The sequence below is a fragment of the Pleuronectes platessa genome, chromosome 11, assembly GCF_947347685.1.
Source record: "Pleuronectes platessa chromosome 11, fPlePla1.1, whole genome shotgun sequence".
NCBI classification, from domain to species: domain Eukaryota; kingdom Metazoa; phylum Chordata; class Actinopteri; order Pleuronectiformes; family Pleuronectidae; genus Pleuronectes; species Pleuronectes platessa.
In genome coordinates this window covers 21,951,354-22,068,483 of record NC_070636.1, presented here as the reverse complement: position 1 = coordinate 22,068,483, position 117,130 = coordinate 21,951,354, and the positions used below count along the sequence as shown (strand labels likewise).

General features: G+C 40.9%; 2 protein-coding genes across 3 annotated transcripts; both read right to left on the bottom strand.

The window, feature by feature from the left end:
* Window positions 1-18,641: 18,641 nt before the first annotated feature.
* kiaa1109 (KIAA1109 ortholog) lies at window positions 18,642-102,246 on the bottom strand. The gene is made up of 90 exons (XM_053435026.1): window positions 102,003-102,246; window positions 99,308-99,443; window positions 97,266-97,382; window positions 96,299-96,377; window positions 96,138-96,202; window positions 95,298-95,472; window positions 94,764-94,845; window positions 94,409-94,602; window positions 92,880-92,959; window positions 92,488-92,638; window positions 92,009-92,165; window positions 91,454-91,532; window positions 90,017-90,108; window positions 89,741-89,858; window positions 88,761-88,916; window positions 87,409-87,506; window positions 86,961-87,145; window positions 85,126-85,232; window positions 84,759-84,988; window positions 82,969-83,181; window positions 82,462-82,599; window positions 80,341-80,517; window positions 79,847-79,975; window positions 78,736-78,855; window positions 78,298-78,605; window positions 76,686-76,936; window positions 76,160-76,400; window positions 75,491-75,982; window positions 73,397-73,670; window positions 73,126-73,263; window positions 72,924-72,994; window positions 72,651-72,824; window positions 71,669-71,789; window positions 71,338-71,487; window positions 70,432-70,559; window positions 69,878-70,086; window positions 69,532-69,732; window positions 69,205-69,416; window positions 67,867-68,018; window positions 67,136-67,286; window positions 66,395-66,547; window positions 65,879-66,119; window positions 65,522-65,670; window positions 64,611-64,842; window positions 63,808-63,969; window positions 61,659-61,834; window positions 60,733-60,908; window positions 59,992-60,583; window positions 56,718-56,916; window positions 55,340-55,603; window positions 54,933-55,026; window positions 52,937-53,143; window positions 51,920-52,155; window positions 50,610-50,854; window positions 50,421-50,526; window positions 49,696-49,793; window positions 48,031-48,219; window positions 47,721-47,889; window positions 46,619-46,830; window positions 45,803-45,886; window positions 44,149-44,347; window positions 43,772-43,831; window positions 43,381-43,607; window positions 42,433-42,609; window positions 41,757-41,884; window positions 41,497-41,620; window positions 41,244-41,356; window positions 40,701-40,791; window positions 39,897-39,962; window positions 37,571-37,839; window positions 37,183-37,398; window positions 36,707-36,887; window positions 36,435-36,624; window positions 35,914-36,075; window positions 35,684-35,823; window positions 34,467-34,662; window positions 33,748-33,948; window positions 33,041-33,217; window positions 32,268-32,405; window positions 31,506-31,748; window positions 31,165-31,318; window positions 28,615-28,772; window positions 26,966-27,155; window positions 26,203-26,420; window positions 25,570-25,821; window positions 25,158-25,361; window positions 24,312-24,506; window positions 23,398-23,532; window positions 21,480-21,657; window positions 18,642-19,815 (listed from the first exon to the last, which is right to left on the bottom strand). Exons 2-90 carry the CDS (start codon window positions 99,411-99,413, stop codon window positions 19,599-19,601), a joined length of 15,504 nt encoding a protein of 5,167 aa, XP_053291001.1. The 5' UTR covers window positions 99,414-99,443; window positions 102,003-102,246; the 3' UTR covers window positions 18,642-19,598.
* Window positions 102,247-104,507: 2,261 nt separating this feature from the next.
* c9orf72 (C9orf72-SMCR8 complex subunit) lies at window positions 104,508-116,867 on the bottom strand. Of its 2 annotated transcripts, none has more exons than XM_053435025.1 (10): window positions 116,582-116,867; window positions 115,321-115,818; window positions 113,937-114,032; window positions 113,312-113,376; window positions 112,669-112,741; window positions 111,563-111,679; window positions 110,439-110,674; window positions 110,270-110,327; window positions 109,519-109,628; window positions 104,508-105,778 (listed from the first exon to the last, which is right to left on the bottom strand). In XM_053435025.1, the coding sequence occupies exons 2-10, from the start codon at window positions 115,765-115,767 to the stop codon at window positions 105,592-105,594; spliced, it is 1,389 nt and encodes a 462-aa protein (XP_053291000.1). In that variant the 5' UTR covers window positions 115,768-115,818; window positions 116,582-116,867; the 3' UTR covers window positions 104,508-105,591. The 2 variants fall into 2 exon arrangements, with proteins under 2 accessions (XP_053291000.1, XP_053290998.1); XM_053435023.1 differs by having other exon boundaries at window positions 116,693-116,866.
* Between the last annotated feature and the right edge of the window lie 263 nt (window positions 116,868-117,130).

The window sequence follows — 117,130 nt, the reverse complement described above, 5'->3', positions numbered from 1 at the left end:
CGGATAGCACTTGGCTGTGATTGGTCCGCCCAGCCAGCATTTCGGAATGGAAACTTCCTGTTCCATTCCCTACATCACAATAAACCAAAATCACAACTACGACTCTATGATTAATGTGACAAGTGTGTTAAGCCAGCGGCGTTGTCCGGCTGACGGTGGCTGGTTAGAGCACTTACAGCATGTGTGTACGGTCACATGAAGTTATAACGAACTTTCATAACGGGGCTAGCGGCGGGAACAGCGCACAAACCCGCTGACTTTAATCCCACGGCTGTCATGACACTGTTTCTCAAACACCGTCAGGTTAGAAGCAAACACTTGGTAGTAGTTAGTATCGGGTGTCCGTGCTGTCTGTGTGTGGAAGCTGGGGGGAAGCTAGCTGCCTCCGTGTAGCTTCAAGCTGTTGCAGCTGTTGAATTAGCAACGCAGTTTGGAAACAAGACCGGGGAACCGCTGCGTTAAGACACGATAACATAAGCATTATGACTCGCTGGGTGTCACTTTATTTCAGCAAAAACTGTCGCGTCATCAACATCCTTTTTCTGTTAGTTGCCATCGTTCACTGTGTGTGAGGAGCCGGGAGGACGTAAATAAACCAGCGTGGACTTCTTCTATATACCTCATGAGGTAGGCTTCTCTAAGCTCGACTTCCGTTTCGCCATCTACTGTTCTGGCGGTGAATTGTTTTCACAACAAAAAGGCTCGTAAAACTATAAATCAAAAAGGGTCCGTCCGATCCGTCCCTCCGTCATTCCGAAACGGACTCGGAGAAGCATACTGAGGCCTTAACACCTTCCTGTGGGCTTTTACGATGCCCCCTCAGATAGCAGCCCCCCCCCCCCCCCCCACCTTCCTATGAAGTGGGGAAGGAGATAAGTAAGGTGAAAACTATGCGTGTCTTTGTAGATGTTAATCAGAGAATGCAAGAGTCAGAGAGACCTACAAAGGAAGCCTGTGAAGGGCCTATCTAACATTAGCTTTCATTTAACTTGTTGCCACAATATCACACCACATATCAAACTTATAAACACACACAGAATCAAATAAACAGTATTGCTTAGCATGTATAACTATTAAGCCCAGGTTGCTACCAGTCCGAGGGGAAAAGGAAAGAAGTTGCTGTTCAGTTTGCAGTTCTGTGACGTCTCCAGTGGGTCGAATGGTCTCTGCCTTAGCGTTACTGTGGAGCCGTGTGCTCAGATGCTGGTTCGAAGTCCTTACCTGCAGGACATTGAGTCGCTGCTAGGAAGTTGTAGAGCTTGAAGGGCGAGGAGATTTCCTTGAGAAGATGAGTTGGAGAGCTGCACCTCTGACCTCCGATTGTTGGTGGGAAGAGAACATGTGCTGGAGCAGTCAGGTTTCTCCCTCTCGCCGATGCAGGAGGAGAAGCCGGCAGCCTCAATCCTTGAAGAGTTGTGGGAAGAGCTGGAGCAGCCTTCCGCTCTCAGAGGAATAGGAGAAAGAGAGTGAATTTGGGGAGAACATCGGCTTATATTGGCCCGGTGGCCCCCAGGTCATGAGACCCGAGTGACCAATTGGAGTTGACTTTTGTGGTTTTTCACACCTATGTGTGAAGTCCACCAGAAGAGAAGGAACCTGTTGCCCCCTGGGAGCCTGAGTTCCTTGACCGTCTCAGAACAATGAAACCTATGGCATCTTGGGAGATTGAGTTCGCTCCAGCACATGCTTTCTCAAAAACATGTGGCCGAACGTTGGTTTCACAAAAACCATGGCCCAACATAAGCTTAACAAACTTTGAAAAAGTCGCACTGCTTCAGGGCTCTATGGACTGAGTCCAGCAGCCAGTCTTTACTTGCCAATTACTGCAGGTCAATTTCACAGTTTCAGAGAGAAAGCTGCAGACAGTGTTACCCCAGGCCAAGAAACAGCCTATTCCAAACAGGCTGGTTTAAAATGACCACTGCACTACTGTCTATAACTTGTACCAGACTTTACCTTTATATATTTTTTTGCTCAGCATTCAAGATTTGTGTGTATCTGGGTGAGCTACATTGATGGCCCTCTACAAAGCACTGTATCACAGCACACAACTACGATCAGAGGAATAGAAAAGGTGTGATTATTATGAAGGCCTCTTAAGAATCAGAATCAGAAAGTATTTACACTTCAATGACTGAAGACCACTCATGACATCATATTTTTTCGTTTGCAACAGGGTGCGAGATGATGTTTTAGCACTGGTTATGGATTTCAGCTGAATTTATTCTCCAACTTTTTGTGGGCTACTTCAAACAGAGACGGCCTTGTGGGATTTAGTATGCAGCCTTGAGTTTTAGTTAAGCCAATATTCTTTTACAGGCAGAGCAGAGCTGCAGAAAAAAACAACGCTTTAATGTATGTAAGAGCTCGAAAGTCTGAGCAAAAAAGATTTCATGCCACACTCATGGACTCCGTAAATAGAGCAGCTAACATTATAGTTATTCTCTATAATGGGAAAGTAAACTGCAGCATTAATTCTTACAAGCAACAATGCCTTTTCAACTGTCTGAGGCGAGGCTACTTTATGAAATATACTGACTCTACTAGCAGTAGTGACGCCACTGCTGTATATGTCCAACAAGAACGACTGCTATGTTAACACGCTAAGTTTCTGTATCAACAGAAACCACTAAGCTCAACAAATCCATGGTGCCAGCAGTCATTTGAATGCTTTCAGTTTTGTTGCTTCTTTGATCCAGTGATTTTGTTTGCTCTCTTTAACCTGGGAATTTTCGGCTAGGATGAATTCAGGACAAAATGGTGGCAGCTTTACCTTGAAAACAAGAAGGAAGAAGTATTGCTGAGGGTTAACCTTCAAAATAACACATAAAGATACAGTGGGGCAAAAAAGTATTTAGTCAGCCACCAATTGTGCAAGTTCTCCCACTTAAATAGATGCGAGAGGCCTGTAATTTTCATCATAGGTATACCTCAACTATGAGAGACAAAATGAGAAAAAAAAATCCAGAAAATCACATTGTCTGATTTTTAAAGAATTTATTTGTAAATTATGGTGGAAAATAAGTATTTGGTCAATAACAAAAGTTCATCTCAATACTTTGTTATATACCCTTTCTTGGCAATGACAGAGGTCAACGTTTTCTGTAATTCTTCACAGCTTTTCACACACTGTTGCTGGTATTTTGGCCCATTCCTCCATGCAGATCTCCTCTAGAGCAGTGATGTTTTGGGGCTGTCGCTGGGCAACACAGACTTTCAACTCCCTCCACAGATTTTCTATGGGGTTGAGATCTGGAGACTGGCTAGGCCACTCCAGGACCTTGAAATGCTTCTTACTCAAAATCTCACGATACATGGCCCCATTCATTCTTTCCTTTACATGGATCAGTCATCCTGGTCCCCTTGCAGAAAAACAGCCCCAAAGCATGATGTTTCCACCCCCTGTCATGTTGTGTCAGTTTAGTTTGTTTATTTCAGCCTTTGTGTTTTCTGTTTCCTGTTTTATTTTGTAGTCTCTGTTCCTTGTGGGTTGTTTCTGTCTTCACTTCCTGTCCTGGTGATTGTTTTTTAACTCCTCATGTGTTGCACCTGTGGCCAATTACCCCTACCTTCCATGTGTGTATTTAAGCCTCTGTGTTTCCTTTGTCCTCTGTCGGATCGTTTGTTCTTACTGGTTGTTCTTGTCGCTCCATGGTGGTGTTCTGTCCTGAGTTCCTGTCCTGATCCCCTGAGCCTCTTCACTTTGAACCCCTCTCGTAAGCTTCCTTGTGTTTTTGTTTTTCACCCTTTAGTGCTCACGTTTGTTTTGTATTGTTAAAGGAACTAGTTTAATTAAAATCACCTTTTGTTTAAAACTCTGCATCTAGGTCCATCTCCTTTCTCAAATCCTAACACCCCCATTCTTCACAGTAGGTATGGTGTTCTTTGGCTGCAACTCGGCATTCTTTCTCCTCCAAACATGACGAGTTGAGTTTTTACCAAAAAGTTCTATTTTGGTTTCATCTGACCTTATGACATTATCCCAATCCTCTTCTGGATCATCCAAATGCTCTCTAGCAAACCTCAGACGGGCCTGGACATGTACTGGCTTAAGCAGGGGGACACGTCTGGCACTGCAGGATTTGAGTCCCTGGCGGCGTAGTGTGTTACTGATGGTAGCCTTTGTTACTTTAGTCCCAGCTCTCTGCAGGTCATTCACTAGGTCCCCCGTGTGGTTCTGGGATTTTTGTTCACCATTCTTGTGATCATTTTGACCCCACGGGGTGAGATCTTGCGTGGAGCCCCAGATCGAGGGAGATTATCAGTGGTCTTGTATGTCTTCCATTTTCTAATAATTGCTCCCACAGTTGATTTCTTCACACCAAGCTGCTTACCTATTGCAGATTCAATCTTCCCAGCCTGGTGCAGGTCTACAGTTTTGTTTCTGGTGTCCTTTGACAGCTCTTTGGTCTTGGCCATAGTGGAGTTTGCAGTGGTGTAAAGTAACAGAGTAAAAGTACTTCGTTACAGTACTTAAGTAGTTTTTTTGAGGATCTATACTTTCCTTGAGTATTTATATTCATCAGGACTTCTACTTTTACTCCACTACATTTAAAAGAAAAAAGATTTACTTTTACTCCGTTACATTGACATTGAACACCTCGTTACTCGTTACAAATTAAAATCTGAATATAATTGTCAATCTCTCATCATGATATTGGATTATCTGGACTGTGCATGTTTGCGCGAGAACGGACGGTGCCTCGCGAGGATTACCTGAGGGCGGGACGGGAGATAAGCCGTCAACCGGACTACCGGGGGGGTAGTCCAGCGCAAGACCCTAATCGTCCGGAGGAAACCTTGTTACGAGTTGTACTTCCTCTAGTGTCCAGTTTGATCGTCTTCTTGGCATTCCGCCATGGCCATGACCGACTCTAGAGGGGCCATTCTGAGGACCTCACTAAACCATCCAATGGGGAGTAGCGATGTGTGTACAAAGGGCAGGGATGTGATCAATGCGAGCACATTCCCCATTCATTTATTCCCTTTAGAATTATCCAGGTGCTCATGCAGGAGCTCGTTTCAGTTCAGTCTTTATTATTCGGTCTGAAATTTGGCCTGTTCTTCTCTGTACTAGCACTCTGCAGTTTGTTAACGAAAGAGATACTATCTTATTTTGTTTGCCTAGAACTTGTTTCCTTTTGCTGAGCTATCATAAGGGGCATTGTGTATCATTCATGCTGCTGATTAGAAAGTGAAAGGTCCAAGTTTAGTGATATTTACAGTTAACAATTTTTTAGTGGTTATACTGTGGTCTATTATTGATCTTAGGAAGACTTAAGAGGCCCTTGTTTATTCTGTTGTGGTGGTTCTTTATTGTCCCTAGAAGATCAGATGCACTAGTCCAATACTATTTGAACCTGGGGTTCAAATGTTTACAAATATACCTTATATGTATATTTTTGTTTTAATTTTTTAGTTAGTTGAAATAAATCCTGATGAGAATAATTTTGGGTTGCTTGTGTCTGTATAGGGCTACCATAAAAAACACTTAGCATGTTTAAGTTTGGTACTTGTACTTTTACTTTTGATACTTAAGTACATTTCAACACCAGATACTTTTGATACTTAAGTACATTTAATATGAGCTACTTTAAGACTTCTACTCAAGTCATTTTCTTACGGGTGAATTTTACTATTACCGAAGTCACTTTCAGGTAAGATATCTGTACTTTTACTCAAGTATGGTTTTCAAATACTTTATACACCACTGGGAATTTGGAGTGTGACTGTTTGAGGTTGTGGACAGGTGTCTTTTATACTGATAACGAGTTCAAACAGGTGCCATTAATACAGGTAACGAGTGGAGGACAGAGGAGCCTCTTAAAGAAGAAGTTACAGGTCTGTGAGAGCCAGAAATCTTGCTTGTTTGTAGGTGACCAAATACTTATTTTACCGATGAATTTACAAATTAATTCATTTAAAATCCTACAATGTGATTTCCTGGATTCTTTCCCCCCATTCTGTCTCTCATAGTTGAAGTGTACCTATGATGACAATTACAGGCTACTCATCTTTTTAAGTGGGAGAACTTGCACAATTGGTGGCTTTTTTGCCCCACTGTAACTGCCCAGTAGCTAAATACTCTACTATAGAATAGCAAGCCTGGCCTTATCCAAAGGTAACAAAATTCACCTCAGCTCACAAACATGCTATATCCATAGACTGTACATACTGATGTATGCTTTTTCATATCCTCCCACTATCTGTAGACAAGGCTAAATATCCTGGATATGAACGCTGCCATTTTGGGATAATGACAAAATTTGGAGCCAGAATCCGCGCAATAGCAATCCTGGTCTGGAGCTGGGGTAGTGAGGTCCCACCAAAACTCTCCCTCGACCAATCCCGGGTCAGTTTTAACTGTCAATCATGACATTTCACTCTGTTTTCAAATTCATGCATATTTTTACTTTTTAGTTTGGTCCATGTCTCATCTGCTTACATGTAGGGGGCACGGTTTGTGTCTTATGCTACAGCCAGCCACCAGGGGGCAATGAAGACCCTTTGGCTTCACTTTTGGAATCCGTCATGTTGTGCAGTCCATGGTTTTACATTACGAACTGTATTGTAACCGGCAAGCTAGTTTACTTTCACTTTAACCAAATTCACCCACAGAGGACATGAACACCAGCGGCAGATGTTTTACACTTTGCATTTGAACAAATTAAACAATACAGATTGACATGTAGGGAAACTAAAGTGAGCTGTAAAAGTGAAATGGATAATATTATATGAATTTATGAGCAGTTACAGCTTATAACCTTTTAATATGAAATAATTTTTTTATTTTAAACCAAACCATCATGATGGAAAATAGCATCTGGTCTCAATGTGTATGAAAGAAAAACATCAGTATGTCCGGCCATATATCAGTTATTTAGTCCTGCAGGCCACCGCGCTCAGCTGCGAACGTGTTGCTCTGTATATTTCTCTTGCATCTTTAACTTCTGTGGGGCTTTGAAAACCTTGAGCCAAAGCTTCAAAGTGACGTACTTTCTACGATATAATCTAAATTTTATTTCCACTTTTATGAGGTTGTGTTGCACGTGTAATACTTATTTTCTAGCCCAAAACCTGGTGTTAAAAATGATACTCCACAGAAAATGTTTAGAACCAGTTTTTTTTCAGGATCATTATCTTATTCATGAATCATGGCTGTTGGGAACGTTCCTGCTGGATTTTGCCATACTGACCTTTATTTGACTCTGCGATTGTAGCTAATGAGGCACAGATTCCTTGGTATAGTTTTTATTTCTCCACTCAATTCTGCTACTGGTGTTTGTGAGGAGCAGGAGCCAAATTTAAACCTTTAAACTTTTAATCTTCTCCTCCCGAGGAAGCAGGTGTGGAGAACTTGTGATTTTGATGAGTAATGCATTTCTGAAACCTTTCTGTTTGGGTTCTGAACAATACCCAGAATTGGGGGCTGCCCCGGTGTATTAATGTAAGTGAATCTAGGTGAAGCTCCTGTTTTAATCCTTCCGTTTCTTTGCACAGCCTTTGTGTGGCTGAATTCTTTGCTTGGCATTAAGGAAGCTGCTCTAAATTGGTTCAGCTTCTATCTTTCTTCCTTTTTTGTTCAGATTGGAAACTCATCAGACAGTAATCCTCTGCAGACAGTGACATGGGCAGGGTTCCTCAAAGTTCGGTCTAAGGTCTTATACTTGCTTAAATTCTATCAGTCTCCCTCTCAATTTAGGCACGTGCACAGCGGTTTTGGGGGGCAGGTGCTCAAAATTATTTATGAAATTAAAAATAATAATACTGAATAAATGAATAATGGCTCCCCTGGACCAGGTAGGGTTACTGATTTTCCCTCATCTGTTTTACTAGTTGATGGCCTGATCCAAGATAAAAGAGAGTTGCTACCCTGAGCTGTTTGCTGCAGTTCCCTGTCCTTCTGTTTTTGGAGTCTCTCTTTTCTTGGCATTATGCTGCAAACTTTGTAAATGAGATAAATCAATGTTGTGCATAATAATCAAGAGTGTCTAACATAATCTCTATAAAGCTGACAACACAGTACACACACTTTTTTACTGTTTTCTGACAGATTTGAAGCATAAGCAGCATTACACTAATAATATACCACAATATACCTCACCAGACTGTCATGTAGCTCAACTTAAGACCTACCTTTCATTTCAATAATTGCTCTGTCAGATATCAAAACACATTTGGGGGGAATTGATGACGGAGAGAGTAATTTTTATTCTTAAATATTGATGAATGAAGAAAAAATTGGGCTCCAGCAGAAGGGGCACTTTTCTCATCCAGGGCAAAAGGACAGGTGCTTGAGCACCACTAGGGGTCTATCTGTGCACGTGCCTGGTAGACACACAGTCCACTACCCCAGATTTCTTCTTTCTTTCATGAGAAATACAAACCTGCTGTGAAATGCTCTAAGTGCATCATCTTGATCCACCAAGCCCTGTTTTTTAGAGGCAGAAGGGGATTGGGTGCATCTGTAAATAATCATTTCAGTCCAGATTTCCAGATTTCACAAGAGTGTACTGGACAGGTGCTTAGAAGGTAAACGCTTAAAAGTGCGATGTAAGTTGCTCACATTGACACTGACCTGGGGAGACAGCAAAAATGCTATAATAATTGTTTCTTCAACGTCATGACTAACAGCTGAGACTCGCAGTTTGGTGAGTGTGCTTGGAAATCGTGGCTCCTCAGCACGATCACTGCTGCACAGGCTCTGGCTCCAAATGACGTAACAAGCACCAGTATGAGGGAGATTTTGGTACAACGTGAAGATTTGGCGACACAGCGTCCATCTTTATACAAAGTCTAGCTAGTCATCGTGGAGTGGAGCCACTGTGTTGATCCTGATGATACGTATGTTCACCAATCAGTCGTAGCTGTCAATAATGACGTTTTCATAGCATCACAGAAACCAAATTAACCAGAAAGATGAACATTTATCAGTGTGATGAGAACTCCTTAAAATTATAGAAACCGTCTTTGGAAAACAAAATGTGGCATATACTTTTGCAAAAAACAACAACAACAAAAAATATATAATGTAGGTATTCTGTAGTTTTTGTGAAGAAACAGCCTTAAGAGACACACAATGATAGAATTACAACGATTCTAACTGTGTTACAGACTGAAAACTTTAAATCCTTATTTACTCAGCTTCGATGCATCTCAAGTAAATGCGCTTAGTCTTTGTAGGGAAGCATTTTAATTAAAAATCAACTGAACGTTTCACTGTTCAGGGACAACTGGAACTCCCTATCTTCATCATCTGGCAGCTGACAGGGCTTTATCTGACGTTAACAGCAGAAATCATCTCTCTGTTTGCCTTTTAGTTTCATTATTGATAGGTGTTTGTCAGCAGAGATGGATTTAGTGGCCTTCCGCTGAGCTAAAATGCAATCTTGAACTCATGTTGCTCTCAATTTAGATCTGCCCTGGGATCCTTGTCTTGTGTAATACCCCCTCTCTGTCCTTACATGTCTCCCTTCAACCTAAACTGTTCAGTTACACACACGCACCCGCACGCACACACACACACACATAAACTTTATAAGCAAATATCTCTTGTTACTTACCTCACTGGGACTGATAAGCTTGCACAACCCTGAGCAGCAACTTTTCAAAAGTTTTAAATTTAGACTAAAGTGTTCAAGATTTTCCGTACCCTGCCAGATATTGTTTGAATTCATTCCAAAAGAAGCGCTCTCTATGGATTTTATATAATGAATGACTTCCGTGTTTTGCCCCCTTTTCCCTGTGTTATGTTTTCTATATCTTTTGTCAAGACGTTGGTTTTACCTTGTTTTTCTAAGTGCTGTCTCAATAAAGCCGTGTCCTACAAATAATGTATAACCTCTGGGATATAAAGCCGTGTTGTTCCAAAGAAGTTGAATGAACATCAGGCCAAGGAAATGTTTTCAAAAAGTTTAATAAAATGTGTCTGTCATTGTTATAAGACTGAATGAACTGGAATGTGAGGCAGAGAACACAGAGCCTGACAGAGGGCTGAACTCACATCTTGGCCTGATTGTGAACCGGATCGGGAGCAGTGGCGGAGCAGGGGTTTGACAAAGAGCAGGTCAGGCAAGCAGATTTCCAAGAGGTAAATCCAAAGCCAGAGAGTCCAAGACCTGGCTGTATGTGGCAGATTATCGTCAAGGGTGAACTGGGAGCACAGGTAAAGCAGAATTTGGTCGGAGCAGAAAAGATCTAACAGGCAAGATTGCTGTTATTTCTTCACATTACGAACAAGACTTTACAAACGTTTGCGTAATCCTTTGTACGGACAAAAAGACGAACAGCACTGAAAGAATGTGCATAGTCAAGCACATCCCCCAAGGCCCCTTACATTCAATCAAGCTGCACCAAAATACACACTGTTTGGATAACAGTTTGAATGTTTTTCTCCTTAGATCTCTGCACTATTTTTAAAGAAGTTCACAACAATTTGAAAAACAGGTTATATTTTACCATGTTTAGATGAATCTTAATATAATCTGCTGGATTCTTCCTCGGCCAATGCAACATCCTTCCACCAAGTTTCTCTGAAACCTGTTCAGCAGTTCTTGCGTAATCCTGCTAACAGACAGACAAAAAAGGACGGGGACACGTTATAGGACCCATTATGGACAAGTGGACATAAACATCAGTTCCTAGCAAACATAGCTGTGGTAATAAATTGTTCCTCTACTCTGAGAGTCTTCTCAGGATAGTTTCTGTGCCAGGCGGTATGGCACAAAAAAAGTCCCAACAACCACATTGCTACAGATGACCTTTAAATCCCCAATTAAAAGTAAACTAAAAAAGGTCAAAACTAAAGGTCAAAATGACCTAATTGTTGTTCTTAGTTGCTTTTTAAAGTCAGCCAGTGGCTACTATTCCTATACTGTTAGAGTTTAGATAAATTTGTATTATCTGTGCATGGAGACACATACACTTTTGTTTAATCATGGGAGCCTGTACGGTTTTGGGGACAAACGGACGGGGACAGGACCTGGAATTGAGCTCTGTGGGATTTTTCCAGCTGTGTGTGGGGATGAATCATCTCATAGACAATGGTCTATTAGAAAGATGGGACCTGAGACAGCGGAGTGCTGAGCCAGATACACACCTTGGCGCTTAAGTGAGCCGATTAAAGTTTTATGATCAACTGTCAAATGCTGCGGTGAGGTCTAAAACAATTAAGACTAAGGAGTCATTTCCAGGCTGCATTCTTTTATTCTTTGTTTTGGTAGGCAGGGACAGTCTGTGAGCTCTCAGGGGGTTGGAAAATCATAGAATAATTTTCTCACAACTCTTTCTAAAAGCCTGTGAGCTCATGTGGACATGATGTCTGTACTTAGGGCCATTATTTAAGTTCCCATATAGATTGTGAATCAAACAAACACTGTTTTCTTGTACATTTGATATTGATCCTGATTCCTGGACGACTCTGAAGACATTAGTCAGCACTGTTTGACTGGAAGCTGGAGCTGATATGGAAGCAGCCAAAAGAGTGAACATCGCTATCTTCAGTCTTAATCAAGTATATTCATCTATCTGCTGTAGTTTTATCACCCTTTTAAAAGTGGTGATTGGCCTGTGAGGCTTTTAATGCAAATAGTTGTGGGATAAAACAACTCCTGTCCTTGTTTACATGCATCTGAATAACATCGGGGTCGGTGAACAAGCTGTGAGATAGCAGACGTATCTGAAGTTCACATGGTGCCTGGAGAAATGTTTAACTGTAACACTAGTCTGGATGAATTAATCAAGAAAACGAGAGGAAAAAAGGCTTGAGGAGGTTACAACAACAGCTAATGTGTGAAGATGTGAACTTCATGTTTTCACATCAGTACTGCTTCATTAATGATGCACAGGAAACAACTGAACTGACCCTGCATATCACATGGCAATCAATGTAAGGTCCTCTGAAGTCACGTGTGCATGTGTGCGTGTGCGTGTGCGTGTGTGTGTGTGTGTGTGTGAGCAAACACACATTTCATCTCTCGCTGCCAGAGATGAGACTGACAAGTTCCAAAGGTGGGAGCGGTCAGTGGTGGGGTGCGCTGTCTGGTCTGGGAGACATGGAATTTTGTCAAAGACCTGACTGGTTTGAAACAGGTTGTTTCAATCCTGAGTGTGGGCATGTGCAGAATGATGGGACTCAGTTTAGCAGAAAGTCAATTAGATTGGGTTTGAGATCAATCTCTTCTGTTGTCAGCTGTTTCACAGTGTTATATCAACTGTTGGATAACTAGCTTCACAGACAGTGCTTTGGTTCTGGACAGGTACCGTACAGTATCCAACACCAGACATTCAGTAGAGTCCCCTCAGGAAACAACATCTTAATTCGCTAAACATGGATTTTCTTTTGAATCTGCGCCAAATTCCACACACTCATCAAAATGAGTCCCATCGTCAAGAGCCATGAAGTAATCTGTGAAAAAGTCAAGGAAAAAAAGCCCCATCTAGCAATGTTAAAGAAAGTGAAAAGAAATATGGAAGAGGTGGGAGGGTGAAGCGAGACTGAGAGCTCTAGCTCAATCACACTACACACACCCCCACACCTCAGCCTTTAGCCATCAGATGATACCAGCTGTATATTACACTGTCAATCACACGGTATCCATGCCCGAATGCACACAGTGCTTTTTGACTCGAAATAGGACCGTAATTCATAAACTGAACATAATGTTTTGTATTGAAAAAGACTTTAAATTAGAGATCTCAATTAGAAATTCGAAATCAGGTATTTTTCTCATAAAAACTCGCTCTTTTGTGGAGTCGCCCTCTGCTGGTCATTTGAGAGGATACATATTTCAGGCTTTTTTGCATTGGCTTCACTTTGATAATTGGCAGAGTTTTGGACACAACCTATACATACAGCATTGGCCCATTGCATTTATCACCATGCAAGTGGCATTGATAGAAAACACTGCTTATTTACAGATTCAGATGAGCGGCCCCTGAGAGCTAGTTCAGGCAGCACACTCAAGCTGCGCTGCTCCGGTCATGTGACACACATCATGTGACCTACAACAATCTCCACAATCATCTATAATACCTACGCACCTTATTAGGTGGTCTATGCCAGCAGAGACAATTTCCCATTACTCCCTTTGCTCGCCTCCACTGCTGCGTAAGTGTTGCTACCAGTTTGTTCAGCCCCTCCACCACCCCAGCATCCAACTGTAGGCTCGGACTGAGGGGTTATAAATATTAAGTCGGAGCCTAGACGCCAAACACTAAACCTGTTTTACTGTTGCAATAAACGTTTGAACGTGAGTTGTCTGACTGAACTACATTAGCATCTATTTTGAGTCATGTTTTTGGCATCTTGAAGTGTAAGTTCAACGATTTTCGCAGAGTCCTCATGGAAGAATCTGCATCTTTAGCTGCTTGTTAACGTTGTTCGACTTTTGTTCCTGCATGGCACGAAGAGTACAGTAGCCTCATCGGTTTTTCATTAAATCAGCACCTGGCTATTGATGAGAGGTTAGAGACATGGAAAAATTCCATGATGACACATTGTTCTAAAAAAAGAAATAAAAGGTTACCAGAAACACAAATCAAGGAAAACATTTTTTGTGTGACAGTGAAACTTTGCACGTCTCCGCGTTGCATGCGTTTTATGCAATGCGGCAAGGATAAACGCTTCACTTCCTGCGTTCGTCACATGATGTCGATCATTGTCTGCTAATTGCTCATTACGGTCCATGCTATCAATTGCACATCACACTGTGAACATTTTATGTAAATCGAATGATAGTTGTTAAACAAAGCTTACTTCCTGATGCCAATAGGTGGCGGCATCACTATTATTACACACAGACATATAGATCTGTTGAAGTAGGGGCTCTGATGTAGCGTGAGCAATTTTTACAAACCGTTTCCGAAAGACCAAACCGCCTTCCAACTGCCAGCTAGTCGTCCCACAGGGAGATTGACCTGCTACCTTGGCATTAGTACTGAAGCACCATACTCTAGGACAGGGGTTTTCAACAGGGGGTCCGCGGCCCCCCTGGTGGTCCGCGACGGCATTGCAGGGGGTCGAAATTCGCTTTGATATTTCAACACATTTCCAGATTACTCTTGAATATCGTGAAAAATATCTAAAACAAGAAAAATATGTCCAAAATAATATAAAGGTGATGAGGGGAACCTTGAAACCGGCTTGGGACTAGAAACTGCCAGTAGTTTTCCCCTGTGCATGTGTGTTAAAGGTGGATGTTGAAGAGCGGTTGAGCTAAGTAGAAAAACTCTCAGGAGGGTCTTTGAGATGTAGTTTGTATGATGGGAATTTTTATTTTACCAAAAAGAAGGCCCATAAGGGCAGAATTAATAATCAAAATATTAAATAAAACAAAAGAGCGAAAAACAAATACTTTGTAATGAGAAAAAATTATTTGCCATAATAGCCAAAACAATTAATTGCAATAAAAGTCAACTTTATCACGTTCGCTGGTTGAGAAACAATTTCTTAGGAGAGCTCTAAGACTTACGTCATTTGTGACATATTCTGCATTACTTTGTCATCTTCCCTCTAAAGTTATAGCCCCAGTTTATGTTGATTCTTTTTGATCACCGTTACTTTATTGTTCTCTCAACATGTCAGCTACATGTCTGAACATTTAAGTCATGAACTTTATATATTGATGTACATATGGTTCTGAGATGCAGTACAACTACAAACTGCATTTAAATTTTGTTTTCAATTCTCAAGCACTTAAATCAACCGTCTTTGTTGTTTTTTACAAAGATTTTTCTAGATTTGTTTGAGGTTTTTAAATAAAACCAACATGGAAAACCAAATGTTAAAACTTCCTTCTATCCACATGCACCAACCCACGCACACACACACACACACACACAGGCACACGCACGTGTAGGCACATCTGTGGGCCGCGGATTACTTTCTAGTCAGAATGGTGGTCCCTGGGACAAAACCAGTTGAAAACCCCTGCTCTAGGATACATAAGAGACCTGCAGCAGCTGCGGCAGATGTTCAGGAGCTTTAAAAAACGTGGCTGTCAGGGAGGTCTACTCCAAGTGAGAACAGCCCCTCGTCTATTCTGTGTGGTGGCGATTCACGGCTCGGCCAGCGGATCACTAACCGAGTGTTTGAGACACAGCCACATTCAGACCATGACACTAGGCAGCAGCTTCTCCTTTCAACACTCCAGCCATATTGTTACTCTCCATTATTAAATCGAAGTAAAGCTGATGAAGTGGAACAAGCAATTAGAAACTCAATCAAAAAGTGGCTCAGATCTCAGTCTGCTCATTTGTATTAGGACAGTTTAGTTGCTGTACGTCATAATGACACTCTCTGGGGTTTAATTGAATGCAGATCGGTCGTTATCCCACACGGGCACATTTGTTCTGCAGGGCAAGATGTAGGAGACGACTCTGGAGAGCATTCAAACACTCATAGAGGTGTGGGTCTCTGCTCTATCTTAGGCTCTATCCTTATTAGGCTAATGAGGACATTCAGAACAGGCTGATCATTTAAAAAAAGATGAGAAAAAATTGCTCTTGAAAAAAAGAAAATTAAAAACTTGAAATCATCTGGTTTGTTACGATAATAGTTTTTATAGAAAGACAATCAGTGTTAACTGTGTTGTCAGGCTGGGAGGTAGCACACAAGATGATTATTTTTTGAAATGTTTTTATATTTTGTAAAAAAAAAAAAATTATGTCTAGATTAAATAAAGTAAAGTAGGTAAAGTCATTAATCGTGATACTGATTAGAATGAGTGATTTATACTATAGTATTTCTACAATATGTATTTTTCTGCATGTAGCACTATCCCCTTCGTATGATGCTTTTATCTCAAGTTTCAGCTTTAACCCTTTGTTCAAATTCTAAACAGAGAAACGGGTCCAAACTGAAGCGCTTTACTAATTCGAATAAACAACTCTTTTATTTTATTGAGTTTTAAGATCGTGTTATATTCCTGGTTAATGCTTTGCTTACAACAAAGATGATAAAAAGGTTCAATAAGAAAAGTGACACCAGCTCCATATCTATACAGAAATAATTTAAAGTTTGTTACAACTTGTCAATTGGACTAATTCTGAAGTCAGACTTAATGGTTCATGTATTTATGCTAAGTGTATATCTCCTATAACCATAGCTTAATATTTAATGTACTGGACATTAGAGGGGTATTGATTCTGTCATGTAACTTTAAAAAGTGAATTATTTTGTGAAATACTTACCAATTTCTTCAAAAATGTATCTTTAACCTAATTATAGTTACATTTCTGTTCAAAATCCATATTACTGATTAATTAAGCTGGAAATGGTTCTCTTTAAAGATACATACACACAAAAAACACATCATTCTGGAAAGAGATATGTATTTTTTCTAAAACTGCAAAAATGAGCTATAGATATGATTCTGCTAACGCTACATAGTCAACACTAACATTAACAGCTGTTTAATCACCAAACTAGCAGAGACTTTATGAGTAACATTCATATCTTAGTATTGGAAAGCAAGTTACGGATGTTAGCATGCTAACACCTAGCTCCAGCCCGGTCAGTGGGTCGTTGTAGTGATGGACAGAGAAGTGGCTGCTCCGATGGCCGGAGTTGTTGGCAGGCGAATCTCAGCATCTGCTCCAGGAAGGATCTCACGTTTGGCACCAGAATGTTTTGTACATAAAACCCCTTTAAAAGCCCTGTATGTTTTAAACCTACACATTCTGCAGATACAATATTCACACATATTTCAGCAGGATCTTTAGACGGTTTTAAACATCTCACACATTACAACTATGTTTTCCCAATGTTTAACAATCTGAGCCCAGAACTAATGATACTTCATGCTTTCAGTCAGTTTTCCTCGACAGGACAGGACATTCTTCCCTGTGCCCATGTCCCACGACTGGAAACTGTCCAGTTTGATTCCAGGCCAGCACGACAGGCAATTCAACACATTCAACATGACCATCACCAGTTTGAATGTGTTCCCTCCTGTTTCCATTTTGTAATTCAGCAGCAGGACGGTCAGGAACCTGTCTCATTAGGCAGGGGTTCAGTTTGCGGGACCTTTGACTCCATCTACTGGTCACCTGCTTGGCTCTCGTGTTAAAGTGTGTTTACTGTGACGGAACGGAAATACCACACAGAGATATAAAAAATAAAATAGAACATCAAAGGCACGTGTGTGCAGCAGGCAGAATACAAATCTCAAACCATGTCCGGCCCAGGCGAGCGAGAGCAGAGACCGGGGCGCGCTCTCACACTGAGCGGTCTGGATTCCCTCAGGTGACACAGCAGACATCACAGAGGGAACCCGCAGTTCAGTTCCTCTCCACTGTGCCACTGCGCTCCCCCTTCACCCGGCAACACACCATAAAAAATGCAGACCCGTGGCACGGAACCAATAGTGGAGCATGGCTCGTGGTGCGGGTGGATATCACAGTGGCAGAGATTAGCGGCGGTGGTGAGGCGGGGGTCTTACAGTGAGTGTTCTGTATTAACTAGGGGGGGGGGGGGGGGGGGGGGCGGGTAGAACATGTAATTTTTTTTAAATAGGAAGAAACTGGTGGAGTTTGTTTAAAATGACTGATTTACATATGCACTAATGCATTTACCTAAAAACCCAGATCAAATACTAATTTCTGCCAGAGAAAAAAAAAAGATATTACTGTCGTCGCCATTAAAGCTTTGATTCAAACAATATGCACATAGAAAAGAAAAAAAAGACTATTCTCACTGTTCCATTTTAAATTCTTCACACCTAGCACATAAAGTAATGGATTTCACGGATTGGAAAATGAGCAGCACAAGCCCCCATGGCTCTCAGATGACAGATAGTGTTACTGCATTTGGTTGGATGTCTCCAAACCGGCGATTTACAGAACAAACGGTCATATGGTCTGTTTCTGTTCCTGAGTAATGATATTAAATCATGATGAGATCATTTCAGTATTTCATCCATCACGCATTTGTGTTAATCAATGGATCTGGTGGAATTTAAGATGCACAGAGGAAGAAGTAATCTACTTCCTGTTAGCAGAGTTTTTTGGTACGAACAGACTGAGCGAAGGAATCAAATAAAGCTAATATCTCAGACAGTTTAAAAAAGATGCACCAAGACATCTTTTATGAGAGGTACAGTAAACAAGAGGAAGAATGGAAAACATTTTCCTGATGTACCAGCTTCACGAGAATAGGATAGAATGACATCTCGACATGGAGGCAATAACATAGCTTAAGCCAAGGAAACTTCATTTAATTTAAGGGGATCAGTAAAGATTTAAAATTGCATTTCGAAAGTGTCACAAGAGATCTTAAAAAGAACCGTCGGAATCGAGCAGAGGCCGGGACATTAGGATTTTTTAGTAACTGGTTAGTGTCTGGCTTCCAATCCCACGATGCAACCTATAACACGTCTCACAAACTCCATGCATCCGGTTGGTAACATCAACTTCCTGTGCCAGCGGAAGCCAAGATAACCCTGATGACGTCACATTGACATCATTAGTGTTACTCTTTCTATTTAGCTGTGAATGTAACTGGACCAGTGACCAGGACAATGGTCCCAGTGGACACTGAACGCAGAAAATAAGGTCAACCCTTTAGAGTGGACCTTAAACAGAAGTTTTACATCACTTTAAAAATGGAAGCTACATCCAACTGAACATCTCAGAATCATAGATTAAAATTGAATGGCAATATTTTTATTAAGTTAGGAAATCAACACATTTAAGAAATTCATTTATATACACTGGTTCTACTGTATGGATTTTTAAAAAAGAGACAAAAATATGCTTGACACACCAAGCAACATGTTATAGACTTTGCAATTCACAGACCCATAAATAAAATAATCATTGTTCAAATCATATTAACAAGTTCATGATATTAGCACGATCTCAAACCTCCCCGTATTCATTTGTTCACCTCAAAAAAAAAAAAAAAGATTTAGTGACATCTAGTGGTGAAGCAACTAAATCCCCCTCCCCTTCCTAGCGTTCAGGTGAACTGATGGAGCCAGAGTTTGTTTTGTCTCTTCTAGGCTACCGTAGAAACATAGGAGACTCTGTAGATATAAAGTGTTCGCTCTGAGGTAATAAAAACACTGATGAAAATATAATTATGAAAATTCTAATCATGAAAATTAGATACAATTTCTGCTGATAGATCCCCCTAAATCCAACACACTGGAACTTTAACTGTGGCAAAACTAAAAATACATAAAGCTTATCTACCATGTGTTCCATGGGAAACAAAGAAAAGGCAATGGTTTAAGAAATCATTTCTCATGAAATATCGGTAAGCCTTAAGATAAACTTTCAAGCGATTTCAGTAAGGTCATTTACAACAGGTAAAAGAGGCAGGGTTTCACCATTAAAGCAGTCAAATAACACTAACATTTGCTACTTTGTTCAAAATATACAGAGAATAACCGCTGAAAAGTGCATCAGTTGGAGCTGCTAGTGGCACGCACCACAGTAAACAACTATGCAGATTTTTACAGGGTTTAGCAGGTAGAACGGACATGTTTGTTTGTTGTACAGTAGTCACCACTGCCGTACAGTAATCCAGTGTTTGTTACCTGTAGAGAATGTTCAGTTTGCACAGCTTTTGTAACAGTGGTTCCACTGAGCCTTCCTCAGTGCTCCTCTTTGTCGCGGCCTCTCTTCTCCTTCTCGTCCTGCAGAGCCGTGCCCAGCTTCTTGATGAGCACCGACAGCACCTTGTCAAGCGGGTCCATCACACCCCTCTGCAGCCACTTGGGAATTGTAGTCCTGGCATGGTGGAAGCCAAGTTTTTGCAGGATGTAGTCCACACCCACCGGGTCAATCTTACGTCCCGTCCAGGAGATGAGCCTGGAGAGAGAGAGAGAGAGAGATGTCCAGTTTGGTCAGGACCAAATGTTTACAAACAGCAGATGTTAATAATCACAGGATCAATTCAACAGAGATTGGTCTTTTCAAATGATTTGTCCATATGTTCTCACTCACAGCAGCTAAGCACATACACTCCAGTGCTTCAGGAGAGTCTTAAAGTAATTTTTGCTCAAGATCTTCTGTTCTCTGTGACTTTTTACTTTACCCAACTACATCGTTTCATTTTTGTTGATAACATACATAACAATGACTTATAAAATAAAGCGCTTCAACTAATCAATCTCAATCAGTGACATAAGATGTAGGTTACACAGTCCTGCGTCTCGATTAAGGGTGCTCCGATTGATCGGCCGATATTCCCACGAACACATGAGGCAAAACAAACAGCTGTCAATCATGAAGTGCAACTCTCCATAGAGATGAGAAGGAATTGAGATGGCTCACTAGTCATTTACTTCATTAAATACTTTTGTATTCAAACTTAGGAAGTTATTTCAGGACTACTTGTTCGTTTTTTGTCTCAGAGCTGATGGTTAGAATAGATAACTAGTAATCAGTATCAAGGCATCCTGGGCCGCATTGAATGATCATATACAGACAATGTAAGTGCATGTGAAACACGCTGTCTGATCACCATTTGCTTCACTGTGATGCAAATGACGTGTTAGTGCACTTTTGAGAGTTGCAGAGTGAAGAGAAACTTTATAAACTTTGTGAGACGCTGCCTGCAACTTTTCCTAATCATTTGAGCCTTCTTGTAAATTCGGCAAACGTAATAAATTAACTTATTTCTTTCTTTCTATCAGGAATGATCTGTCTGATCGGGTTGTATAACTTCCTCTGCTCCGGACCAGTGTGTGTGTGTGAGACTCCCGGGTGAGAGCCAGTCACAGCCCGACAATCCTCTCTCTGGTATTAATGCCTTTCTTTGTCATCTCTCTGTGATGTGAAACAGGGAAAACACCCCTGATCTTGAGGTTTTGGAGTGAATATACAAATAGAGTATTTTTAAAATGTGGTATTGCTGCTATTACATGCTCTACATAATATAAATGTGCATAGCCAAATGTATCTATATCTATATATATTGATATATGGATAGAGATAAATAGACATATAGACATAGTGCACTGCTTTTTCGCTTCTTAGCCCAACTGGTAACGTTTACAACACACAGAACCAGTTTCTATTGTACAATACAATTCGGAGCAATAAAGCTGATACCGAAAGGAAATAATTGTATGAATAATTCTCCCACCTCTTTTCATAACAGACCCAACAATTGTAACAAAATCAGCCCGAAATAGAAATAGAGTTTGAGTTTGTCCTTTACATGCCTCTGTTTTCCTCCAAATAGAAATGACAAGATATCAAGTCACTCTGAGAGGGACAGTGTAAATTCCAGATTTCCTCATCAGTCTTTCTTTCCTTCTCTCCAAACCCATTGCCAATTTACAATGACAGCCTTGTTTATCCGGATCTGCTTGTTTGCTCTATGCATAATTATAAAAATCTGACGTGAGGGTCTTCTCCTGTTTGTTTTGAACGAGTGCCCGGCCTGAATTTGATACCGTCATAATAAAGGGCGCCGGCCTGCTGAGAAAACACCAAACATTTCTGCTGTGCGGTGAAGCGGCGCTGACCTGAGAGTCGGCTCCAGGTGCCAAGTGTTGCACATGAACTCCCTCCAGTCCACGGTGGTGTAGTTAATGCCGTCGTCCTTGTCCGTGTCCTTGTCTCCGGAGCTTGAGCTCTCGTCGTGCAGGGCTGTTGGGCTCTTCTGACCCGGCCGAGCCGCAAACATCCGGGGGGCAAAAAGCGCTGAGAACACAAACGATAAGACTGTCGCATCAAACCCTCCACTAGAGTGGAGCCCTGCCCCGGGTTGGTGCCCACAGTGAGAAACATTGTGGGATGGGGAAAACATTTAATAAATGTAGCATTTGAGAGCTGAAGAAATTAAAATGATGAAGTGCAGCTCATCTAAAGCTAAAGCAGCTCATATGAAACCTAGTCACATACATTTTATTTTAAAAGCCTATGAAATCACCTTTGACCACTTTACTTCCACTCAAGCTAGAACATTAAAACAGATCATGAGGACAGAAATAGCCAGGGGTGAACTCAGTGACTTTGCCACAATGTATTAGTTTCTGATGGCAGCGAGCTGAGGAAACACGTTGACAGATGCAGGTGCTGCTATATGTCCCCGAAGCCTTTCCAAGAACACAACTCATCCAGGTGACAGGTCGTACGTCTACGGTTCCGAATGGATCTGGATTTCTACTTGGAGATAATAGTGGGTATTGTGTCGGGCCCAGTGCAGGACTCTGGTCTCAAATATATTCTTCAACCACATGCAGAGGTAAATCACAACGGTATTCATTATTATCCCTGAAAGTACAACCCTGATAGTTTGGACTCAAGGTCTTTGCACAGCATTTTCAAATGTCCAAAAATAAATACCTCACGTTGTGTCAACCAAATTCATGCTCAGACTCTTGTCCATCCAGAAAGCTATTCAGGATCAATAGGATCACAGAAACGTTTCTTCTCATGTGGCCTCAGTGCTGGTAGAGTAGCAAACTGCAAAACTAACTTCCTGAACTAGATTTGGAAGCGATCAGGCAAATTTCCCAGCTCCTTGATTAAAAGATGAAACCCAAAATACTTGTTCCTGACTAATCTCAGGATTTGATGAACCCAATGTTTTTTATGAAAGGTCCACAAAATGCCTGCTCCAGTCAATTTTATCTTCAAGTGAATCTTTTTTGAAATTACATAATGGAGTCAGTGTGCAAGGTTTCTGTGTGTGATTTTTAATGGATGATGGGTAAAAAAAAATGCATATACAAAAATATGAAGGTGATTTGCAAAGACCTTTTAACTCTATTCAAATTAAAATCTCCATCTGCCTGATTTCACCGATCAAAAATAAATCCAACAGGAACATTTTCAGCGTTTGCCTCTTTTCTCGGTCTGCTCACACCATCAACAGCACAAAGTGGTGGCTCTATTTTAATTGTCATGAAGAATGCATGGACGCTGGCATTAAGAGTGGTAATTTGTTCCTCTGTGACAAGAGGAAAGCCATTAAAATGCCGCGCACGTCGGACTCCTTGACCTCCCCACTGTGTGTGAAAATAACACTCAGCTGCCTACTTTTCATGCTGCTCTATAATGTGTCCAGGAGCACACAAGCAGCTCTGCAGGTCCAGAGGCAGACAAATGTGCTGCATTTATTTAGTTATTTATTCTATTTATTTATTATCTTCTTTGGATGGTTCAATGAGTCATGTTCTTTTTATTTTAATTTGTTAATGTCTTTTTGGGGCTTTTTACCCCCTTTTTTGATGAATAGGATGCAGTAAACTTGTGAAGGGGGGATAGAGAGAGAGTGGGGGATGACATGCATACATGGTCACGTTTCTCCCCCCCCATGAGTCATGTTCTTAACGAGCAGGACAATTTCCCTGCCACACCTGTGTTCGGTGACCCATGACTTTGTGTGCACAGTTGGAAGTAACTGGGTGAATGGAAGATTTCAGTTGAGACACGAACCTTTCTCCTTCTCCTTCAGGTAGGCTGAGACCAGGTCGTGCAGGAACATGATGAGCTCGGCGTCCATGGTGACGCAGATGTGGTCGGTGAATTCTGTCACAACGCTGCACTCCACCTTGGGTTTGCTGTCGGAGTCTGGATAGAAAAAAATTAATCAGGACCATAACTAGTCATTGCTTCTTTAATCAGCTTAATTTGATTTGTATATGTGTCTTTTAAATCTGATTAATACAAATATTAATAAAATTAAAACTTTGGGTTTAAGGTTGTTTCTTAAATTTAAAGAGTTTCTATTTCAAAGTCAACGACAAGGCTTCATTACCAACTGGCTGAACATAACCGGGACTGTTGTTTAAGAATCAGACATGATGTGAATATAAGCTTTTATATGACAATTTACACATTAAGTATTCCAGAAATAATTAACACTTTTACTTTTAAGAAAAAGAACAAACTGTCTTTGTACAAATACAACATCTTGCGTGAAAGTGGGGAAAGCAATTTTAATCTAATATAATAAAAGACAAATTCTGCTAATATCTCCTCACAGTCCGGTAGCTAAATGTTCTGTGTGTGTGCTGAAGAAAAATCTGGTTTAAATACACATCTCTGGTTCTGTATCTGGGAAACTAAGAAAGCTGGACGACCAGAACACGGTTCTAGCCAATCAGCAGCAATGTTCTCAGTGCTGGGAAGGCATGAACAATATATGCTGACGGTAAGCAAATCCTATTTCTTGAAACACTTTCTATCAAAGCATACAGAGTGAACATCTCTGAGGCAGAGACCAGCGGGGGTTGCTTCCACACAGCGCTGCAGGCCACAGTGACCACGCACCAGTCCATAGATTTTGTATTTTGTCTTCAGATAAGTTGAGATCAGTGGTTCATCGTAGCAATGTCCTGTCACCGTACCTGATAGAGAAGGCTCCTCTGGGTCCTGGACATGGATGGACTTGAAGTCCAGCTGCATTCTGGGCAGAGCAAATATCGTCTCTGTCTCGTGGTTGTAGCTGGAGGAGCTGCGGAAGCTGCTCAGCAGACTGGAGCTTTTGGCAGCTACTCCGCTCTCTTGGTTGTTGGCTTCCACGTTCCTGAGCAAGTTCAGCTCTGAAGAGGGAGATAAGTGAAAAGTCTTTAGAGTTTAAGGCCATGTTCACACTCCTCTGCTTCGCTAAATACTATCTGCACCTATTTTACATTTGAGATAACAGGCGGCTGCGAGGCAGACAGACGCGCTCTTCTGAAAAGAAAAGCTTTTTGTCAGAGCTGTCTGATGAGGAGAAAATTCTGAGAGACTAAAACCAACCCTTTACACCAAGCTGTCAGTTTATTAGGTACTTCTCACAAACTAATGCAATCAAATACAACAGCCCTGCACTTTTCATATGAAATAGTGAAAGTAGAGAAACACATGCAAGTTTAATAATTACTCAGCAATCAGTGACCAAAGAAAAAATATATCAAATTCTCATATCAGCTGAGCTTTTGAATGACAGTTTTTTTCATTATTGATTCCTCCACTTTTTAAAATGTTAGTGAGGAAACTTTTTTTTCTTTTTACTTTTTTTCGACAGTCTAGACCTTGCACCTATTCTGGCGCAACTTTCTGATGCTAACCCCTAAAATGATCCCATTGACTCTGTGAGGCTAAGTTATTTGGGAGTATTGAAATACATATTGTGTATTCCTGTGTGTGACGACATTAGGATGAAATGTAGAGACATTGATGTAAATGTAAAGTAAAATAATAATTGTTACCTTCGTTCCTCATGGCAGTAACATAGTTGAACCATTCTTTGACTGTAGCGACACCATGTGGAGGGTTTTCATGCCGCCGTCGGGTTATTTTGGTTATGGTGGCCATCGGGCTCTCGAGTGCCCCACATGGTTTTGTGACCATGGTGTTGTGACCAAGATGGAAATCCAGTGTTTGAACGATGTAAGTAGAAACATCTATGGAGCCTGGACAAATCAAAAACAAATGTTAGACATTAAGAACAGATTAAAAAATAAATGTATAAATTCATATCTACACTACTAATTCCAACAGGAACTAATAAGGATTTTCTCCATCTTGTTTATTCAGTGGTTATTTCTTCAAAGGATTATCTAGTCTGATTAATACCGCTAGGACAAGGTTAAGTCCCTGAAATGAACATTTCCTCCTCACCGTCCTCCCAGATCTTCTGAGCCTCAGTCCAGAAGGCGATGTTGGGCTCTTCCAGGTGGAACAGAGCCCAAGACTTGGAGCGGAAGTTGGGCCCGTGGAAGCAGGCCAGGGTCATGTGATTGCCGTGGAGGCTCATTGAACCTCCAAGCTGCACTGCGTCCTCGGGCAGGGGCATCTGGAAGAGGGAGATGTGGCAGCCCGCGATTACCTTCAACACCCCAGGCCAGTGGCGGTGATGGGCTGCGTCCATGTCTGTGTGACAAAGACAATAAGGAGAGGCAAAATGAGAAGACAAATAATCTCTCTGAGTGGAATAATAAGGCATCTTGCTGGAACTCTTGCTGATTTTATATATTATAGAGTTTTTATCCTCATATAACCTACTATCTTTTTTAAATCTGTGCTGCTTTGTTTTTAATTATCGCAGGAGCATGTTTGATTACTTTCAGTTGTTGAACAACCTTGTTTAACAACTGAAAAAGTGGTATACAAATTAAGCTTATTAGAATTTCAAATCATTTTGCTTCCTACAACCGGCAGGACTGCCTCAGACACATGCTGCGCATATCTTATTATGCCAGAGTCTGCATTAAATATTTCACACAGCAGTATAGAAGAAGAATGCAGACTTACAGAGCTCAGCAGCTCCTTTCTCTAGGTTGATGACGGGGGTTTTGGGGGGCAGGTAGGGCCCAGGGCCCCAGGTGGAAAGGGCGCGCTTGCTGGTGTCGAACTGCTGAGTGAAAAACTCCTGCAGCTTCATGCCGATCTTGATGAGGTCCGGTGTGGTGGAGCGTGAAATGATCACCTGGAAAATGTCCCACTGCAAGTCTCCGTGGACAAAGATCTCACTGGAAGGAGCAGAGGAGAGAAGATGGGGAGGGAAACAGATGACTGCGATTAAAACGGTAAGAAACGCAGGGAGGCAAATAAAGCAGCTAGAACTATTATGAAAAATATTAAACAAAACTGCATCATGAATGACTTTTTGCTCCAAACATAATGTATTTGAAACATTGATGTTATGGTTTCTATTTCCACTCCTTTGTCATGTAATTCTGCCCATGTGCAGACATGAGGAGATAATGTACCATCTTTCTGATGGTAATAATTTAACTTGACTACATGAGCAAATACACAGTTTAAATAAATAGGACTAAACGTTGTCTCATGTGAAATGGCCCCTTATGAACATCCAGAACAGAAGAACACTCTGCACATCTATTTCTTGGGCAAACAAACCTGCCCACTGTTAATTGCAACGTTTTCGGTGCTCGACCTTCATCAAACAAAGCTGCTCCTTTATTAGAATCCTCCAAACACTTCACTAATGCACTAATACAGTAAAGACAAGTGTTGCTGTGCCGCCGAAGCATTAGCTGACATTATTTCATACCTTTTCTCTGATAGGCTGGTGTCTACAGAGCACAGGTTGACCTTCCACTCGTCCTGCAGCTGCAGGTCAGCGTTACTGAACACTCCCATCAGGATGCTGGAGCCCATATAGTCCACCCGAGCCTCCGTGGAGCCCATGGTGATCTGGATCTTATGGCTGGGCTGCTGGTTTGGGTGTTCAGAGATGTGGGCTAGAAAACAAGACGGCCAGTGTTTAGCACTGTGGCACCGAGTTGCTGCTTGAACAGTGAAATGAAAATCCAACGTGATGAAGAAAATATTGAGACAAAAGGTAATAGGATTGTATTTCAAAACTATGTTTAGGACCAGAGCGTTCAATGGATTGAAAACTATTAAAACCTGTTCTGTTAGACATTTTTTTGTAGCCAATTCTTGAAGTGTGCTTATTGTTGTATTGATGTTTGGTAAATTACGTTAATGTCGCTGATGCTATGTCAGTTGGGCAGCTAAGGCCACAGGCAGTATTCACTACAGCCACATGTAGCCTGTAGTTGTGTCTCAAATTCAGGAAGGCTGCATTTGAAAACCGATACATTGCGCTTCAGAGACGTACCGTTTTTTCAAAGTGGTAATGGCGCTGGCAAGAGACCACAAGATGTCCAATGCTTGGGTATCAAGCTTTAAATCAACAGTTCAAGCTACACATGTTAAATAGGGGCATTAAATACTTTCTATTCAAGTCCAAGTTCACAAGCTCGTGTTTAAATTAGTCTTGCAGTGCAATCTGTCTTTTGAGGTGTTTTTTTTAAATAGGTCTTTAATCAAGTTTTGAAACACAAACAGAAAATCTCGTCTTTTTGCTGACTTCAGATTCCCTCAAGGGACTTTTTAGTTGTATTGCTGCCACTACACCGATTTATTGTCACAGACAGAATTAATGTCACATTTAAATTACATTAAATGTCTGCAGAATGTTGTTACGATGCTAAATATAAATGCAGAAAACATTAAAAAAGAAAACACTCAAATTACTCCCTGGATTCCACTTCTTTTCTGTGTATTATAAACTGGAGGTTGCATCTTAAAATCAGTAGGAAAAAATGATTCACACTCACGTCTTTCTCTCTAACAAAAAAAGAGCCAATTTTAAATGCGACAGTTGTTGTAAAATGAAGTCGTTTTGCTTCCTATATTTTAATTTAATAAACCTTACTGTGCAGCTATGGTTTACTTGTCTAACTCATGGGCAAAAATCGAAATATTTCAAATTCATTAGGTTTTTGCTTCACAAAGCGGTGATATTCCACAGAGTGCTGTTTTCTACATAAAACTAAATTTAATGAATGAGCAGTATCTGATGCAAAGCTGCAGAAAGAGAAATATGTTAAAATAAATGTTCATATGCACATGTCGGAATAAATATCTTTAAATATATTCGATTTACAACTGTGTGCAACATATAAAAATGCATTATAATAGATTACTTAAAAACTGCATGCAAAAGTGAGAGTAAAATGTGGAAGTGTTTCTACGTCTATATTTTATTACTGTTCTGCTCCAGGTGCAATGTAAGAGCTTTGCACTAAACTCTGGCTCAACCTACAGTTTATGCTTCTGGGAGACATACAGTCACTAACGAGTTGCAGAAAAACAGCAGATTTCTGAAAAGTCAATGCTTTGTTTACTCACAGACCATCTCCAGGGTGTTCACGTCTATGTTGCCACCCACCACCCCGCCCTTGGAGTCGAGCTTGGAGCGGCCAAGGCCGACAGACATGCTGATCTCTCGGTCCCTGTTACTGCCGACAGACAGTCGGCCCTGACTCTTCAGCCCGCTGGTGGTCCAGCTGCGGGAGCAAACACAACAGTGAGCACATCCTGAAACGCTGCTGAATAATGCAGAGGGGATCTCTATGAAACATGAATGACTTGCCCGGGAATAAACACAAAACTGAAAAGGAAAAGAGCTCGACCTCAAGTGCTGGGTCTGACTGACTAATCATTAGGTAATTATATGAATGTCTGTATGACCGCATGCCATTATCTCATTATCTCAATTGTGCCAATTCAAGGCGTGTCAAGTAGGATTACAATATTAATTAATGGTTCACCTTTGTGGTTCAATACAAGTATTTCTTTAATTAAAAAAATGTTTTCATCTCGTAGGGAAATTTGATGGTGGTTTGTGTGTGTTGTGTGTGGTCCAGGCATCAATCATGTTGTGTGGACCTAAATCCGTATAGTTACTTAACAAAATGATTCATTAAAGTTTATGGGGTATAGACATGTTTTGACGTTAAGGTTAAATTAAAGTTAGTTTAAGGTAAATGTTAGGTTTAAGTTAAGGTTAATCTTAGGTTCAGGTAAGGTTAGGTAAGATGAGTGTCCTCATTAAGATAGAAGTACAAGGCTGTGTGTGTGTGTGTGTGTTTGAGTGTATAAGTTATGAACTGAGCGAAAGAGGCTCAGAATATCACATGATGGACGGATGTGTCCATCAAGTAAAAAATGCAGCAAAAAGGGATTCCAGGTTATTTTTCACAGCTTTCCTGATTGACTTGAATCCCTCCTCGACTAGCTTGCCAGAATTTTTACTTCCACATTTAAGTTTGAGGCCAATTTGAAGCAACAGCCAAAGGACTTAGATATATAAGACCTGAGGGTGGAAATGATACGGATGCAGGTTTATGTATAAATATTTATTAATTGTTGCATCCTCTCTCGGTGTTTGCACAGAAGGTACTGCATGAGGATTATATCTTATTTTCACAGTTTCTCTTCCTCGGAAATATTAAATTATATAAATGTAAAAACTTTATGAAATAAACTAAAATATTGGGATAATTGGGCAACAAAGCATTAATTCAATCATTTTATATGAATACAAGAATAAGATTTTTTGCTATCATTTATATGATAGCAATAAGACTGTACAACGCATCTACCTCTGTCAGAGCCACCATCACAGAACTGCACTAAATATACCTGTCTCAATTCATCATTTTATTCAATAATATTGTCTTTTGCACACTCTGTCTACATATTTTTACACTCACAGTATATTATCTATTGTATCGCCAAATACTTACATTTATACCCGTACTATATATCATATATTATATCATACTCTTTGTATATTCTTTGTATATATATAAGTATTTTATTTATACATGTTATTATTATTATATTTTACTATTTTTACTATTATTATTATTATATATACTGTTGCTGCTATTGTTACTATATACTGCTATTATATTGGTATAATTACTATCTATAAATATATATTATATACTATATATACTGTACTATTTTTGATATACTGTCTAACAATAACATTACCATCATATCATCAGTACTATTACCATCATCTGCCACTGCACCTTATCTACCTATTTTATCTTGTGTTTCTGTTTTTATTCTTTCTTCCGCAATATTTTATATTTTATATTTTATTCTATTGTATTTTATTGTATTCAAATGTACCGGCTGCTATGACGACTTAATTTCCCCTCGGGGATGAATAAAGTAATCTATCTATCTATCTATCTATCTATGATAAAAAAAAAAACGGCAAAAGTCTGACCTCGTGGGAAATATGCCTATTCACTCATTTTAAATTAGCTAAGTTTAAACCATAGGTACTTTGCAATGACAATATAAAAGGAACTCATTGTGCTGGAACCACAGTTCTTGGGAAAAAAGGTCTCTTCTCAAGGACGGAAATTTAGTGAACTGTCTCAACCGGTACTGCAGCATTTTTTTATCAGCCACCATTTAAAAAGTACCGTTTTTTTTTCTATTTTACTTCATTGCTTCGATATAATGAGGCCACAGAAAAAAAGCGTACAACAGGTTGGCGGACGTCAAAGTCCTGATAATCTTATTCTCGTTCATGTTTACTGTTGAAGTATCATCATTATTATACTGTCTATTGCATTACCGCCACCTGGTGGACTGCTTGTTGTAGTCGGTGGTTGTTCATAAGTCAGAAGCATAATTTGTCTCCCCTGGTGGAAACGCAGGCAATCAATGTTCTGCAGGAACTTTTCAGTTCCTGGAAGAAGGTTCCTGGGACTAAAAGTTCCAGTTGCAGCTTTAGATGAAAAGACTGATGCCACTCATGTCTAAATAAAACTACAGCTGTTTTGAGTCTCTATGCTAAGCCAAGCTAACCATCTCCTCAAGCTATTAGAGGAAAAATCATCCACATGACATAGTTCTGAAACTGCGACTTACGTGTTGTTTCCCATTACGTTGCTCATATTCATTTGGACGGTGAGCTGCTTCAGGTTGATGGCGAACACCACCAATGTCTCCCACGGCGCCCCCTGCTGACCTGCTGCTTTACCATTTTTACTGACGGAGGGAGTGGATGTCTTTGTGACTGACTCTATAGGAAAATTAACAAAGATTAAAGAAAAGGTGATCCAGAGCAGTTCATAATTTCCATTGGTTGGGGACTATGCTCATAAACATCTGAGATGTGCTTCTGCATTAAGATTCACTAACTTTATAGTATAATCCATTTCTACATCTCATTCTGTATGCAGGAAACACTGAGGAATGTCGGTAATCACCTCTCCGAGGAGCAGAAGAATCAGACACACTCCTGGTGCGAGCTGGTGCAGGGGACTTGAGGTGACCCAGGCCGCCTGGGGACATGTTGCTTCCAGTGGAGTGCTCTGAAAAGACGTTGGGAGACTGGGGAATGTGTGTCCCGGTGCTGCCGTCCCATGTCCTCCAGTAAGCTTTCCGGCTGGACTCTGGGGACAGATGTTGCGTGACGTTTTCAGCCGAGTCGGGGGTGGCGGGGCCGGAGGCTGAAGCAAAGTAAAGGTTGAGAGGTGTAAGTAAAGGACAGTCTTGGAAATGTCAATGGGAAACAGTAGGAGGAAATGTTGGCTGAGGGAAGGTCAGCGTGACTAGATATTAAAAATTAAAACTAGCTAAACCTGCAGTGGATGAAGACAATCGTAAGCTAAGATTTGAAAAATCATGAATTTACTTGCACAGTTCTGCATTCAACAATGAATGAATAAATTAATATTTACCTTTTTTTATTTTAACAAAGTCTTATCACTACTAACAAACTGAAGTCAACTACGAATAGGCCGAAAGTTTTATTAAAAAAAAAAGGTGAGTTTTGTCAGAAGCATGAAGAAGCTCTTTGTTCATCGAGATACTGGATGCAACGTACTGTATAAGCCTAAATTTGGCCACACAAGTTGTGTTTGGCATGATGTCGGATAAAGTTCGCAAGATTTTCCACAAAATAGATAGTGATAGATAGTAAGTATACTACTAGCCAACCAACAAACACAGAACTGTCAAAAAGTCACCTGGCAGGTTTATTGTCTGGTCTCCGAGGAAGAGGCGCCTGGCGATGCTCCGGCGGTACCAGGCTCTGGGGAAGGCCAGGATTTCACTCAGTCGTCTCATGTCGTACTTGAAGGAAGCCGAACCGATGTCACACACAGCTAAGAGGAGAAGATTATATTGTTCATATACGACACATTCCTGTAAAATGTGCGAACAAATGTACCTCATGACAAATCTATAGGGGAAAAATGATCACCCTATCATCAACCATCTTTTCTACAAAATATCCCATTCATCTGCTCAAAGCACTTACTGAAGGATAAATCATCTGTATTGTGTTGGATTATTATGTTACTTAAAAGGTTTTTCACATTCCTCAAAGATTCTACACTTTTTGTTTCACCCAAATGTCCTTGACTCAACTGCTACAATACATAACACTATGTCAGTCCCAGATTGTGGGAACTAGTATTAATAAAAAGAAAAAACTGTTGGAATGAAATTTTACACTTCATCGGCAGAGAGAGAGAGAGAGAGAGAGAGAGAGAGAGAGAGAGAGAGAGAGAGAGAGAGAGAGAGAGAGAGAGAGAGAGAGAGAGAGAGAGAGAGAGAGAGAGAGAGAGAGAGAGAGAGAGAGAGAGAGAGAGAGAGAGAGAGAGAGAGGCTTAATGGCTATATATATATATAGCCATTAAGCCTCTCTCTCTCTCTATATATATATATATATATATTTGAATGGAGAAGACGAATAATCGAATGCACAAGGCTGCCTTCACCGGGGCTGACGATGTACCTGAGATGTTGATGAGGGTGGTGTCCATTTTGCCGCCTTTGGCAGGAATGAAGCTTTCGATGAATGTGGGGCATCCTGTTCTCCTCATCCTGGATAAACTGACCTTCACAAACTCCAGGTTGATACTCAGAGAGTCTTTCCTCCCTGTTACAGAGGATGGCTCCTCGTCTACTGTACCTTAAGGAAAAGAGGAAATAATTATGATGCTCTTTAAACTTTAATCTGTTTTTATCAATCAATCAATCAAATTTTATTTGTATAGCCCATATTCACAAATTACAATTCGTCTCATAGGGCCTTAGGACCTTAGGAGTAAGGAAAAACTACTAAAAAACCTTTTTAACAGGGTAAAAATACGTAGAAACCTCAGAGAGAGCCACATAGACGCAATAGATGCCACGTGCAGGAAAACATCATCAAGATTAAATTATTATTTTATGGTTATTCTAATTCATACTAGACTTATATATTCATATTTGCACATTTTTATTTAACATGCTAACAAGTTTTTTTTTAACATGGGTAAAACCTCTAAAAAAGGCGATTGGCTCCTTTCCCACTAAAATAGTTAGTTGGTTTTATGACCAGGGGAATAGAGGCTTAAGTCTTTTTCAGCCATAATATTAAACACCGATTTTTGTGAAAACCTGTGTCACTGTTTCATAAGCACACAACAACATTACAGCAGTTTTCCCCTCTCCTCGTACCTAATGGCCCCGGGCCCGGAGGTAACCCAGTCACAGCAGATTTCTGCTTTCCGGCCCCGTAGGGGTGGAAAACGTAGAGGGAGAAGTCAGACATGCAGGCGGTGAAGCTGAGGCCCGAGGAGTTACTTGGGGGGCCGGTGAGGTCCGACTGACTGCTGCTGTGGCGGCTCCTGCCTAGAGGGCTCCCCAATAACGGAGACGCTGGAGGGAGGTGGAGGAGAGAGGATGTAAGACTGAGTAGGAATAAATAAAGTAAAATATGATAACCAACAGTGGTTGTTTTTTGGACACAAATGATAAAAAAGAAAAAATCTGAAAAGAGGAAGCTAATCAGATCACAGGTCTAAATGAACTGCCTGTTGCACACTACTTCATATTCATAGTATTCTGTAATATTAATTCACATCCAGTTCCCTTTGGACTTCCGAGCAAACTGTATATTTCCTGTACATGTGACTGGACTAAATAAAAAATAAGACCCAAGAGCAGAGTAATGAATGCAGGAGAACAGGCTGTGAGCGACATTAAATCACACAGGGCCCAGACATAGCATGGAGTGACTGCTAATAGATCAGCTCACAGTGTGTAGCAGACTGAGTGAAAGAACAGTAAAGAGGACAAAATGTGTGTGAGCTGGACCTCACACCCTTCATTCTGCACAACCTTTGCTAACATTAACCATTATTATATTGAAACTGAATGCAGAGTCATTGTCACACCTTTGCTTGGTGGTGGTTTAGGGATATGTTGCCCCGGCGGGGTGGAGGAGGGCTGGTGTGGTCCGTCGGTTGGGTGGCCTCCTGTTGGGGTCTCCAGTTCCCCACGGTTGGAGGAGAAGACCAGGTCTAAAGATGGTAGTTTGAGCATACACTCCACCCTGGACATGGGGAGGCAGCTGAAGCGGATCTGAGAGGGCTGGACACAAATGAAAACCAAAGATATGAATTAAAAACTACAAATACACATCTGCCTTTTTTTTTAAAAAAACATAAATCAAATAGACTAATAAAACTGATCTGTTTTGTCTCTGATCTCCTCCGGCTCTGTTTCCATATCAGTGGGGCACCTACACACAAACGGCACATTCAGAGTTGTGTGTATGTGTGCATGTGTTTATCTTGACAAGGAAATATTTTATGCAGGAAATGAAGCAGGGCAAATATGACTTCTAATTATCTAATTCAATGGTACTTCTATGAGAATGAGTAGTAATAATAATAATAATAATAATAATAATAATAATGTAATACATCTATGAAAGAATTGGTTAATACGTGATCGTTCGGACCACCTTCAATCAAAAAGATCATCATCTATCAGCACAACCATGGTAGGTATTAGAAGATATTTGTATATTGAACATTGATTAGAGTTTACAAGCATAACAAATGTTAAAGATGAAGTTGACTGATTATTTTAATAATTATTATTCTTACTTTTCTTTAGATACTGCAAAAATAATAAATTAGTGAAAATCGAATGTTGTGACAGCTCTAATGGGAATAAACTATAACCACTAAAATATACACAATATAAAGTATAGTGCCCACGACACAGAAAAACTCTGGTAAAAATCTTTTATCTAATAAATTAGATTTTATAAAAAGGGATTTTGGTAATTCGTTTTTTATTTAATTTAACTAAATTAATTATTTTTAAAGTGTTCTGTTTGATATATTATTAACCTCATTTACTTCTTTTGATTAGGGATTTTTGAGAAGTATGACCCGAGGAGAAACGAGAAAAACTTACCAAATTGACAACATATGAGTAGAGCAAAAAAAATTAACTCATCAATAGGATAAGATGAACGATGTAAAATGTGTGAACAAGTTACCCAAACTACTTTTATTTGTTAAGGTTATCATCTCGTGCCGTAAATGTTTGTGAAAAAATAGTGAGCGAGCTGTGAGAACTGCAGTCAGGTTGTTCGTACCTGGACTCTGACGTAGACGACCACGTCCACAGGGAAAGAGGAGTAGGCTGAAGTGGAGGAGGAAACCAGTGAGGTGGTGGATTCCTCCAGCTGTTCCACGGGGTCAAACTGACCCATGTCCTCCTCTTGGGAAGCTACAGCTGAGAGAGGAACACCAACACTAGTAAAGACGTCCTTCATACACATGCACAATAAGTATCCTTGAAGATCAGTTGGTGCAATGAGACAACCTGCGTAGCTCCGCTCCACTGGAGTGATAGGAATGGTTTCCAGGGCTTTTTCCAGGAAGTCCAGCAGACAGGGGCTGATGACCATTTCCTCTGGCAGAGTCTGGAGGGCCACCCAGGCATACAGCTTGGCTGCCTTAACCCCTCCACTGCCTTTACCTTTGGCTGCAGACACATGAGAGCTAGAGTCACGGCTAAGGTCTAAACCAAACGTCTGCAACACTTCTGGCAGTTCATTTCGTAAACTTTAAATTAAGCGGAATCACTTTAACAGTAGTTTCTGTCTTTCTCTCCGTCTTTGGTGTAATTCCCTATGTGGTGCACATGAATATGCATGAGCCACTCTGATCAAAGGTGCCCTCTGGATTCATGCCTTAAAAATAAAGGATGTAATCACATGCATTTGATTCGGAGGGTCTGCGTGTGGATGTAAATCATCACATCGGAGCGACGTGGCACTCTTAAGTTCGCTGATTACGGATGGTGCTCGTGCATGCAATTAAAAATGAGGGAATGCTCAGTACCTGATGGGATAGGTGGGGGCGGGGGAGGTAGGAGCGAGTTAGTCTTGCTTTGGACAGCATTGGGAGGGTTGGGAGTGCCGATATCTTTCATACCATACAGCTTTGACTCTTTGGAGAGCGTGCGGGGGAGAGACGATCCACGTGAAGCATTGGGCGACTCCGTCTTCAGGGTCTTGGAGTTGTAGTGCAACTGCAGGGAAAACGTTACAAAATAAATAAACAGAGCGCAGAAGAAACTTGTGGATAACTTGGATACTCAGGGAAAAACTGACCTTGACGTCTACTCCTGGAATGTAGAAGACTGTGGTCTCCATGTCATTAGATTTGGTCTGCAGAGAGGAGGGACATTTCTTTCCAGCTAACAGATGGGTTGTGGAGGTGTAGGTGGGCTGCAGCTTCTTCTTTTTGGGGGGAGATTCTTGGTCCAGACTCCTCAGGCTGCGCTCGCAGCTCCTATAGACCCCGCAGGGATAGAGGCTTGTCATATGTAGAAGGAAGGTTTGCTTATGCCTTATTCTGTTTGGTTAGCTGAATATAGAATGTTGTACTTCTTGTTTCCACTGAGAACAGCCTGTCATCTCTGTCTCAGGTACAGCATTAAAACTTTATTTGGCAAACCTTTCCTGTGGACTTTATAGCGTAGAGTTTGATTTGACTTTTTAAGCAACATTATTTAAAAAATGAATTGGTACAGACCTCAAGTTAAATTCTGTAGTTTTCAGGATGAATAACATGAATTTCATCGTACCTCTTTAAGGCAATGTCCTCGTGCTCAGGCTGCTGAGTAGTGGGGTGAAGGACACACTTCCCGCTGTCAATCTCAACACGGACATCCAGCTCAAAGTCAATGTTTCTCTCAGTTGCTGGGCCACCGAAGCTGCGGTTGGCAGGCGTGCTAGGCCAGCGCTCGCTGAAGAGCTGACTCACGGCAGAAAAGCCAGAGGACTTCTTGTGAGATGCTTGGCTGTGAACAAACAGTTAAGAGGATGTTTATTGTTTTTTGAAAACTGCAGAGCTGCATTCACGGTTGAAAACATTAATCATAAAAGCAAAGCTTTCACGCAATGAGATTAACGGCGCTTTCCTTAAAATGTTATCACAGCTATGCTTGAGTGGACAAAAACAAGACAACTCACACAGGCCTTCGGTAGCTCTGTGGTTTCTCACGCTCAAACTCGTCTTCCTTCTCGGAGTCTTCGGAGGAGGAAGAGGAAAGGTCGTCGCGCCGCATGTCATCATGCTGGAAGGGAAGAATGGGTGAGAAGACAGCTGGTGTGCCAGGGGCACTGAAAACTGAGTGATGGCCCTCGCTAGTTGATGGAGAATGAAGATGATGGTGATGATGAAGATGAGATGGCTCATCAATGGAGACTGACAACAGGTCCACCTCTGTCTCCTCAGGGAACTTCAAAGAAGGGCAGAAAGTAAAACTCACACAAGGGGACAGTTTATACGTCTGTATAAAGATCTTCCTATTTAAAGGCATCAATGAAGAATTTTGCTGATGTAGTTGATGACTTAAGTAGGAAGTTAGCCAAGAGATCGTAACTTTGAAGGAGATAGTGTTTTGTACCACGTTTTTTCTTGTCTTTATTTATAGCCATTCAGGGTTTGTTTCAGTTTTATTACTCCATGTTACAAAACACTACCAACATGCCACTGATCAGAGGAGGTGAGAGGTCAGATACTGTCAGTGGAAAGAAATTAAACAAAGAGTGTGAAAAACAGGAAGATGACCAAATACATGACACCACCACAGGAGCAACGGAAAGACACACTTTCAAGAGGATGACCATCCCAAAGCACCGGAGTCTGCGAGCAGAATGTCCTTAATAGCAGCAGGAGAAGAAGCCCAGCTGTCAGAAACAACCACAGATGCCCGAGAAAGGTTTGGAAAGAGGCTGACTGCTGCTGGACACTGATAAATGTGTGAAGAATGAAAATGTTCGACGAAAGCAAACAACATCTGAGACTAATAGAGATTTGTGACCAGTCTGAGGATCAGCTCAACAACATTGATTGTCTTGACTTTTTTTAAATCCAAGAAACCCCAATCATGTTATTAATGTAAGTTTGTTCCTTAATGATCGACCAAAGGAAGTAGGTGGTTAAGATGACAGAAGGAAGGACAGAAGTGTAACAGACTTGGTCTGCTGCCTTTACCAGAGTCAGTCTGGGTCTGTCTTCATTAAAGAACGATTGAAAGAAGCCAGATTATTTAATTATTTAAACCAAGCAGCGAAATACCACTAAAGCTAGATTCGGTATTCAGTCTGGGTTCATGGGAAATAAAAACTTTCTTTTAAATTTACATTTTCATCTTCATGATGGCTTCTGTCTAGTAAAATGTTTAGGGTAGAACATATTTCTCAAAGTCTTGGATTAAGGGTAAAGCTAATATTTTGTTGACATAGTCAGATACAAATCAGTCAAAAGTTCAAGAATTTTCTCTTTCATAAAGTAGAAAAGTCTTAATTTTCATATTGCTATGACTGTAATCTGCAACACTGTTTTCTATAATATGTGCCAAAAAATGCACCTTGGTGGGAAACTTGGTAAGTGTTATAAGTTCTTTACAGTACAAAAACAGGAAGGTAACACTGTTTAAGGCTTCAGCCTTTCACAGAGGAGACGAGTGAATCATCCTTTTTCCCCATTCCGAATATTTTAATTATATAAACTATTCATAATTTGTGATGTTGGGCAATCACTGCTATTAAACAACATAATTTTATAGCAGAACCAGTGGATAAATAAATCAAACAATAATAATACTGTATCAGCGCAAGGGTTTTCTCAGGTGGACAGGTTGTGTCAATCAACAGCTGACAGAATGTGGTTCAGAGGCCACCCATGCATCGCTGTTAGAGATCAGGCCATTTGTTAAGGTTGAAGATAAGTTGATTTGGATGTTTTTATGCAGTTTCAAGACAGGATGAAAATATTAACCCTCCATAATTCATTGAGCAGCATACCGACCATAACCTTGCATCTATAGGGGGAAGCCTTATATTTTACGAGCAAACTAATATCTGAAAGCACACTTGGGTTTTAGTCATCCAAATATAGTCAGGGATGGGCTGCTGTCTCATATATCTCTGGGGCAGATGAAGCATCAGGGTTTTTTTTGTCAACAGAGGAATAATAAAGAGTTTGGAACTTTAATATTACTTTTAATACCAGCTTTAAATATAAATCCAGGTGATCTCTGTGCACCAGGAATGAATCATAATATAACTAGGGACACAAAGTGCAGGGTAACAGTATGTTATTATGCAAATTAGCACACTGTTGTATATCTATCCAACAGAAGATAATATCCCATCATCCTGTCTTGATTTTGCATATTATAATCCTGTCAGCACCGTAAAGGGAATCACAGTAGAGAGGAGGAAACAGAAGTAGTATTTGTTGGTTAGGATTTTTAATTTGTTAATTGAAATTTTTTTGAACCATATATACCTTGAATATCTCCTCTGGACTGACTGGTGAATTTGCAGAGGCCAAAGCCAATGCCTGATTATTAATCTTCAATTAAACAAAACAGTTATTAAAAAAAGAGTTAAAAATGAAAACAAATCCTTAAAGCACAACGGTGTCTCCCTTTGAACCATCTCAAAAATAAACCGTAAAACTGAGGATCCTATGACATCATATGAGTCACAGCATCATGTAAATATCATGGAGCTTGGCGATCAACTAAAGTGCGAAACAAACACAAATGAAGGGTGAGATGATAACATTCAAACTGTCAATATAAAATGGCACAAAATTGTCACTCATCTTAAAGGAGACATATTATGCTCATATCATTGTAATTTGTCTCATATGTTCAGACTGTCAATTGCTGCAGCAATCTTTTCAGCCACTGTCTGAAACTCTTGGCTTTAGCTCTTGTCCCTTTAGGACCCCCTCCTCTGGTTTTGCCTGGCTTTGGTAGGGGTGTAGCAGAGCAACTGCTAGATGTGTCCTATGTTATTTCGGGGCATCGTGATGCCAAATGAGGGATTAACAAATAAACAATTGGCTGAGTAGTGTTTTCTGTAGGGCCATGAAGCTCCCTTACCTTGAACTTTGTTTAGTTTTTTTAAGTTTTTTGCATACACAAAAAAACATATCATAGACAAAACAAAAAATAGAAAAACAACTTATATCTCCTTTTAATATTGGTTCAGTTCAAATGATCTTAAATCAGTAAAACAATCATAATGTGTTATATCTTTCTTTTAGTAAAATGGTGCTGAAAATGTTAAAATTAAGTTTTACCGTGTCCTGGATGTTGAAGGTGACTCGGGGTCCGGGAGATGAAGCATCCATTCTGATGTCTGGCAAATCATCTACATCTCCTATTCTGGAACTACAGACACAGGGAGTGGCACGTGATACAAATATATACACATGTCAAGTTTTAAGTGATATTAGGTTGCTCTTAGTAGGTTTGAGTCAAGACTTTTTTCCTTGTTGTTCATCATGTTTAGTTCCAGTCGTTTTGATTTATCAATTTTACTCTAGAGTTAATGAGATTCATTTATACAGGTTCTGCAGCGTGTAAACTGCTTTAAAGAAATAAACCTTGAGATCTCTGTGTTTTTCTATAACAAATGGGGCAAACACTTTCTCTCCTCAACAGAATGTGCTGATTTGTGAGTCACTACATCCTCTTTACGAGAGCGTTAATGGTAAATGGGTTGCAGAGGTCACAGACAGCGGTTACGTGGTCTTGTTTGTTTACAGTAAATGCTAGTTGAAGCACCTTTAATGGTATAATTTCTCTGATTATACAGTGCCAGGCCTGCGATCGTTTGTTACCTTTGTCTGTCCATCCTTTTCAGAGGTGGCCTGCCTGCGGCTGCAGAGATGCTTTTGGAGCGGTTGTAGCTTGGTTTGTAGCCAAGACCCCACTTATCCTTAAGAGAGGCCGCCTACAGAGCAAAGAACACAGAAACAGGTCCCGTAAAAAAATATGGCACCCATTATGTCACTATTTTGTGTAATTTCAAGTGGATAGAGCCTGAGGTATAAAAGTAATACAACTCTAACTTGGGAGGAGATGATTGTTTACCCTCATGCTGGAGCGACGCAGTTTCTTCCTGACATCTCTCCTGATGTCGTTGACGGCCACAGACTCCAGCTGCTGATAGCGCTGGATCTCCTGGTTGATGGTGCCTTCACTGGCCCCAAGCTTCCTGCACTCATGAAGAGGATGATAGTTTTAACAAGATAGCAGTGGAACAGAAGAATTTTCTTCACCAGTGTAAGCTTTTAAAATGATCGATATCAGATCAGAAGAAATGAAGTTAATGTTGGTAAAGCAAATCTTACTTGAGGTCGTCGATGACCTTGGCCTGTTCGTTCAGCTCTCTGATGTCCACCACCCTCTTGGTGACCTTCCTGCCTCTAGGGTCAATCACGTTGCCCATCACCATTTGCCTCCTTGGGTCAATTGTCTCCTGTTGGGTCAGAGCATTGATACACACCAAAACACAATTATCTGATAAAAGTCATGACAAAGCTGCAGATCAAAAAACAATTTTTGTCTCAAAGATTTCTGCCAGGCAGCTGCTGTAGGTAAGAAGACATCATTCCCAAACCTGTGATTAAAGGTTTATTTTATTGCTATGATTCGTTTAAAAATGTTATGTCTAATTAACACCACAGTGGACAAAATAAAATATCACAAAACAGAAGACACCACCACCACCTTCACCATTCCACTCAAAGTGAAAGAGGAAAAAATACAGCTCCGATGCCACAGGAATTATGTTACACCAATTAATTATTTTCACCCGGCACTGAAGCTCAATGAGGAGGGCAGTGCAAGTAAATGCTAAGCAACACTAGTCTCTATTAACATGAGATTTAGCTAAAGCGCACCACAGCATTGCTTAGCATTAAGGAATCCACAACCTTGATCTGTTAATGGCAGGTGACTGAGATTTGACGCCACCTTGCCAGTGATTTATTCAGCCCAGAGAGAACACTGTGTGATGCTACATACACAGGACCAGGAGAGAGGTCTTTGGGCCCTGTCACAGCTCGCTTGCGGGCGAGGCGATGCACAATTTGAGTGGTCGGGTGACACAGACACACTCTGAGGCCTGGGGCTGAGGCCCAGGATGTGGTTTACCAGACGCTTCCTTAAGGTCAGCCGAGGGCTGAACTGGAACTCTGGATTCTGTAAACAACGGCAGGGACAGATGGATGGACAGTTGGAAGAGTGAACGACCTAACCCTCTGAAACTTTGAGGGAAGCCAGGTAGGATTTCTTTACATGTATTGATGAAATATTAAAAGGTATCATTCAATTGTCAGGATATACACCTATTCAATTTCTTACTGTGAATCAATATTATTCTAATTTATGTACAGTCAATATGAAGGGAGCTAACATGAGCAGCCTGTTAGCTTAGATTAGCTCAAAGACTGGAAACCGGTGGTAACGCCCAGCTCTGTTCAAATGTTGCGAAATCGAACCTTGCTATTCAAGAAAATGTATCCCGTTTGAGTAATCAACACAAAAACTAAAGAGTAAAACCAACAAAAAGGATCATGTGAGGGAGTATTTCTTGGTCAGGGAGTGACTTCCTGCTGTCTTGATGTCACTGTCAGGTAACCAAGGAGCCAGCTGTACCTTGACAGACAGACCGTAAAACCACAAACTGTCACTTTGGATGTGCTAGCAGCTGCTTTTTAAAGATTTTCCCTTTCTGCTAAGCTAAGCTAACTGGTTTCTGGGAGTAACATGATATTTAACAGACATTTGTGAGTAGAATTGATATCAAAATATAATATTATCTAACAGCTGACAAATAAATATTAATCCTAAAATCATATTAACAGTTTAATACCATAAGGATTGGTTAAATAAGTCGACAAAAGTAAGTCAAAACTCAAGTCCCTACGACCACAAAATAAATGCAAACAAATGCAGCCTCTATTGACTGACCATGTGAATCGTGGGTGACATGGTGTCAGCCTCGTCCTCATCTGAAAGGTCCGCCATGTTGACAGAGTTCAGGTCGGCGATGTCGTCAGTGTCCTCCTCGCCTGTCAGTGATGTCAGCGTGTTGCCTAGAGCATTCAGGCGCTTGCCGATGTTGGGATCCATGTGCACGTCAATGCCGCACATTTTCCAAAGCACGTTGAGAGTCCAGGTACCAGCGCTATTGCTCTCTGTTCAGAGGAGGACAATACAAAGAGGGAGAGAAGAGCACAGCAGAGGATGTGGATGAAATTAATGCAAAAATTAAAATTTCAAACAATTGTCTCATGCTTATTGTGGAGCTGGAGGGTGTGATCCATATTTTATGGCCTATGGCTTAGTTAAAAGAACTTGCCTGCGGACGGTTGCCCTGTAGTCCTGGAACATACTTCATATGTACCATCAGGGACTACACCTGCACACGGACCACATACAGAAACAAGCCAGTCAATATTTCTGAGATGCTGAATGGAAAGACACAATTCTGCTTCTACCAACTGAAGCCAGGTTAACAACCACACAATAACAGGAACATTGAGGATACAGTTAGAAATAGAAGGAATAATTCAGAAGTAGCTCAGGAGCATTAACACAAGGTAAAGGGAACAGCCCATTCCACCTCAATTAATCAATGATCAAGTATGGGTGTTAAAAAAGGCTAATCGTAAAATGGAAAACAAAATTAACCATCTCAGTAACACTTTTCAAACTTGCATATAATCGGTCACTCACAAGCATTCATGACCATATCTCCTCGGAGTTCAGGCTTCCAATCATCCCAGGAGGTCTCAAAGCCCTCTGCGAAGCGGATGCAGAAATTCTTGAATTGGCCTTTGCTCACCAGGGACTCGGAGGAGCAGGCAGTGATTAGCGTGCTCTCGATGGTTAGAACCAGCGCTGAGCCGGCATCAAAATCAATGTTGTGGTTGGCCTGGCGGAGGGGCAGGCAGAGGGAGGTTACACAGGACAAGGGAAAATGGGAAAAAAGAATCCACTTCCATGTGCTCGGAAAAAGGCATATTTACAGTAGATGGTAACATTTCATTCTGCTGTTCTGTATTACCATTCGATGAATCAAATAAATGAATCATAAATGTAGTTACATTCATTTGCATTTCAATACTTTGCAGGATTAACTCGACTCAAAACATGCTAGTTTTGCAAAACAATTATGCCATTTGCAAAAACATGCACATGAATGACTATAAACAAGGACAGGATCATACAGCTACATCTGAAATGTTACCAAGCTTTGCAGTTTGTTAGATTATGTTTTTGTCCAGGAATTGAAGTGATTTGTCCATATTATCTGAATTTCTGGATATACTCTGCATTGGTACTAAAACAGGAGTCTGATCATTACCTCAGTCATAACTGGAGGCAGAGGGAGGACAATCATCTAGTGAGGAGAGGTCTCGGTTTTGGGAACAGTTGTGGTGAAGAGGGAACTGATTCGCAAGGCAAAGCTTTTGATTCATCAGTCAATCTTTGTTCCAACCCTTATCTATAGCCACAAGCTCCGGGTAGAATGAGACCCAGAATACAAGCACCCAACAAGGGTTTTCTCCGTTGGGTGTCTGAGCTCAGCTTCACAGATAAAGTGAGGAGTTCCGACATCCGGGGTGAGCTCGGAGTAGAACCGCTGCACCTTCAAGTCATGAGGGGACAGTTGAGGTGGTTTGGGCATCTGACCGGATATCTCCTGGACGCTTTGCTTTGGATGTTTACTGGGGATGCCCAATTGCAAGCAGACCCACCCAGAACTCGCTGGAGGGACTGAATATTCCCAGGGACCTGAGACCACCTCAGGATCCCACAGGATGAGCTGGAGAGCATGGCAAGGGATGTCTGGGATACGCTGCTTAGACAGCTCCCTCAAGTCCGGATAAGACAATGGGTGGATAACTTGAGAAAGGTAAATGTGTGTCCACCGCCTGACCCTCCAAATAGATATTTATTATTATGACTTTGATCGAGATCAGACCATAGTTTTGGGGCAGTTACCACAGGAATCCAGGTAAATTAATACCCACATGCCTTCCCTTACAAACCCTGCCATGTGAATCACTGCACTGTTGTCCTTTTTTAAGTTTCACTTCATACAACTGCATGGTTGTCCCTGAAAATTAATTTAGCAAGACATCAGCAACAATCTGGACATCACCTGGCATTGTCTCTATTCTGTAATTACACACCCCAAACACATCAGACACCAGGTCAAGCTTATGCTCAAGCTCATTAGTTGTTTTGCCAGGTAGTAGTGTGACCTGCTATTGTTAAACAGAGGAGAACTTGAATCGTGTTGTATTTATGGAAGAGAATTGATCACAGTAAGTCATTGTCCCACAACAAGCCATCACAAGAGATTTAAGAAACTGTCGGTTACTTTTCTTGCATTTTTATGGCGGCCTACAGATGTGCTGGCCCCAGCTTCAGAGTTGATGCCCTCAGTAGCTGGTGCTTGTCCTCTCTATGGAAATAAGTGTGACATGACAGCTGGTATATCTCGTCACTATGGACGTAAGAATAACAAGACAACTGATATGGACCATTCATTAATATCCAGTGTTTCCCCTAAAATATTTCTATAAAGGCTAATGCAGCAGAAAGTGGAGGGAGGAACCAATCATAAATCAAAAATGTATTGTGGTGTAGCAGATTAGTGGGAAGGTTTGTATGTTAAGTTAGAAGCCTTTCTACCTTCTTCACACCTACTGTAACCTACTGTAGGGGAAACACTGATATCACAGCTGATAACAAAAGAACTGTTCTTTTTAGGAACAAAGAACATCGAAGCAATTATCCTTCTCAAGGCTACTGATAAAAACAAAATGGTCATCAAAGTACCAGAGGAGAAGAAAAAAACTTGAGACTAATCTGTAATGAGATTCAAAATAATAGCAAGCTGCAGAAAATGATTTATCTTAACAAAAACTTGCTTTTAAAAGAAGCAAACCATAACCTTTGCATGTATTTCGAATAATGAAAAAAAACTGCTTAACACTAAGGAAGATGAAAGGACTTTGCTCAAGATATAGCCCTGCATTTATATGTTACATCAAAATGTACTATTGTGTACTATTGTTTATGAATCATATATGAATATATAGGTATACAATATCATATATTAAGTTCAACATCTACAACCGCAAGTTTAAATGTAAAAAGATAAAAAATGAAAAAACAATCGTAGCTGGTGTACCTGTGTTGAGCTGGTGATCGGAAGGCAGATGCCAAGGTCGTTGACGGTCAGTTGCAGGAACAGCGTGCTGAAAGCCTGAGCTGATGTCTGCTGGATGCCTGGCAGCTTGTCCACCACCTCTTTGGTGGCCATGTGAATGTCCTTGTTGAGGGCCAAGCGCTGCTCGTTCCAGTTGTCATAGGCTGCCTTGTAATTCAGCCAGAAGAGCACAGCTGCAGGAGGGAGACGGGAAGGGGTTGAACGGCAGGAAATTCGAACATGAATGTCATGTGAAGCCCGTTGTTGTATTTTTGTTGAATGTGAGATACAGGAGCCAGATGCAACCAGTGTTGAAATGGGATATACTTGAGAGCTATATTTAGTCACCAAATACCAAAACATGCGAGTTGAAACTGTTTGTTGTCATTGTCAACTTGGATGTTTTGGTATTTTGTACCAAACAAGTTTAAAAGGGACATGGTCATGACTCTCTTCCCACACAACAGAAATAACTAAATTCGAGACGTTGGTACTCCGAAGATGATATATCAGGGGTTTAAAGACGAAAAAACTGCTGCAATGTGTATTTCCATGTCCTCTCTTCTGCCTCTCTCTGGAGCTGCATACAGAACCAGCTGTTTTTGCCTGCCTCTTGAGCACCTCCTCTGATTAGCTGACTACACTTTGAGTGATCAAGACCAGGCCTATCACCAGTGTCATTCTGGCGCATCTGACGATCTCTGGCTGTAAACACAGCTGAAACTCACATTATGTTTGGATACTGCTATAGAAGACCAGCCACATATTTACAATCGGTTAAAACAGGATGTTTCTGAACAGTAAGTTACACCCTCATCATGTTTGTTCAAGTTTTGTCAATGTATGAGTAACATACAATGTTGAAGTAACATCCTGAGTTTCACAAAGGAGTTTTAATGTTACTCTGTACTGAGCACAGCGACACGGCACGTCAGAAGAAATAAAGCGTACTGACCCCTTTAAAGTTATAAGGTATTGTAAAAGCCCAGCAAATGTAATTTACACAATATGGGCCCTTTAAGGCACATAAGTTCAGTTTTAACATTTGATATTAGATGTGATATAGACAATATGTAAATGGCACCTCTGTCAAATGCCACAGGCTGAGCGAAAACAATGGGCCTGTTAAGTGTGATGAGGACGGCCTCCTTGTCTGAGGAGCCACTGATCTCCTCCTGCAGGGCATTCCGAAGACCAATCCGTGTTCTGAAGTACGCCACCTGGTGGAAGTCTGAGCCAGCTTCTTCATACACCTGTACAGTGAAAGGAGAAATGGGATCAGGGAGCAACCTAGGATAAGTGCAAGAGGAACACAACTTGGTAAAAAGCAGCTGTTTCTGCATCTGCCCCAACAGATTTTGCCACATGTAAACCAGGGTGAGGCTGAATTGTACCTGGTGCTTGACTATCTGTCCCAGGGCCAGGTTGAGATCCACTTGACATTTGCCAAACAGTTTGAGGTAACTGCTGCTGCCGCCTGGCTGAGCTTTGCACTGGATCCTGTTGGACAACTCCAGCTCGATCAGACCCGTCTCGAAGCGCACTGCTCGCATGGAGGGAGTGGTTGCTGTCATCTGGATTCCCTGTAATCAAGACAGCAACATTCAGAAAATTCCTCCCAGATTAACTGACACTCAAAACACATATGGATGCCCTTAAGTTCACTTAGTTTCATAATTACAGTCGCTTTAACTCAGAAAGTCCCACCCATGTGCCAAGCATCTTTCAGTCAACTATGTCGAATGCTGTGCTGAGATCAGGTAACAACAATACAATAATGTGTGATGCGTCACTGTTCATATAAAGAACATTTAAAGCTTGAGTAAATTCACTCTCAGGGTAGTGGTGTGGTCCAAATTCAGACAAAGCATAGTCCTTAAACAACAAAGAACTGTTCAATGATCTTTACTAAAACAAATTTAAGTTTGATTTAAGCCTATAGTTATTTATTAGTGCAAGTCCTCTCCAGATTAGAGCTTTTATTTGACAGAATGAAGAGAACAATTGATTGTGTCTGGAGTTAATTTCATGCTCAGTAGTTAAAAGCAACTTTAAAATAAGCTTGTAGGCCGAGTATCAAGGCAGCAGAGAGGAGGCCTTAGGTGTTTCAATTTCTGTCAAGGCTGCATAATCTAGTGGGAGAAAGTATAACAAAGTGGTGGCAACGGGAACCCAGTCACCTTTCCTGAGATGGATATCGATTGACTTAGAATTGTATCAGCTAAAAAACAATGCAAAGTCATTGCATGACATGGTGGATAACATTTGATATAAATTAAGATATTTGTACAATTTTTATCAAGGCGTCCTGAGACCCAATCCCTCAGACCACATTCAAGATTGTCTGGGACGCAGGTGGTCACATTGTTTTCTCTGTGTGAATGCAAAGGGCCCTTGGGCCAGATATGAGGGGCCGCCTACTCAGCTGATGCGCTCTGACCTGCTACAGTTTCACCGTGAATCAAAAGTATTTTTACTCTTCTCAAGGCCCATATGTAGAATTTTTTTGCAGCCACCTCAACACCACCACTAATTCAGTCAGACACTCCTGACTCTCTCTCTCACACATACACACAGTGACATTAGCAAATCTGTAAACTCAGACTGGGTTAAAAAGCTGCCCACTTGTTTTTGGATCCCTCATGCGGATGTTAAAACCAGATCTGAACAGGTTCATAATTAACCTGAAGTTTGTTTTTTCAACACCTGTGTTCTGACTCTCTATTTTTAACTTTTACAGCTGACTAGTCAAGGGCGTTCGTCTATAGTGCGTTATTCTTATCAGAGACAACAATGATCTTCATGGGGGCAACTGTATTAGTAACATTTAGAACTTTAGAAATTAACCTGTCCACGAGACCACTGATAAGAGGTGAGGGTAGATCTGGTGTATGTTAAGAAAATCTGGCTGAAGAATAACAGTGCAGCTTTTTTCCACTGGTAGACAGAGAGAGAGAGAGAAACACTCTACTGGTTGTTTTGCGCAAAACAAAAGATACGGACCAAAACCATTCCTGACTGATGTGCTGTTTCATAATGACAGGAGGAACATGAAATACCTTGAACATGAGGCTGAGTGAATACAGCAGGATTTTTGGCTTGTCTGCATCGGTTGAGGTGTCATGCTCGTTCCACAGTGGGATTGGTTGTTCTCCTCCTGCACGCATAGAAAAGAAACAGGTCAACCTCACCTGCTCTCGTAGACTCTTGAGAAATGCTCGATAACATGATAGAGTGTGACTCTATCGTCCGTGTATGTCTGAAAATGTGCGAGGTGTAATATCTGATGAAGTGTCCCATTACAACTAGATTTTAAGACTTCTCCTTGATGAGAATACTTGCCACAATCTCGGCTGAAGGCTATACCATTACTCTTTCCGCTAAAATGGCATAAAACTCCCAGTTCTCCCTCTGTTGGGCAGTTACATCGATCAAGCTTAGCGAGTTAAACAAATTACTATCAATATCGTTGTGGAAATGAACACCACTGGATTTGTGCCAGTGCCTTGAGCATTGTTCTGTGTGGAAAACCGATTTCTTTGAGAGAATTAAGCAGCAGCTGTAGGCTACAGGATACTGCGGGGAGCAGTCAGATGTTTAAGATTAGATTCACTTTATTGATCTGAATGGAAACCCGGGCCGTTACAACAGCAGGAGAAGTGAAAATGATAGTTCTGCACAGGCTCCATAGATATTTGTTGGTTTGTGTCAAACATTTTTCCCACAGCAACTCACCTCAGTTACAACATGTATGTAATAAGTATGTGGGTCTGAGTGAAAGTACCTGACACCTTCTGAATAACCTCATTGACCTCCTTCATGAAGACCTTCTGCAGAAAGACCAGGTGGTTGAGCAGATCTGTGGTCAGGTTGTGTTCAAATGAACCAATCTGCACATCAGGGAAGAAAGTGTGTGAATCCTCTTGATCACTTTTTACTTATTGTCTGGAATATTGCGTCAGGATCGTCTTACCTCAGCCACACAACGCAGGTAGTTGCCTTGAAGGTAGTTTCCTTGCTTGGCTGGGAAGTCGTCTGGTGCCCAGCCCAGATCTGAGTGGCTCTCGTGGTCCTCCATGATGTATTCTCCTGACATGGTGACTGGAGGCAGGGTGAGGCTCGCTGATGGTGGCATGGTGGACATGTCCACTGGAGACACTTTTGACTGGAAGCAAAGCTTGTGGTTCGGCAACTCAAAAGTGAAACTAGTTTGTGCTCCTAGAGGGGAGACAAGTAAGAAAGGTTTTAATATTTTAACATTTTACCTCAAGATTGACATTAAAGGTGATACTCTGCTGAATGTTTTAATAAACTCACTAAGAGAGAAATAACAAAGACAAGTTCCTGGTATGTGTCTAACTCTGACAGAGGGCAAATGTTTAACCATAAACGTAGACTTTAGGGTTGGGCTGAAGGACGATGCCATCATTCATCACTTGAGGCTGATAGTGATCTCTTTGGAGATTCGCCAATTCGAGTTCAATAACATTTTCAAATTATGCTCAATGTTGTTTTAACAACCTGTAGCTAATTGCTTAACAGCTGTGTTATTTCAATGTGTGTATCTCACAAACAGGATACTGAAGGTCATGGTTTGAGAAAATAAAATTTGTAAACTACAATATTGATATTATAGATTTTTCACTCTGTTGGATTTGTTGAAACTGCAGAAACACCACGTTCACTCTTGGTTGTTCAGTAGTGATAGAGGGAGGTGGTTTCTGTATTATCTTTGACAAGCAAAACATTGACAGCAGCCATGTTCAATTACATTTTTTATCAAATTAACCTGTGGCAGCTGATGACAAACCAGCACATTCAACTAATGATGCTCAGCAATAGGTAAGAATGAGAAACGGCAGCTTGATGTTTACTAGACAGGCACTACTAATGCTGATGATTTTTGATAGTGACTATTAGCGTCCTGGCCTATTGAACCTCTTATACCACAGCTCAGTAAACAATACCAAACCCCACAGAGGACAGTGCTTCACATACGTATGTTGCTGCAAAGAAGCAACAGGCTCCACAATGTGAAGGCTCCACACACAACTTCCACCTGATGTGGTGGGATGTAATGAAGTAATATTAATCTGTACTTAAATACATTTTTTGTACTTAACTTAAGTAGTTTTCTTTCCAGGTATTTGTAATTTATTCTTGTGCCCAGTCAAAAGACAGTTCCTGTGACATTCCTGAGATATCTTGACAAATGGACATACAGAAAGCGTCTCCTCGTTTTTAAACATGGAAGTCAATGTCACGCCTTTTTTTCGCACCCACCTGTCATGCCATGGCTCTTCACTCGCCCCATTTTGTACTCTGCCTTCAGGGAGGGCAGGAGGGCAGCTCCGATGGTGATGCCATCCATCATGGCGCTGAACTTAAGGACAATGGGCTTCTTCTCCAGGCCTTCAGGAAGCTGCGGGAATTCATTGGCCTCCACAGGGGTCTGATTGATACTGGATGCTTTGTCCGAGGGCTGTGGGGTGGGGGTGTCTTCTCTGTTCGGAGGCTGACTGTGAGGGAAGAAAAAAAAACAATCTTTCAGACAGGAACAGCAGTGACTTTGCATTGATGAAGTGTAGTGTCCACACATTGTCACTATGTTAACAGTTGGACTGTTGGACGAAAATGTATCCAAACCAAAATTTAGCGATGCCCAGTTTATCCAGGAACATAAATATGAGTCCAGCAGGTGTTTTATAAAGATCAGTTCTACGTGTAAGTGATTAGAAAAGAGCAATTTAGCAGTCTCTCGTTCACCAGCACTGAGTGAAGCATCTCAGTGCATTCATCTTTATCGAGGGAAAAGATTGAAACAATATGAATATTGATTTAAAGTCATATCACCCAGTCCTTGCATCAAGTATCTCAACTTTTACGTCACATCAATCCAAAACTTTTCACTTGTTAAACTGGGAAATGAAAAACTGTATATAACTGCTTGGATTTAGTTAAGAGTGTATTATTCAGAGCTTCGGAGATTCCGCCTTCAAATCCTGTAAATATCAAAGAATAGAAAGTTGTTTTAGAGCCTAAGCACATCTCAAGCTCTATAAATATATTAACATAATTCAGTATTACCATGGAAACAGTCCACAGACAGGCTTGGCAGGCAACAGTGAGGGTGTGCTGTCGTAACCTGTCACTAACGTGTAGCGTGACTATCGTAGGTAGGTCAGGTAGCGGTTGCCATTTTTTAAATCAAGGATTTAAAAAATGGTGTCAAGTGTAAAACATTCATTTGTTTTCATTCCATGGTTGACATTAAAAGATGTATGTAAAAGGCAGACATACATGTTGGAAGGTTGGCGAATGAGGTCAGAGATCTGTTTTGAGAGCTGGTGCGAGCTGCGGACCATCATGCTGTGTAAAGTAGCCGGGTGCTGGGGAATGTTGATCATGATGGCGCCCACTTTGAAGACAGCTGCATTGTTGGTCTTAAGTCCTCGCTGGGCGCTGTACAAGGCCTGGGACTTAGCGATGTTGCATTTGACCACAGTTCTGAAACACAAGAGGAACCTGGAATGAGCAATAGCACTTACATTGTCTTCCCCTTTCCAGTTGACATAAACATATAGATGAATGTGCAACTCAGGTGAATTTACTGAGAGGATGTCAAACAGTGAAACACCATGCAGTTTGAGGGGAGCGGTCAGCTTTCTGGGCACAGGTAGAATGAGAAGTCATGACACTGACACACGGGTTTTGATTGACTGATGCATGAGGACTCTGGATGGTATTGTGGTATGATATAGTAACATACAGAAACTCTTGTTTAGCTGTGCTGGTGGGAGATGTTGGGAAATCCTCCAGTCTATGCAAGCAGTTGGAAGAGAAAGCCAAGGAAAGTAAATAAATGAGGAAAAAGAGCATTAAAAAAGGTGTGAAACAATTCTGATGGAGTGAGAACACAGTTTCCCATGAGCCAAACACTGAGGAGGAGCATCAGCTTGGAGGCTTGTGCTCCCTTTTAATTGGTTTTGGACACTTTTAGATAGGTTTTGGATTAGTGCAGTATTTAAAAAGTCAGGGGTTTCCAAACATTTCTGCCTTTGCCCCGTAAAATAGATTTACTAGAAACTTTTGAACCCCGGTTTCACTGGAGTTGGTTAAAGAGTAGAAATAATCACCATCATGCATATTTTTCAGTGTTTTCAGTGGTGCTGCAAATTGTCCTGCTGCAATTGATGATGATGACAATCTTTTAGTTTAACAACACTTGAATTTCTGTAGTGATTATGGTTCATTCCTGTTTCTAATTCATCCTTAATTTGACTTAATTATGGAAATCATCTTCCTCACAGGGTCCCAACCCCTAATTTGGTAAGTTGTAATTTAAGTACATCTGGAATATTGTTCTAAAAATAAAATGTTGACAACCTGCTGATATTTATCACCATTGCTTTGGTTTTGAGCCCACAACTTCTGTTGTCGGTTAGAGCCTAATGTATCCCCTTCTGCATGCTGGGTTCATTAGAATCAAAGAAAGAAAAATAGGTGGGAGCCACTGCAAACACTCCGACTTATATCTGAATTTTTGGGCAACTCTACACATCAGTAACGACTACAAAATGCACAGGCACCGTTTGGAGCATTCTGTATGAAAACAGGTTTAACTTTCAGTTATATTTTCACAGTGGGAGCATCTGTTTAATAAAAAGAGATGAGAAAAACCCCTCTGAGATGTTCTAAACTGAATCAAAGTGGTGTGGAGATACATCAAACCCTCTTGATGCATGACTACAGAATATTGTAACCTGATAAGGGTGGTTAAGTTTTAAGGAAATTGCTTTGCATTAAAAACAAGAACTGCTGTTTAAATTACCCGGCAGGAAAAAAGTCGTTGAATCACAACGCTTAGTTAAAAGTACAGCGCCCACTTTTCTCTTTCATCTCAGGCATTTTCAAACACAGCGGTGCCCTCGACATGTAAGCATCAATGCTGCAGTGTTCTAATGCAAGTTCTATACATTTGCAACAACAGTAAAAATCAAATGGTCTTTTTTTAGATTCATAAAAGCGTATTGAATCCAATAACCAAAAGTGATTAAAAACCTGATATTAAAAGGCAAATAAGAGCAGTGCTAATTAGAGAAAAATTTGTACATGCACACAACTACCGCTCAATCAACAAAGCATCATCCGGAGACAGGATTAATTCACTGTTGATTATGAAATGTTTGGTGAAGTTGCAAAGTATAATTAAAACACTTTCTTTTACGAGGAGATATAACAACCTTCATATTGAAAATGTTTAAACTTGCTTAAGTGAAGAAGAAGGTGTACATACTGGATGTCAGGGGTTATACCCTCCAGGAGGACAATGTTTACCCCCCCTATATGAGCCGACGCACATGTCTCAGTCATTTTCTGGTGCAGGATATCTGTCAAGAGAAAAAAAAGAAAGAAAAACTTTCATCGTACAGAACTAATCGTGCAATATTTTGTGAAATCAACCACAAATTAAAAAATGTTTTATTTATTCAACATTTTTGAAATATTAGGCCGAATCTTGAAGAAGAAGTCCCAGGGCTGAAATGTTATAATTAAAAACAGAAAGGCTATGATGCTTGACTCATTTCAGACTTATCTTTTTTTCCATAACGTATTAGGGAAATTAAAGTTGGTGCAAAGAAAATATAAAAATAAATAAAGTAAATAGCTTAAACATATTACCCCTTCAAGAACCATCCTCACCTTTCATCTTCTCCTTCAGAGTAAAACTTCCGTGGATCTTCTTAAGCTCGGCCTCCATGGTCAGCCCACCGATGTCCGCCTCCAGGTGGGTGCGGTTCACCATGCCGATGCCGAACACTATGAGGGTGACGTGCTGGGGCTCGGAGCTCACCAGGCTGCGCCGCCGCCCGCCGGCACCCGGAGGCTTGTTGGGCGTGTTGGGGTCCTGCTGCTCGTTCTCGAAAATGACTTTGCAGAACGGCTCCGAGGGCCGATGTCCACTTTCTGTAGAAAATGCACATGTAGAAGAGCTGATGTGACGTGATATAGATTTACACAGACACACTTTTACCTGTTTCTAAGCTGCTTTCTGTAAGGACAAACAAATATTTGTGGAGAATGAAATAACAATGGCATGTTTAAATGAACTAAATTTGACTTGTGATAACAACTATGTGAGGCATCCATTCCCTCACTGAAACAAGGTGGGTTCGGTTGAAGCATTGTCCTAACACTTGCGCAGGAATCAGACACATGAGTTGAAAGGCTTCAACGGAAAGACTGCTTATTCAGTTTAAATGGGGTGACATCATAAGTGGCCAAACTGCATTGTAGTTCCATTGCAGTCGAAGCTGCAGAGCTCAACTTTACAAGCAGCAGCACAGGAACCAGCCAATCAAATTGCTTTTCAAAGAAAAAAAAAAACGCAAACTCAGATGCTAGCCAAACAAATCCCATTAATGCAAATACAGATCCTGTTCCTGTCGGACATCTAACGTCAAAATGAACCTGGAGAGAGAAGGGGGAGGCAGCTCATGAACCTGAGGCGAGCTTATCTTCAGTGTACTTTTCTGTAGCATTGTATCGACAGCTGGCATGGTACTTCAGAACCAAAGACAGCTATGTGGGAAAACACTGTATACATCGGAGTCCTGAGTAAAAGCTCCTCTCCTCGGGGGAGTTGGCTGGAAACAGCAGGAAAAGCTAATAAAGGGATAAAATGTCAGCAGAAAATGTGCTTTGTAGGAGATAAATATGAATAAAGATCAACAAATGTTAAATGGATATTTAAATGTGAACATTTTAACTGTGAGAAAAGTATTAAGATCAAAAGCTGTGTTATTCAGGTCAGAAGAGAAGAAAGGTAGATAGGAAAAAAGCAAAGAAATGAAGTGTCAGAAAACAATGTGGGATGTAAGGCTTGTAAGAAGCGGAGAAAAAAGGACTGCAAGGAAGATGGAAAAAATGGAAATTGCGAAGAATGGAAGAGAAAAAAAGTGTACATCAAGGTCTTGGGAAAATAATGCGTGGAAAAAAACATAAAAGTGAAGCAGAGATTTAAGTTCAGGCATATGAAAAGAGGACAAAAATACAATATTGACTGACGGCTGATTCCCACCTGACAGGCAGTTCTCAGGGGAGCTTTTCTCCAGGATGCCAGTGGGATCGGAGATGAGGGAGTAGAAGTTGAGCAGCTTATACATGTTCTGCCAACATTCTGCTGATGGCTCGCTCTGCTCCGACACTGTGATGGAGTCAGAGTCATCCATCTGGATAGCCATGTGATCTGCAACGTCACGGGAGCCCTTCCTCGACACCTGAAAAAAGTTATGCAATATTGGGCATTATGAAACATATATTAAGGCTGCAATATTTATTATGGATCTGAAGGCTAAATAAGCAGCTTGGCTGAATTGATTGTATTACCCCACTGTGTACTGTAACAGTTCAGCTATGAGGCTGTCAGCTGTCATGAAAGTCAGATGAAACAATGCAGTGCCCTTCCTAAACCTGTGGCCTCATTTATAAAATAGTGACTAAGATTCATAATAACAGTGTATGTGCGCACAAACAAAAAATCTGATTTGTAAAAGCGTGTACACGCACACCTGAACGCAATGCTCCCTTTATATATCGGAGTCCTCCCGGAGACGTTCGTACTTTGATTTGCCTTAAAAGTCCACCCTCTACATGACCACATTTAACTGTAAATGGTCATTACAAAGCACATCATGATTATTACGTTTTGTTGCTGACCAATGGGTTTCCACGGTGAGTCATAGTATCAAGCAATGAGAAGAGGAAGCGACACTGATATGAGGTGTTTTTCAGTGTGGTGGAGGTGAAAAGGGATTTTATGGGACAGCAGTGATGTGATTAAAAAAGAAGTCACTGATACACTGCTGCTCCTGCTAATACAGTGAGTGACAATGAGTACAATAGAAAGAACAAGCATGAAATCCCCCAAAATGTAATTCAAAGGTCGAGGCAAAAAATAATCGCTGCATCCAGTCAGAATGTGGTGGAAGTTGTTATATCTCCTGCACTTATTTTAATCATCCAAACTCAGTTCAGTTCAAAGATCACAGATCTATAGAATCGTTATCAGCTGATCAGTCATTATCATGGGACGAAAAATCGTTGCGATTGCTGATCCCTCGTTTCCTCCTCATCCTTCCATTTGTGTGCAGCATCACGCAGCAGTGTCACTGCAGTATTTATGTATTTAGAGCAATTGGACCGATTACTTCACACATCAGTGGATCCTAAATTCCACTCTGGGATAATGGGATATTATTTGGAAATAGAAGTTTCATAGTGAATAGATTTTTTGTATTTTTTGTAACTGATCTCCAGTCTCAGTCACTGCAGGGACTCATCCTTGATGAAACATGCACAGTGTTAGAAGATATTATTAAAAACTATTAATGACTCGGCTCTGTACTTCAGCGGTTTAATGGAAGCTGAACATAATTTGCTGTAAACTGTTTTATATATTTTTCAATTAAAGGTTCCTATGGCAGATTTAGTCATGCGAGCACAAATAAAGCTGTTGGATTCAATGTTAATGATGAAATGGATCAATAATCTGCTTCAGTTCACCACCTCATTTCTGCATCGCCATTTTCCCATCTCTAAGATGTTTGTACGCATGGGTCACATTCTCCCGTCGAGTTTGTTTTTATCAATCCCAACGCTTGCGTCAGTATTGGCGTATTCAGGTTTCAGCTTACGAAGCGGCTATATGTGAGGCCCCTGGTCTGTTTTGAATGGGCTGTTTTCCTGTCCTGTGTTAATGCTCTGGATCTATTTCAGAATTATTTCCTAAAACAGTTCTACAATATACTGTCACATTTAATTGTTTGTGTGCCGGACATTTTGTGCAGAGCTTTTTATAAACAGTCTATGGTGTAGAGTGATCTTAGAAAATTCTGTTCTCGTCCCACCTGGTTTATCTGGATTTAATAGTCAATGTTTTTCATAAAATGAGACAGAATTTGCTTTATTACTGTTCACTTGTGTTGTTTACATAAAAGTTTGAATGATTTACTGTAAATATTTCATACACTGAATGTTGGCTGTTTCAGAGATCTGTTAAGCAGCTGATACAATATTTAAACTCAAGGCTACAGCTTTTCAAAAATAAAAGCTATGCAATTCAGCTGGATATAACGCAATCAATAAACGGCCGCAGGTACGTCAGCACACAGAGCTTCTTATAAGAGACTGAGTTTCCATAAGAGACCTGTGGAAGGTGATGACGGTCACGAGTCCCTCTGATACATTTTCCACTTTAATAAAAACCTCTTCTCTTCACAACGCTCATAGCCTTTCAGAGTTGAAAGGTGATGTCCCCCCTGCTGAGGAAAAGTAATATTTCTTAGAATAAATACCCAATGAGACAAGTCTCTAGAAAGATTCAAGCAAATTCTCCAGTATTCTGTGTCTCGCTGGATGGTGCCTGAGCTGAAAGACTTTTGTAATCTGCAGTCTCCCTCTAGAGTTTATAAGAAGAAAAGGAATCCATCTTGTGATTTTTTATCTATATTTAAAGGTCTGGGCAAGTGTGACCATGTATTGGACACCTTTTTTTTTTTTTACACTTTTCGAATTAGATGAGAAACGGGAGTCACAGCTGACACACAGAGCTGAGCCTCCTGCTGCAACCCGGTCTTCATGAAGACGACAGTGACCACACTTATTCTATTTTTTTCTTTCTCTCTGTGCAACACTATTGTGTTTATGATTTTATCCAGACATGCAATGTTTTTTCTATTTACTTACATTCTCTTCTCCTTGTCTGTTATTATTTGATCATTCCCATGTTTTATTTGGTTTTAAATGTGCTCAATAAATAAAGATTGACTGAAGTCCCAAAGCGGGGACTAGCTGATCCATGTCGTAGAATAATAAAATGCTGCTCTAAAGTCAACATATGGACTTTGAAATGACCGGCCGTGGTTCCTGAGTCTGACAAATTGACTGACCTTTTCAAATGAGAAAACATAAACATTCAGAATTGATTCCAAGGTTATTTCCAGGTCAGTGTTTGCCAATATCACTATCTGCCAGTGTATATCTTTTAGATTATCTTTCTAATTTATGTACACAGTACAAATGACCAGATGAAATGTCAGAGTATTAATGTGTCTGTCCATTTTAAAGAGTGTTCTTTGTCATCTTGTTTTCTTATTGCTTGTGCCCCAATTTTTCTCAGTGGCTGTTGACATTATGCCCTCAACCGGTTATTTTTGTCTTTTTAAAAGAGATCCCTCAGTTATAGTTTTCTTTCACACCAACACTGGGGAATATAATCCCCCCTGAACCCCCTAAGTGAAGCATCTTAGTCACCCAAGTTATTTGAAAGAACCGAAAGTTATCATCACCATTACCTTGGAGGTGCGTCGCTCTGAACGTCCGAGGGAGGTGCGTCCTCTGGGCTCCCTCCTCCCCAGCGTGTCCATGCCAGATGGAGGTCCATTAGGTGGTAAAGCCCCAGAGACCCCTGCACCTCCTCCACCTGCTCCACCCCCGGCTCTCTTGCTCTTCAGGGTTTGGGTCCCGCTGCGGCCCGCCCCGTTCAGGCTGCCCCGGGAGCTGCGGCTGAAGTCCGACGACCTGAAGTGGCGGTAGGGCCGGGCCTTGAAGGTGGGCGTCGGCGAGGCAGAGCCGGCAGTGTAGCGGCTCAGCTTGATGTCCGTCTGCGTGGCCTTGATGTCATCGATCATTGTGCTGAACTGGTGGATGAGGCGCACCAGGGCCATGTCGACGCGCTGGCTGATGGCCTGGCAGGCTGTGGTGAAGTCACAGTGGAATGTGTTATAGTGGCGGCGGTTGAGGTCATGGAAGGAGAGCGGGGCTGCGGTGGGTCCCTGCGGAGCACTGGTCGACTTCTCCATCACCACTGCGTTCAGGCTGAATGTCTCAATCAGCAGTGCTGGCTTGAACTCCAGAGGAGGGCGGTTCACCAAACCTTGTCTATAGCTAGAGAGAGGCACAGACAAATGCTTAAGTATGCAGTTAACAGACATGTAAAAGGTTTGTTTTGTGAATATGCAACACAAAAACCCATCAATCAATAATAACCTTTAAATGTTGTTATACTGGTATATTATGACTAAGAATTATTTTACCTCTTGGATCTTTTGTTTTTGCGTTCCTTGGAGGTATCAGAGTCGACGATGTCTGCTCTTAGACACTCAAGGTTGCCGGAGAAAGACAGGTGTTCCCCAAAATACATCTTGTAACTAAGAGGAGTGGTGTCTTGAGCCTGGATCCCTGTGTAGCTCAGCAAAGGCTTGAAAACAACCTGAGGGAAGAAAACGGAAAATCAAAGCACGACATGACAGGTGAAGTCTTTATACTCAATGATATAACACAGGCCCCAAAAATAGTTTCTTGTACTGTTTAATCTACAATTCAGAAACTCCAAGGAATGTGACAATTGATAAATCAATCTTTAATCAGTGAGCTGCCGACATTTTATCTATTTGGATGATCTCTATTTGGGGAAAGTCCGGACTCAATTGTGACATTATCCAGAGATCAGAGATGCCTTTCACAAAAGAACACAGCAGGAGATTCTCTGCTCAGTATTCACAACAACCCAAAAAAGATTTAAAGTAAAGGGGGGTGCAGAAGGCAGAGGCAGGATGTAAGGTATAAATTCCACTGCATATATCACGTGTTTTTATTTATTGCATTTCAACACACCGGTGTCAGCTCTCATCACCCAAAAGCTTTGTCTGTGGCTTCTAGGTGTATGGTACTGTTTTCTTTTTTTTGTCCTCGGATATTTTTATTCTCTTTGTATTTTTTAGTTTTGCATATGTCGTGTGCCAGAATCAATGTGTCGACTCGCTTATGGTGAATCCTCCAAATAATATCCCCCTGTATTCAATGGAGCATATTTTGACATTTTCTGGAATTTCTACTATAGGAGAAACTCTAGAGCAGGTTATCCGGAGTTCAGTGCACGTCTGAAAGCAGCTAATTATCTGCCCGATGACAGTTTAGACCAGAAACAAGAAAGAAATGCAGACAGATGCAGTGACGGTACCTGAGCATCGGCCAGTTGAACAGCAGCCGGACACTGGTTGCCCTCCTCGATGTCGGCCATGTCGTCCTGGCTGGTGCTGTGCTGGGAGTGGGTTCCGTCCAGGGTGTTCTGGTCACTTGACAGCACCGTGTTGAAGTCAGACGCAGAGGGGATTGTGGGCAGGTTACACGTCCCACCTGAGGGTGGCGATAAAGAGGTTAGGGGATACATGCGCTGTGAGGTCAGACGGATCCTGGGGGAAGGTTTTGCAGGCTCTCCATTGAAAAATATTCTCAGCAGAGCATGTGAGCAACGGCAGTGTGTGCAGAATGAGTGAACACATAAACAGCAGTGAGTGCTGCAGGGGGAAACACTTTACACTCAGTTCCTCAACAATGACGTTAGAGGGAATTAAGCTGAAGGGAACAATCACATTACGGGGAGTGTTAAGATGAACTTTATGGTCATTTTATGCACGGTTAAGAATTTTAAACAGCCTCATCACTTTCTTTAATTTGTTTGTGCAGAGATGCTCCGGCTAATTTGCTTTGTTGTCTTTGACTGACACCTGGGTAAGTAGATAATGACAAAGCTAATTGTCTTAGCCACATATCCAGTCTTCAAACACACAGTTAACAGTAGCCACACAGGCTGAAGTGCTCTGCTAAGTTGTGAAAATAAGAGATATATCGTGTTCCGTGATCCATGAGGTCGATTCTTTTGAGTGAGGATGAAATAAATGCAGATCGAGGCTGTCTTTAACTCAGAGGACGAGTGGGAGTACAGAGGAACCGAGGGGGGAGAGCAGCGCTGTGACGGAGGAAAGACATTTCAGGTCATTAACTCTGCTAACACTCTTTGGTTTTTCAGTGTGTTGAGCAGGAGGGGATGAGTGAGGAAACAACTGTGGCACAGTTACACGGGAGTACAGGCAGTCTAACAGAGTCGAGATAACTCTAAGTGAAGCCAACACCATTTATATCCTTCAGCTAACTTTTAACAATCTGCGTAGGCGGTTGTACTAGATGACCGCAAATAACCAATAAGGTTGTCAGATTAAAAAAAAAGTGATGAAAGACAAATTACTTGTACGAGTTGTACCGGAAGAAAAGTCTAAGTTTTCTGAACAGAGATTTTGATCATTCACCGTAATATTTTATCCAGCCAAGGAAGATTTAAAGGGGACATATTATGAAAATTCCACTCAAAACAGGTCAATCTGAGGAGGGCTGTTTTAGACAGGGTAAAAAGGGTGCTGTTTTAAATTATCCTTGTGGTATTTTGACCAAAATATGTTACAGACATTTCATTAAGACCCCAAGGAACCATATCAACTGTGGTAAAATGGGCATTATATGTGCCCTTCAACAGAATCTACAAGATTGTTAAACAATGTAATATGCTCCTGTAGAAGCTACAAGTTCGTATGATATCAACTGCAATCAATTTGTTCGCGAAACATGCAGTAGCAGAATGTCAAGTAGTAAACTACCCACAATCCTCAGGTGTAATACCGACATCTCTGATCGGTGAAGCTCGGTGTTACCATTGAAAGGTTTACCACGACTGTGAAAATCACGTAGGCAACCATCAGATGAACCGCAGAGGAACAAAGATTTCCCAAAGTGGTGAAAATCACAAGTCAGGTCATGTGCGGGAGAATGGAGGTGACAAGACATCCAGACAACAAAATATTCTGTTGTCTAAATTCACCCTAAATAAATGAAGGCTAAGATCTTACGTTTTCTACCGACAGTAGCTAGAGGGGCAGAGCTCTACATGTAGGTGACTAATAAACTAACACAGGAGACAAACTGTTTCTCTCAGCACACTAATAAGTTCACCAGCACAACACTAAGTATCTACCCCTGACCTCCTTCTGGGCTAGATGTTGCCAGTGGTTGATACTGGTAGTGGTGGACAGGAGAATCCAGTGGGTCTATTAAAAACAACATTATATTGACATTTTGAACTAAGCTGTTGCAGCCACTGCAAGAATGGAGATGTTAGTAATGAGTATGTATTTTAATATCATTATTACAAAGAAAAAGCTAAGAAAAACAAAAAAAGGTTCTAAAAAAATGATTTATCTTCACTCTTACAAAAATGTTTTTATGACTTATTATCCTTTAAGACCGCCCTCCACACCCCTGGGTGCTCCCTGTCTGACCTGTCTGAAGGCTGTTGTGCTGGGTGCGGTTGACCGGGGACTCCTGGTTTCCAGCTCCGGTCCTGTTGCCCACAGCGTTGGACATCCAGTTGTAAAAACTGACGGGGGAGGGCTCCGACAGCAGCGGATGCTCCGTCAGCACGTCAGTCCCTAGGCTGTTTCCTGAGGCCAAGAGGAAAGAGATTGAGAGTAAATTTCGTCATGATGCCGATCTGACATCACAGATGATTATTTTCAACTTGCATCACGGACGCACGTTTGGTTAAGGTGTTTAACATTGTCAAAGGTTACAAAGGTTGTGACAGGGACAGGCTTTGTATTGGTTTCCAGCTCTAACATCAAACACACTCACACACATTAATCTTTGAATACAGCAAAAAAAAAAAGGAGGTATTTTTCTTTTCTTTTCACTTTACTTTTTGTTTCCCTCTATTGTTTCCTACTCCTTTGTGTTTGGTGAAAAACATTCAGTGCTGCATTAAAACCTTAAATGTAGTATCCCAGAGATAATTAAGTCAGGTGATATCAGCAGGGGTCGCTTAATGTTAGTGCGACAAAGTAAATAGCTTATGGCAAACTGACTCTGCATATTTGTTCACAGTGGGCATGGGCCCGAGGACGGCCCAATCTGCGAGTCTATTTTGGTTTGCCATTATTCACAGCACTGATCGGTAGAGGTCAGCGTTGCAGCAGAAATGGAAAGTCGACGGTTACATGTTGTAGTGAGAATCTAGTTCACTCCTGTAATCATCGGCTGCCAGAGCCTTCCACACACTAAACAACAGAGGTTCAGGTGTGAGTACCTGTGCGGGTGAGGGAGGTGCTCTTGGTGGCCGCGGCGGCAGACGGCTCGTTCCTCTGGGGCGTGCCCTCCAGCAGGTTGTGCAGGCTGCGAAAGCTGCCCGTCAGGTTGCTCAGGAGACTCTCCTTCCTGGGGCTGTCCTTGGCTGGCAGCCCGGCGCGGCATACATGAGCGGGTGAGTCAGCTGCTGTGTCACCGCTGGTGTAGCTCAGTGACTGGTATGGATGGGAGCCCTGGGTATGACAAATGTACAGATTACTGAGAGGAGGCCATGTTCCCCATGTGTCACTTCTCACGAGTTGCCAGTGCCATTTTAATAAAACCAGTGGGATGCATTGTGTCGGGCACTCTTATGTAAATAGTCCAAAGTTGAAGCGACCCTCAACAGATCATAAAATGGTATCAACACATCAAAATTTAATCAGGCAGAGAGAAGATCTCTGCACTCAGCTCTTATCCGTCCTGGCGTTCCAGCAGTGAGATCATCTTCACGCCACAGTCAGTTTCTTAATGAATCCTAAATAAAACATTCACTTCATTTTTTTTTTTAAAGGCAGCAACTAGTGGGTATTTCCATCACACAGTGCTTTTCTTTTGGACAAATCTGCAGATTGGTTTTCTTTATTTAAACACATACTTTCTTAATGAGGAGAGAATGACAAAAAAAAGCAAGACAAATTTCAAATCTGAGGTGAATCAATTATGTGTTTTACCTCCTCACTGTGCTTACACAATGCATAAGCATGATATCCATATATAATTGACTTTATTATATTGCTATCGATAAAAATGACATTGCAAGAATTATTGATGTTTTATTGGCCAGCCCCAGCATGCTCGTGTATTAATTACATTTATTAGATGACAGAACAAAACTGAGATGCACAGTTGAACTGATTCACAAAGTGGTACCTTAATCCTGAGTGCAGACTCGCTGTGTGTGTGGGACTTGGACAGCTTCCTCATGATCTCCACTCCACTGACGGGACCAGAGTTGGCTTCTTTAGGTGGGGGGCGACTGCATGCTCCCTCCAGCAGCATGGTGTGTTCACTCACTGTGGCTTCAAAATAATTAAATAAAATAAAACTCCAGGCCGACGAATCTAAAGCATTACTAAAGCGTTATCTTTGCCAAGGCGGTTATGTTTTAATAAAAACGAATGGAAAGATTACCACAGAAACACAGAATCTTCTTCAAGTGGGTTTATCAGTCCTTCTGTGGTAATAACATAATATTATAACATGATATAGAAAGCTGTAAGTTCCCACCTGCGTCAAACTCAAATTCAGCTCCGTCGGCGCTGGTGTCACTCTGCAGTGCAGCTCCGTTGTCGAGGCCCATGATGGTCTCCACCAGGTTCTGCTGAGGCTCCTTGGGTTTGGTGAGTTGATTGGGCCTCATCAGACCTATAGCTTTGAAGCCCTGAGTTACCACGATGAATTTCATCCATTGTCGAGCCAAAGCTACCAAACCTTTCTTTAGAGTGACAAGAGCTGGGACTCCATCATTCTGTGGGGGAGAGAGAGGAAAAGAGAGATTTGGATCACTGCTACTGTTTCACACTGGTAAAGGATTAATCAAATTTGTGAAGGGGCGGCCAGACCACTTCAGAGCACTTACGATAACTGCCAGCTGTTTTTTTATCTTTATGTGAACATGGGTCCAAGTGAGACCATATCTAAAGATTTTATGAGTGATCTAACTATACAGTACATAGCCAAGTTGAAGAGCTTTGTTGCACTGACATTATGATAAAGTGTGATATTGAGACGCTTTGCACAAACCATGGTCGCCTCCTCAATGACAGCGTAGTCCGCCTGTTGCAGGTAGCGGTGCAGGATATTACAAAGCATACAGGAGGGATTCTCATGCAGGTAGCGAGCTCGTTTGGTCTCGCGGTTGTACTTGCTCCGGATCGGGATGTGGATGCTCTTTTTCTGTAGGGGGACGCATACAAGACACAGACAACTAGGACATTACAGAGAGTTTTGAACTTATAAACTTATTGAAAAGCTTTATTTAAATTAAGTTACTTCATTATTTAAGCCAAAGGGACCCTGGATATTCTTCACATGTGGTCAGGAGCGACATGTTAACATATGCACTAGTATCCCAGTTATTATGCTGTTTTGGATATATATAAAATCCTGGCATTTGATGTTTCTGAAAAAGAGGTCAGTTACGTTGAAACACTGTTTACCCCTGAGACTTTGTGTACCCAAACACGTTCATCCATCGGCATAGTGGTGAGTAGATAATTAGTGAATTTTCAGTGAACTATCCCTTTAATATTTGGCGTTGCCTCGTCTCCCTGTGCTGCCAATAAGGTGGAAAAAAATACACCTGGCACACAGTTATATGTAACCTGGATACATACATTTCTCATGTCCACGGGAATATGAATAACCAGATTTCACAATGTTCCATGTAAACACCAAATATCAAATAGGTCATAACCAGAATTCTAGTGCGCATGTAAAGGCAGTCATAGAGTAGTTCTCTGTGTCTACAGATGTATTGCTGACCTCAAGAGCTTCGGTCATGATGCAGCCCATAACAGCACACACGCGCAGTGTGCCCTCCATGTCCAGCTTCCGTAGAGAAGATTTGAGCTGGTCAATGGGAACCAACCAGGCTCCGATTGCAGGCGTGGCTGTGCTGAGCAGATTTAACTGCCTGTAAACACAAGAGTCAGAGGATGTTTAATCACCTTATAATCTTATAACTGTTAATTGATACTGTTTATTCTGAAACACATTTGCCCTTTTTTTTCTCATGTTTTAGATGCAATGCGTGGATGTAAAGGAAAGATTTTCTTTCTCTCACAGTGGTGAAGATTTTAACTCCTCGTGCTCAGCTCCAGGTACATGGCGAACTTGGTTAATTGAGTTGAGCTTTAATAAAACTCAGATGCACAGTACAAATCTCAGAATGTACCTGCTGGTGGGCGCTTGCAGTTTGACGACCTGTGAAGCTGACACATCTGACAACCGTTGCCAGGGGCACACAAGAGAGAAGGGTTTTCATGAAATCCTCCCCCAACTGATAATATTGTACTTATGATCCTACACTGCTGCACCAACAGTGACGATAGAAGGAAACTGCTCCTGAGCTTATTGTGCATCAGCCAGAAGACATCTTGTTGATGACAGAATGAGGTTTCCTATCCGTGGAGTTTAGACACAGATCACTGATATTCTGTAATGATGCGAAGGACTTAATGTGAGACAGTGCCTATACGTCAGTACAGTCGTACCTGGATATGGCCTGTGAAGGTGAATGCACATTAGTGGGCGCGGCGAAACTGAACCAGATTTCTCTGATGGTCAGCTTCATGCTGCTGGAGTCAGGTGGTGGCGGCATGAGGGGGAGGTCTTTCTTCAGGTCGTCCGACTCCACTCCTTCGTCCTGCCGAGCAGAAGAACACCGGATCATGACTTGGGTTTAAAATGGGTATAGTTTCGGCTTAAGTAAAAATACGGGGTTAAAACACGCCTAACCCACCCCACATACAGATACGACCAACTGCTTGCTAAAACTAGGTCGTCTAGGTTGTCTAGCCATGACCTACGTCTCCAGAAGCAGCACACACACTTTTTGTAGTATTAGTAAGAGGCTCCCGAGTTTACTGATGGCCAAGACCATGGCTGTCCATAACTTGAACCGCTGGCACAGGCTGCGGTCTCATCCCTCAGCCAGCAGTTAAAATGGTGTGTGTGTGTGTGTGTGTGTGTGTGTGAGAAAGGCAACTGAGGTTTAGTTTCTGCATGGACTTGAGAATGAGCACAGCTTTCCAAATTTCAACTCAGAGTTGGTGACTAGTGATGTAGAGACATCTCAATCAGCTGACTCAAAGTTACATAACATGTCGAAGCCATAAATAAAAATATCAAAAGAAAATTGGGATAAATGTATTCAAACCAGCACTGATGTGTTTCAAACAGCCATATCATTTGGTTAACAGCTCGAAAAACACATTTAAGTGTGCGGTATCAACTTAATGTCTTTCTTCTCTCTATGAAGCAGTCTATAGAAGTGTATTAATTTAGTGTGAAGACAATAATGACTTCAATCAGACTCAAACAGCGGCTATAAGCAGTGACATTTGTATGTTCAGGCAAGATGGAAGAAAATCTTATGAATATTTCAGGATTTATGGCCGAGACTGACTCAGCGTCAGCCTTTTGTTTCTAATTTGATTCTACACACAAATCCAGCTGCACTTTATGTGACATTTAGGAGCTTGTTAGCTTACCTTGGATTCATTTTAATGCAGTTAGCTAATGGGAGCAAACACTGGCTATAAATTTGGTTCTCCCATTAGGGAAATGCTGAGACAAAGGACAACTTTGTCATGACTGCCATCACTGTCAGAAAGATATACATGGGTTGACCTTATGAAAAACTGATAAAAGAACATTTTCAATGGGTTGTAGCAATCAAACACCATGGTAAAATGTGGACATTCATTGAGTCGGAGCACATGAAAAACAGCAGGAGTTTCAGATCTGGATTGAAATGAAAAAAACTGATGTGTTTTGTAAAAAAATATTAAAAACCCTAACCGGAAAGAGCATTTTCAAAAAAATCTTACTTGGTCGTCTGAGTCTGAGTTTTCATTGACATCAGAAGCAGGGCTCATAGGATCATGTGCAAGGTTGTCATCTGAGACATCAGTGCTGTAACCACTTCCTGTTTGAGATCCCGTCGACCCATTGGACTTGGGTATTCCAGTCTTCCCTCCAGTGTCCGATTGTCCCATCACACCAAACGCATTGTATAGAATGGCTCCTGACTGGCGGCCCCCTGTAAAATGAAGTATAATAAATAAAATTTCCCATCTTTCTTGATGAGTCATCTTTAAATCTTTCAGGACAATAAGCAGCAATAACTGCGGCTCATAGAGTTAAGCATGTTTTACCTTTGACCGTGAGGTTCTCGATGCCACATTCAAACATGATCCAGCCCCATTTCTCATGAGATGTGGTGAAACGGCCCTGATCACCTGAGATGCCCTGGGCATCCGTCTCATCTACCAGTGAAAACTCCTCCATCTCCTCCAGGCCAAACAGCACTTTGGACTTCTCAAAGGGGATGGCTGTGATGGCACAAGTGCCGATGTCTAGGGAAGGAAAATTAATTTATAGAATGTACATTTCCCAAACGTCACAACAAATGTACACAAGTCAAAATACGGGCACATTGTTTACGGGAAAGTCCAGTTGCACAGGGGCTCAGGACAAAAGGGAGGTTTTATCTGAACCAACCTGTCAAGGTCGAGTCAAGGCCCCGCAGCTGACTGTGGATACGGTGGACGTTGAGCCTGGCAGCGATCTCTTTGCCTTTCTCGATGCCAGCGTTGGAGCGCAGCGAGCCAGATGACTGAGGCTGCATCTTCGTGGCCGAGGCGTATTTCTCCAGCATGACAGAGGGTCGGCCGTGTTCGGTCGTGTTGGGAGTCTCTTCTACGATTCCCCTGAAAGAAACAGAAAGAAAATGTGTGATTGTTTCCCAGCTCGACAGCAACAGACACAAGTTTTTGATTATTTTTTATCTGATTTGTATTACCGCACTTTGATCACTACCTATATTCATCTTTCAAAGCCCCTACTGGATCTGATATCAATAGATGAATAGGAGCATATGACAATAAAACAGCAAGAACTGTATCTCCCTGCAGGCAGTTTAAAGCATTAATAAATCGAAATTTACATCAAGTCTAATCTCTCCGTGGACCTGACTCAAAAAGCTTAGTCAGTGTAAACACACATACACAAACAAAACAGACATACAATGACATGAGGAGTAGTGTAGGCATTACCTGTTCATCCTGAACTGGGTGGCAATCCTGTCGAAGCACAGTGCCACCAGTGACACATGGGTGACACTCTTACTGGAGCAGGACGGTGACCCCTCCTCTACAGAGGCCTGCAGGAGGCAGAGGTTCACCTGCACGGAAACACAACAAAACAAACAGACAGCTGAACCAAGCTGAACTAAACACCACTGTGCTGTGTTGTATTCTTTTTTTTAAATATGTTTTTGTCTACAGCATATGAAGAATTACAAGTAGTGTTGTCAAAATTTTACATATCTTTGATAATAAGATATATTTTTATGTAGCACCCAATACAAAGTTATAAAGTGATTCATACAAAATAATTTTAAAAAAAACACAAAAAAAACCACACCATTTGATTAAATAGAAAACTAGAACATGTGCTCATTTGAACACAGACTTTTATGCTTTTTCACTATGAAATACCAGATTTATTGTAAGTGTAATTTATTTAATGTTTATTATTTGAATGTATCTTAAATTGTGTTAATGTTCTGTTAAATGTTTGTCTTTGACAGTGAATTGGAACATTTATAAAATGAATCGTTGGGTTGATGTCATTCAACATTAGATCAAGGTCCTAATGTTATTACATTTTTTACCAGAAGTCCACTACACTTGAGTCAATGCGAGTCCTTTGATGGTTAAGATATATTATATTTAACTGTGGCATCATTAATAACAAACAGTATATTCAGATTTTTACCTGTTGTGTTTTAAATAACTTTGAACAACTGAAAAAATATGGCTTTATAAGACAACCCTACACACTGCAGTGAGCGTGTATTAACCATCAGAATGTAAAGTAATGTACAGCTACGCTCATGCTGCTGTTGAAAGTCTCTCGGTCAGAGTTGGCCTCTCATTATTCAGGGTCATGGCTCTCACCTTGGGGATGGAGACGTTGGCTTGAAGGCCCTTGATTTTCACATTATCTGGTTTGACGGACAAGTCAGTCTGCCCGTTGGGGAGGTTGATGGAGCCGGGGGTCGTGCCCTCTGTCTTGGACACCTTGTGCTCCTGCTTGCCTGTTTGGCTCTGATTGGAAACAGATCCAACAGTGAGACATCAGTACAGGCGCAGAAAAGTGTGTGTTTATGAAACCATTTTTTATCCTATCTCACAAAATGTAAAAACACTAATTTCACACTGTAGAAAACAAAGAGGAGAAGGTTTTTCCATTTTTCATGTCTGGTTTGGATTAAATCATTTTACTCACAGACTCAGTGACTGTGGACTTGCTGATCTGATAGGCTTCATTGAGGACCTTCCCATGCAGGTCGTCCAGAATTGTTGCAGGATGTCGAATACTGACAAAGTGAACCATGGACTCAATGTATCTGAAACACAGAAATGACACAGACACATTAGAAATAATTTGTTTTAACTGGCTGATGATTTAACACTTCTGTAAAAACGCAAAGATGAAAATTGTAAGAGTTTGATAATAGAAGTGTTGTACAAATATGAGAACGAACAAGTTGTCAACTTGGAAAGATAATGAGATTCAAGGGCTTTTGGTGCTAAGGGCCGACAATAACGTCAACGTGCTGAAAACGCATACACGGAAATTTATACCACCTGTCCCCTCTCCTGTGTGCTCTACCCACCAGCCCCCACCTGAATTTCCTTTAGATTTTCCTGAACACATCTCACTCAAACAATCTCCTGCTTCATTGTTCATATGTGAAAGGCAGACTCCGAAAAACCGCTGAATGTTCCAGATCTCATTTTTGAATGATCTCATTTATGTAACCACTGAAATCTTGCCAGTCTTTAACCTCCTACCTACAGTTTAACCGTCAACCAGGAGCTCCATGTACATAGGAAACAATGTTTCATTGTTAACCCAGAGGTGTTGGCCTTTGGAAAACTCAAGATTCACACTGTTAGTCAACCAAGAACGAGATCAGACTCTGAAGCACTGTAAGCAGAGTTTTAGAGCCAAGCTGCACTGTGCATGGGGATTAAAAAGACTTAAGGTCAAAAAGCAGCACCAGACTAAAAATAACTTATTATGTGAGTAAGACTGGGAAAGACATTTTCATTATCAGAGTTTTTAAACTGAGATTAAACATTTTGCTTTCGGAAAAGTAAGGAAGCACAGATGTGAAACAGAAAGGTTGTGGATAAAAGACAATTAATATTTTACGAGAGCTGAAAGAACACACAGAAAAAACAATATGAGGCCTGGTGGTTACCTGTCCAGTGATTCAGCCACAAGGGGTGTAAGAACCACATTGACGGCCCCCTTCACCTCCACAATGGCAGTGGTCCTGGTCTGAGCTAAAGGCTGCTCCAGAGTCCAGTCGTCTGTTGTTGTGTCCTCGTCAGTCGTCTCCATGGCTCTCTTATCCAGGGGGGTGTATGGTGTGCTGTGGACAAGCAAAGACAACACTTCTGATTCTGCAGCAAATTTATGTGGTTTTATTGTAATTTCTTTTTTTTTTTTTAAAGGAGGTAATTTTAAATACCTGTTATTCTCTCCCATGAGCTGAATTCCTCTGTCCAGTAGAGAACTGGCTGACAGGCCCTGCTTTATTACCTGACATGCAGAACAAATATAAAGTATTTAAGATGAACATGCTTTTAACAGCTATTACCAACACACAATTCTAAAGTTTATAAAAACTGTATACATGAAATACCAACTTCTTTCAATCATTAGTCACAGACCTTAAAACTGGGTACAGAAAGCTGGTCAAAGGAGGCGGAGCTCTCTTCACTGGTGGGCGTGTCCAGATCTAAGGGGCGGTGAAGAGAAGACTTGGAGGTCCTTTTATTGGTGGGTTGCTTGACCGACCAATTTGTGACCTGGCAGAGCCGGGAAAAAATTCAATGAAGTGACAGTTAACTGGTTGTTTGTGTGTTTAATCAACAAAAAAAACAAAAAAAAAACAAATGTTCATTAAAGATGAGGATATGGACCAGAAGTCGAACAATCTACCTGGTAGTGGGCCAAGTAGTTCTGGTAGCACGCCATGACGTGTGGCTGTCGGGTGACTAGACCGGGTTCAGACGTCTTCTCTGCCTCCACCGAGCTCTCCTCCTCCATGGCCAGGGCTGAGACAAAAGAGGCCTGCGACGTGTGGCTGGGCAGGGGCTGGGGCGGGAGCGGCGGCAGCATTGGGGGCATCGGCAGCGGGCGTGGCTCAGTGATCAACTCTCCATTGAGAACATATGTGAGGGGACCCTCAACGCTGTGGTAGATGGAGCTCCGGCTGGGGGAGGTCAGAACACTTATCAGTTAAATATGTCAATATACTTGTACTGTTGAATAAAGTTGTTATACATTCCCACCTCGGCACAATAAATCAGAGATGATTTAATGAGAGCATTTCTTTCCGCAGCATTACAGCCAATATTCAATTCTGACACCTCTTCTGTGTTTAAGCTCTTTGTTTCACGAGCTTGTGGCAGCAGAAACGTTTCATAAGGCTGAATGGATTCTTTGTGTTTGTGCGGAGAGGCCGTATCAATCAAAAGGCGTGCTGAAATCAACGCCAGGACATTTAGGGGTAATATTCAAAATGACAAGGTAGCTGCGTAACAACACTGAAATCCAATTTGGGAAACACACCAGCAGTAAGTGGCTGCCCAAGGATCAAACATCTAATTTGCTTCAGCCCTTCTGCATCACACTCATGATCAAATTAAAGCAATGAATGAAAACTGCAGCGTGTTTCACTAGTGGCTCTACGCGATAAAAATGTAAAACGTGTCGGGTATTAAACATAAAAATCTCATGACACCGTTAATGTATTCATGTATAATGTGTCATCAAGACATTTTTACAGTCAATGCAAAGTTATTAGCCTGAGTCATCAAAAGTTATTTGACCCTGGTGTTTACTGCTTGTCATTCCAACCTGCAATGGTTTCTAAACATAAACACCAATGCATGAGGTTTCTGTAATATTTGCTTATGAACCCAGTTATCATGAAACATTGAGAAAAGATAAGGACAAAATAGAACAGTATTTATTTTTGTAAAATATTTTGCATGAAACTATTAAAGATAGCTTTATAAAAATGTTTTGACATTGAAGAGGCATTGGAAATGTGAAGTGACTAATCTGTTGTGAGGAATGTTCAATGTTTGTGACTGTATTTTATATTACTTACATTATTTTCATTCATTTATTTATTTAAACTATATTTGTACTTTGATTGTAAATCTTTGTCCTTCGATAATGTAGCCTTTAATTTATAACTTAGCCATTTATTTATTTTCAAGTGATATTTGTATTATTTATTGTTATTTTATATACTGCCATATGTTCAGTTTGGGGGAAGGTTTATTTATGTATGTTAATTGATTTTAAATGTATAAAACCAGTAAATATATCTTTAGAAAAAGAAGAGAAAAACAAGATAGCTTGACATTTCACAGCAGAAGCCCTAAATTTGAACAGAAAAACTAAAATAAGCCATATGTGTGCACTCATCACAATCTCAAAATATGTAATTCATCCGGGGCCCTTCAGACTGGCCCTTTAACATTATTCATAAAGGGTAACGCTTAAAGCAACCTGGCATTAAATCATCTGCTGTTACACAGACAAAGTAGGAAACTCTCTGATGTATCTGTGAACTATGTCACCTTATCTCAATATTTTACTTGTTCTTGCAAGGTGTAAAAGTTTCACTGTATATACCATGTAAATGTGTTTATTATGGAATTATGGAAAAATGCTAAAGAAAAACTGTAGCTGATAAATCACATTTCAGGTGTGGACATTGTTCCCCTGGCCCCAAGCCTGGATTCCACCCTTTAAATGATCTGAGAATCATTAGCAGATTTGTCCATAATTAAAATAATCATCGGTTCTATTGTAATACACAATAATTTAAAAGAGCTGGAGGAGAAATTGAACCTATACTAAAGTGTTTGTAAAACCAATAATCTATTTTAGGGTTGATGTATTATTATAGTATTGTTCCACAGCTCTACATTGTGACATTATAAAAGTTGAAACTATTGAGCTCAGTGGGCAAATTATTTATCGCTCATTTAACTTCATGTTATCGTATCAGCTGACCTGTAGTTCTCCATGTGATACGGGGGCTGCTGTGGCTGCTGCATCTGCTGCCTCCTCTTCTTCTTGCGGCCGGGGTACGTCCCTGGACCCTCATCAGCGCTGCTGATTGGCTCGAAGTCCTCAGCGGCAGAGAAGTAGGCCTCGCTGTCGGCCACGGACATGCTACTGTCAGCAGAGCGGTACTGATGGAAAGTGTTGGAGTCTGCTGAGGGCGTGAAGGGAAAGGAGCCGTAGCTTCTGCGCTGCCGGGGTGAATCCAGGACGTTCTCATCGCTGCGTGAAACTTCGCTGCTGAACTGGACGCCTCCAGACAGCACTGGCGGGGGCTTGTCGGTGAAGACGGCAGCCGAGAGGCTCTTGGTGCTGCCCAGCCGACTGGAGTGTACAGAGGACTGACGCTTGAGAGGAGAGCAGAGGGGAGAGCGAATGGAGGAGCGGTCCTGGGAGCTGTTGGGGGAGACTGGTGAGGCTTCTGGTACTTCCCCTAGGGTGCTGCAATATAACAGGAGAAAGAATAAATAACTGAAATTGAAAAATCAATGATTAGGTAAAAAAAATTCTGCCTTTGATGCCATATAGTGGCTCCAATATTCTCTCCCGACTAACAATTACATTTTTAAACTCATTACATGACAGAAAAAAAACAATGAGTAATTCTATGTTACTCACTCAGCAGGGCTTCTGCCGTTCATGGGCAACATGCGCTCCTCTGTGCTCGGTGAGGGTGTTTCCCTCTCCCCGGCCAGCAGGGGCAACGCAGCACTGGATGAACTGTTTTCTTCAGATGAGGAGGCGGAGCTGTGGCAGCGTTGAGGTACCTGGAGACTGAGGTGTTGCTGACCACGCCTCTCAGGCAGCTCAGGAGGCAGGCGTGGCGAGTTTGTGTCCGTTTTCAGTCCAACAACTCTCCCTGAGAAAACACGGAGAGAGCACTCTTTAGATAAATGCTATCAGATGTTACATTTAGAGAGTAAAACTAAAATAAAAAGTAAGTGTAATAATGCACTTATTTCAAATATTCTCATGTAATAAACCCCCAGGGAGAAAATAATAAATTGTTTCAATATCAAACTAAACCATTGTGGATCTTAAGTTATCATCGTTTCCCACAAGAAACCCCCACAGCAACTCCAGGAGGAGAACCATTACTCTGAAGGAAATCAGAGCTGGAGAAGAAATCACAGCGGAACCATACCGTCCACTTTGGGTGTTTCCTTTGTAATGATCCACTCCCCAGGCTGTAGCAAGGACTGGCCATAACACATGTCTGACTCAGAGCTGGAGGAGTAGAAGGCAGAGGAGGACGATGGCGTCAGCTCCTCCAGCCTGAAGAAGTCCAGGCCCATGTTGGTGCCTCCGAAGAACCTGCAGCCTCCGAGGCAGCCGCAGCGGTTCCTACTGCGCTTGTTGCGGATGCCGGCCTCTTCTGGCCACAGGAACCAGAGTCTGAGGAGGGGAGGGGAGGAAAAAAAGGAAGAAAGAGACCCAAGAATAAAATAGGGCTGAAACAATGAATTGATTAAGCTATCGGTTATAACCACTTAATTTAATGCCAATTATTTGAAAATCAAATATTCAGTTTGAGTTGTATTTTAACAGCATCGTCAAAATGTAAATATTTACTGGTTTCTTTGCTCCTAATGAAAGTAAAGTGAATATCTCTGGTTTGTGGACAGAAGAATACAATTGAGGATCTTGGGGTTTGGGTAACAGATCGGCAGATGTAGTGGAGCTCCTGTGAGGGACAGGATCTTTGTTCTAGTAGTCTCTCTGAAAGTTTGAACAACTTACTAAATTGTATCTGTCAAATGACTATTATGTTTGTGTTAGTCTGCCTGTCTGTGGAGATGCTCAGTCATCCAGGCCTTGGGATATCTAAGTACTAAAAAACTGGTCAACTGAACTTAAAGGGTTAGTTCACAGAAAAAAGAAAATGCACTCATTACATACACACCACTATGCCGATGGAGGGGTGGGTGAGGTGTTTGAGTCCATAAAACACTTTTGGAGCCTCAGGGGTTAACAGTGTTGCAGCCAGATTTCAATACAATTGAAGTGAATGAGACCTTTTTTTCAGCCATAAAAAAACTATGGCGACTGCATCATTTAAATCATGTTTTAAGCCTAAATGACTGAGGTGCTGCTGACCGTAAACCGCACACAAGCTCTGGCCCCAGGGCACGTGTGGGATGCGAGCTAGCACCGCAACGTCCGCTACAGGACATTTAGTCATAAAACACTGTGTAAATGGCCTAGCTTCGAACTTACGGACACTTGGATGACACCACACGAGCAGTATGGAGGCATGTTATTCATTTTTCTATTGTCTTATTATGTCTAAAGAAGGTGTTATCTTGGTTGCAACACTGTTTACCCCTGAGACTGCTGAGGTGTCTTCTGGACTCAAACACTTCCCCCTGCCCTCCATCATGTAGATAATGAGTGAATTTTCTTTTTATGGTGAACTAGCCCTTTTCATGTCCAACTACAAGCTAGAAAAGAACATCTATACTGATAATGGCCCCCTGTAGACTTTTTATCATGTTAAATTCATTATCCAGAAAGAGGCATATATCCAGACAGAGACAAAATGTTGACTTATAATTATGATGTGAACATCAGAATGGCAATTGGTGACTCATTCTACAGAAGTCCACTGAAACAAATAAAAAGATGGAATAAAGATGAACAAAAGTGACCGATGAGCTAAAAAATACCACAATGCTGCAAAGTTTCTCTGGGGTAGTTCACATCATGTGAGGGGTATTTGGAAAAGAGAAAAACAGGTGATGTTGTGAGCTTTCTACCTTTTGGAATGAGCATCATGTAGTTCCAGAAAATGCCTCTGGACTTCACATTTGGCTGGGTGGTCAGCGGCCAAGGCAATGTCTGCCGTGATGAGGTTCAGGTTGACTGAACCTGCCTCTAACCAGACAGAGCGTCGCAACAAAGGGGGTTGACCCGGACCCTGTCCGGCCAGCTGCAGCCTGGTCGCCTCACTGTGCGGCTGCTGCTCGATGTACTGCCGGATGTTGACGTCCTGCACCACAGCACTGATGCCCTCTCCCACTGCCTGGTTGTGCAGGTTGCAGTTGGCCAAGCGAATAATACCCGTCTAGGGAGGAGGAGAGACAGGAAAATGTAAAGATCTGACCACATGCCAAAAATTAAACACATTTTGTAATGGACATTAAGTTAAACAATATATCAACTTTAAAAAACAAAAACTGGTGGGTCACAATTACTTTAACACTGGCAGCACAGCCGTGTTCAACAATGAAGAGATCCACTCCGTCCACAGCCAGTCGCGTCATGGTGTACTTGAGGTCCTCTGATGTGCGACAGTGACCTGGCAGGCTGCTCAGCTGAAAGACAAAAGACAACTACTGTTTAGAGCCAGTAACTTTTCTGTTCTTCCAAAAACAGCATCACCAATTTATTCTGACTGACTTTTACACTACATAGCCTTCAGCCACAGCTGCCACAAACTAATGAGAGCTCTAAGGCAGGTTTGTTAAAATATCCTTGTTAGTGTTCACATACAAACAAGACATTTTGTGACTTGTTTTCTCTCAACTCCATTCCATACATCGTGGTGTGGTCTGTTATGTTGCGTTGTGTATGGCTGCTGTGAGTAGATCAATAGTTTGTGTTCAAGGCTGTTGCTCCATTTCTTCCACTGTATAAAAAGTGTGCGTTCTGAGTCATGCATCATTAGAGAAAGGTTCACGGTGGTTTATTATCTGATTTCATTTGCACATATATATTTCACACTGGACACTTCTGACTGACATTTAATTATGACGTTAAAAAAGCATTTCAGCCATAATGGGCTAATTTACTAGTCTGTAGAGTGAGATTCTGTCAAACAGCTTCTGACTCCTTTATAGCTAAGGTGGACAGCAGTTGGAGTGCAAATGAGTCAAGAGATGCAGCTCAAACTTTGTGTAGAATTTCCTGGTATACAGTAACTGGGTCTCAAGTCATGGGCTGCTTCCTTCAGATGCTGTATTTGAAGACCGATTAGGTCACAGAGGCGCAACTAGGCTGTCAAAAATTGTATCGACAGATGTGTCCTCAAGATTTTCAAGAGGTAATGTCATCACCAAGCTTCAACTGAACAGAAGAGCTAATGGCACAAGTGATAAAACCAATGGGCATTAAAACTTTCTCCTTGTGCCCAACTGCAGCTTTGTTGCTAAGCAACAGCAATAGGGATGGGAAAAGCTGGTGATGCTGATCAAGAAAATCCTCTGTACACCATCTCATTTCGGTTCAGCCTTTGCCTGCATCCTGTAGACAGTGTGCTCTGAAGGAGGCGGACCCTGAATTGGGACACAGCTTGTGTGTTTGTACCTTGGCATCACAGATGCGTCGGTCAGCTCCATGCTGGCAGATGACTGAGGGTTTGGGTTGTTCCAACTGGAACTCTCGGGACACCACGTGGAAAACAAAGGTTTCACCCCACTCTACTATACTGGCCAGCTAATAATCATGAAGACAGAAAGATACATAAGTGCTCCAAAATGTTGTCATAAACACTCACAAATGCATACAATAAAAAAGGTTTAAAAAAAAAGGGAGAAAACCTACAATACAATCAAATATAATACACTAGCATAAGTAAGATAAAACAATCAAAAAATAAATAAAATTATAACAATTCTTCTGAACACTATTAAGTCGAAAAAAATGCATTTGTGGCAGGATGTTTCTTGGTTAGAATTACATTGTACAGGTGATTCATAAAAGAAGTTGTCTTGTGACCTAAAGGTTCATTGACATAGTCGTACTAAAAGGCTGCACGTACATATATTTGATTTTCTACGCACACACACACACACACGCACCTGTGGAATAGTGACCCTTCCGGTGAGCCCCCCGGCCTGCATGTCAATGAGCCAGGCATACTCCAACGTGTCACTGCCCGGAGGAATGCCCTGAGCAGAGAACATGGCATGGGCCCTCATCTGCAGTCCAGACAGACTTAGGTGGCCGTCCCTCAGGACACCGTCTGCTGTGGGACGCTGTGGGCAAGAGAGCATTTCATCAAACACTCACAGTTTTAGTTTAAACCGGTGCCTTGTAAGGTGTGGGCAAAATGGCAAAAACTGAACAAAAAGGTCATCTGCAGTGGCTGAAATCAATCTTTGATCTTTAAATATGATATTTTATTTCCATAATTATTCTCCAAGTGGCATAAATGGAGATTGTTATCCCACCAGAGGACAGAGATGAGGGCAACGGGTTCTTTGACAGGGATTAGAGAAAGTTATTCACTCAAGGCAGGAAACAGGATCCAGAGCTTCCCCTAGGATTGTTTTTAGCAGCAGGCCATCTAATTTTGTGAGGTTATACAATGTGCAGCTGCTTATGCAAACGTGGCTGGTGCAAGTTTGGTTCACATTATGCAACACAGCTTTATTCAGGGTATTTTCCAAGGACCGAGTCACCCTTTCAGTTAACAGATAGAAGAGTAGTTGTTAATTCTTTAGTCCAGGGGTTTTCAAATGGTTTTGTGCCAGGGACCACCATTCTGACTAGAAAGTAATCCGCGGCCCACTGATTTGCCTACGCGTGCTTGTGCCTACGTGTGTGTGTGTAGAAGGACGTTTTAACATTTGGTTTTCCATGTTGGTTTTATTTAAAAACCTCAAAACCAATCCAGAAAAATCTATGTAAAAAACAACAAAGACGGTTGATTTTCAGTGCTAAAGAATTGAAAACAAAATTTAAATGCAGTTTGTAGTTGTACTGCATCTCAGAACCATATGTACATCAATATATAGCGTTCATGACTTAAATGTACAGAGATGTAGCTGACATGTTGAGAGAACGTTAAAGTAACGGTGATCAATAACAATCAACATAAACTGGGGCTACAACTGAAGAGGGAAGATGACAAAGTAATGCAGAATATGTCACAAATGATAATCATACAATATCACACAAACAATTGAGGCCTACTGAAGTTTAACCTCATGATCACCAGCAGCAAATCTCACCTACTGCTAGTGTTGGGGGGGAGGGTGGTGGGTGAGTAGTACTTCTGTGTGTTTGTGTGTGGAGTGAGGGGAGACCTATCAGTGTGATATCTGGTCATGGTGAAGTCCACACAGCATGTCTATTACTTATTGTTCAGGCACGCCAGTGTAGAAATAACGCTCTCCCACAGGTAGGTTGTTGGAAAGGGCAAAAGACACCTCATTTCTTTTGCAGCAAGCTGTGGAAATTCTGTCTGAAATTATCCAGAACTTAACAAGGGGCTGTGTGTGTGAGTCTTAGAGCTCTCCTAAGAAATTGTTTCTCAACCAGCGAACGTGATAAAGTTGACTATTATTGCAATTAACTGTTTTGGCTTTTATACCAATTTATTTGTCTAATTACAAAGTATTTGTTTTTCGCTCTTTTGTTTTATTTAATATTTTCATTATTAATTCTGCCCTTTTGGGCCTTCTTTTTGGGAATATAAAATTCCCATCATACAAACTACATCTCCGCTCAACCGCTCTTCTACATCTACCTTTAACAGGCATGCACAGGGGAAAACTACTGTCAGTTTCTAGCCCCAAGCCGGTGTCAAGTTTCCCCTAGACGCCTTTATATTATTTTAGACATATTTTTCATATTTTCGATTTTTGTCACAATATTCAAGAGTGATCTGGAAATGTGTTGAAATATCAAAGCGAATTTCGAGGACACCCTGCAATGCCGTCACGGACCACTAGGGGGCCGCGGACCCCTGGTTGAAAACCCCTGTTTTAGTCTATTAATACCTCAAAAGGTCTCCGTACTACTGTTTGACACTGTCTTGTCTTATGTGTTCCTGAACTGCTGTCAGAAAGCTAAGATTGACATTTAGTTCTACTCTTGAGATTTTACACAAATAACATTTAATAGTTGAACCAGGTCTCCACCCTATTGGAGCAAAAACCAGCAGCATCAGGCAGCTGTATAGTTGTTTTTCATACCTGGTAGTTGTCACTGATGAATATGTGAATGGGAGACAGGAGCAGCTGAAGCATTGTCTCCTTGTAACCCTTCTTCATCTCAAAACACAGCCGCTCCAAGAAGCCCGATGGACCTTCGGGACCCTCGCTGCTGCAGTGCTGGAGGCAACCGAGAATGTTAACAAACACATAGAGTCATGCATCCAACTGTTTTCATAAGCATACATTTACATCGATACAAACATTACTTGTAGGTTTAATTGAAAAAAAGCCAAGTGAAAAACAGTAACTAGATATCTTTCATCTACTTATGTATATCAAATTCATACAACAGAAATTAACTTTGTGTCTATGTAGCAACAGCTTTGTTGTCATCAACACAGTGCACATATCCCTCATTTTTATTTCACACTGCAGTGATGGAACCGTTTCATTATATGTGACAGAATCCTAACATGCTGTGCCTCTACACTGATCTCTCTCACTCTGCCAACCCATTAACTGAACATTGGGAGTCATCCGTCTTACAATTGGAAGTCGGCCATGGACTTTGTAGAGGTTGATGAGCACAGTGATGTCCCAGGGTCGCAGGTCCAGGGGGTGGAGGTCTGAGGTGTCTTTCCCGTCCTCCATGCCCAGAGGAGACCAGCCGAGGCCCGAGGAGGTTGAGGTGGATAACACAGGGCTGGAAACCGCCTCCTCAAAGTCTGTGTACATGTCATCCTCACCAAAATAGTTCTCCTGTGGGAACAGCAGGGGAGGTTTGAAGGCTCTTTGATGGATTATTGGAAACACCATGAAATTTCAATTTACTCGAGTGGATTATTACTACACTAGAAGGACTCTCTAAAAGTGTGTACCTCAGCAAGGCCAATGTCATATTTCACCTTGTCCAAGCAGTGTTTCCCATTAAATATCTTAGCTGTGACGGTCCACCATCTTCTAATTTGTCCTGCCACAGTTTCATACTAAACCAAGAAATATTTTACACTTCTCATAATAACATCAATATCTCTTACTTGGTGCTGCATTGGGCGGCTGTGTGCAGCGCTATTTGCTGCATGCTTTCTCCTGCTATCATCCGTAAAGTTTTTACATTCGACGTGGACAGCCAGACCTCATGGTTTCAGCTGCAACTATGTGCAGACCCGCAGTTTGCATGCAATGCATTTCGCACTATCTCACATGAGAACCTCTCTTTCACTCTGTAGTAAGGGTGTGTGTCACTCCGAATCTGTTGCATCTAATAGCAATGGGCATCATTCGCCGACCTTTCTTAAGAGTTTTTTTTTTTCTTAAAGCCAACTTAAGCAGTTTTAATAAGATTCTGACATTCGCCAATGTTTCTTATCGGGGATTCATTCTTATGTAAGTGCAGAATCCACACACACTGAAGAGCAATCTTACGCACACTTTACTACTGAAAAGCTTATGTTAAACAAATCATCAATTATTGGGGTTTTTACTTTAATTCTACAGATTTAAATACATAATATTTTATAATACATAATATTACAAAAGGCAACACATTTCAGCGCAAATTATAATGCAAAAATAGTCAGCCATCTTTAGTGTTTTAAACACCCTTGCGTAATATGAAGTAGTTTTACGACAAGCGCTTTCAATGTACATACACCTAGCATTCCTCAATATAAGAACACAGATGTGCAACCATATGTTTAAGAATACATCATGAATCTTAGAGTTTAAACATTTAACAACCATTTAAAGAACATTTTTAGAATGATATTGGTGAATGAGGCAAATTTTTTTAGCATGTCATAAGCTTCCCTGTTCAAGCCATTGATTGAATAAATTCTGAAGGAATTGTTGCAGAGTGACTGCAAAGGGAAACTCAACTATTGGATCCGCCCATTTATTTGGATCTGCACCAACATGTTGTGGTTATCTTTCCACTCCAAGTTTCATGGTAATCAGTGCAGTAGTTGTTGCGCAATTGCATATCCTGCTTACTAAAGCAGTTTTCAGACATGACCTGTGGGTAAAATCTCGAGAATTCGCTACTACCCGCAGTTTGCACAATGCAGCGGGCTGTTCTCTGCAAAGACGTGTTCAATCAAGTAGTGGATCCCTGCTGTGTTCTCACAACGAATTCTCCAGGATTTCTATGGACATTACAGCAGGAGGTTCAGAGAAAGTCCGGAGAAACTTCAGACCATCTAACTCTGACATTTGTGTTCACACATGCACCTCCTCCGGAGTGAAGTTCAGTGCTTGTCTAAAAGCAGCTTAACAGACAGACAAACAAAATGAGAATATAAGCTCATTGGTAGGTAATAATTCAAGTATTTCTTTACCTTGATGGAAACCAGTGCTCGGAGCAAAGGTCCGTAGAGGATGATTTGAGAATCTGGAGAGATTTCCATCTCCACATGAAGTCTGTCAGGGGGAAGCTCGCATGGGTCAGCGGGCAACCGGCTGTGAGCAGCTGAGGAAGATGTTGCAAAGCGTGGCGGGACGTTGTGGGGTATGGATGTTTGCTCTGGGGGACGCATAGCTGACAGCATGGACTCTTCCATCTCAGACACTAGATTAACAAAGCAAGCAAGTAGTGGATAAGATTATGAAAAACACTGATATATTGAAGATTTTACAGACATTTAAAACGACTATTCTTTCATTAAAAACAACAGTAGAAAACTGATACGAGAGCAGTGCACGTACGGGACTGTTTGAGTTGCTCATCAGCTTTCTGGGGATAGATGGGGTGCCAGGTATAGTCAATGATGAGCAAGAAGTTGGGTACACTCCAGCAATCCACCCAGCCAGCTCTGGAGTAGGGAAGAAAAAAAACATATGCACTCAGTACACCGTCATCGTGGGGAATTTCTCATCATTTCAAATAGATTTTCCGGTTCATCATTTGCTTTATGAACCGTTCAGCTCGTAGACCTACAGTAGAGGCAACAGAAACTAAATGGGCTGCAGCGGCAGAGTGAGCCGGCCCACACAGTGTTCGATCGTAAACTCCCAGGAGGGTAAGCAGGTCTCTTGCGGCGTTATATCAGTATGGTCTGTCTCTGGGCTATACATAATAAATGATCTGGATGTTGAGTTATCATGTACAGACTAGTGCACAGAATATGCATCTGCAGCATCTGTGAACTCTCACCGAACTTTAGGGTGGTGCTTACAAAGTGGCACAAGGTTGTCCAAAACGGTTGCAGACTAAGATGGATGTTAATTACTTTCTACTCCAATGCAATTATAAAAAAAAAAAAAAAACATGTTCAAAGAAATCAATAACGCGAGGGGAATTGGTCCCCTGATCCAATCAAACCAGGCAGGTAACATTAGACCCTGCCTCCTTCAAAAGGGGGCAGAGTGCAACTGCAGCAGCAGCATCACGGGTGAAAATACAGCTAAAATGGATTCAGACATCTCACTGCAGAGACTCTGCCATAATACCGTGTTTCCAGTTAATCATCTAGACTGTGGTGGCCCATTATATTCTTATTGCCCCATCATAATGACCAACTCTCAAAATAACAATAAGAGATTGCTAACTTGGTGTGTGCAGCGCTATTTTCCATGTGTTCACTCTCGGTGATGCACTACCACTAGCTACCGCATGCTCTTGCTATTGTCCATATCATTTTGACAGTCCACCAAGACAGTCAGAGCTCGCAGTTACAGCTGCAGTTGTGTCATGCAATGCAGGTCTTAGTCTCACTTGAGAACTTATCTTTCACACTTTAGTCTGTGTAACTGTCACCTGGAATCTATTGCACACAAGAGTGACATTCGTGCATGTGCACCCCCTTACCGCCGCAGATTTAATTATTTCTGTGGGAATGATGTAGTGGACCTTTGCATTAGGGCAGGGCTAAAAATAGTGTGATTATCCTGTCACATTAACACATTTTGTTGGACGTTGAATTCGTCCCAGGAAATCTTGTGATGGATGATATTATTCTCATTATTATGAAACCATTTTATTCCGCTGATAATGCAATATCATAAACATGCAAGCAGGCTACACCCTTTCAAAGTGCAATTGACTTAATTCTTGAGAATAAATATTTTTTTGTATTTAGAAATTGCCTTGCAGCCAGATCAAGCAATCTTGCAGGCCGTATGAGGCCCGGAGGTTGGAGGTTCTCCAACCCTGCATTAGGGTTTACACTACACTCTGCAATTACCTTGACTTTAAATACTTTGAAATTAAATATTTAAAAGAAAGAACTTACTTCCTATTATCCAGGTACACACGTTAATGTGGTACTTTTACCTGAATACATGTCAATTAATTTGTACTTGAGCAAAATTGAAGTACTTCCTCCACAACAGCATCTAACTTAAAACCAGCAGACAGCAACTACTGAACCAACCAAAGCAAGAAAGGTGAAGGTCAGCGGTGCATTTTCTTGAAATTAAAACCTAATACCTTGGGAACATTTCCTTCCTACCTAAGCGCTGATGTGAGTCACCCTGCTCTTTACTAACATGCACCCTTCTGGTCCACAACTAGAAAGACATGGTTTGTTGGTTAAACTCACTCTGCGTGGGTGATGTTCCTCCAGCGAGACTTGTTGAGTTTAGGAGGAGGAGCACTGTGTATCTCCCCTGGCATGAACATGTCTGGGGGCAGCTTCATGTTCTGGTAGTCTTTGGCCAGGGTGAGGAGGGGGTAGCGGCTAGGGTGGCACTCGGGCAATGACAGTCGCATATCTGTGTCCTCAGCCTGAGGTGGACAAAGCGCGTACACATTTAAACATCCACATATATTCAGAGTTGGAGTCAGTTTTAACATCTCTGGGCGTATGGCAAAATCACTGAAGTAAAAAGAAATCAGCATTTAACCAATATGAAAATATACAGTCTGCCGTGATCTGTAGACATATTTTCCAAACTGGAAAAGACATTGCAATTGCACTCAAATGAAACATTGACATTTGACAGACATCTATTTTTGGACAAATCTTTTTCATTTCAGGAATGATTTACCTTCAGGATGAAGCGGGTATGGCAGGTGGTTGGGACAAATTCATTGAAAGGCAAAGTGAAGTCTATATTGAGCGTCTCACCGCATGCTGCCAGGTACACTGTAAGAGAACAATCACGCCACTAATTAGTCTGCTCCGCTCTGGGATTCTGTGAAGTAAATACGGTACAACACATCCTGACACATGAAGAGGAACAGAGTCAAAGTGTCCTGTCGGGGGCTTCAGCGTTCAGTGATTGAGATGCATTATGACATGTCACACTGCAAAACTACTGTATTACTCAATTACATTATTACAAGGGATTTTTACATCAGTAATTTAAATTTACCCATACACATTATTTCTTAATAAAACTAAATTTGGTGCTTTAAAAATCTATAATTTCCATGTTTCTAGGTGGCTTGTTCGGGGAAAAAATGCTGTAAATGTAAGATGCATCCCTTTTTGTCATTTACTCTTATATATCCCACAAATATCTGAGCAATGTACAGTTACTGAAAACTGCAATTGATAATCAGTTAAACATTGCATTTCTAGGGCTTTAACACAGGACACATCTGCTTTACACCTTAACCAAAGTTAAAGATATCTACCGACTAATGCCATTAACATATGTTGAACGCAAATCTCACAAACGGTTCATCTTATCAGCCTCGCACTTGGCATGTGTATTCTTAAAATTCCAGGGAAGTGCATTGTCACATTCACTTTGAATTGGACACGTGAAACGTCCAATTATAGCAAGCAGTTAATTAACAGGCAGTGCTGTGCAGTGTGGGGAAGACAGCTGGTCTTCAGTCTGCAGACTGAGTTTAACATCCCTTCTACATCCTTGGATAAACAGCAGCAGTCAGCAAATCGCAGCCGGCTGCCAATAATATCTGGCTGCCTGATTATTTGGATAATCTTATTCAACAGCCATCTCAAATAGCAGTAAATAAGTACCATCTTACATAAACACCACACAGGTGAACAGTAACATAGCAAATTCAATTTCATTTTAGGGAAAATATAGACTATACAATATTCACCAAGATATACCAAGTAGGATGAAGACAATCTTTTCCAATTTCCCTATGCATTATAGACATTATATAAAAAGCACTGCACACAACGACCAATAAAAAGTGGCAGTACATTCTAGAACTGTTTGAGGAGAACTCACTATTGACAAAGAAAAATTCAAAAGAAGGCCAGTTTATAACAGGCAAAGCACTAGTTATCTAATTCTTTTTTAACTATGTGTGCGATTTTGGAAAAATATCTTAAATATCTTGATCTTCACAAAAAATATGGATCTTTTCTTCAATGCACAGTAGAAAGTAACTGCATCTAAAGGGGCCTCATTTTTACCATTCTCTTGCTGCTTGGTGGAACAGTCAATCCAGTTTTGCTGGTTTGCCGCCCAGATCATCTCAAACTGGTGGAAAAGGACCTTGAATTTCCAGGAATAGGGCACAAAGGAGTAGATGTCTGGGGCGCTGTCACTCGCCCAGTCCTGGATCAAATCTAAAAAGAAAGAGGAGTGATCAGTGAACAGCTTTAAGTTAAATGCCTGAAGCTATAATTCCCCAAACTATCGGTCTTTCTTTTTTTTCTTTTTGTCCGAATGCACTCCTTGAGAACAATTCATCTAATTAACATCATACTTTGAATGAGTATTCTTAGGGGTCATGGGTAGAACAATCTTGGCCACGCGATACATGCAATATGAATTAGTAGTAGTTGATGATGATCGTGAGTTAGGTAGGGCGGGGACACAAAGTTTCTAACTTCACTAAACACCAAAGACATAACACACAACGTCCAGCACACCAGAAGAAAAAAGGGACAGTATATTGTCGAACTGTTTGAGGAGGACTCACTCGCTGCATCACCGCCTGGTATGGCAGCTGCACCACCCTGACCTCTACAGAGGGTGGTGAAGTCTGACCCCCATCACCCCAGAAATGAACTGTTTTGCTTGCGGCCATCTGGATGACAGTACAGCAGCATCCGGGTTCGCATGGCCAGGCTCAGAGACAGCTTCCTCCCCTTCCTTATATATATTTTTTTTCTTTGTGTAATATTTTTGAGCATGGCTAGAAGGGAGCCTGAGACCCAAGCAATTCAATGCCAGTGACTGCTGTGTGCGATTGTTGTGCACATGATAAATTAAGTCTTGAATCTTCAATCTAATGACAAGGAATAATTCTGAAGTAGCTCCAGAGCATTAACCCAGGCCAAGCTGACAGTCCATTCTAAACAGGCAGGTTTGTAACTGGTGCTTCACTAGTTCTACTATAAAATGTGACAGGCCAAATGCTGTCCCGTATGTTTGCTGGAGGACTCACCTGTGAAGAAGTTTTTCTGTGCGTAGATGAAGTGGTATGTGGCCTTGTACACCTCGATCTCACACTGCCACGACTGAGGCATGTTCCACACCCGAGGGTAACTTGCTATCACATGGAACTGAATTGAAGGCAGAGACAGGTCTTGATTTCACAACTGGCAAAGAGATTTCCATGTGAATACAGCAAGTTTGTTTTGCACCTGCACTTGCACTTTGGCAATAGTTTCAAATGTAAAAGAAAATAATAAAAAAAGAAGATAAATTGCCTGCTACTTACAGCTAACATCTCAGCTTCCAGCAGAGTCCTGTACTGCATGCTGCTGGTGGTGTCCACGTGAAGCAGCTGACCTTTGATAGTGGGAGAGTAGCCTGACCACAGAAGCAGAAAAGCAAAGAGATCAATTTTCAGGAAATGTGACAGAATTCTTGAAAATAGTGTCAATTACCGGCAAAACCTCAAAAGCTGCTTATGTTAACTATATTTCTGGGGATAGAGGAGAGTGTTGACTGATGTCTGATCAAATATGATCTGCTCTTTATGATAAATTATTACACATATCTCAACATCAGAGGTAAGACTCAGCTGTGTTCAGTTGTGTTATTATGGATATGGCTTCAAATGTAATGATGTTTCTGGTGATGTTATGTGATCTTTGGTCTAGAACACTGTACAATACTTAAATATTAATTTCAATTTCACTTGACCCACCCACAATATTCTCATACAGCAACTTTTTAGTTAAGTTTCCCCTACCTTTACAAAGTGCAAACATGGCAGCAATGGCAAAGAAAGACATTTCCTCTGAAATGTCCAGTTTGGTGTTATTTTGGATTTGTTTCAGTCTCTTCCCAGTTCTCCCACAAACTTACCTCAGCCTCCACAAAAACTCAGTGTTCTCAATGTCATTTTTAAACCATTCAATAATGACCCCGTACAAATTAATTAATGAATGTATTTTTTACTTTTGTGTCACCCCACGAAAATGGTCCACTGCACATGGGATTACATGACACGCAATAACGTGATATAACAGCTTCTGGTTGTTAACATGCATGTTCTTTTGAACCGTTCTAAATGTTGGAAGCTTCTGGATCAGAGGAAAATAAAATGTAAATGTGTTGATGTGTTTGGGATAAATTAAGTAGATCCACCCAACCACCCCTCTATGGTGATGGTCGCCTGCCAAGAGCTTTAGCATTGGTTGCATTTAATTGAAAAGAAGTTACAATACTTGTTCAAGATGCTGAACCCCGAATGGCCCCTGATAGAAAAAAGGGCTGCCCATAGATACATTGAATTAATGTTAGTGTGAATGGCAAAATTTACAGTAGTGCTGTTTGAGTGTTCATCAAGACTAGAAAACGCTATATAAATACAGACCATTTAAAGTGACTTACTATAGGAAATTCACAATTTACTTGAGGATAGTAGGAGAGAAAGAAAAAAAGAAGTGATAGAAGATAGATGATCAAATTGGCTATGTAGCAAAAGAAAGATGTACTCTTAGACCCCTTAAAAAGGAGATTTTAGCACATTTCCATCTAAATTGTAATAATTCATTGTTTTCATTTTAAATACTGAGCTTGGCTCATTAAAGTATTATAATTATCATTATTGTTATTATCATTATAATAAGCTGATGTGTGCTTCTACCTGAAAAGGATTTGTTCTGGAGCCAGTGATCTCATTTCTGTGAAACACACTTACACGTACCATTCTCTCCTACAGTCATGGGAATGTTGACTTCCAAGTAGGAGCCGGCACCTACATTCACATGGATGGCATTGGTCTCCTAGTAACAGAGATGAAGACAGAGCAGGGGGGGAGAGAGAGCAAACAGATCATAGATGCTGTCAGATTATAAGAGAGGGTGGTTTACTGATTTAAATATCAAAGAAAGGCACCTAATCGGAACAAAACTAGGTTCAAAAGAGTTTATAAAATGACTGTCCTTCCCTGACTCTACCTATTTTATGTTTTTATTGAAAATGCATTTGTGTTGTTATTTAGTATGCACTCCACATACTTAGCTTTGTGGAAATCCCTGCACTGCTACGGGGTAAAAATATGAAAAAGCATAAAACATGAACCAATATCAATAGCTAAAAACACAGTGAGGCATAAAGACTAAGACATGGGGGGAAGAAGCAGGGAGAGGAATAGAGATCAATGAGGGAGACAAGAAAGAGAGTGAGAGAGGGAGAGGCAGGGGGATGGGGAGGGGTGAGAGAGAGAGAGAGAAAGAAAGAGAGAGAAAGAGAGATTCACCCTATTTTTGGTAAAAAGCAGATCGATGGTGGCGTCAGCGATGATGTTCATGCGTAGCTCGAAGGCCTGGATCTGCCTGGGTTTTCCTGGCTGGGCGACCTCTGTCACTTTCATGTCCTGATAATCAGCCGGAATGAAGAACTTCCACAGCGAGTCCCTGAGGAAAGAAGATACAGTGTGCGGAGGTAAATCTAAGGCTGTGTTTGTAAAGGCCAAATCCAAAGCCTTAAAAGTGTGAGCTGTTACCTTTCAAAAACTCAAATAGAAAACACTATATTAACCTTATGTGCTAAAATCTACACAAAAGACTGTGCAATGTTTCCCATTTCATGATTGACTTTGATCGATCAAATTACAAAACGTTTTGTTTTAGTATTTTGTTGAACATTATGATTTCCACACACATTATTGTCAGTTAATGCTGTGTATAATGCTGAGATTGACTAATACATTTTGAATTGGTGTGTTTTTCTACACACCTCTGACGATCGGCCCAAGGTCCGTAGTTGAAGTCAGTTCCTTTTCCGCAGACGATATCCAGACCCCAACACGGAGGCAAATCCTGGAGCTTATCCTCCTCGCTGCATGTTTCCACCTCCTCCCCACTCTCCTGCTCCACAGGGACCAGACCTGCAAATATACACGTACAGAAACACAGACACAAGCAGATGTCAAAGCCTTGCTAACAAACCTAAAATAAAAGAACTTATAAATAATGGTTTGCTGGTTTACGTGTCAGCTACATTCAGTATTAATTTTGCCATCATCAAACAATCACTGCCAATATGTCACATTCATTTTATTTGTGTGTGTGTGTGTGTGTGTGTGTGTGTGTGTGTGTGTGTGTGTGTGTGTGTGTGTGTGTGTATACCTGGTTCATCTTGGTAGTAATAAATGTCAACATCATTGGACTGCAGCACCACAAACCCTTCCCCCATCAGTCTGGGAGGTCTACGAAACAAATCCAGAGTCAAACATCAGAGCCAAAATCTAGTTTTCATTCAAAATAAAAACATTCATAAATTTACAGACATTTATTCATGTCTGTAGCCTAATCTAAATAATTACATTAATGTTAACCAAGCAGCTCAACAGGCATCTACTTTTTTATTCATTATACTATTGAAAATTCAGATCATATTGATCCTGGCATGAAGACCCTTAATTAGATTTTTATGAAGCACACTAACTTTCTTCTTACATATTTCACTGGGCAATTCAATAAAGCATCAAGAGATATCAGGGACTGCTGGAGGTTTAAATCACTGATGGCTTTTTAAAGAGGCAACAAGGTTTTATAGAGTGGAAAACTTAAATCAAGTTTTAATTTCAAAGTCATTCAATTTCAAGTGGGGTTAACCGTTAACCACTTATGACTTCCCCTCCAGTGTATTACTTGGGGCGGCTGAGGCTAAGGGGGTATAGTGAGTTTGTCTTCTAACCAGAGGCGGTTTGATCCCTGTCTTCCCCATATGCATGCCGAAGTGCCCTTGGGCAAGATAATGACCCCCGATTTTCCCTCATAGAGAAAATCCCATAGAAGCACAATAGGAATGTGTGTGTGAATGACTAAATGCCAATAAAGGGTACTGTAAAGACTAGAAAAAGCGCTATATTAAATACAGACCATTTACTTAATACAGTTTAATTGGCCAGTTGCAAAATTATGCCAGAAAATCTTTGGCACTAAAATTGCCCAGTTCAGGTTCATCAACCCAAACTGCTATTCTATATCCAATAGCCTTAAGCTTTTAAGCAGTTGCCCCATAAGATAACATTGTAGCCACTGCTGCTGTGTGACAGTTGCCAGCATAAACAATCTACTAGACCAATTCCAAAAGTGTTTGTAATTATCATTCATTTACACACCCACATTTATTAACACATGGCTTGGGTTGAAAAATATTTGAATTCATTACACATTCACATCGATTATTTGAGCTTTAACATCTTATAAATGTGCCATCAAAATGTTGTACAAACTAGCAGTGAAAGAGAGAGTGAGTCCTGTGCCTGAGTGTGTTTAAGATTCACATCATACTATTCATATAACAAAGGGCCAACAGTTATCCATTTTAAATTGAGTAATGAGCTCATTTACTGTAGTTACTATGTCACACCTGAAACATGACCGGCAAAGCATATTTTGAAGTTTACATGCTTCAGCCAAGAGCTTCAGCAATAAAAGCGTTTTGGAGGAAAACAAAGAACATAATTTGAGAAATGATTATGGTTCCATGTTGCAAAAACTGCTTTGGATAAATAAATAGTAAATACTGTGTAATAATGTGTTACATTATATGTTTAATGTATTTGTTATTACTTTTGCATGAACTCCATTCTCAATGTATCAAAACTATCAGTCTTTGAAATTAGGTGATTTCACGGAGTTGTGCTTACTCGTCATTCTGCATGCCCAAGTAGCGAGGACTAGGAACCAGCATGACACGCACATTTTCCAGCGAGCCTTTGACAATGTGCATGTACTGGTCCAGGTGGCTGGATGGAGGCTTGGTGGTGTACGTCAGGAAGGCGTCCTCAAAGTTCACACACAGAGTCTGCGGGAGGTAGTGGTTCCCGAACGCCAAGCGACCCTACAGGAAAGAAGACACCCATGCGGTGGAAGAATTACATCCAATTGCTTTCTTCCCCAAACAGTGTCCACAAGCATTTTCAATAAGTGGAATCATTGGGTCCTTTCTCAGACCCCTGACCAAAGTCCAAGCAATTTTTGTCAGATTTCTGAGGTACTCACAGTGCTGATGTTAACTTTGATGACAGGGATGAGGGAGCGCCACGACGAAGAGGAGTCTGGACTCTCTGCTTTGATGTTCACGCTGCACGAGGAAGGCGAGTATGTGCGTTCAGATTATTCAGATAGCTTGTTATCAAATCTCCACACTTCAATCTTAACTGATGGAAGGCTGCTGATTCTGGCTTTTTTTCAGCATGTTTACATTTACACCACATCTTTTAATATGAAGTTTAACAGACATGATTGTGCAGGTGAAGTGATGTCAACCAATTAAGGGAGAAAAAAAGTATCACGCTATATTAACGTAAATAAATAAATCAACGTTAATCAACCTCTAGTTTTGTGTACTGATCAGATTGTGGATTACTAATCAGAAACAGGCGATTCATCCAGAATTTTTTTTGTAGCACGCTAAAGTGAGACGGAACATTTGTCAGTTACATTCATTTAATGTTGTGTTAAATGTCGGCGACACCTGATTTAACAAACAAGCCAAAAACTTAATACAGTTTAAATCTGAGGGCTTGCTGGTACCTTTCCAGGGTCTTGTCTCTTTCTTCTCGTCCCCTCTCCTCATCTTTTTTAGGTGTTAAGAGCGTGGGTTCAAGTCCAAAGGTCTCCTGCAGGCGGGCGTAGAGGTCGGTGCGGTTGTAGACGTGAAACTCGAAACCGTTAACTGTCACGTATAGCCTGGTCTCTGCCTTGGGGTCTGATAACAAAGGACAAGAGAGAAACCTCAAAACTTCTCCATCGCACATATCCATCATTCTGTTCATTTTTGTTAATGAAACTGTTCTCTTTTAAAGGATTGGGGATATTTTGAAATATGAAGTTGTATCAACAGACCTAAATTGAATCTACTAAACATTTACATTGGGACTACAGCTAAGAATCATTGTCATAACCTGATGGTTACTTTCTTGTTTAAAATGTTTCATTGTTTGATCTTTGTTTGAGACAATAAAGAGGAATGCTTTACAATATCTCAAAGCCCACAGTGATATTATCTTACTGTGTCTAAACATATTCATGTTATTATCTTAGAAGCAGCATATATCCAGCAATTATTTGTCTGTGGCAAACTGTAAAATAATTCATGTCACCACCGCTTTTAAACATCCTGAAAAAACTGTAATCGAAGTTACACAATTTTCTGTAGGTGACTGATGAAATAATTGAATGATCCACAGACAAAAACACACATTATCCAAGAAAAGATCATTAAGGCTTTTCCTAAATTGCAGGATAATTACAAACTCATCAGTTGACTTCATCAGCAACAAATTATACAACAATCTGTAGGAATCTAATAACAACACAACATTTTATTACAGATTTCCTTTGTTGTGCAAAGGATAATCACAGACTGCTCACCGTGCTGTTTCTGTTTCGGGTTATACATTTTCCACCAGCGAAAGATGAGAAAGCCATCCTGTATCCTATTACACAGACAAAAAAATATATTCTGTCAAACTGCGAGATTATTGGACAGAGTAAGAAAGAAGGAGCAAACACTGCAGGTCAGGTCAGGTTACCTGATTGACATGTCCTGGTTGATGAAGTAGACGTCTCGGAACATGACTTTTCCCGACAGCACAGAAAAGGAGAAGGAGCCTGTGGAGAATATGTCAGATAAAGTCATCATTAAAAATATATAGTAGTGCTCATCATACTGACTGAAAAAATACAATATAAAAAAAATTGTGTTTGAACCGGTATAAACTTGATCAGTGCTTTGAATCCTTACAAGTCAGCTAATTTCAATGTTAGATAAAAGATGGAAATAGATGGTTGTGTAAGTAAGACCCTGGCGGTAATAAAAACTCTGTGTGTTGCTGGGATCTCTCTCACATCATTTAGGAAAAAAAGATCTTAATTAGCATCTAATTGTACAACAAGTAGGTCACAGACGGTCGCGGAGAAAGAGCAGAAACACATGATTTACTTTTGTGAAGACAACAAGTCTCTGCCTGATTTAATTATTTCAGGTCGAAAGAATGACGACGCCTGAGTGATTCGACTCGAATCACCTCAGCTAACACTTCCTCCTGTTCGTGGTTTTATTGACCTGTCCGCTGTCAGACTAAAGACAGGATATGTAAATGGACCTAAGCCAATCTCGTGAGAGAAGCTTGTTTTGTTTTATGTTTAGTGATTTCTATGTAAATCTATGCAAGAATTATTTCACTCAGTTCTGGCCTATACAATAAAAAGACAGAGGTTAAAGCATAAACACATTAAATCTGTAAAGTGATTCAGAACTTTGCTATTTGGTCTGAAGGTTTGTGTCCTCACACATTTTCTACATTCCTCCGCTGAATCCATGGCCTTAAGGTGCTTTAGAAATGAATTCCTGTGTCATTTGTGTAGAGCAATATGCTGTTGGTTGTAGGGTGCTGTGCAGGTCGGGCTCTGTGGAGATAATCACTGAGAGAACCTGGCTCATTATGAAATATTCAGCAGTCTGAGTTAACTGTGTGACGGCGCTTCTGATGAACACACCGATGTGAATGTAGCCATCCTTGTAGAGCCGGTTTATGATGAGCGTGAGAATGAGGCCAATGTTGCGGGAGTTGTAATAAGTTAAATAGATGATCCATCCACAGGACAGAATGGTAGCTGAAAAAGAAGGAAAAAAACACGGTCACTGTCAGTTAAACATGATCAATATTCACTTTAACTGAAACAAAAGGTTTTCATTATGTTCCTGCCATCACTCTCAGATGACTACAGGAAATAAAGCTGGGGTTGTTAATCCTCGGAAAGCTTACAAGAGCAGGCTACACTTTGAAAACATGCGATAGATACAGATGTAGCAAAACACATGAACACGAATGAACCTGCACTGCCTGACAACTGCTCGAAACTGACTTTTCCATGATTCCCTTGCTAACTTCTAGCCATCTTCTTATATTACATGTGAATGACTTATATATTTATACTGTCAAAAAACAAACTGTGAGCAGTCCTTTGAATGCAGAGTGTTGCATGTTATTTTTAAAGACCCATGTACACAGAGGAATTCCAACTAATAACATTATTATCTTATCATTGTCAACTGATTCTTTCATATCTGCGCAAAACAGCTGGGTTTCAATGTCACACCCAATGTTGTTAGGACTCGCTCCTGTGAGCTATGCAGTGTCATTGTCCTACTGAGAGCAGCACCTGGATTATAGCAATAACTGGAAGCTATCATTTGTCATATTTCAATTGAAAGATACTGGCAGGATAACTTGGAACAGATACACATGAAATTCTTTCTGAGAGGACGTCTCAAAAACATTAGGGAATATTAATATTTTTATCATATCAAGAACCTACATCTTAATACAACAAACTTCAAATATTTTTAAAGAACCCATTTTAAAATGATATAGAATAAACTTTTATGTTTGACTCAATAAATTTGAAGGCTACTGAAGGGTAGCACACTCATATAGACTATAGAATATTATTACTCTTCCAAATATTTGTACATGACAGGTTAACCTGTTATAGAAGCTATGTTTATTAAACGAAGTACAAATAAAATCAGTAAAAAAATTTCCACAATAGTTTAGACCAAAGGAAACAATGACAAGCATCTACTATCGACACTACTAATCCACTAACGTGCAGAATGACAGTGCTGACAGGTCTGCACTTTGATGTGGCAGACTTAGGGCTGCAATAACTCATGGATTTATTCGATTATAATTGCTAAAAAAACATAGTTCTAACTAGTGTAGTAATCGATTAGTCGGGTTTGTTATAATACACGGCAGAGTCTGTGGCAACATCTTCTTATGGTGGGGGGAGTAAACCAGCGAATCGCGTGCCTCGTTTAGCTCATGTGACGACGCCGTCTCCTCTCTGGCGTAAACATTTGAAAAATGGCGAAGAACACATGTGAGAACACTTTACATTAAAGAAGTCAGAGACCGTTTGCTGCAAACTGTGTAAAGCTGATTTCACATGTAAAAGCAGGACAACATCCCTGTGGTATGAACCTCAAGAGAAAACATGTTGGAGCCATTCTTCCTCTTCTTATTCGTCTTCATCTTCTCTCGATTTACTGGAGGATCGTAAACGACTTTGGCTTCATACCACAGGGATGTTGTGCTGCTGCTTCCAACAATAACGATTTTTTTATATTATAATAAATTTTTCCAGTTTTACTTATCTACAATTTAATTCAAATTAATCATAATTCATGTCCAGGTTTAAACTCAATTTAAGGTATCTTAAATTGGGGCGAATTAAAGATATTTTGAATTTGGATTATGATTCCGAAGTAAATTGTAAATATATAAATCAGAAATTATCATAATTAAGTTGCAGATGTTTAATATGCAAAAAGAAAACAGTACTTTACAAATAAAATTAAGTAGCTTTTCGAATAAACTGCTGGAAAGGGTCAAATGCAGCTTTTGTCGAATAGATTAATTGAAAAGAGAATAGACAGATTAATAGATTATCAAAATAATCGCAATTGCAGCCCTAGGCAGATTATTTGAAGTCTCATTAAAACATCCATTTCTTGTCAAGTGCAGATTTCTTACCAACGAGGAGCCAGATGAAGTTGGAGTTGTGCTTGGTGAGAAAGTCATCCAGGTCCCCCAAGGTGGGGAAGGTGCTTTCATTGTTTTTGGCAACATACCCATCCATGGCTACAGGCTCTCCGTCTGATGTCTACAACTAAAACAGACAAACGTCAGACTGCGTCGAAGGGCACAGGAAGAAAATGGAGTAGAAAACAAAAACACAAAAACAACAAGTGCAAAATAGCAAAGAAATACAAGGAGGGAAAGTTTCATAAGGAAATGTCTTTCATTGCTCCATCTTTATTTCCAGGAAATAAAGCTAACTGAGACTTAAGTCTTACAAAAGGGTGACAGATTGAACAACAAGAAATATAAATCCGGGGTTTCTTAAGGGTTCCAATAATAAATGATCTTTTCAATCCACATATAATACAATTAAACTGTTTCAATATCACATAAGTATAAAAGAAATCCCTGAAAACCAATAAGGGCGCTTTCATTTACTGATATTCACATAATATCTTAACACAGTTAATTTGTAAAGTACTCGCATACCTGACCAGTGGGACCTTAAGCAACAATGTCTGCTATGTGTAACACATGACCCCAACCAGCTCCAGTGAATATCTGCAGCTACTTTACGTGTCATGAGGACATGCATTAAGTGAACTTTGCTTCTATGGAAAGGATTATTTCATTATATCCGTGTATGTTGGGGGCTGTTGAAAGTAGAGCGCGTGCGCGTGCGCGTGTGCGTGTGCGTGTGCGTGTGTGTATAGCTGCATGCTCATGCTCAGGAGTCAAAACAAGCTTGAATAGCGTTTAAGACACCGACTAACGCACACTAACACAAATCCTGATCTAATCCACTGTAAATAACGTTGGCAGTAAAACCTCTGAGATGGAACCAAAGCCAACTCTCTCTCGCGCTTACAAGAAAAACAAACAACAAAAAGTTCAAATGTTCGGTTTTTAAAGTTAGACTTTACATAAAAACACGATTATCTATAAAAATTCGGTAATTTAACACATGATCCGTGTCTCACAGGGATTTAACACCAGCTCCTAATCCAATTCTGTTTACACACTGATTCGCTCAGTCTGAATGAGTAACAATAAAGATTCTGCTTTCAAACTCAGCTTTTAAGTGATACCTGTCTGACATTAGTTATGAGAGCACAGATTATGCTGCCATCACAGAATGATCACCACTGTCAGTGACTCATCACAGACAACATATGTCGTCAAACTAAGAGGACAGTTTGGAGAGGTTATAAAGTATAATAACTACATACTGCACTAATGTAGTATAACTACAGACACTGCACAAATGTATTATAACTACAGACACTAGACAAAGTATAATAACTACAGACACTACACTAATGCAAATAACTACAGACACTAGATAAATACTACAGACCCTAGATAATACCTACAGACACTACACTGATGTATAATAACTACAGACACTAGACAACTAGTAAAGACACTAGATAATAACTATAGGCAATACACTAAGATTTGATAACTACAGACACTACACTGATGTATAATAACTACAGACACTCGATAATTACTACAGACACTAGATAATAACTACAGACACTACACTGACGTATAATAACTACAGACACTAGACAACCAGTACAGACACTAAATAATAACTATAGGCAATACACTAAGATATGATAACTACAGACACTACACTGATGTATAATAACTACAGACACTAGACAATTACTACAGACACTAGATAATAACTACAGACACCACACTAATGTATAATAACTACAAAGCACTAGTATGTCTCAATAGTCTTAAGTCTACTGAATATGCATTTAGGAGTTTGGCAGCCACTTGACTAGCATAGTCTTTTCATAAGTGCACGAGCTACTATCACGACTGCACTGCTTTAGCTGGTGTTGTGAGTGCATCCGTGTTGAAAACAACAAAGCAGAAGTAAGTGGATGGACTAGAAAGGAATACTGGTCTGAAGCAAGCCCAGATCTGCCTGTGCTCACCTGCACTGAACATCTGCGAACTGACTTGCTCATCAGCACAATATGCGCCTGGCTCTATATGACCTGAACCCTTTCCCGAATGACTGGAGCCGTGTTCTTAGAACAGAGGTGATACACAAAGCACCAGCTTGAACACTGAATCCAGAACACAAGTGTCATTGCTGTTTGACCGATGAGGACGACAAGAGAAGAGAGGGCTGGAGCCTCACTTGACAGTATCTGGCTTTGTTTACATGCTGAACCGGCACAACCATCCTCGCCTCACGTCTCTTGTCTTGAACAAGCTAAACTTCCACATGTCCAGTTGTACATGTTGAGCTAAATGAATAATTCACTGGTCTTCAGACTTGATCTGGAAGCCTCAGCTACACCTGAGTCTAACCACACACCTAGCTAATCCCAGGTCTTGAGTAATTTCCTGAGCATTATCCTCAGCACCACTCACAAAGGCTTATTGTTGCCTGTCATGCTTCATTTCTTCGGTATTTGATTCGTTACAACACGCTGCTGCTGACCCCTCCACTGGCTTGTGACGCTTTAGCTTGTGGATAATGCGGTTATTAAGCTAACCGCTAACTATCATAACGTTAGCACTGTGCTTAGCTAGCAAGCTAATGACAACAGGCCGCACCCTTTAACTTCTCCGGATCCAAACAGTGAAAACAAGTCTCTGCCCGACTGTGAAATACCTCAGTGTCCTCGATAAGGAGTGTGGTTTCATCTTTGCCCCGGTTCTTCAGGAGTTGTCGTCCCGTTGTCGTGTCGGACGTGAGCCCAGCTAGCATCCTCTGCAATATTTACCTGGCAGACGGCCAGTTCTCATCTCTTCCTGTTCTGGTGAGAGCGGTCATAAAATCGGCCAATGGGGACAACGGAATTGCGGAGACTGACCATTCAGACGAGAGCGTAAGGGAGGCCCCGCACCCAAACTGACAGGCAGTGACAACCAATCAACACAACAGGTTTTACAGCAGTGGCTCTGTCTTCATTGTTAGGTGCTGAGTGGGTGCACTGGACCAGGCTGGGATCCATTTAGATTTAATTTGAAAGACTGACATGTCTCAGGATCGTACTTGTTGCCAAGCACGTTTACACATACAAGGGAATGTGCATTGTGTGCATATTAAATCAAACAAGTAAATTAAGGAGCATGTGCTTTGATGAACAGAAGAAAGAGAAAGACAGGGGCTTAAGAACAGGAGCAGAATCAGGAGTAAAATCTTAACAATAAATATAAAATGTATATATAATATTTCATTTGTATTATATATTTATAATACTAATTATTAATATAATAATAATACATATTTCCCATGATAAGTAAATAAGTTCACATTGCAATATGCCCTCTCCAAGACAACCATAATAGTGTTCTTTAATACTGTAACTGAGACTGCGATATGCAAGCAGGTCATGCTCTGTTGTAGATTAAGATTTTTGTTAAAGCAAGACTAAAAGTGTACAATGCTAATACACATTAGTGCTTTGAGCTTAATGCTAATGCCAGAAAGGAAACATGCTCATAAATAGGGTTGTTCACTGCAGGGCTCAATAATCCACCATGCACCTAAGTTACAGAACTGCTTCGTTCCCAAAAAAAGGAAATACTTTATAATCTTGAGTATTTGGATACGTGCTGAAGCGCCTGATTACCAGGTCAGGTCAAAAAATACATCTCGAGAATAAAAGCTGACAGAAAAAATTAAAAATTGATAGGACAGTGCTAACATCCTCATATTCAGTCGTAATGTTTTCTTTGTTAACATATACAATTTGCCCTATTCTCAAAGCACAGGAGGCTTATGGGATTATTTTGTCAGGTATTGTACTGTATTGTATTAAACACACATTTTGAACTGATCATGGCGCTAAATGCAAGGTAGAGGACCATAGTGATCACAATTTGTACTGAAAGGAGCAAGAATGTCTGCATCACGACCTGAGATACCTTTCCTCCCGATACTCCAGTCTGTGGCTGAAGGAGCTGCCCAGTGCTGTGATGGTGTCCTGCAGGGGATAGGTCTGGTTGTCCATCAGGGAAGACAGCTTCGACCACATCGTCCTCTGTCCCGCCACCTCCACTGGGTCAAGCGGGTTTCCCAGGACCGAGCTAGTCTTCCTAATCAATTTATCAAGTCCCTTCCTGTCAGCAGTTGAAATGCTTTGTATTCCAAAGAAAATGGCTGAGGTTCTTTCCACTCATGTTTTGAATATGCAGCAGTTCAGGGCCCTCTAGAGAATACCTTATTATATATTTCTTGCTCAAGGCAATTAAAGACCGACTACAAGCTTTAAGCTGCCTTTTTCACAGTGTTGTTTATACAAGGCAGTTTTTTCTAGGTGATACCACTTGTGGGTGGCCACATCTCTGAAAATACCTTTCTGGTGATGAAGGACTTCCTAGTTCTAAAACTGCTGCAGTGAAGTTTCTTATAATTTCCGCCTCACTTATCAATTTACTGCTTTGATTAATCGAATTCTTTAAATCAAGACATAGAGAAACACCTAAAACACTTTCTGTGGTAAAATAAAAAAACATATTTGGCTCACTCAGTTCCATTAACCTTGTCAAGTACTGCTGTGGGTCAGCCAAAGCTGAGCTTGCCAGAAATCTGAGTGTGTTTGAGTAAGATTCCCCTTTTTATCGGCAGTGCTGTTAAATCTAGTGTTGAATCAGAGGGCCCATCAAAGTACAGTTCGATTGACGTGCTAGCAGCTGTAGCATGTCCGTGTTTTAAGCTGAGTGCTAATGACACTGCTCACATGCAAATGTGAAGTAGGTATTGTTGAGGATACTCCATTGCATCTCTAAGCCTACGGTGTACCCGAGGTCAGGTTATAGATGGACCAACCAACAGTACATTGTAGGGACTTTCACATCTAACTCAGATGCCCAGACAGAGGGAGAGTCAATGGATCTCCACAATCATTAAGAATCATCCTGTCTCATGTATGTATCTCATATTGACCACACTAAGGTTCCCTTCCTGGAAAGATCCTCAAAGCTTTAAGTTAAAAGATCAGCTTCAAATCTGAAAGGGACCAAATACGAAATACGAAGTCAAAATGAAACTGTTGTGTCAGCTCTCAAATTTTTTTGCAATTCTATTCTTACTTCAATCATATGCTTCCTCATTCCAAATGTGTCGGTCTGTGTTTACTGACTAAAGAAACTGAAGCCGGTGTCAAAGATGTACCGTTTGTTAGGGCAGTTTTTTTTATTATTGGTTGCCCCATCTGAACACGAAGACAAAAGTTCACTGTTACAACAAAGTGAATGAGTCTATTAAGTAAAAATAAAGGGAGCAGATAAAGCAATAAACTTGGTCTGCTAAACATATACAAGTGGAAAAAAGTCTCCAGATTTAAAATTGTACATACATGCGGCATTATTGTAATATAATTATCGACTCAACATATAACAAACTCAAAATAATGAGCATTTTTGGAAGCATATTTTAAAAGCAAATCAACAAAAAAACAGATTTACTTTAAGACACAAATGTCCTTACAATCCTGACAGTAAAGTTGGGTTGCTGTGGGAGGAACATAAACCAGTGCAGATCCATTTACTGGACAACTATGAAAAGTCATTTATATAGACACTACATACAGAAAGAGATCTGCTTTATAAGGAGAGTTGTGGTAAGATTTCATTAACACATACTCTGTGATTTTTTCCTAATGCTAAAATTAGTCACAACCTTTTTTTAATGTCAGCACACAGTCATAATTAGATTCTTTCTAACAGGCAATCCACAAGTTCAAACGGTTCAAAGGCCAATCAAGGTTGTTGTATAACACAGGCTGTGGAGAAAAAAATAACTTGCTTTCATTAATATAATTGAATTTAAATTGCAAGTGTCCTGGTGGGCACCTCAGCAATTTTAACACCATCAATTAATACACAACCTTTGTTAGCAGAAGGCAAAGAACATATGAATAATTCATTCCGCAGAGAATAATTTATGTCGTCCTAAAATATTAAACTCACATTACGCTTACAGTTGATCAAGGCAATATATCAAAACATTAATTATAATGGCTCATAACAGCAGCAGCAATCAATCTTGTGTTGATCGACACACAAAAGGAAGGCAAAATGTTCTTTTCATTCCAGCAAAGCAGAGACAAATATTCAGGCTCTAGTGTTTATCTCACAAATCAACATCTGCATGCTTTAATGTAACATTGATACAAATAAAAATAAAAAAACAATATCACAAAACATGTTTGCGTTAACTGTCCAATAAATAAAGTGCACATGAAGAATAAGAGTCACAAGGTCATGAGTACATCTCGCTCCTGCATGCTGGTGTAGAACGGCTTCCCAAACACAAACGAGTGCAGCCCCGCCCTCAGCTTCTCAGCGAGGGCCATTATGATGCTCAGGTCTCCCTCCACCGTCAGATCCAGGTCCGTCTTTAAATTGCGCAAGGATCTAAAAGGCTTCTTCCCCTTTTGCCTGAGAAGGAAGGTGAGGAAATATTTATACTGTCGTGTAAGCGTTAACCTAAAATACTCAGGGTCAGAGCATGTAGTTGGATTGCAGCTGTGGACAGGAATACCATGCCACTATGAATTATGTATGCCGCTACAGCATGGCAAGTGAGCATAAACAATCCTGTCGAGACACCTGGAAGATTGCACGCCCTTAGACATTAGATCGTTACCAACACCATACACAAGACAGCTTATATGCTTTCACCCGGGCACAAGGATAATGTTTTTTCTTGTGTGGTTAGTGTTTTCTCAACAGTGAGGTATGTTCATGTTTTTACTTTCTATGGAAACATCTCAGTTGGAACCACTGTAAGGATAAAGGAAAACAAATCTAATCGGTAATGCTTTGTGGCCACATTTTTTATAATATTTAGTTTAACAAAATTTGTGATTTCTGTTTAATTATATCTGAATAAACCCAACATATAACAAAGGATCTCCACAGATGTGTTGGTTCTAAACAACAACCGCGTTGCACTGGTTGTCCATTCTCCTTTTCCTCCTGAAAAAATCTGAGCTTCACAGACTGATCCTAGAAATGTTAATGTCTTAAATGTAGTAGGATGCAAAGAGTAAATTTGGAGCAATGAATGTGAAGTTTTGAAAATAGAGGGTAGAAGAACAGATTATTTTCTTGATTGTGTGTGTGTATGTGTATGTGTTTGTTGTCTAAGTATTTTGCGTGCACCTAGATTTGTGTTTCTACATAACTAGGAAATTAATTTAGAGTGCATTTAATGTGTAAGATAATCTTTGGTTTGGGTTTCTTAGAGCCAGGGTGTTAGGACACTGACAAATGAACACTTTCATTTAAATAAGGCAATATTTTTCTAAAGTAAGTAGAATAATAGTCGGAAACTTTATAGCTGATAATACGAATTTTAAGCCTGGGTCAGGAGGTTACAGATAGTCAAGACTGACTAAATACTACAGTAGCATAAATAAACACTTGCTGAAAGACTTTAAACATCTCTCACACACAAGAGCAAAGCAGGATGTGTAAAACCAGATTAAATATGGTGGGACTGCTTTCCTAAAAGGAGCGGAAAGGTCAGTCCACTGATGGCGAGCACACAAGGATGCGTCTAGCCCAGATGGAGCCTTGACCAAATCACCACCGGGAGGATGGCATGAGAAAATGCAGAGATGCTAATGACATGGTGGACTGCAAAGACTCAGATGAATTGTCAGGAATAAGGAAGGTGCTTCTGGAGTGGAGCCAGAAGGTGGTTACTGTAACCTTAAAAGGGACCAGAGTGGGACTCAAAGACACAATTATTCCTATTTCTTTTACAAGGTACTGAACGGGGTCTCCAGAGAGCAGCTACAGTCGATGGATTTAGTTGAGTGTAAAGCTAAAGCAGCAGTTTTTAAACTTGTTTTATCACAGAGTGAACATTCTAGGAACTGACTGAATTAAAGGGGAATTCATGTTAAAAGTGGTGTGAGGCCATAAAAAGCCACCAGGTCACCTTACAACCTGGCATAGTCTCCATTTGTGTGCCTGCAGGGGGTAGAGAAATGATCATTTCTTGTCAGTGATTAAAATGATGATCATAAAAGCATAATTTGGTGTTTTGATGATGATGGTGTTGTCATGGCTGGCTCCACTCCAGAGTCTCTCAGGGTTGTGTGGCTGTGAAGCAATGGCATGTCATTTACATCATTATGACTCAACACACTATTCGCTTCATTCGGCACATAAAAGGGGAAGCAGTCATTCTCAGGTGATGCTGAGGATTCATCGTCCTGTGTTGCTAGACAACCAGCCACATCTTCCTAGTTTCTTTCCATCATGAATAATTTGCCCTTTTCCTACATACCAGTGTGTGATGTACCGTTCAGCTGTTTATTTTGAATTTATTGTGTATAAAATTACAGAATCTGCCAGACGTAGTTTGCCACAGCTCAAAGTATTGTCTTCCACATTCTTTGCAGCCAGTATTTGAAATAGAATTAGATTATATCTGTAGCACCTGCAACTGCAGGGGGCAGCTCAGGTCAGGCCAAGAAGCCTAGTATTGGCACAACATGCAGAATCCTCTCATGTGCACCGTGTACCATAAACAGAGAGTGCCGGTGTTCTGCCGAGTTCTGCCTGCCTGCTGAGGACTACATTCCCATTTAGCTGGTGCTTAACTCAAGGACAGACGTTTTATATTCCTCTCTACATACATGTTCATCATTTGGATTGTCCCTTTTGAAAGACAAATGCTGACGCAGGAGAATACGAAATTATTCAAATGACAAATGACTCAAGAGCCCTTTCCTTTTTTTAACCAGACTGACAATTTCAAACGTTTGACTGTGTGATGTTGGGTATTTTTTTGAAAAAGCTAAGCAGGTTTCTTTTAGTGAGAACATGTCTGCTATTCTTACAGAGAACCACAAAGTCAGATCATGAAAATAGACAATAGCGATCCGGTCTGATAAGCGGTTAAAGGAGAGATGAGGGTAGATGCCTTCCCCCTTAAACCAGAATGATAAAACAAACTGTCCCTCCATCCCCCTGTGTGAGAGAGATGTGTGTGCAGATTGAGTATTTGCAGGAGGAAAGCTAGTGCTGTTATCAAAACCGATTAGTTCTGCAATTCAGTTAAGTATATCGTGTACAATTTTAAAACCGCCTGCTCATGCTACATTTGCGTGGGCTGGACCTGGAGCAGATAGGAGATCAGAGCAGAGACATGGTCAGAAGGACTCAGTAAATACCGGTCAGAAAGGCATCCGGAGAACAGGAGGACAGTGCTTTGTTCCTCTCTTTCCCTCGCTGTGCAGATTGAATCAGCAGCACTGGGAGAAGTCCTACCCACAATGGTGGTCGTTAAAGCGTGTGTCTGTGTGTGTGTTTGTGTGTATATATATATATGGAAGGAAAAAGAAAAAACTTTTGCCACACATCACGACTACACACTAAGCCGAAGCTGAGCGATGACTCATCTGATCATGAGTTGCCTCTGCTGTTTAGCAGAAAGGTGCCTGTGTTCTTTGCACCTCCCCTGAATGGTAACCTTACCATGTGCTCCTTTTTCTTTGTATATGACGTACTGCTATTCAACTTCAATATGTTCATCAAGTGTCTGTTATACACCTCCGGTAAACTGAATCCCTATAACTTCACCATGTTCACATGCATTTCAAAGAAATACACAGCTATTACTAGTAAAGTCACACCCCTCTACCCACTCGGAGCTCTGAGTGTGTTCCTCTCCTCTATTTACCTAATGGTGTTTGAGATTTGGTTCAGCTGGGTCCTCACCCAGGACTAACAGCTGCTCCACAGCTGGAGTCAGTGTTGTCTGGTCCCTTTCACCATGTTCTGTAATTTGTCACTAGGGGGTTGCCATATCCTCACCCCTGTACAGCCAACCTCCCGGATAAGATGAACAGATGCAGAAAAAAATCACTGACCTGACTATTTTGACTCTAAGCTTCAGAACAGTACGTGTGTTACATCAGGCAACAGATGACAGGGCTTAAAGTTATTTCTGGCCGTGTGTCCTGTGGGGGGCCAGCGGCGATCAGTGATGATATTGCTGTCTAGGCAAGGGCAATGGCTGGAGTGCAGTGTAGTAAAAAAAAAAAGACAGAGAGCTATTGAACTATTAGATCTGTTATTTCGATTTGTCTGTGCCGTGTCTATAGCCACATGTTAATCCCTTTCGTTACTTGAATTGTAGTTGTATTAGTGAGAACTCTTACGTTTCGTCCTCGATGTACTTGAGCAGTGTGAGGGATTTCCTGTGGAGCAGCAGCAGGAACTGGGCCAGATAGGTGCTCCGCAGGGACAGGCCCGGCTTCAGCATGAACACCTGGGTACAACACAGGATGTCAATTTGAAGTCTCGGCTACAAAAGAAAAAAATTATAATCTTACACCCCACCCCGCCTCCTTCTTTGTGCTAACCTTGAAATAAAAACTATTGCTGCTGTCATGAGAAAAAACGTGTAAGCACAACTCTGGGGACACCTTCATGGAAAGATGATGGGTTGCAACCCGTGGGAATAAATTCTTATGCTTAGAACCGATGGGCTCTAAATATTGCGTCAGTGTTATGGAGGCTCAAGTTTCAAGTATGAACTGCAGCCAGAAATAAACTTTGAGGCTACTTCAAACAATATGTTGATGTAATATAATATATAATAGTTCTTATTTGTACTTATACACTTGTATACAATAAGTAAACCAGAACTACTGCAGTTGTATGCCTCCTCTAACCTATAGTTTCTGTGTAAATATTACTTTATCACATTCACAGTGGTCAAAGGTCACAGTGACCTTATATGAATCTGGAATTTTTTTGAAATATGTACACAGAAACTGCAGTGGTTGGCAGAGGCATACCACCGCAGTGCGCTACTTCTATTTTTCTCCCCATGACTCGATTAAGATGACTTACTTTCCCTTTTTAGAGGGACAATAAAAAAATAATAAAATGTTGCTATAGACTCACCTCGTCGATAAATGACTTCACCAAAGTGTCATTATGCATTACGTCCTGAAATATATTCCTAAGAATGAAGACATATAAGTTACAATGTTAAATTTGAGCAGGAGAAAAGTACATCTAGTGTAAAAGTGCAAATTAAAATTGTACATCAATGGATATGTTTATGTCTTACAAGTCAGGTGTGAAGGATTCATCAGTGTGAATGACTGTTTCTGGCGGTATGTCCTCCTCGCTGTCGGTCTTCCAGAGCGTGCTCAGCTCTGACCGCATGTAGCGCCGCTGGTTGTACATGTGCTCGTGGCACGGTGGCATCTGCTTTACAGTGTTGATGTCGACGTCGATGTGAGTGGTTGGGTACGGTGAGTAGAGCACCTGGCGGAAGGGCAGGACAAAGCTGCCCGTGGAGTCCTGGGAATAAAAAAATTAATAAAAAGGTTATGAAACCTGTATCGACAAACTTCCAACTTTGGAATAATCTTACAACCTGCAATGATTATTTTTTAATGTGATGTGTGATAACACGCTATTATTATTCATGTCTTGACCCAATTTAAAGAGCACAGGACACACTGTGTTTATGAAAGAAAAACAACAACAATAATAGGGAGAAAGGCAAAAAGGAAGCAGATTCTTACAGAAATGCCAAACAAAAAAAGGGTGAATATCAGAGTAACTTTTCAAAAACATTCTATATCTATGTCACATATGTGTGAAGAAGCTTTGATAAATAATTTCACATTCTGCAAGCAAGGAGTTTCCAATATCCTTTTCTGTTGTTTCTCCCCAGGCTCCCAATTCTTCTTGTCTCACACTGTATTTTACATGGAAATTTAAAATAAGATTCACAGCCAGCATGTACTATGCTGACTGTGTTGATGGAACAAACAACTCTACCGAGCTTTCTGCTCATTGTTTTGCTGCTCTCATTCCTGTTAAGCATTATACCCTATAGCGTAAATAGTGTGAAACCACAAACTAAGTGAACTAGAACAATCATAAATGGCACATCTATTCTAAAAATAAGAATAGATGTGCCATTATCTTACTTTGCCTATTGCAGTTGCCCTAGTAAAACTTAAAACCTTATGGAGAGCACATTAAAAAAAGCTCAGATGAAACAGATCTGAATCTTGTGCAGTGTTGTAATAACGAATATCTTAATGCAACTATTTCAGGTCTGAAGAAAAAGCAAACCAGTCAGAACGCAGACTGGGCGAGATCACACAAGCAGGCAAAAGAAAGCACCAGGCTCTAATTCAAACCACATTATACTAATGAGAGGGAACTGGTGACTACCTTGAGCAGACCCTGTACAAACAGGCCTGTGTCATATTTAAAGGAAGAATCCGCCTTGCAGAGGCGAGAGCACTTCCTCTCGGCCGGGGTGAGGAAGACACAGAGCGTTCGCACAATCTGCAAGACACCACGGTCACATTTGTCAAAAAAAGAACTTTGAATAGAGCAACAGCTTTGGTCATTTCAGAACAAAACAGAACTGGAATGAAACTGTTTGACATCATAGGGGTTGTGTAAGGTTATGCAATCATGTTGTATTTAGGATTTTTTTTCCAAACAAGGTCAGAAAATAAACAGCCTGTTAATGAATGTTTGATTAAAACAAAGGCGAATTGCTGCAAAAACAGCACAGAAATTACTGAAGAAGCTTAATTTTGCTTTCAGAGCTTAATCTGTCTTGAGGCTACCTGGTAGAAACAAATAAAGATCTTGTTTTAATTAGTGCTCGGTTCAGGCCTCAAGCCAAATAAACTAAAGTTAAGACTGTGCAGGCTTTTGATGTTCATTGGGCAAACTAATGCTGTTGCTGGTTGCAACTTGTTTTGTTTTTAAATTGTACGTGTGATCAACGTCTTGCACGTTGTTTGTTTACATATGGTTGTATTGTTCTTACACATATATTGTTCCTTGTGGTTGTTTGATATTATTTTGATGTTGTAGCTACATTCTTGTTTTTATTGATGATAAATATAAAAATTATGGAAATATTTTTTTAGTTTGTTTATTTGTACTATTTGGAAATTTCCAGCACATTTAAGATACCCTGATAGCACTGATACTGTGATGATAATCTGGTTCACTATAATCGTAACACAACATTTTCGCATCGTTTCACCTCAAACTGTTCATAGCTTCTACTGAAGACTGCGGGGAAAACTATATAGTGTGCATGATCAAATTTCCTTCTCATTTATTGTGCCCAACGTGTGTTGTTTTAATTCAGACATCCTCTCTAAAAATGTCTGTTGCAGCAGTAACTTTGTTTCCGATCCCAGACTGAGATTCAAAATACTGAGAAATTCCCTGAACAGCACAAAACATCGTTTGGAACCGTGCAGATGGATTCCAAATGTTGTCTGTGTGCAGCACTAATCCAGTGAACTCACCTTATTTACTTTCTCTGGGTTGCTTCCAACTACGATTGAACAGCCGCAAGTCTGCAGATGAGAGCTGATGGCCCTGAACCAAAGAGAACCAAAACATGCAAATTAGAACCAATTCACTTCATTAGCGCAACTGTAATTCTTAACAACAGCTTTTAGGAACGATCACTTTGACAGAGGAACTAACCCCTGAAAAAGTGTTTACAAGGAAGAATTAAGAAAGCAACTGGCTCCGGGTTCATGGCAAGTTATATTAATAATTGTGTTTTAAAAAAGTGTGCATATTTACTCATGAAGTTTGTTTGAGATTCTGTTCTTTTGATAATATTTCAAACAACGTTTTTTTCCAATTAAATATCTTAATAAATCAGATACAAATAAGTTTTAGATCCAGGTAAACACGTTCCAGTTTCCAGATACTTTATCATGTCCACAGGATGTAGAACACATCCTGGGCAGCTCGGAGCAATCAGCAGTGTCATTGTAAGAATGGACTCTCGCTGCTTTACTGCAATTTAGCTTTCATTCTTTCTCTGGGGGAAACTTCGGTAAAGGGGAGAGTCATTACTCATCATTGGTAGGTTGATGGGTGTTAAATGGGAACCGTTCATCATCTGTATCCATTTGCCTGTACCGGAGTGCTTACTTGTGGAGGAAGTCCTCGTGGCAGCTGTCCCCGATGTCATCATCATTTAGCACCGTGTCTTTTATCTGTTCAGCAGGAGCAAAAAACAAATGAGTCAATTTTAAAATGAAAATCGGTCTCAACAAAAAAAAAAGTGCTGATGGGCACATTTGCAGGAAGAATAATGAAAATAAGAAACACCAAAACATCAAAACAACAGCGGGGGAAGGATTGTGGGAAGCTTCTTTGTGCTGATTTTTTTTGTGGCATTACGGGAACAAATGTGTTGAATCACAACGGGTGGTAGACTAGGCAGGCAACCTGGATAATTCAAGCCTCTTGGAAATAGAGGCCATTTAAACAAGTGCAAGAATGACACTGGAAATTTGCCAAAATTAGAGACAAATGATTTTGTTCAGGATTTCATGTGAGTGTGTTTCAACATGGGACCCAGCTAATTTCAGTTCCTGTCACCACGATGTTCACATCATAAACTCTCAAGTCCCCCTTCACTTTAAAACATTTAGGTGGCAAGATTTATTAAGGCCTTTGGATTCAATAATGAATGTTAACAATGTCAGCCATCCTTAATTTATTTTTCATTCATTAAAAGAGGTGTATGTGCGTGCCTGCGTGTGTTGCTCACATCTATATCCTCTGGCACGCTGTGGGACTTCATGGAGGCCAACAACTCCATGATAGGGACAATCTCCAAGCTCAACACTGAGATGATGTTGTAGCCCTGAAGTTGAAGGAAACATGAAACAGTAAAATAAAACTCTGCACAAATACTGAAACCACAGTGTAGTGACTCTTTTTGATCATTCTGGATTTCATAACTAATCTGTGCACCTGCTCAGGATACTGCTTGACAGTTGGATGCATCCTTCTCAAAATAAGGAAAAAAACACAGATGAAAAAATAAAATACATCATAAATAGACTGATAAAGCAGCCTGGGCGATTTTACACAGTGTGTCCTCAAAAGAGCAATGATCTGTTTATTTTCTCACTGTAAATTTCACACTGTTCATTAATTTATCGCAAATTTAAGCAAAAGAAAATATAAAGGGCTTCATATCTACATGATGCAGATATAAATATGTAAATTGAATTAATTTATCTTGTACTTCAGCTCTTATGTAACTTATTAATTATCATTGCGACTTCAATCACACCTAAAAATGTGTGTTATATTTGGTTAAAGGACAATCAGGGTTGGATACTGTTAGAACACTTTTGTATAAATACATTATATGACTGATGTTGCACTTAAACTAGTATCAAAACGAAAACAATCTTCCTGTTATAATATTAAATGTAAAACAGCAAATGCCCTTGTTTATTTAAGAGAAGTCCAGCTTCTCAGCGATTAAAACAAAAAGCAGTACCAGAACAGACTTTTAGTTTCAGTTTAGTGACTGTGCAAAAAAAGAACTGAGAATGGATACATTTGCTAGCTATAAGAGCCCTGGAAACCTGGACTATGATTTATATAGTGTCTCAACGTGACTCAACAAAACTAACAGAGCAGTAAACAGGCCAAACTGTAGGTGCATCGGGCAAAATAAAGCCCTGCTGCAATATTTATGTGGGGAGGAGCAGTCTGACAAGAGGGACGCAGTAAAACTAACAATAGTGATAAACACGCAAAACACAGGAGATTGATAAATAGGCCTGTACAGCAGTATCTGCGGTGGTGATGTATTTTGAAGCGGTGTCTCAGGATGGTTTGTCTGCCCTTATTATTACCTACTCACTTGCTGTCTCTGCAGGAGCTCTCAGAACTAATTAGCTAACTTACTCCTTTCTGTTGGGAGACAGAAAGTTTATTATTCTGCCAATGTTGTTGCAGTCCCAAACGGATGACACAGCTGACAGATTTCTTAATAACCCTTTAAAATAGGAAAGTAAGGTTGGATATGAATGGTGATAGGTATATTTTACAAGCACAAAGTGTAAATCTTTGTTAACTATTGTGTGAATGTTAAGCCTATGTCCAGCGGTGAGCGGTTAAAGGATCAGTGGTACCTTCTGCATCCAAATGCGCCCCTTGCGGATGGCGTGTTTTAGCCTCTCCACGCAGATGGTGTGCAGAGGCAGGTAGAAGGCCAGCTCTGTCTGCGGCAGGATGATGGACAAGGCACATGTGTTCTTGTCCCCCTTCAGTTCACCGTCAAAGATGAGGGACACAATGATGACGCCCTTTTCCGCCAGGACGAAGAACTTCACATCCACGGCGCCGCACTCAGCACTGCGGAGAATCTCCCCATTAAGAGTGTGATTGGCCAGAAAGGTGACCTCTCCATCACTGAGGTACATCAGTTGGTCACCCTTCGGTGACCAGATGTGTCGCACCCGCGGGCCCAGGATGTTGTCCCAGTAGGCAAAGGTGGCAGCCTGCAACGGACATTCTCCCTCTACTGCAACTTCAGACTTTGCCACAGCAGGTGACTGGGGAGGACAGCCGGAAGACATTGGAGATGTTTGAAGACTCACTGTTTTCTGTAAGTCCTAATGATATTCAACCTACGGCAACACAAGAAACAACAGTTGTATTTATGGTACTTGTCGATTACACCATTGTCCACATTTTTAAGTTTAGATTGTGGGAAAACAGTTTGGGCCACTGAATCGCACAATGATCAGAACTAAATGCTTGAAATACATGCAGGGAAATCTAATCACACTTCTCTGTGGAAATGAAAGTGATTAGTTTTGCTACTATAAGACCCACAACTTCTCTTATCTCTAACAATGTCTAGTTGGACGAAGTGAAAACCAGAGCATGAATAGATGAAAGCAAGTTTTCTGTAAGGTTAGTTAGACCAGACTCCGTGCAAAGAACCGGCAGTATAAAATTTAATTTAATTTCAATAAAATAAACAAAGAGTGAGTTACTCAACAAATAGCCTATGCTTACCAGTCAGGTCTTCTTTTGAATTCGGGACATTGTTTTTAAAAACATTAGCATTTTATATTCTACAAATTATTTCGATTTCTTTTTCACCTTTCTAGCCATGTCCTTAATTAGATGGTATAGTTTTGCCGGGATACTTGAGAGATCAGGCGTAGCAGACATATACAGAAGGACGATAAATAAGGTGATAAACTGCTGTTTGACTGAACATTTGTTTTCATTAGTGATGAAAGATTTGTAGTTTTGATGTCATCAGGTAGCTACGTATATCCACAGCGAGCAATGCAGCTTTGTTTTAACAGTTTGCGAATATTCTGTAACATATTATCACCAACAAGACAACAGGTAAACAGGCGACGGCCCCACACTTACGTTTTGAAGCTGTTTGACCAGTTGATATTCCGTAGTAGTGCTAACTCAGGGCTAGCTTACTAGCTAGCGTCAGCAGAGCAGTGACAGTGGATTTACATCGCTAAAAATTACCTGTTCGGGTTTTTCAGCGCCACACGAAGGTTTTTCCAAAGTGTCACTGCACGGCCATCATCTCATTTCTGTTTATTCCACAGCTCGTGACACTTTAACGCTCATTAGCCAACTGTATGTGTTGTTGTCTCTCATCCACTTCCCTAAACGTCACTCCTACGCAGCACGCACGTCACCAGCTGAGAGGAGTGCACAGCGCCCTCTGGCGAACGGGACGCGGCAATGACCAGTGAGTCAATGATGTCATTTTTTTTATTCTAGGCAACCACCTGCAGAAACACGAGATATTTTAATTCATTTACACGGAGCCTGCACATCTGAATGGTTCTAGCTGCAGGGAGAAACCTTTGTGTTTGCCTTTATATGCCTCACTTCTCAGGTTTCTGTGATAATGGCACCGTACTTCAGTCCTGGAGACCTGATACCGCTGTCTCTCTT

Excerpts from the sequence above, each read along its gene's own strand:
- kiaa1109 (XM_053435026.1), bottom strand. The coding sequence starts at position 99,413 with ATGGATGGGTATGTTGCCAAAAACAATGAAAGCACCTTCCCCACCTTG. Across the intron at positions 96,203-96,298 it reads AACCAGGACATGTCAATCAG|GATACAGGATGGCTTTCTCA; the intron begins GTAACCTGACCT and ends TCTGTGTAATAG. Across the intron at positions 60,909-61,658 it reads TTCAACTGGCCGATGCTCAG|GTTGTTTTCAAGCCTTTGCT; the intron begins GTACCGTCACTG and ends TTCTTCCCTCAG.
- c9orf72 (XM_053435025.1), bottom strand. The coding sequence starts at position 115,767 with ATGTCTTCCGGCTGTCCTCCCCAGTCACCTGCTGTGGCAAAGTCTGAA. Across the intron at positions 111,680-112,668 it reads ACCCAGAGAAAGTAAATAAG|ATTGTGCGAACGCTCTGTGT; the intron begins GTGAGTTCACTG and ends GGTGTCTTGCAG. Across the intron at positions 105,779-109,518 it reads AAGTACATCGAGGACGAAAC|GCAAAAGGGGAAGAAGCCTT; the intron begins GTAAGAGTTCTC and ends CTTCCTTCTCAG.